General features: G+C 31.3%; 8 protein-coding genes and 1 pseudogene across 10 annotated transcripts; 6 read left to right on the forward strand and 3 right to left on the reverse strand.

Annotated features, from left to right (window-relative positions):
• Positions 1-22,308: 22,308 nt before the first annotated feature.
• Positions 22,309-28,717, forward strand: LOC137806468 (Radical SAM superfamily protein). Of its 2 annotated transcripts, none has more exons than XM_068606606.2 (9): positions 22,309-22,546; positions 22,648-22,724; positions 25,285-25,387; positions 25,610-25,707; positions 25,898-26,028; positions 26,120-26,228; positions 27,228-27,419; positions 27,534-27,670; positions 28,300-28,717. In XM_068606606.2, exons 1-9 carry the CDS (start codon positions 22,360-22,362, stop codon positions 28,586-28,588), a joined length of 1,323 nt encoding a protein of 440 aa, XP_068462707.1. In that variant the 5' UTR covers positions 22,309-22,359; the 3' UTR covers positions 28,589-28,717. The 2 variants fall into 2 exon arrangements, with proteins under 2 accessions (XP_068462707.1, XP_090156344.1); XM_090300218.1 differs by having other exon boundaries at positions 22,323-22,546; positions 25,888-26,028.
• A 4,099-nt stretch (positions 28,718-32,816) lies between these two features.
• On the reverse strand, positions 32,817-47,831 carry ULP1D (UB-like protease 1D). Of its 2 annotated transcripts, none has more exons than XM_068606607.1 (14): positions 47,372-47,831; positions 47,140-47,206; positions 45,526-45,620; positions 45,138-45,436; positions 44,278-44,326; positions 44,020-44,102; positions 43,884-43,916; positions 43,691-43,786; positions 42,374-42,464; positions 39,119-39,216; positions 34,823-34,945; positions 33,959-34,073; positions 33,409-33,516; positions 32,817-33,326 (listed from the first exon to the last, which is right to left on the reverse strand). In XM_068606607.1, the coding sequence occupies exons 1-14, from the start codon at positions 47,663-47,665 to the stop codon at positions 33,147-33,149; spliced, it is 1,731 nt and encodes a 576-aa protein (XP_068462708.1). In that variant the 5' UTR covers positions 47,666-47,831; the 3' UTR covers positions 32,817-33,146. The 2 variants fall into 2 exon arrangements, with proteins under 2 accessions (XP_068462708.1, XP_068462709.1); XM_068606608.2 differs by having other exon boundaries at positions 45,138-45,439; positions 47,372-47,830.
• A 12,164-nt stretch (positions 47,832-59,995) lies between these two features.
• On the forward strand, positions 59,996-63,504 carry LOC137806470 (putative serine/threonine-protein kinase PBL1). Its single transcript, XM_090300391.1, has 8 exons — positions 59,996-60,958; positions 61,156-61,200; positions 61,285-61,389; positions 61,477-61,575; positions 61,887-62,105; positions 62,199-62,314; positions 62,421-62,681; positions 63,153-63,504. Exons 1-8 carry the CDS (start codon positions 60,334-60,336, stop codon positions 63,339-63,341), a joined length of 1,659 nt encoding a protein of 552 aa, XP_090156517.1. The 5' UTR covers positions 59,996-60,333; the 3' UTR covers positions 63,342-63,504.
• Positions 63,505-69,365: 5,861 nt separating this feature from the next.
• XTH33 (xyloglucan:xyloglucosyl transferase 33) lies at positions 69,366-70,956 on the forward strand. Its single transcript, XM_068606610.2, has 4 exons — positions 69,366-69,718; positions 69,818-69,918; positions 70,074-70,282; positions 70,440-70,956. Exons 1-4 carry the CDS (start codon positions 69,490-69,492, stop codon positions 70,834-70,836), a joined length of 936 nt encoding a protein of 311 aa, XP_068462711.1. The 5' UTR covers positions 69,366-69,489; the 3' UTR covers positions 70,837-70,956.
• A 5,068-nt stretch (positions 70,957-76,024) lies between these two features.
• On the reverse strand, positions 76,025-79,833 carry ALDH2B7 (aldehyde dehydrogenase 2B7). Its single transcript, XM_068606611.2, has 11 exons — positions 79,526-79,833; positions 78,993-79,127; positions 78,696-78,838; positions 78,436-78,589; positions 78,115-78,344; positions 77,911-78,000; positions 77,264-77,437; positions 77,041-77,178; positions 76,679-76,816; positions 76,468-76,529; positions 76,025-76,381 (listed from the first exon to the last, which is right to left on the reverse strand). The coding sequence occupies exons 1-11, from the start codon at positions 79,593-79,595 to the stop codon at positions 76,108-76,110; spliced, it is 1,608 nt and encodes a 535-aa protein (XP_068462712.1). The 5' UTR covers positions 79,596-79,833; the 3' UTR covers positions 76,025-76,107.
• A 35,027-nt stretch (positions 79,834-114,860) lies between these two features.
• Positions 114,861-118,992, forward strand: SPDS1 (spermidine synthase). Its single transcript, XM_068606612.2, has 9 exons — positions 114,861-115,383; positions 116,918-116,994; positions 117,095-117,217; positions 117,298-117,402; positions 117,805-117,877; positions 117,966-118,037; positions 118,124-118,319; positions 118,407-118,533; positions 118,646-118,992. Exons 1-9 carry the CDS (start codon positions 115,218-115,220, stop codon positions 118,709-118,711), a joined length of 1,005 nt encoding a protein of 334 aa, XP_068462713.2. The 5' UTR covers positions 114,861-115,217; the 3' UTR covers positions 118,712-118,992.
• Positions 118,993-119,613: 621 nt separating this feature from the next.
• On the reverse strand, positions 119,614-120,886 carry LOC137806475 (uncharacterized). Its single transcript, XM_068606613.2, has one exon. It carries the CDS (start codon positions 120,751-120,753, stop codon positions 119,803-119,805), a length of 951 nt encoding a protein of 316 aa, XP_068462714.2. The 5' UTR covers positions 120,754-120,886; the 3' UTR covers positions 119,614-119,802.
• Positions 120,887-127,267: 6,381 nt separating this feature from the next.
• Positions 127,268-133,094, forward strand: LOC137806476 (Potassium transporter family protein). Its single transcript, XM_068606614.2, has 9 exons — positions 127,268-127,974; positions 128,228-128,456; positions 128,542-128,790; positions 128,981-129,031; positions 129,643-129,903; positions 130,571-130,623; positions 130,731-130,845; positions 130,977-131,231; positions 131,991-133,094. The coding sequence occupies exons 1-9, from the start codon at positions 127,720-127,722 to the stop codon at positions 133,043-133,045; spliced, it is 2,523 nt and encodes an 840-aa protein (XP_068462715.1). The 5' UTR covers positions 127,268-127,719; the 3' UTR covers positions 133,046-133,094.
• A 2,618-nt stretch (positions 133,095-135,712) lies between these two features.
• LOC150028650 (uncharacterized) lies at positions 135,713-136,633 on the forward strand (annotated as a pseudogene).
• Positions 136,634-144,179: the final 7,546 nt, after the last annotated feature.

Raw genomic sequence — 144,179 nt, forward strand, 5'->3', positions numbered from 1 at the left:
TTGTCACTGCCTCTTCTTCAAATATTATCATGCCCATGCTCTTCAAATGGTCATAACAACCCACCCTCCTAATGCTCCAACAAAAGCCTAAGAATTGCTTACCTGTAAGGTGTAGTAGAGAAAACATCCTGCTATAGTTGGTTTGGTTTGTCCTTGCTATGGCCCTCTTAGTGCATATCTCCAAACCTTCGTGTTAGTTGCACCTCACATAACCCCTAGCTACTTCATACTCATGCCCATATATCACTCCTTGAAGACTCCTCCAACCCACAATACTTCCTCACCATATATCTGCACATAATGAAAAAATTGATAATGCACTTGCACGTAATACGTTCACAACCAGACCGAGGACCATCATGTATTTTAAACCAAGAAAATGCGTAGAATGAATAAAAACTAAGAAAATCACAACATTTTTAGACATAGCTTGGGCATTGTACCCAATTTGAATAAGAAAATTGTGCCTTAGGTCTCTTATGTTTTAGCCATGTCCAGGCATTCAGTTGAGCCAAACAAATTCCTTACTTAAAGACTACTTATTCCTATGATTGCAGATTGTCCAAACAGTTGCTATCCATAGTGCTTTCCAAGATCTATTATGTTTTTCAAACAAATCCGTTAAATGAAAATGTTAGAAGTTCTAAATTAGATTTTCATGATGCATAGTGTACACCTACCCAATTATCACACATAGCTCAAATGTTATGTGTTACATTACATCCAACAAAAAAGTGTGTTGTATTTTCGGTTCCACCTAACACAATTCACAAAAGGTATTAGGTATGTCTACTTCTCTATATATAAGGTTAGCCTTAGTAGGAATTCTATCTCTAAGCACCCTCCAAATACCATGTTTTGCAGCTAAAGGGTCTTTAATGTCTAAAGAATGTTACACCAAATACCTCTATTCTCCTTCTCACCTTGCATATGTGATTCAAGACACTTATAAGTTGAACTCACATAATATTGTAGATTGTCTTCTCTCCCCCATTCTCATTCATCTTTGTGATCCTTATTAAGTATTATGGTTTTGAGCTTCTGCATCAATTCTTCTTCTAGTATCGCTTCCCAAGCAAATCTTTCGCGTGTACAAGGTATCTTTCACTCCCATATTTGATTCTCCCACCCCACTACCTCTTCAATTGTTGTATCCTTACCCTCTGAGATTCCATAAAGTCTAGGATGCCCCTGTAAGCCATACATCATCCCAAAGTTTTAATCTCTTCCTAGATTCTCTTATTCTTTTCACGAATGACTTCTATAAATCTCGCTTTACAATAACTTCATTTTTCTCGTTGGACACTTGATAAGGAAACTTTTCCTTGTTCTCCTCTGTGTCTTGATGGTCCCTCAAATCATATTAGCACTACAAGAAAATTATGAAATAGTAACCAAATTTAGATACAAAAAATAATTAGTCACTATATTAACTAAATTAGATACTATTTTAGAGACTAAAATATTATTGGTATCTAAAGTGGTTTCTATTATTAATAAAAAATTATAAAATGGTTGCTAAATTTGTATCTAAGTTAGCCACCAAGGTTTTAGCTACTAATATTTTAGATTCTAAATTAGTTTCTAAAAGATTAATAAAGACTAATTTAGACTATAAAGTAGTTAGTAGCTAAAATTTTGGTAGCTAATGGTTAGATACCAACTTAGAAACTATTTTATAATTTTTTTTATTAATAATAGAAACTACTTTAGATACCAATAATTTTTTTAGTTTATAAAATGGTCTCTAATTTAGTCAAATAGTAACTAATTATTTTGGTTTCTAAAATTAGTTTCTATATTATTTTCTTGTACAGGAAACCTTTGTGATTATAAGTGATTTAATATTTTCAATATCTCAAAGCAAATATATCACTCAATAAAAATTTATTAATATCCTAGAAATTAATTCAAAATACATAATTAATATATTCAAGTTAATTATCTAGATTAACTTTTTTTCATTATCTCATGATTTCTCTGAATATATTCCACAAAATATTTTCAAACACATTTAAATTTCAATTAAGTATAATTGTGGTTTTACAAAATTCTTCTATATAGATATATCAAAATAAGCTCATACACTACAAGAAAGTTATTAAATAACAACCAAATTTAGAGACAAAAAATAATTAGTTACTATATTGACTAAATTAGATACTAATTTAGAGATTAAAAAATTATTAGTATCTAAAGTGGTTTTTATTATTAATAAAAATTTATAAAATGGTTTCTAAATTGGTATCTAAATTAGCTACTTAGATTTTAGCTATTAATATGTTAGATTCTAAATTAGTTTCTAAAAGACTATTAGAGACTAATTTAGAATATAAAGTAGTAAGTAGCTAAAACTTTGGTAGCTAATGGTTAGATATCAATTTAGAAACCATTTTATAAATTTTTATTAATAATAGAAACTACTTTTAATACCAATAATTTTTTAGTTTATAAAATTATCTCTAATTTAGTAAAATGGTAACTAATTATTTTGGTCTCTAAAATTAGTTTCTATTTAATGATTTTCTTGTAGTGATAACGTTTTCAATATATTAGATAGAGTAGTCACAAGATATATTCATTGAAACTTGTTTGAAAATATTCTAGGGTTTTAATTAAAACACTACATTTTGAAAAAATATGATTTGTATAATTTAACATAATCAAAATTCGTTTAGAACATTTGAATATCACATGTAAAAGTGACAAGACTAAGTATGGAATTATAAACTCAAATCAATCTTATTGTACTCTATAGATTTATAGAAACTAAAGTTTGATCCAAAACGATAAGAGTTTAACCGTGCTAAGCTTCGCTGAGTTACATTCTACATGTAGTGTGTTATCCAATACTCTGGTTATTCTTCTCTAGAATGAAGATCTTCTTGAATATATTTTGTACATGCTATTTTCCTAAAATTATCTTCTTCATTAGGCCTACAAAAGATAGATAAAACTCAATTATGTCCATTGACCAATAAGTATTTGAGCAAGACTTTAGATCTTCATTCTATTACCTATTATGTGAATATTGTGTCTGGATGGATTTTTCATCATAACAGCATATGATTTGAAATTTTTTCATCATTTAATTAAATAAGTATAGAGTCTTTACTCCATATTAACATGTAAATTATGAAGAGTGGTAAAACAAATTATACAAACAAGAAGAACATAAATATGACATAGATAAAGGGATAGAGAAAAATTTTACATAAAGGATTAAATAAATAACTTAAAGAATTAAGAGACCATTCAATAAAAAAATATTAATCTCCTTGTTTTTATTGAAGTTATGTATAAGATTAGTAAAGTTTGTAATTGTGTGAAAATTTAGCTAATTTTTGTCTTTAAAGTAATATTATTCCTATATAATATTTTAAGACCATTAAGGGTGGCAATGTGAGGCAGACTATGTGGGTCGGTCTGGAGTTCACTACCAAAAAGTGCAGGGCAGACTCATTAATCTAGTCCGCCAACCTATAACCCGCGCGAGTCAACAACAGGATGGGGCGAGTTGTCCGTTGGCCCGCATAAATAAAAAAAAAAATATTTAACTTTTTTTGTAAAAAAAATCATACCCTATTCTTCCATTATTGCAGTGTAACCTTTATTTTATTTTATTTTATTTAAAAATAAATAAATTTAATGCACTAAAAAAATGAATATTTTATTTTAATCATATAAATGAGTTAGTATTAAAAGTGACATTGGATTTAGTTTTAAGTAAAGTCTTATATTTAAATTTTTTTTAATAAAAAATAATATAAAGAAAAGATTTTAATGAGATAGTTAAAAAATTAGTCATCTTCATTAAAATATTTTGTAGCAAAATTTTGATAAGATACTCTTATACATTTACATACATACATAGAAAAAAATAGATGCAAAGCAAAACTTTAATTATTTTAATCAAGCCTTCTAACAACCCTTATACTATTTTTACCTTAATTAAATAAATTGAAACACGGATAAAATTTTAATTTTTCAGTAGTAGAAATAATATTTTTTATAATTAATAAAATTTTAATTTTTGAAAGAAAAAATTATTATGCGGACTAGTCTGCAGGTCCGCGGGTTACTTCTTATACGGGACGGACCACTAAAATGAGTTCGCACTCCTAACGCGGAATGAGCCAATACTACCCACATTTTGTAGGTTAAATTGAAAGCGAGTCAGCCTCCATTGTCATATCTAAAAGACTATTTTATAACAAATGATAATTTCTCTGAGCTGTAAAAACACAGATAAGATCCTCTGAATAATGCACAATGTTATACGATAAAATCGAGCACTCTTTCGATGTGGGATTTTCTAATGTCTAATGTTGATCTTGGAGAAAGAGACCGAGTTATTGCGGGGAGTAGGAAAGATTTCTAATTTAGACATGTTAGGTAGTTGCATGCATCAATATTTATGGACTGTCCAGAACAAATCTTACGTTAATGAGTTCGAAACAGATAAAAAAGCATGAGTGTATAGTGAGTCCAGATTGTCGAACTACTTTCTATCAAATGAAATATAACAAATAACTCTTCCTCTCATATTCTTGGAGAAGTGAAAAAGCTATTTCACCAAAAAAAAGAAGTGCAGGTATCAGCATTAATGCGAAACTGCATAGAATTGTGACCACACAAAAATTGATACCATAGTCAGGTCCACATTGCACTTGAGAATAGTCCTTTGTTTTACCTTTGGTTGGAACCAACCTAGGGCAACTGAAGTGCATTATTATCTGCAACAACTTTCTCTTTCAAGAATGAACTCAATTTCAATACTCTTCTTCATATTTATTAAGGTTCCTCTAAGCTTACAGAGCATATTGCATTTATCATGCCTTTAAGAAAATCAACTATCATATGTTACCAAAATTACTTTACATCTTGAATATTTGTTTATGTTCATACCCACTATAGAGATATAATTACAAATTTTCAAACTACTTGTATGTTGAATTCTAAGCACAGTTATAATGGTGAGATAGCTTAAGTGGGTGTCTTGTACAATATTAAATAGTGTTTTTTTCATTTCCACAATCCTATGTCATTTTTAACATACCCCATATAAAAATTTGAAATAAAGAAACTTATATTTTTAACTACAAACCAATCATATCTTGTTGTTGATACTGATATGGATGTTAAGAAACTTCACTAATTAGTACTTATATATCTAAGGGATAAATTTTTTATAGGATTGCTTGAAGTTGAAGTTGAGAAAACAGGTGGAGATGCTCAGCTATAACTTAGTTAATTGAGGGCTGAAGTTTCCCTTGTTCACTAACCATTAAAGGGGATTAGTTAATGGTCACATTAATAGTTATCCTTGAAATGAGATACTTTTAGTAACATTTATATTTAAAAAAGTTGGAAAAGGACTGAAAAAATAAAGTTTATCCTCCGATAAAGCTGTATATTATAAATAAAGGTGAAATTTGGAATCACTTTTCATGTTTTCATTGTAAAAAGACACATGTACAATAAATCACAGCCCCATTTCTGAATTGAACAGAGAGCCTTGGTATTGAAGAAAAAGAGTTGAACGAAACTAAAGAAGGATAAAGAGAGAAAAGGAAGGCACGTTCACTTTCTATAAGCCAGCCTTTTCTTTATAGATGGGCACTACAAATTTGTGCGTGCATGCCTTTCATTGAGCAGAATGAATGAAAGAAGTAAATTTTAAGGTTAATTCCACTTTATAAATTTGGTTGGTAGGATGAGATTTTTCATCCATTTATATATTAAACATTAGTATTTCTAGTTAATTTTAGATTTTTAACCCTTTCATGTCAAAACATGTACATCTCATGTGTCTGACTAGATATTTATGGGTGATCCAATAGTGTCTCGGTAGCGAGTGGCATAATAAGTTCAACAAACTTCGTTAAAATGGACTCTGATACAATTTTAAGAAGTGGACTTTATGTCTAACTCAGCCTTACAAAATTGGCTTGTAAGATGAGGTTTGCACCAACTTATATATACATAAGTTGACTTGTAGTCAATGTGGAATCTCTAATACAACTAGCAATAGAAAGTTGTTATAGTCAATTTTGTGTGAATTTTTACGTTGGTGTCAGCTTTGACTAAAGTTGCAACTACCTCATCTAATAAAATCATTTAGTTGATTTTATTGAGTTTTCAATCTAACTATGATATTTATAAAAATATAGTGAAAACAATTCACCCCTTCTTGTTTTAAGCCACTTTTTTTTTATTAGCGAAGAATAAATAAAATTAAGGGAGCATTTCAGGGATGCTCCAACCCTTATACAGATACACAAATACATTTGTTCCCAAACAGATTAAACATTAAGCATTAGAGCTCTGCACAACCAACATAACAGGTTCATTTTGCTGCAGAGAAAAGGCATGACAAGATTATTCCCTAATTAAACTCTTTCTCCTCATATCACTACAAGAAAATCATGAAATAGAAACCAATTTTTAGAAGCCAAAATAATTAGTTGCAATAGTAACTAAAGTAGAGACCATTTTAGAAAATAAACAAAAAATTGGTTTCTAAATTAGTTTCTATTATTGTTAAATAGTTTCTAAATTGGTATCTAATTAGCAACCAAGGTTTTAGAGACTAAATTTAGAAACTAAATATTTGGTAGTTAAAACCTTTGTTGCTGATTAGATACCAATTTAGAAACTATTTAACAATAATAGAAACTAATTTAGAAACCAATTTTTTTGTTTAGTTGCTAAAATGGTCTCTAATTTAGTTACTATTGCAACTAATTATTTTGGTCTCTAAATATTGATTTCTATTTCATGATTTTTTTGTACTGTATGCAAGCTGTCATAACTACTACAAGACTTGCCTCTGGACAAACACATTTTTGTCATACTCTAACGTGATTTCCATAGTTTCTTAAAGCATTCAGACTATGTCACCGAGATGTGATTAGCTAGACACTCATAAGTTGATTTTACAGAGAACGAACCTGACACATCATGTTCCCATACATGTACGTCCTTTGCCTCCCTGATCAAGATGATTCGAGATAGACGCCTCTGTAAGTCTTCTGCTTGGTTGTGTTTCCACTCAAATATATCTCGCCTCCACCTTAACCTCTAATACCAAACTGCTTGTGACTACCCACCTATTCTAACAAAATCATTATCATATTTTTTATATAGACGACAACTTTTCGTATTAACCGTTATTTATATATGGTGAATTTAATTAAAAAAAAATCACCCTATTTTATAAGACCATAAACCATAGTCTATAAGGGTCGTTATACACCTATTTTTTACTAGTAATTTTAAATTATACACAACTTTATCAATGAAAATTCCTCATATATCACTATTTACACTTTTATTTCTCCATCTAGCACCCTTTTGTTTTTATTTTCCTATTTAACACCCTTTTGTTTTTATTTCCCTATCTAGCACCCTTTTGTTTTTATTTCCCTATTTAACACCCTTTTGTTTTTATTTCCCTATCTAGCACCATTTCAAAAGTAAAAAAAAAAAAAAAAAAAAAAAAATTATAATTTTAATTTTGAATACATTAAAAAAATAAATATTTTTAATGTTTCAAATAGTTATAAATATAATTAATGAATAAAGAAATATTTTTTTACAAAATAAAATAAAAAAGTAATAAATTAAAAATGTTTAGTTTAAATTTTTTTAAGAATGAAGAAAATAAAAAATTAAATCCTACAACAACATAAAAATTGAATCTATAAACAAAAAATAGTATTTTTATTATTATTGATGATGTAATCATGTTAATTTCAAGTAAAAAATACAGGACATAATTATAAAAAAAATCAAAGTCAATTATTATTAATGAGTAGTGAACACATATAATATTGAAGTGTCTACCCTAAATACAAAATCCTAAAAAAAATTAATGCAAATGAGATACTTAATGCTTAAAAATGAGTAGACACTTTAATATTATTTGTGTGTCCACTACTAATTAATACTAATTGACTTTGATTTTTTTATAATTATGTCCTGTATTTTTTACTTGAAATTAATATGATTACATCATTAATAATAAAAAAAATAAATACTAATTTATGTTTATAGATTCAACTTTTATGTTGTTGTAGGGTTTAATTTTCTTTATTAAAAAAATAAACTAAACATTTTTAATTTATTACTTTTTTATTTTTATTTTGTAAAAGCTTATTTCTTTATTCATTAATAACTATTTTAAACATTAAAAATATTTATTTTTTAATGCATTCAATTTTTTTTTAATTTATTATTTTTTTTACTTTTGAAATGGTGCTAGATAGGAAAATAAAAATAAAGGGTGCTAGATAAGGAAATAAAAACAAAAGGGTGTTAAATGATGAAATAAAAGTGTAAATAGTGATATATGAGGAATTCAGTCGATTAAAAACTTATTAATTTTTAAGATTTATAATTTTAAGTTCTAAAAATAAATTTTAACAAATCCTTTTTTTAATTTATGAATTAATGTAAACCAAATGAGCTCTAACTAAAATATTTAACTTCATTTTGTAACAAAATTCTACGATTCATGTTTATTTTTATTTAATAAATAGAATTTATATATCATAGATTTATTCATAATGAGACACTAGGTTGTTCCAATCCTTATTCACAAAATTATACATGTTTGTAATAGTATCCTTAATTTGCATGTAATGCACCCAAATGTGCTCCTCCTACTCCTCACACAGAATTTATTATCATTCTTCTATTGAAGGCAACGTTGTTAATAAATATTTTTTTCTGAATTATTTAAAAAACTAAATTACTTAAAAAAATATCGCACTAAATTATTATATTAATATTTAATTTTTAAAAACTGAATTATTTATAGATAAAAGTTACTTCTAAATTAGAAATTTTAAATCAGTATATTAATTATTTCAAATCATTTCTAAAATTGTATTCAATTTATTTTCTTCATCCATAATATGATATATATATATATACTATTATTAAAATAATTAATTCTAAACTTACATGTCGATATCTGTGTAGTTGTGCAGCGTGGTGTATAGAAGGAGACTGGAACGTAAATTGTGCAAGTACATGTAGCTGGAATATTACATACATATGTATCATGCTTTTGTTATGGAAGTACGATGGATGGAAAGAGCGTTGGTTCTGTATAAGGATTGGAACATCCTAAAGTGTCTTATTATTTAATTAATTATTTGTTGATAAAAAAAATGTAATTTATTAAAGATGTGATAACGTTTCAAAGATACCGTCACTTAAGGTTAAGGTTAAGGTTTTTTCTGGATTTTTCTTTTAGTACATGTTAAGGTTTGGTTTGATCTCTTCAAAAATACCGTAAATTAATTTTTCATTTTTTTATTGGTGTCTAGAACTTTTAGTATGTATGCATTCGATTTAATGTTATAAGCATTAATCCTTGATTCTTTTCTTCTGTATTTGATAGTGTTGGCATAGTCTGTAGAAGATCATATTTTGGTTTATACATAGAGAAAATGATTCTTTTTACATTCTTTGTATAAGGATTCGACCACCCTCTGAAATGATCTATTTAATTTCATTGTTTATTAAAAAAAAAAAACTAAAGATGTGATAACATGGGAGCCTCCACCACTACATGCTTCTCAACAACATCATCATCACCGTCTTTAGTCGAAGAAGAAATCATAATTAACTCCAACATTTCCACATACCTTTTACGACCAAGGGGCTTCGTTGTACACAACAAAAACCAACACAAATCAGTGGAACGTGGGGATCTATAATGTCCTACATACACCACCATCTATATTATATTGTCTTTCTTCTTACTCAACTCCCATAATCATGAGGTACCAGTGATTGGATTAATTATGCCTTAAACATGTAGTTAAATATACATATTATAATCTTATAATCTGTGGACATATATATCATAATCTTATATATCACAGTTTAGGATTGGAGATGAAAAGGTTCAAATATTACTATGGATGAAAGTCATGAGATTTATTATGCATATTAAAAGTTGATGTAGTGTCGGTGAGATACTGTTGGAACCTAGAATTGGTATCAAACTTTTTTAAAGTATCCAAGTTTGTATGGTTGATTTACTACTTCTTGCTGAGATCTAACATGGAATGATGTGGAAATCACTAGGTTGACAAATAATGAAAAAGCTTTTAAATGTAACAGTTCTTTTTCCTGTTCATTTCATTTTGACTTTTAATCTAACCAATACGTTTTTAGTGATGATAAGGTAAAGAGAAATTGTACTTCTTTATTTACTGTTTTATTTTTAATTTTGAAACTTTGAATAAAATTTAACGATCGTATAATACGATCAATTATGTTATCATACATAATTTTTTTTAATAATATTTTTTTATATAACGGTAAGATGTGTATAAAGTATTTTTTGAAAAAACAAAAAATTATCAAAAAAAAGCAAGATTTCCTATCAATAATAGTCAAATAAATTCAGTTTTTTTTTTATAAAATAAAATTTGTTTGTAAGAGTAGAGAATCTCTCATCGAGTATACCTAATTGATCTGTATCGATAAGTTCAACAAATTCTTCAAAATAACTCTGATACCATATTAAGAAATAAACTTTAAGTTTAACTTAATTTTATACACTAATTTATAAGATGATGTTTGGACCCGTATATATAATGAAATGTTCTAATTTTTAATCGATATGAAATCTCCAACAATAATAAGATAATTTTAATTCGTTCAATATGAAATATTTTAATTTTTAATCGACGTGAAATCTCTAACCATAATATGATTATTTTAATATATTCAAATTGTTTTCTTTTATTTCTTTTATTTGAATGTTTACTTTGAGAAATTTATCAACATATATATAAAACACATAGTTAACAACAAACTTCATTAACAACAAAATCACATTGATCTAACTGCTTATTACACAAACTATCATATCATTTGTGGTTTAAATACTCCTAATATTCTCCTTCAATGATTTTTTGGCTAATTAAACAAGAAAATATGCTACTGTGTTTTCATTATACATCACTGCAGTAACGGAAGATATAACTTGTTATTTGAATCAGAAAGTTTAACAGTATAAATACAATTAAAATACACAATATTTTAACTAACAAAGCAAAGAGTAAAAATCCTCCTCGTCTTTCTTTTTCTTTTTCTTTTTCTTTCTTTTCTTTTTCCTTTTTCTTTTCTAAATGGTCACTCATCAATTATGTTTATCGTACTTGAATTAGTGTCGGTGAGATCATGATGCATCAACTTTATGTGTGGAGGATGAAATTTTCTTTTTTTCTTTCTTTATTATCCTTATAAATGTGAAAAATTAATATTAAACGAATATTTATGTAAAAAATAACTTTAACTAAAAACACTAACTTCCATAACTTCTACACCGAAAATAGATTCAAAATATTTTAATATATCTGATAAAGGATATTTTAATGACATCTGCATTGTAAGTTTTAATTTAATTTTTGAGTTCTATTAACATGTTTTACAATTTTTGTTCCTTGGTCTATTAACATTGTATACAATACTCATCCCATTTATGTTTTATTTGAGTATTAGTAGAAATATTTATTTATAGGACAAAAAAAAATAATGTACCTTTAATTATGATTTAAATCTTGGATCTTATTTTTATATCAGCATATTTCAATTGAGAGGTTTTATATTAAACCCAAATCTTAATCTTATGCAATTGAGAGGTTTTATATAAAACTCAAATCTTATATTATGACTGAGTATATAGCACTGGTAATAGATATGCTTATAACAAGAAAACTTATAGAATTTAAGTTAAGTTGCTTGATCACTAAATATATTTTAGTATTGTTTTTTAATCAATATTATATCTAAATCCTAGTACCACACGAGATTTGGCTACTAATATCAATGTTAAAAGAGATTAGACTCTAGATTGAGTAGTCTAATCACACGTCGGTATTAACTAAATAATATAGATTTGAATGTATTAATTAAAGTGTGAACTAATAGTAGTTAAATTGCATGAAAATTAGGTAATACGAACATTATGAGGCTTAATTTTTAAATAAGCGTAATAATAAAGTCAAAAATACATTATTATTATTATAATATTTATTGCATTTTAATACTCACGTGAACGGAGTTTTTTTTATAGATCACTCTGGATCGAGAGTTTAAACTCAAATTCTAAAAGAGAAAGAAAGAAAAATTCAATTTAACCCTTTTATAGGAATAAATGTGTAAGATAATGTCTTTTATATATTGCTGATAAAAATAAAAATCTTTCATAATTACAATAGACACATCTTTAGAAATTTGATCAACTGTCTATTCATATGAAGGGATCATATTCTTGTACAACGCTTAATAATTTCTTTGTATCACATTCTTTGTAACACAGTGTTATTAGTGTTTATGGGTTGAGTTTTGTAGAACGGAAATTTTTTGAGACTTTTGATTGCTTTCGAATTTTATCTACGGATGGAAACATGTCTTAAATACTCAATTTAATTCATATTATTTTGTTGCTAATAAAAAAAAATGAGAAATCTCAAGACAAAATAAGCTTTTGTGGTCCATAGTTCCTAATGTCAACTTCATTTTGAAGATTACGTTGTCGTAAAACAAATAAAAATCAAGTATAAGAGAATATATTCATTCTTACACTCTTTATTTTAAGGGCATAACACTATTAGCTACTATTCCAAAACATGGATTTCTTTAGAGCATGCTTGTAGGATAGAAATGGAGAAAGAAAATATAAAATGCTAGGTAGAATGAAATCTGTAAGTTGTTTAGAAGAGGAAAGTATGTTCTACATCTTGTGATTTTTTTTTTAATCGAAAAATAAATAAATAATTGAGGTATTTCAAGAATACCTCAACCCATATAAAAAAAAAATTCAAATCATTTACATATCTTTAAAAACATGAACATCCGCTTAGTTAATCTGAATTTTTAGTAACGGACATCATACAAATTAGTGATTCGAGTCATCAATCAGAATAAGAAAAACATGTTAATCTACATCTTATGGTGGGTAGTATTAGTGAAGTGATTTTCTTGGAGGATTTAAGAGATGCTCTTGATGCTGATATCATATAAGTGATTCAAGTTATTTTCCTATCGTAAAAGGAATTCAAATTATTAAGGCCTTTAAAAATAAATCTTTTAAGTTCCTTGGAAAGATGCTCTCTTTTTCTCATTTTCTTATTAATTTTTATTATATTTTTAAGCTCATACTCTTTTAGATAATTTGTTGTTTGGTTAAACCACTTTTCTAGTTATGTTAATTCTTTTTATCATTTTCATAGTTTGTTCTCATAAGTTTTCCTATAATTTTGTACCCTTTCTCTCTTTTTATTTATTTTTAAATATGAAACATTTATTTAGTAAATATTGAAATTATCTTGAAATAATTATTTTTCTTTACTGGTATATTGTATATAATTTTTTTTAAAATAAAGCTATAATTCAACAACACACATTTATACATTTATTATTTTTTTTCAGTTTTTTATGTATTCTTTTAGTCACTTATACTAAAGGAACTATATGTGTCTATTTTTTTATTTGTTTTGAAAAGTAAATATGAGATCCACTAGAAATCAATTTCATCATAAATTTAATAATCTGACCTTAATCCATAACGGGATAATTTATTAAGGACAACATTCAACTCTCCCTTGTGTCCCTCTCTTACATGTCAAATTCTGCCTTTCCCTATCTATTAAATTATAACAATAAAAAAGAATAATTCATGTAACCTTAATAAAATAAATCATTAACAAATGTATTTTTTAAAATTAAAAGATCTTAAAAACAATAATAATGGTAACACTAATAAATTAAATAATAATAATAATAATAATAATGATAATTCTTAAAGATAAATAATTTTAGAAATAATTATTTTTACTTTATTTCTCTTTAATCAAACAATTTCTTTTTTTTTCTCACTCATGTGTTTTTTTTTTTAATTTGTTTCTCTCTTCTTTGTCAAACATTTCACTGAGATATTTGGTTTCATTAGTAACTTCTTGCTGGCTTGCACAGTGCAAGCTCAATTTATAGGGAATTCAGTGTCCCCTCATTACTTGGTACATGCATTTCTTTTTTCATTCGATAAAATGATTATTTGAATTTTTTACTCTGATGCCATAATTCAATTTCTTCCCTTCTCTGAAAAGATAAAAAAAAGGAGTGATAAATAAGTGCATATTTGATCTGTAAAGTTAAAAGTATATCTATTTTCAAGTTACTTTTCATATAAATAATCTGGAATCGAACTCAAATATCAATCTAAACACTCACTAAAAGGGATAAATTATTTTATTCTTATTCTTCCCCTCCAGACATGTTAATAGTGAAAAGTTAAATCTATAACAGTCAAGTAAACTTGGTTGTTTTTTTTTTTATCTGCTGGTAACAAACCAAAAAAATAAATTGACTTAATCTTGAAAAATCAAGTTATAGCATTTTATTTAACTTATTTATATTTTATAATATTTTAGTGAAAGTAATGATGCAACATTGTATCATAATAAAGTTGATAGAAACTGGTTGTCTTTAATTTTAACCAAAAAAAAATAAAATATGTAACACATGTATTCGGGTTGAGATATTTTTCTCTTATTTATTTATTTATTTTTTTACTGATAGAAATAAAATAAAAAAATGTGCAGCACATGAACACGTATTGCACATGCAGCCTGAGAAATTTAATCTCTTCATCATAGCGAAAAGAAAAGGCCAAGAAAGGTAACAAAAGAACCAATTCTTGCCAAGAGTATACATTTTGTTTCCTCTAATCAATCATTATAGTTAGGGAACTAAATTCTTCAGTGGCTGCCACACCTGTGCAGGCATGTTATGTGGTCCAAGGCAAAAATGGACACTACCTGCATCATGCAAAATCCTTTAGCATTGTATTACTCTAAATATTAAAACAGTAAAATCTTGTTAAAGGTTCTTACACAGTTTAATTTCACTATATCATTCCTGATGGTATGTAATATCTTGCATATGTGGTAGAAATATCTCACTATATTGTCTACTTCCTCAATATCTATTACACCGACATTCCCTAATGAGAAACATTATTAGTCTAGACGCGTATATAAGAACATTGATGAACTTTTTTCAATGTTAACTAAGAGTTGAAAAGTTGTTGAGTTGAAGGTTGGTTGAGAGAAAAATATTGATTTGTAATCTCTTTGCAATAATGAATTTCTAACAGGGTATAGATTAAAGTTTATTAACATTTGTGTTCTTAATGTTTTTTAAAAGGTTTGAGACAATAATTGTTACTGGCAGCAAATTTACACATAGATGCATTTCATTTACTGTGTTATCCTTGTTTTGCTTCTTTTTTTTTCCACTTTTTTTTACGTTGTTCTAAAGGGAACTATGCATTCAATGGTCTTTTGTGGTAATTTATAATGATAATTGATCAAGCATCTTTTTGAAGTACCAAGTAGATTCATCAGTGATTATTATGAAGCTTCTGTTTTGACATGCATAATCGATTATTTGTTTGTTTTCAACTTATGGAGTTTTTTATCACATGATAATTGATTATCTTGTTTTTAAGTTAATAATCGATTATGTCAATATTTATAAGTGTTCCATAATCTATTATCCTTATATTTTTAGTTGATAATTGATTATGCCAATATTTTTATATTTTTCAAATTATGTAGTTTTAATACATTTTAAATTATTTTCAAATGTTTCTTACAATTTTTAATATTAAAATTTAATTTATCACTGAAAAATTTATTTTTACAACTTTCCATCTTCCGACAATGTTAACTAACTCATATTCTTTCCAAAAATAATTATTAACGGTACCGAAAATAATATATAAAATTTTAATTAACTAAAATCTACAAAAAAATTATTACAGTTGATGAAGATGAATATTCCTTGTCTGATGTGGTGCATCAAATGAAGCGCACGTAATCGCACAAAATCGCAATGGAGAAAGGGAGGTTATGATGAACCGTAATTGCAAATAAAAAAGAGACAATGACTTAAGCATAAAAGAGAGAAAAGTATAAAAAAGAAAATACAAAAGAAATTCTTATTTACTTGTGTATTAGAGAGTAAAATACATGGTGTATATATAAGAAAAAGACTAAGACCTAGCAGAAACAGAAAAGGAAAGTTAGGTCAAACAAACAAAACCCAATAACTTAAAACAGAAAAACTAAATATGTTAACACCCCTCCCCCCCTCAAGCTGGGGAGTATATATTTGTCAGGCCCAACTTGGATTTGAGAGTAGAGAACTGTGAGGAAGCAAGGGGCTTGATGAATATGTCAGCAACTTGCACGAAAGAAGTAATGGGCAGTAGTTTGAGGAGACTAGAGTTAAGTTTTTCACGAACTAGGTGACAATCAATTTCGATGTGCTTGGTGCGTTCATGAAAGACTTGATTGAATGTTATTTAAATGGCAGATTTGTTGTCACAGTACAGGGTTGCAGGCTGGGAGAGAGGAAGATGTAAATCCTGAAGGAGGTAAGACAACCATTGTAGCTCACACAACCATTATACTCGGCTTCGGAGGAGCTGCGGGAGATAGTTGGCTGCTTCTTTGATTTCTATGATATTAGGGAGTCTCCTAAGTGGATGGAATATCTAGTGACAGATTTGCGTGTGGTAGGACATGTTGCCCAGTCAGAGTCACTAAAACCACAGAGGTGAAGTGAGCTAGTATGAGAAAAATATAGTCATTCACCAGGGGTTCCCTTGAGGTAACGCAAAAGACGTGAGACAACTTGTTGATGATGAGTTGTGGGTGCATATATGAATTGGCTTAAATTGTGGACAACAAAGACGATTTCAGGTCGCATGTTGGTTAAGTAGATTAGACGTCCAATGAGTCTTCTGTATTGGGAAGTTGCATCAGCATGAAGAGGGGAGCCTTGATCGGGAGAGAGACGGGAGGTATAAGTCATAGGAGTGGCCACAGGTGCAGAGTCAAGCATGTCAGTTTCATGAAGAAGATCAAGACTATACTTGCGTTGACTTAAATGAAGACCAGAACTGTTGCGAGCAATTTCCAGTCCCAAAAAGTAAGTGCGATGACCTAAATTTTTTATCTTGAAGTGATGGTGAAGGGATGTAGTAATTGTATTGATTTCCTCCGTGTCATCGCCAGTTAAGACCAAATCATCAACATAAACAAGCATAGTAGTGAGTTTATCATTATTATATTTAAGAAAAAGAGAGTGATCAACAACAGAAATAGAGTAATTATTTGATAAAAGAAAAGTAGAAAGCTTAGCGTACCATTGGCGACCGGCTTGATGAAGGCCATACAAAGACCGTTGAAGCTTGCAAACATGCTGGGGAGAAGGAAGAGAGAGGCCAGGTGGGGGGGTCATGTATACCTCTTCATAGAGATCACCATGAAGAAATGCATTATTGACATCAAGTTGTTTTAAAATCCAATTTTTGGTAGTGGCAATAGCAAGGAGAAGGCGAAGGGTAGTGAGTTTAGCAACAGGTGCAAAAGTGTCTAAGAAATCAAGTCCTTCAAGTTGGGCGAACCCTTTGGCAACAACTCTAGCTTTGTGGCGCTCAACAGTGCCATCAGAATGGTATTTTATTTTATATACCCATTTACAACCAATAGTTTTCTTTCCTGGAGGGAGAGGAGTAAGTTGCCAAGTATTGTTAGCAGCAAAAGCTTGAAGCTCATCTTGCATGGCAGATTGCCAAGAAGCATGTTTAGAGGCTTTGTTATATGTCCGAGGTTCAGGATGAGAATTGATAGAGGAAATAACATTTCTAAATTTGGAAGATAAGAAATTGTAAGACAAGTAATTATGAATAGGATATCTACTACTTACAATGTTGGTTGCAGTGTGGAAATTCGCAAGATAGGCAGGTTGTCGGTGAGGACAAGCTGATCTTCTTGGAAATTGGGGTGAGGTGCTTCATGGAGATGCAAACGGTGATATTTCTGGTGGAGGTACAATGTTGGATGCAGGAGCAAAGGCACTATTTATTGGAAGATCAGAGGATAATGAGGCTGGTGGAGGGACAATATTGGGTGCAGGAGTAGAGGCACATGGCTCGATAGGAGGTGCAGTATCAAAAAAAAAATCAAAAGCAAAATTATATGCGTTAGAAATAGGGAGAGATAAAGTGTTAGAATCATTAGGCAAGCCACTATCCAATTTATATGTAAAGTGGTTTTCATGAAAGATTACATGTCTTGATATCTCTATGCTATGAAACTTTAAGATAATATAACCTTTTGTATTTTGTGAGAAGCCAAGAAAAATACCTTTGATAGATTTATCATCTAATTTTTTCCCATGTGTAGTAATGGTACTAGCATAACAGAGACAACCAAACACTTTTAGAAAGGAAATGTCATATGGTTTTCCAAACAACTTTTCATGAGGAGTGATGTTATTAAGTAATGGAGTAGGAATAACATTTATTAAGAAAACATCATGATTTACAGCAAATTCCCAAAAAATAGGAGGAAAAATTGCTTGAAAAAGTAAAGCTCAGGTTACATTTAGTATGTGTTGATGTTTACGTTCTACAATGTCATTTTGTTGTGGTGTTTCAACACAAGATTTTTGATGTATAATTTCCTTTGAAGCATAAAAATTTGACATAGCAAACTCAACACCATTGTCAGTATGAATCGTTTTGATATTAGTTTTGAAATGATTTTGAACGAAAACAGTGAAGTTAATGATGTGCTAATGCACTTCAGATTTGTTATGCAGCAGAATAACCCAAGTATAACGCGAGTAATCATCAACAATAGTCAAAAAATAACGAAAACCTTGCATAGAAATTGTGGAACGTGGTCCCCAAAAATACCTTTTATTTTATTTTTCAATTATTTTTAAAGACGATGGTAAATTTGTAAACTTACAATTTTAACATTTTAAAAATGTATAAAATTCTCTCACACTCATCCCATTACTCATAGACTACAATATATTTTTTCCACAAATCCACTTTAGATACCTTAATCCAAACAACCTTATTTTCTTTACATTTTTCTCTCAAATCATTCTAAATTCACTCCCTTAAATCTCCACAAATCCTTTTCCTAATCCAAACAAAGCATTAATTAAACTTTATAATTAAAATGAAAGAAACTTATTTTGAGAATTGGTTAAAGGTTGACTCGTGATAGCTCTACTAGAAAAAGATAATGAGAATAAGTCATACAAGTTGGAATCACATAATTTCTTTAATCTTGCCTACTTCACTCCCACATCATCAATAGGTCATTCGATCTCTAGTGTGAACGTAAGGTGTGCTTTTCTCTCACTTTTTTATTAATGTCAAAATTCTTACAAGTTATATTTTGAAAACCATATAACGAATAGTTAATGAGTAAAGTAACTGATTTAGAGAAACCATGAAAATAGTCTAGAGAAAAATCTGTCAAAAAAATAGTCTAGAAAAAAAATCAATAAAAGCAACCGAGTCTCTTTTTAAAAAATAAAAATTAACCTAAAATGTTTATCATTTTGTATTCTACATGTAAACTTATTATTGATAATATATTATTAAAATTTTAATCTAAGTATGCTAATATAATTTACTTTAATTTTTAGAGATATCTTAAATGTTAACATAATCTGTAAATTTATATTTTATTTTAGTTTTAGTATTATAGAATTAATATTGTATTATTCTATGTGTTATTGAACTATTATAATAGTTTTATTAATATGGTTCTAAAGTCTTAAAATCTTAAACTAGTATTTTATTTATTAATTTAATAGATTAATAACTGATTTCAGTTTAAAAATATTGATTACTTGAGCATGGAATTAGGAAAACTTGATATTGGGTCTATTCACCAAACTTAACTGGAAAAAACTAGTTCTTGAGATAGTATAATTTAAATATCTCACAAAATTAATTTATAAAATAAGGTTTCTTCAGTTATATACTGTAATTAATTTATATATTTGATCAATAATGTAAAATTTCTAACAATAACATCTATAAATATAATTAATAATTATTATTTATATAATATTTAAATAATAAGTTTTGTTATTTCAATTTTTTTTTTGTAATAGTTGTTAAGGATTTGTCACATGTCATTGCACATATAATATTTGTTATAGTAAGAATTTGTTTAAAAATCTATAAGTTGTTAATGCCTCCATATTTCACAAGTGGGGTGAGAAAATCAATCTACGATTAAAAGAAATTGTGAGTTGTAAAAAGAGGTAAGATTGAAGTAAAAAAAAAAAGTATGCGTAAAACATCATGTAAATAAAGATTGGCTGTGAAATGAATCGTGTTAGAATAATTAGCAAGAATGGTTTCTCCATTTGGTAACTTAATTGAAATAAGTGTAATTTGTTTGTAACTAGGAAAAGATTGAATGAGATTAAACATGACTTGCAGTGAATAATCTATTATGTAAATAGAATTTGAAATTTGATTGACAATACCTGTCTAATTTGATAATACTTGTACACAAATGATGATTATTAGAGTAAAAAAAATGGAAGTATGTTCAAAAAGTTTGTTGTTTATTTGAAAAGAATTATACTTTGATATATATATATATATATATATATATATATATTGGAATTGATTGAAAAGGCAATATAATCAATAGTGAGATTGTTGTATAGTTGTAATTTTCTTAAGTATTCTGTTGTTGCTTTAATATGCTTCCATCACTACGTGATTTGAAGTGTCTATATGTGTTTCAAGAGACCTATATCATAAAAGTTTTTGATAAATTTAGGATGACAAACTTAAAACATGTGGTCACACATTTTGTGTCTCACTATAAGTTATTATGAACAGTCTCCGAAGACGATGGAGGAATGTAACTATATGGATGATATTCCATATGCTAATATCATTGGTTTTGTAATGTATGTGATGATTTACATTCGCCTCAACATAAGTTATGTTGTAAGTGTAGTTAACAAGTTCATGTCTAATCTTGGACAACTCAATGATAAGCTCTTAAGTTGATTATTCATTATTTGAAAAGATTGCTTGGAAAAGTTTTAGTTTATGAGTCTAGGGGCTAGTGTACTACACGATTACTGGAACCGTCAGAGATCATTGACAACACCTAGATGTAGAACCACTTTCTTGGCGCTTAACACAAGTACCTCACACTCTGGCCTACGCCTTAGAGGCAAGTGTAAGATATTCTTATAAATTAAGTTAGCAAATACCCTCTCAGCTTAATGTACATTACCTTATCATCAATGTTTAGAATAAGTAACTAAATACATAATTAGCATTGACATCACGACTAAGCAACACTAAAACCATGATCAAAGAATACTTAAATCTATCATAAAGGTTTTGTATAAGTAAAAGTCTAATAAAGATAATATAAAAGGTAAAGATAGGAAGATAATAGATTTAACTTTTTTCTTTACAAAAATAATTGTATGTTTATTGTGTCATTGAAACTCACATAAGTGACTTAAACATCATATCATTACAAGTACCCTATATAATGAAACCAAAACTAAAATCTGAGATCAAAACTAAGAATCTAAAAGCCAAACACTTTAGGACAAACCAACTAGTAGAGGACATGATTTTATATGGTGATCTCGACCTTATAAAAATATGTAATTATTCTAAAATATTTTAATATTAATCATCGTTTATAGTGTAATATAAAGTGTAAATGAAGCAGTTAAATTTTATCAATATAACATCACAGTTTATACATAATTACAATACTTTTTTTTTTTATGTTTGGCAACATAACTGATTTCTTATATATATATATATGTTATATGTTTTTTTTTATCATACGTATTAACTTACAATTTAGAAAAATATATATTTAGTCTAAAAGAAAAAATATCTTGCTATACAAATTTATGACTTAAGTCATTATAATTCAGCACTTCTCAACATAATAAAATGGGACAACCATGTATTAGAACGATACCAGTTTTGATGTGAACATATTTTTATTTTTTTAAATTTGATCCTTACTGTTTTTTAATACCTTTTTTTTATTATAATTACCATTGTTTTATTTATTAAGATAAATATAAACACATATATTCAATAAAACTTATTCCATTAGTTATTACGTTGCAAAAGTCTTATATTTTCTCAGTAATCAATGATATTAAGAACAGAAATATAATTGTTAAAATGAACGAATATGGCTTATGCATCAGACATCATTATTCGTATTATGTTCCTATATTTTTAGGAATGAATAAAATAAAATAATTAATTAATTTTTATCTTAACTAGCTAAACTAATAATGTAAAATTGGTCAGAACCAATTATTTTTTAAAAACATAGTTTATTTTAAGTTTTAAAAATGATTTCAGAATAATTTTGAGTAAAATAGAACTCAGAACTAATAATTAAGAGTGAAAGATTGGATTGGGTGAGTTTGAAGATGAGGCGAGTGATGGCTATAGGAGCCGTTGCAAATTCCACCCTTCTCGTATCTTCTAAACCCAATCGCTTCTCCTTCTCCCTCACCAAAACGTCGCCGTTTCTCATTTCTCTTCTCTCTCCTCGCCTTCGCCGCTTCCTTTCTGTTTCTTCTCTAACCGCCGACCACCACAACCTCTCTGATTTCGGTCACTACTCTTTCCCCAATTTTCAATAGATTCTTAAATCCTTATATTGCTCCGTGTAACTTTTTTTTGTCTCTTTAGTTCATGATGTGTGTTTGATGCAGGAAATGGTGATGGCGTTGGAATTTCTAGCCAAGGTTCGAAGGCGCTGCTCAAAGGGATGACTTACCCTGATCTTGAAGTATGTTTTTTATCTCTTTAGAAGTTTGTGCATGTTTAGAATATTCAGATTGGCTGAATAGACTATAATTGGTGCGTAAACACTCACTTTAGTATTGAAACTGTAATTTACTGTCACCACCAATGGTATTATAATTTTAAAACGTGATTTAGTATGTCATTTAACCTCTATATCTGCATCACGCATTTGTTCTCTTTTGGTTCCTAAACTTGACCTTCTACATTCATTTTTGTACGGTCCTAACTTGGTCCGTGACCCATGACTGAACTTGGGTCATAGGATATTCTGGATGGGCTAAATCCCTCAATTGAGGTTAGATTAAAGAGGAATAGAAAGAAGTTTAGGATTTGGACACCACGTCACTCAACCAAGGCCACATATAGCCTATCAGGCGATTGGTATCAGTATGGGTAGTTGCCAACAAAATCGTGGAAGTATTGTATAGGCCATAGTTCTCTAGGGTAACAGAACCAAGGAGGCGTAACCTCCCAACCTTCTAACACTCCAGTCATTCTTTTTTGTTAAGATCGCGATATTCTAATATATGAGCTTCCCTTAGAGAGGGTGCTGAAATCTACTCCTATAAAAATCACCACAAGCTCAACCAGAGGGATACTTGAGCTTACTAGCTTAAAGTCCCTACTTTTAATCAGAGCAAATTGACACCTGTCGTGGGGCTAGGTAAAAATTTTCCTACTTCCACAAGACAAAACAATACGTAATCATGAGAAACCAAAGACAAACAGTTCAACTCGAAGAAGATGGTCTTGCTCCAACCTTGCAACAAATCCTTGACACCATGAGGGAATTGTAGTGGGATAACACATATGATGGTCACTGGGTTTGCATCAACATAAGCTAGGAGAAGAGAAGAGGAGGCACAGGCAAAACAAGACTGATTGTGTGAAGAAGCAGAGTTGTCACATCATCGATGGAGGAGGCTTTGGGAGCAAATGAAGAATTACAAAAAACTAATAAAGAATTGCAACAAGTCATGCGTAGACAAATGAAACATCAAGGACATGCCAACTTGTATCCAATCCACACTCAAGCAGATCCACAACCCTTCTCCCAGGCAATCATGGATGAGCTAGTACCACCACACTACATGGTACCTAAGATCACACCATTCTCCGGATCAGGAGATTCGAAGAGCTACCTTAAAGCTTTACGAGCTCAGATGTTGATCTTGAGGGGCTTAGATGTTGATCTCGAGTCAAGGGGCTCAAATGCAGTCCAATGCAAGATGTTCTCAGGAACAGCTTTGCAAAGGTTCAACGGAGCATACAATTTGGAAACATTGATGAGGGTCTAATCCCTTGGACATGGAATGCATCAAGCTTACGTTTTTATTTCGGTTAAATTAATGTAAACATAGAGCGACTCACTTTTTCCTCAAGTTCTTTTGGAAGCATTTTTTCTTGAGGGTTTTTAATGACGTTGCCTAATTTAATAAAATTCTACGTTACCAATTTCTTTTCAAGGAAGATATGTTAATATGCTGACCTTATCAGACAGCATCAACCCCAGCTTCGCTGGAGACTGACCTTATCCAGAAACATCAACCCCAGCGTGGCTGGAGGCTGACTATGAGCAGCATTGTAATACATGCCCCATACGTAAAACCTAATTCAGGTTGTTTATGATTGTCTATTAAGGGCAACTATTATTTCCGTTTGCGACGAAGCTGAGTCTTTTCACTATCGGAAACCTGACAAGTATATTTAAATTGTTTACAACGGTTTTCTTAGTAATCAGGTATTCAGTAGCCTTCTTGTTGTTAATCAGAAAATGGGCGCATACTTGATCTTATCTTGGTGAAATTAACCGGATACACGATATTCTTGTTATTAATCTTGGCGAAGTAGTTAGGTAATTTATTCTTAACCTAGTTGATTTTTCTTTAGTCGATAACTAGGTCAATTACCTAGAATAGATTACAACACAAATCATATAAAACACCAAGGCACATAATATTAAAAAAGTTCAAGTTAAAACAAATTTAAACTTAGAAATGAAAAGGGTGAAACTAAAATAGTCTTCTATTCTGCTTTTATCTTTCAAAGTGTACTTCATTTTAGAGGTTTTAAATTTACTTATGGTTTTTCAAATGTTTGTGACCGGATAAGTAACATTGAATACATTTTACAAAATATTTTAAAAAAAGTTCTGCATTATGTCTATGCTACACGTTGAAAAATGTTTGTGTTTTTTAACATCTCAATAAAATGTGACAAATATGATATTTGTTGGTTATGGATGTGTATTAGGTTAGAGATGCGAGCGTAAGCAGAGTAAATATTTGCTATGCAATAGACTGAGCTAAAATAATCTTATTCATCCATGTATGATCAAGATTAACTCTTACTTCTCACATTCTTATTAGATACACCTCCAATTACTTATTTCTTATCTAAGTCACCAGGATTTGAACCCATTTTAGTTCACTTGGCAGATTCCCTGTTTGTGGTTCATTAATTTCATTGTGAATAGCTTATGAACAAAAGGTTTCCAGTTGTTGACTCCAAATTGTATGGCTAATGGTTATATCATTGTACAGAAATGGGTTTACTCACATGGATACAGGCCTGGGCAGGCTATGATGTTATGGAAGCGAATGTATGGAAACAACATTTGGGCCCAACATGTTGATGAGCTGGAAGGTTAATTCTTCTTCATTTAACACTGCATGTATTTGAGATGGGTTTAAAAACTATTGTTTTATAATGTTCGTACTTGGTACTTCACACAGTAATGTTTGTAAACATAGTTCTTCAGACCCTCCTGGTGAAATAGTGAAGTTTTGCCAATGAATTTTGAGCTGAATAATTTGAATTGACTAGTAATTCTTATAAGTTTATGTGTATATATATCTTATGATTCAGGATTGAATAAAGATTTCAAGAAAATGTTGAGTGAAAATGCGGAGTTCAAGGCACTTGCTCTGAAAGAAATCCACACAGCATCTGATGGAACAAGAAAGGTTAAATTGATCTTTCTCTGTTTTATTTTCATTTTTTTCAACATTAAATTCATCTAGATAGACAATGATATGAAACCTGAAAGTTATTTATGTTTAGGTTTATAGCTTCATAATTACTTGCATAGCTTGCTTATTTAGTTGTGGTTCTGGAGAGTATTCTTGTTAACTTTAAACTCACAGGATATTGCAGATTTTATTCACATTGGATGATGGGCTGGTCATAGAAACAGTTGTCATTCCTTGTGACAGAGGTAGAACTACTGTATGCGTTTCAAGTCAAGTTGGATGTGCCATGAATTGTCAATTTTGCTATACTGGAAGGCAAGTCTTATTTTATGCTGAAGATAGCAATTTGATGGTTATGTTATGTTTTACTTTTCATGCAACTTTATTAGCATGATTGTTTTTGCAGAATGGGTCTTAGGAGACATCTTACTGCTGCAGAAATAGCAGAGCAGGCCGTTTTTGCCAGACGCTTGCTCACAGATGAAGTTGGCTCCATCACAAATGTTGTCTTTATGGTAGATTTAACATTGCATTGATAATTCTAATGCATACTTTATTCGTAGCTAATAAGATACCACCTTGGTCTGTCAGATCTTTGATCGTATTTAATGTGCACCATGTTCTTGCTGAGAAGTCAGTATAATGATAGCTATGTCTCTTATCCTTGAAATTAAAGCATAGTTTCCATTTTAATTTTGTAGCTTTCTCTTTTCCAAATGGTTTCTAAAGTACTTCTGTGTATGCTTTCTTATGTGTCAGCAATTCAGAGCATGTTAGTGAACCTGTTTGCATTATTGCAAATGGATGTTCACACGTCCAAAGGATGAAATGGAGAAGTAAGAGTTTGTTTCAGGTGTTAAACATGGATTTAAAAGTTTGGATAACCAAACATGCTATTAGTAGTACTAGTACTCCCATATTTGTCACCACCACCTATGCTATTTTTTTTGCCACTGAGAGCTAAATGGAATGCTTTAGTACCAGTTTATGCAATTGGGGGTATTGTACCCGCAGATTGCAGAGTTACAGAGAGAAAGAGAAACAAATATTATTCTGCATTGACTTATTGAGATTTGAAGAGTCTCTCAACTCCTTCCACTGCTATGAATTTCCAAAAAACCCACTGTCTTATTTGCTTGACTGACCCATGTAACTGATTTATGCGTCAGTTGGATCTGTTATCTTCCCTGTGTTCCTACAATACCTTTCGGTAATATGGTCACTATTGCTAACAATTATCCCTGTCTTGCTAATTACTTAGCCAAATGTGAAACCAAAGCTCTCTGTTAATCTATTTTGTAACCATTTTGCATTGTGAAAAATGAAATATTTTTTCTTTAAAAATTGTGTCATTATGGATATCTGCTTCGTCTATCCTATCAATTCTGTTGTTGATGCTTACAAATGTTGTGTTGTGGTTGTAGAGATGGGAAGGGGAAGAAAATGTAAAATAGAACTTCTGATCTGGTATCTTATTATTGATAGGATGCTAATAACTGCTATACATATTTTAGGGCATGGGGGAACCACTTCATAACATCGATAATGTCATTACAGCTGCAAATATAATGGTGGATGAACAAGGGCTTCAGTTCAGCCCTCGCAAGGTCACTGTTTCAACTAGTGGGCTTGTTCCACAGCTCAAACGTTTCCTCCATGAATCCAACTGTTCATTAGCTGTTAGTTTGAATGCAACTACTGATGAGGTGAATTTCTTATTACTATGCTGTTATTGGTTCCTGGATCACCCTTAAAATTATACATAAAAGTGCAAGGACAGGAATAGAGGAATGATCGGTCACATTTGAATCTAATGTCAGTTAAGAAACTGGATCATGCCTATAAATCGAAAGTATAAGCTGGACTTGCTTCTTCAGACACTTCGGGAGGAGCTTCGCTTCAAAAACAACTACAAAGTCCTATTTGAGTATGTGATGCTTGAAGGAATTAACGACAGGTTAGCTTCTTGTTTTTGCAAATAAAACTTACACGACTGTGGATTGTCGTGAAATGGATCATATGCATACTTGTAACTGTGCATCAAGGACTCTGTATATTGGCAATGCCTCTTGTCATATAGGCACATAATTTTATGTATGAATTGCATTAATGATCATAGGAGTTTGAGTTGGAATGTTGTAATGAATTTTAGATTGCACGATGTTCTGTACTATATTGGTAGCTATATCATATGTAGAGAAATGTTAAAATGGTATTTTTCATACGTTCTCAGTTTCCTTTGCGTTTTGGTCCTGATTCAGGGTAACATTTGCCCTTTCATCCTTCTCCATTCACTGCCCTCATCATACCATTCATATGTAGTGTTATTAATATAACTACCGCATTGCTTGCATTCATTAATTTTCATTGAAGCCCTTTAAATTCCTCTATTGTGATTGTTTCATACGCTCCATGTCCTTGTTCCTTTTTTCTTTGTAGCTGTTTATTTTCATTATAAATCATGAAGATAAACTACTATGGTTGAGGTCTTGGTTCACATTTAACTTTTCTGGTTTCCCCACTGTATACCTCTATTATATGTTAAAAGTAATTTTTTTTTTTGCCTCTGTTACATATTTAACGCAGTGATGGAGATGCAGATAGGCTTATCGAGCTTGTGAAGGGCATTCCTTGCAAGATTAATCTAATCTCATTCAATCCTCACAGTGGATCATTCTTCAGACCAACCAAAGAGGAAAGGATGATTGAATTCCGTAATACATTGGCTAGAGCAGGATTGACAGTCTTGTTAAGACCTAGTAGAGGTGATGATCAAATGGCTGCCTGCGGTCAATTGGGTAAGCCTGGCACCATTCAAGCTCCATTGCTTCGTGTACCAGACCAATTTCAAATGGCAATTGGAACCTCAGCTTGATTCCTTTTGGAACTTCTGTTGCGAATTGGTCTTACAGATACTGTTAGCAAAGTCCAAGAGCTAAACAAGGGGGTGTCTGTCTACATATTGCACATCCCCGTTTACAGTTAATTGATTTTATTTTACAAATGTGAAGGGTCCAAATTCCTTACTCACTAAAAATAGGACATAATAATAATAAAAAGAGACAAATACAACAATGTACAAAAAAAATTATAGGTAGTATTTAATGGTATATATTTTCCTTAAATTACTACTAACAGGCAATAAAGGCTTTAAATACATTACAAATATTTTTATATTATTATTTGATTATAAATAATGTCATAAAAAATTATAGTTTTATTAATATTAAGATGATTTGTAATAATTTGGTTATATTATTAATATCTTTCGAATATAGGTCTCATCAGTATATAGAACTTCTAACGACTACACGGTATAACAATAAGATGATTGTTCCTTTGTAACATAAAACGTTATTGCCATTGTGATTCTAATTAGTTCATGTTGTATAATTTTTACACTAATAATTTATAGAAAAGAAACTCTAATTTAAATCCGTTAGTATTTTCATTTTTTTACTTTTGTTAGTTATGGCTTTAAAGAAAATAGTTCAACATAAAAAAAATATTCAGCATGACATTATATATATAACAATATATAACGAAACTTTCTCATTATCCTAAATTATATTTTAAAACTAAAAATAAATAAGTAAATATAAATTATTTATTTATAACTATATAATGAGATTTTTTTAAAACCTATATCTTTCTCACTTGTAAATAATTACAAAATTAAAGAAGTAATAAGCGCTAATGTCCAAAAATATTAATATTATTAATGCACATTTTTTAAAGTTAACCTAAGTCCGTTAACAAAGGATATGTGTATATTATAAGTTAACCTAAGTCCGTTAACAAAGGATACGTGTATATTATAAGTTAACCTAAGTCCGTTAACAAAGGATACGTGTATATTATGTTCAATCTGTAATGTTTCTTTACAAATTAAACTTTGCAAAAGAGAAAAAGTAAAAGATTAAAAAATGAAAGATCAATCTACAAATTTAAGAATCATAAAAATTTTCTTGTTATATTTTTCTAAAAAATTAGATACCTAATTTGAATAATTAATCGGTTTAATTATTTAATTTAATCGTACTAATATCATTGGGTATACAAATCAAATCAAACTATTAGCCATTCTAATATATATTAATTCAAATTAATTTGATATCTAAAGTAAAAGAAATGTAATTATAATAACAAAGTGCAAATCCAAAAGTAGAACTTGAAAACCCAATTTGACTTCTATGATTTTAATTTTGTGAGTTGAATCTCAAGACTTAATTCTCTACACGGATGAAAAATGAAAAAAAAAATACAAAAAAAAGAGAGAAAAGAAATGAAGAGACAACAATTAAAAAATGGAGAGAAAAAGAGAGGAAGATACATTTTCTAAAACTTAAAAATTAAATATATGATTTCTATCCACATTATTAGAGCTCATCTAATTTATATATAAACTCTCTAATTTGTTATAAACATACGTTGACTCTAATTAGGTATGAGATCCTCACATACAGAAAAAGATTGCAATCTGTTTGATAAGGATTGAGGGACATTGTTTCTTCGATCCGAACCAAGGAATTCCTTAAATAGGATTCAAAATGGATCTTATTCTATCATTGATGAGATATTTCTCTATGAAAAATATGAATCGGAGTTTGAAGAAGAATAAAGTCTAATTACAAAAATTTAAATTAATATGAAAGAAATAAATTCCATGAGTTATTATATAAAAATTCAATAAATCATAGAAAATAGTATAAGCTCAAATCCAACCAACTATATGTCTATTTTAAAACTCTAGAAATGTAAAATCCAATGCAATTAGAAGTAGGAAAAATAATATCCAAAAAAATGTTATAGTAAAAATAGTAAGCAAAGGTCAAATTAATTAAAAATAAAAATAATTATGTATAGAAAGTTCAATTTATAATCACTAAAAGAATAATTTAAAAACTGAAAATCAAGCACATTGAAAGTGTTTTTAATTTGCTTGTGGAAGTATTTTCCGTGGGAGTATGAAGGAGTTTATTGGAGCTTTATCTGCGTTTCTTGACGTTCAGACTGCTTTGGTTGCTGAATTTTATGGAGTTATATATGCTTTGGAGGAAACTCAAAGGTTGGATCTTACTAATATTTAGCTGGAATGTCACTTTGTCTTGGTTTGTGTTACGTTTACTGTTAGGACAAATGTTCCTTGGATGCTTCGTAATCGATGGAATACTTGTCTTAATTACTGTGAAAAAATCAGGTTTAGGGTTACTCATATTTTTCGTGAAGAAAATGCGTATGCTGATAAGTTGGCTAATGTAGGATTTATTCATAGAGAATCTTTTCATTAGTATAATAGACTTTCATCTAGTCTGTTCTTAGAATTCTTTATTAATAGTTATAATCTACCTATGTATCATTTTTGTTAACATATGGATTTTGGTCTAGTCTCCCCATATTTTTGTATTTTTTTTTTAATAATATTTTTTTCATGTAATGATAAATGATTGTTGTTACTTGAAGTGTCAGTCTAGCTGAAATGTCAAGTAGTATAATGATGCTTAACATGAAAGCTTTTTATAAAAACATAAAAAAAAGTGTTTTTAATTACAATAAAACTATAATGATGTATTTTATTTTTGACCAATTTGTATGAAATTGTTTATATTTTAACTAAAATATTCTGATAATCTTACAATATTAAAATGTTTAAATATGTCATTGAAATTAAGCTTCATATCCAGTTTATTACGAAAAATTACATCCAAAATATCTAAATCTATGAACAATTTCGGATTATAAAATGACTTTTGACACACGTAATCTAGAATGTTTACAAAATACGAAAAATGAAACGACAAAAGATACAATGACAAACCAATGCACGGGAACAGAAAAAATATAACTCAAAAACTATTTTTTTTACCACAAAACCACAAATGAATTTCCAAATCCTCTTCCAAAATGCGTAAAGAATCACCAAAAAAAATCTTCAACTAGCTCAAATGAGTGTTGGGGGTACTGAGAAAAATAGAAAGAATTAAAAAGGTGAAAAACTGTCTAGAATTTTAGGGTTTATTTTTTTTATTGAAGGAAAAAATTGTATTTTCACATTTATTACACTATAATATATGAAGGTGCATGAAGAAACAACTTATTGTCTATAGTATCTAAATTCATTGGATTATATGAAAACGGTATAATATGGATTTGAGAAATTCTCTCTACACTTTTATAATCTTTTCCTGGACTTCTATATAATTTTTTTTTAGTTCCAACAGTATCCTTCTTCTAAGTATGATGATGAAGAATATAGTGTGTTTTTCTTCATTTTCAAATGGTGATAGTTATTTGTGATGGTTAGTGGTTGAGATAAATTTTGTAATGTTTGGCTAACTCACTAGATTTTTTTCATTTTGTTACAAAACTTAGAAAAAACCAGCGATGTGCAAAATTAAAAAATAATAAAATATTCCTATTAGAGATTGTCTAATACAACAAATTTTCTCATCAACCCTCTTACACACACGCTCAAATGATGAAACTTCTCTCTCAAATGTTGCAATTGAAGTGTTACGGTTAAAAGAGAATATAGGATGCCGGAATGTAAAGTTATTTAAAAATGTAAAGTTTTATCTTTATTTATAATTATTCAAATTTTTTTTAAAAAAATTAAAACTGCCTTTTTATAATTAATATGGAGATAGTCATAATTAATATGGAGGTGCATAAAGGGAGAATTTGCCTTTGGATTCTAAGGAAAAAAAGGTAACATTTCTCATATTTTTGTTTCATCCCGAATTTTACACCGTTTATAGATTATCTAATAAGCTGAGCTACACTTGTTTAAGTGAGGTTATATTAATCTTGTCGAATAGTTAAAGGGAAAAAAACTACAATCTTCATCAATTAGACCTTTAACTAAGTGAAAATCATGGCAGATAGAAGAGTTAAAATGTGGCGTTTGATGGTAGGTTAGTATTACATGCAATGCCCAAATCCTGAATCCTAATAGTTTTTAAACTTATTATTTCTTCTACATTATTTAGAACAAGACATTCCAAGAATATTTTAAAACATGTAATCTGAAATTGCATTTTCAAAAAGGATAAAATAAAAATTAAAAAAAGGTGCAGAAAGAAAACATGGTGCCAGGACAAAAGTTGTTAAAAACACAAATTATTTGAAGTATAAATAAGGGGTAGATACGAAGGGTATTAACTCTACTATACATTTGGAAAGAGCAGCTAACCCAAAAGAAATGGTTAGAAAGTAGAAACTTTGATTGTTATTTGTTCATTCCAAACGGTCAGCTACCCTTTCTCGTATTAACGACTGCTGGATTAGTAAGCAGGTGGTAGGAAATTATCCAAAAATTATCAGCTTAATAGCTGATGTCTGTACAAGGAAAAAATTCCAGTGGCACCAACTATATGAAAATATAAACAGATTTTTGGTTCAAGGAAATGAGAATTGCAATTCATGATTGCATGTTACGCCATAGAATCCTTGGCGGACTCAACAGAATGAGTTGCAGGGCAGGCAGAAGATGAAGGAGAAGATTCTAACTCACAATTATCCCTCATTGAATTCTGTAATTTTTCTACAAGCAATTTACGGATTTTCATTCTCAAATTGGATGCCTGTTCTGGTTTGAACCATCGCTTTCCAAACTGTAAGTTGACAAGTATAAGTCAACAGGAAAACCAATTTTTTGACATAAAGTTATCTTAATAAAGAAGCAATAGCTATTACCATTGCCAAATCTTCCTTTTTCAGTCTCTCAGGTGCTTCTTCCATGAAACGCTCAATGAAGTACAATACAAAAAGACCACAGTCATACTCATTCTTCTGTTGGGGAACCTGGTGCAATGTGTAAATGCAACAGATGAAAATTTTTAGGAAAAAAAATCACTATAATTGTTGAAACAGTTGCAAAATAGTTTTGCTGCTTTCTCTTTTATCATCAATTTTATGAATCTAACTTCAATAAGATGGACCTGGAGCATCCAATCAAAGTTTTGAAATAAATTTCAATGTCTTTTTACGTGAAGACTAGACGTGTTTTTCTTTTTTTCTATAATCTTATAAGAAACAGTTTTCTTGAGAGGTGTTTAAGAAGAACCTCATTCCTTCGAATGTAATCACTAAGAAAAAGTCTCATGAACTCCGCACCTAATCTATTAGAGGTCAAACATTCATTTCATTAAGAAAAAAATAGTGAAAGATAAGTTTATCTTCAAACTATCATAAAGAGTATCACTACGATAGCACCTTGTTCTAGATTTACAGCTTGCAAATTTACCGTAATGATATGACATTCAATTCTACGAGGAAGGCACTTCCATATTCTGTCCGCAATTGAAACATCTGAAGACACATCCTCCCGATCCATATAGTTCTTTTCTTCAATCAAATAGCTACAATACATAATTTCACAGCATTAAGTTTTGATGTTTGAATTCAGATAAATGCCTATGGCATATACAAAATTGATTTTCACCGTTCAAACCATCAATTTTACTACCAGGTTTGAGTGAAAACTATCATCCACTTTAAAGGTGCTGGCTAAGTGACTAGGTCAGTCACTTTCTCAGAACAGTTCCTAAACAACAATGTTATAAAGCCACATAACTAAAGAAGATATTGGCAAGAATGCAAGTGACCACATTTGGTTGCAGCTGGGAATGCATATAAAATATACAAGTAGAAAAGTCATAAAAAGAATTCCAGTTAAAATCTGAAGTTTGAAGATATTTAGATGCATAAAAGTTGCAATGAGCAAAAAAACGATTGCTAACTAAAAGTAAGTTTACAAATACATAAAAGTTGAAATAGAATTTAGATTGTAGCAAAAACATTTCCATTAGCAAATAATACATTGATATCTATTTCCATATTTCCCATGAGAATGGTTTTTTAAAATAAGACATATCATCTTTGTAGCTTACAAAAACTTGATCAGATAATCATATTTGTTGACTACAGAAGACCTCATCACAATTTAATAAAAAAAACAGATAGAAATATTGCCAACTTCACAACCACCTTAAAAGTTATAGCAGAGTAGAAGTGGCAAAATGTGTTTTTGAGCAAATTATCATTTGTATCGATGAAATGGAAATGTCACATATGAGATATAATCATACATACACTTGTTTAACCTCACCTTTTAATATTATCAAAAACTGATTTACTAGAGTGAAGACCCAAAGAATCCAAATGAAGTAAGATTGGCCCCGATTCATCTTCTTTATCTGGGATACAAATAATGACCAAGCTCCAGTGAAGGCTGGACATATGAAACATCATGAGTACTAAACCAGAACTGAGTAAAGGGAGAAGGTAAGATAAAGATATGACAATATGCTCCAGTGAAATACAAAATTTTGGCAGGAAGGGCATAATAGGCATAGACAAATGAGTATAACAGTAGCCAATGTGACTCAATCATATAAAAATAATGTTAAGGTGGAAGAAGAGATGCCAAGAAATGTTATACCAAAGAAAACCAACAAAGCATGAAAATACATGGAGCATCCAAAAAAGTAAACCAACAAACAAGAAAAGAAAATGAAAATCCAAAAGATAAAGTAGAAACAAATATTTTGTCTATCATTCTTCTGAAGAACAATTGTACACACGAACTTCAATTATATATACTTATGCTAATAACTACTTGCCTTGAATGGACCTAATTTTAGAAAATAAACTGTCCTAAAATAATACAGTTCATAATTATATTTAATACTCTCCCTCAAGCTAGTGAATGAACATCAATCATTTCCAGCTTTGCTAGCAAGATCCCAAAAAACCACTTCATGGGTAGTCCATTCTGTCAAATGATATCCCAATGGATCATATCCAATGGTTATTTATACTCTAATCCACTCTCTGCTTGATAAAGTGTTCGTCTCTCTCAGTGTGTTTTGTCCTATCATGTTAAATTCGGTTAAGTACAAATGCTAATGATCAATTTGATGTTGCAGAACAGTTCTATAGGTGCTCCATATTTTACATTAAGGTTATCTAAACTGATAGCCTAGAACTCAAGCTTCTTGTGCTGAGGCTCAGAATTCAGCCTTTGGACTTGATCAAGCAACTACATTATGTTTCTTACTACTCCATGTTACCCAGGTTTGCACTCCGAAAAATACAATAAGAAAACATGTCCTCCTTTCAATAATTGAACCTTGCATGATTTTCTTATTTCCATTGGAATCTGATCCAACCAAACACAACTAGTAAAAATTCAAAGATACAAAGTACCTCAAAAACTATCCACAGATTGAAGCCATCTTTTCAGTTTGCACACTAACTCGTAAAAAAAATATGCTTCTGGTTAAAAAAGTTGAGACACATTACCCAAGGACAATAATTTTGGTAGCTATTTTAATATTTTATTACCTTGCCCCCCCTACCAAATTTAGATTGACTTTTGCATTTCCTTTCCCTATCTCGGCAAACTACAATTTACACTTTCCAACTTCTGTTACATCAATTTTTATATACCATTATATCAAATCAGCAACAATATCATATTGTTCTCTTCGACTCCCTCATATTTCCATCTTGGCATTACTTTTCAGTCATTGGTGGTTTTAAAGAAAAAAAACTCCCTACCTGCTCCGCATTTGTCAACAATGATGAGTGAATTATTTGAGAAAGTTACATGATATATTAAACTCAAAACAGCATACAGTTTGCATCTTATTCTTCCATATCACCAAAATTTCCTCCCAAAAGCACTCAGTATCCTCAGGAGCAAAGATATCAGACTCGAGAGTCTACTTAGACTCGTGCGAGGTCGGTAAACCCCACTCGTAGACTCAGAAAGAGTCTACTTCTTACAAAAAATTTAATTAAAAAAATTCATGATACCAATTCCATAATATTAAAATAAAAAAATCTGCAACCAGCTTAAAAATCTCCAACCCCAACCTAAAATTAACCCTAAACCCAATCAGCTAAAAAGCCCCAACCCAATTTTAAAAGCCCCACATAATTAAAAAAAGCCCACCCCTAAACCCAATCTGCTAAAAATCCCCAACCCTAAACCCAATCTACCAAAAATCCCCAATCTGCTAAAAATCTCCAATCCTAAAAATAATTCCCCACGAAACCCACATAGCAGCAGTAGACCAAGGCTCAACAAGGTGCGGCGAGGCGCGACGACGGCGATAACGTTGTGATTTGAGGCGCAATCTAAGGACGACGACGACACGATTGGAGGAGCAGCAACAGTGATAAAGACGACAGTGAGAACGCGAACGAGGTAGGAAAGAAACCTTAAATCCTATCATAAATGAAACACACCCCTCTAAATCGTTTTGGGCTTTTTTTTTCAAAACTCATTGACTCGACCTCAAACTCATGAGTTTGCACCGAGTTCACCGAGTCAGTCCAAGTCTGCACCGAGTCTGCCAAAAAGCTTGTTTACTCACGAGTTGACTCGCCAGGCAGAACTAGACTCGTTTAGTCAAAAGGGTTCAAGGGTGAACCCGCGAGTTTGATAACCTTGCTCAGGAGCACCTTCTGTCTGCAATTGGTTCTGAATGACGCATTTGTCTATACCTCCAAGAATAGCTTCCCTTGAAATATTGAAGAATTTGTTTACTGCCTCTAAATATGAGGATCATACATAAATTGACTACCCACAATAATGGCATAAGCATGAGTCTGTAAATTCCCACAAACACTGAAAATAATGACCAAGACAATGATGTGTAAATTACACACTTCAGAGAAGGACCCTGAGAATGCAAAGCATGGAGGCATTTCTGGCTCATAGGCTATGGGAATTGACCAGTTTGGTGGTGGCAATTGTCAGGGGTGCTCAAAGTCAAATAAAGGTCAATTCCAATTGTGGGTATCCACTGCAAACAAGGAGATGCAGAGTCTATACTACTATTGAAAGGAACACAGTGCTGCAGTCTAGGGTACAAAAGTGGAAGTAGAGCCTCCAAGATCAAGAGCTCTAAAGATTTACATTTCACCTACTTCACATTATAGCAATAAAAAAATTATTGCTAAGCTTTGTGGAGGGTAGTTATAATTAAATTAGGAATCCCACAATCCTTGCCAACATTATTTGTGAGCTGATTTGAACTAAAACTATTTCAAGATTGAAGTTAGGTGACACCGGATGATATTATGTTGTGTTATTAAGCAGCCCTTCACATACCTTTCAATTCAGTGTTTCATGAAAGAATAGAATATATTGAAATTGGCTGTCATTTTTGTTCTAGAGAAAGTTCTATTGAAGGAAGTGAACACTGAATCTATTGATTCCAATGATCAACTATCAAACTATTTCTTAGCATCTCAAAATTCAATATATTTGTTTCAAGGTTGGAGCATTTGGTTTATATACCCAACTTCTAGGGGGAGTGTTGGAAATACAAGCGTGAATTAGTTCAGATTCATGTATTATGTAATTTGTGCACTTGGAATAAAGAATTCACAAGCATAGGAAGTAGCACTCTTGGTACTTACTACTTATGACCATAAAGTGTAATTATTACAAAGTGCGTATAAATATCAATGTAACAAGTACCTTTTTACTCAAAGCAATTTATAAAATCATCTCAACCTTTTTCTTTCAAGGAACACTATAAATTATAAATGAATACTTTTCAGATATTATAAGTTGTAACCCAGTCCAAAGATTTGCATCATCAGTCCCAAATGTTTAGGGGACAACGAAAATGCCACAAGTACACAAAAATAAATGGATTGACACTTTAATTATAGCAATTACATAGCAGTAAGAATATAAATACACAAAGTATCGGATGTTTCACTTATGGATTTCCACCAGTAGCATGCCCACTACTTATAATCTATGTAGCACAGATACGGACACTGACACGGAGACACGTATAATCTCTAAAATGTAGGACACGGGGACATGGATCTATATATTATATAATTTTGAATTATATAAATTGAAAATAAATATTTATGTGCAAAAGTATGTTTCAGATTCTTTTGGGAGCAGGAAGATATTTTTCATGACTGGTTCAAAAGAATTTGTTCCTTATTTTTATAATCATAATAAAAATTTATACAATAAATTTGAGTTTTTAGAAAATATTTGTATTTATACCTTTTAAAATTGTGTTAGAACCGTGCTAAAATTTTAAAAAATCCAACAAATATTTTTTGAATTGAACACTTCACCGATAAGTGTCCTGCGAGTGTCCAACACGGATACGCCCATTTAAAAGAAGTGTCCGAGCCTCATAGCTTATAATAAAATATATTCACTATTTAATTTGATGGAACCCAATTTTTTTTATCAAATTTAGGTAAAAGTCAATATAAAATAAGACCTTTATGTCATGTGAACAGTAATTTCTTCAGATAATATAACATAATTCCAAGGAAAACACGGAAAGAACTTCTAAATATTCACAGATTATCATTTACAAACAAAAGTTCAATGATAATGAAGAAAACTTACTCCTCGTGTATTGGAATCAAAACATACGCCTTCTGAAAAATATTTACACCCTTCCACCATCTTCTGAACTTTGCAAAGATCACATCTCTATCACTTTGCTAGATATTTACAATAAATAATAAATTAGAACATGCATAGAAAAAAGTACAAATTGAAAGGAATTTAAGGAACACAAAGATAGAAATTAATTAGAAACAAAACAACTTTACAACAAATAGAGAATCAAACTAACAGATTCTCATTATTTTCTGACCCAAAAGACTCTACACACTCTTGTCTATTCAGACAATCAATATTTTACATTTAAATTAGTTAAGTTGCAGGCCTATGGATTATTTAAGGACTTTGTTTTTAAAGTAAGTCTTTAATTTAGAAGTTTGTTATACAAACTGGATCAGAAAAACTTATGGAAGATAAGTTTTCAGAGATAAAAGAGACAACAAAGTATATTTCCTTAAACGAAAGAATTACAGAAATTTACAAACATGTATATTTTCTTTGAGGGTCCAATATCCTGCCATGTATATCTTTGTTCTTACCTTTTTCTCCAAACCCCAAACATATATATATATATATATACAAACCTCTCTTATTCATCAACTACTCTACTGACATGGTAATTGACTCTCAACTACTTGTAATTACATCAAATAGCTCTATTTCCCTTGCCCTTATTTCTTCTCTTGTAAACCTTTGTAATAGGAGGTTGTGTCCTATCAATACCCGTCCCATCAAGATGCACCTTGTCCTCAAGGTGGCATAGTGAAGAATGTTTAGTAATAACAGAACCTTCCTCCTGACTGCTTTCAAATTCTACTAACTACTAACTCTCTTACTAACCAACATCATTGATTCTGCAATCCAATCCAACACATCCTCTAGAAACAAATTCAACTCATGACCCTTTGTTAGTACTTCAGGTAGGGGTTGAGACTTTTGTGTATGGTATATAACTTTTTTTCAAAATGGCCACATGGAACATTGAATGAATTTTAGAATAAGGTGGAAGCTCCAGCTGATATGCTACTACTACTACCTTGGCGAAAATTTTGTAGAGACCATAATGGCGCAGACTTAACTTGTCATTCAACTTTTTAGCCAAATATTTCATCTTATTCAGTTGTATTTTGAGATACACCCAATCCCCCACTTCTAACTGAACATCTCTACGATGATGGTCAACATATCTTTCCATTTCATCTTGGGCCTTCAAGAGATTCTCTCATAACTCCTTTAACAAAGTGTCTCTTTGGTGAGTAAGCTGATTAATTCCTTCAAGTCGAGAATGAATATTGGTCCCTCGTAGCAAGGGAGAAGGGTCTTGGCCATAAAGTGCACTAAAAAGAGATATTTGCATTATAATTTGTGTTGAACCAAAACTCTGCCGAAGGCAAGTGTGAAGGCACTGCCTTGGTTTCATACCTGTCAGACATTGTAAGTAAATTTCTTAAGCACCCATTAACAACCTCGGTTTTTCCATCCGTTTATGGATGATATGTCATGCTCATGCGAAGTTAAGTTCCTATTAGCCTAAACATTTCCTTCCAAAAACTACTCATTAAGAGTTGGTCTCAATCTGACACAAGGGTAGTAGGAAATCCTTACAAACAATTTTGCTATTGTCATTGCTGAAAAAGGGTGTCACAACACAAAGAAATGAGCATATTGAGTTAGCCGATTCACAACCACTAGAATAAAATATTTTCCTTCAGCCTTAGGAAGGTCACCTATAAAAAGTCCATTAATATGTTTGCTTGACTTTTATGTGGAATAGGGAGACATTGTAATAGCCCTGCTAGAGATAGCGTACTCGACTTTTTTCATTGACAGATATCACAAGAAGCTATGTACTCTTTAATATCAATCCACATACCCACCCAATAAACAAATCTTGCTATCCATTTATATGTTCAAAAAAACCCTGAGTGGCCCCCAACATGAGTCATGAAATTCTTTTAAAAGAGTTGGGATTCTCACATATGTTTGTAATTAGATCCTTGAACTTAAAAATAATTTTCAATTAGGTCCCTACCCCGTTTCCTTTAGGATTCTATTATGTAAGGGAAACTAAATAAAAAGATTTCAACAATTAGGGGACCAATAAGTAATTAAACTACTAACTTGGTCCACATTTTCAATTAGATCCATCTACTTAACAAAAGTATGGGACCCAAATGGAAATATGGCAAAGAACACAATGACAAATTATTTAAAAGTTCAAGGACCTAATTATCAACATCCAAAGTACAACTAGTAGGGATTAATATAAAAATCCTTAAAAAAGTCAAGGGCACAGAGATAATTTTTCCTTTTAGGAATAAAGTGTTATAGAAAACAATTTCAATTTCAATTTCATAGCTCCATCTATTTTCTATTTATAGAAAGGATTGTTGCAATTGTGTGCCATGTACACACGGGTATTCTTATATATAATAAAAAGATACAATAATAGGGAAAATAATTAATTAATTAATAACTATAATGAGGATTAACTCCTAAGATATTTTCCTATTTAATGTAATCAAACCATATCTTTAAAGTTCCACCTCATGATGGAGCATATATGTCATATGAGCGAACCTTGAATTAACATGGATTTCTACATTGCTCACTGAATTGCAAGTCTCCTTTACTACTCCTGTTCTTCTTTGTGACAGTCAAAGTGCTGTGTCTATTGCTCACAATCCAGTATTTCATAATCGCACTAAACACATGCAGATTGATGTTTTCTTTGTGCGGGAGAATTATTACAAAGCAACTCTACATATACCATATTCGCACTCTTGATCAATGGGCAAATGTGCTGACCAAGCCTCTATCTTCGGATCGTTTTACTTTTCATAGAGTCAAACTCAATGTGAAGAGTTTTTCTTATGAAAATCTTCCCCTTGAGTTTGAGGGGTGTTAGTCTATATAAATATTAGTTAGTTTTTACAACTGTCAGCTATTATTAACAATAGCTGGTGCATATAGCTTTTGCTGTAAGCGGTGCCAATAAATAAGTCTGTACTCCTCTTATTTCATTAGTGCAGAAATAATAAAATTTCAGTCTGTTCCTCTTGTTCATTTTCTCTAAAAAATACCAATATCTGATTAACCGATACTTAAACAAGTCATGTGGCAAACATTTTGCCATATTTTGAATGGAACAATCAATGATACATTATATTATAATGATTAGGAGTCTACTTCCTGAGGAAAAATAATCTGTTCATGCAAGTGAAAACAGAAATGAATCAGAAGATAATTAATCACCTTGTACGAAACAGCTTCTTTAAGCTTCTTGTAGAAATATGTATTGAAAAAATGGTAGTCGGTTGTCAACAATACTTGCCGCTGCAAATATCTATATCCAAATGAAAATGCCAAAAGTAGAGAAGTCAGAAACTAAAATGGAAAATATGTCCCAAGGACTATTACTGTGCTGTAGTATATAATTCATGTGTTCACCATAACTAATCCTAAATAGAGAAAAAAAGAAGTGATGTAAACATGTGTTCACCATAAGTTTTGTCCTTCAAGGATCAATTTTAAAATGAATGACTCATCAATTGAACTTCCACATAAATAAAATAATATAAATAATCTAAACATAATGTCACAATCACAAGAATTACCTTCATAAATTAGCTTAGCACAAATTCTTTATAAAAACTATCACCATGAGTCAAATAAATGTAGAGTAAAAACAACAAAATAACATTAAATCCATAATATTTCATAAAACAAAATAACATTTTTGCAAACCAAGCATGAACTTTAAATTCTTGGCTTGCCTTGATTCTTTGACGCCTCTCTTAACAACAAATACATTAATCCAATTTGGTTAGTCAAAAGTCGTTACAGCATTATCAAATTCCCGGTTATTATTATTACAAATAGTCAATCATGAATTGTCCTTCAACCCCAATTTTTAACCGCATACAGGGGTCAAGGAAATAGTATATCAGATAATTATTAGAGAAAGAGAATATATGATCTTAATGATAACATTTAAACAGTGTAATATCCTACAATATATTTTATATAAAAACAATGTATATATATATATATATATATATATATATATTTTATATATTTACACACTATTTGAAAGTTAAGAGCATTCAAACCTTAAAATTTGTGAAATGTGTAAGCTGATATTTTCACCAGTCAAATGTGCCTTAAAATGTCATCACATTGGTCCTTGAAGGACAAAACTTGCGGCATTAATCGTCAAAGGACCAATTTAATCGATAAATGAGCAGTGGGAAGTTGCTTATCTCATTAGAGGTTCACAGTGGGTGTTTGTCAAAATTAAAACATAAAGAGACTAAATAAAAGCAGAAATTACAAAATAAACATAGACAATCCGCTATAATTTATTTTGGAACCAAAAATGTTCAATCCTTCAATGCCCTATCAATCAAGCATGCATTGATTTATGTTTTTTCCATCAATATTCCTTACAAATTAAATACAATGAGTGAAGGGTAATAAAAGAAAGAAGATAACATAATTATGCATTTATCTCTTCATCATAAAATGAAATTCTTTTAAAAGGACCAAGAAACTAAAGAAGGCTAGACTTACTGAATGTAAAAGTTCATTATTGTTGATGTTAAATAGCCTTCAGGGGCAAGGCAATCTGTGTCTTTGTAACAAATTTCTACACACTCTGGATCATCTCTGAGTCATCACAGGGAAATTCAACAGGTCATGCAAAGTAAATAAGAAAAAAATTATAGTTGAATGACCATGTTACTGTATTATTCTTTAGAAGTACCTTGATGGAAAATAGATCTTAGCTTCTTTCAGGCTGAAAAGAAATGGACACAAATAATACAAAGGATTTTCTGGGAATATCGCAGAAGATGAAATAAATAAATAAATAAAAATGCAAGCAAACGATATTCACTTACTATTCAGCATATTGGTTTTCGGTTTTCTCCACAATATGAGCCTCATCATCGTCGTCGTCAATATCAAGAACAATGGGCTGACCCTGTTTAAAACATGTAATCACTTGTGAATACTGGTAAAGCTAAAGACGTGTCAAATCATAAATAAACTACTGATTTTAAATTGAGATTTGGGACTTGTATAACCAACAACTACAACAGCCAAGTGTCCTGAGCTAACTATAATTTAAATGGATAAATAAGAAAAAATAGACACACCTTTCTGGACCTTGAGCCATCTAATTGAATTGCCTGAGAAGCAACCTTCCTACCATGTCAGTAAAGAGTAAATAAGGATCCAACATTATGAATTTATTCATTCAGAAAACCTAGCTAGAGCCAAAACTAACAAGCTATATCGGCCACCATCTTCAGCATAAATATAAAGGGTGAAGAAGAGGAACTCATGAATAATTTTCTGTGATAAATGATGATGATGTAATGACCTTTGAATACAAACTTTGTTCAACAGGAGTGGAACATAATTGCAATACACAGCACAGTTAACCCTCATATTTAATCGTAAAAATCATAGTGTACTAATTTAAGCATGAAAGATCATAAGTTACACTAATCCGCTCCTGTGACATCAAAATAGCTCAGACAGATATTAATAAACCATCCTCTAGCTATCCAATGTGACACTTGAACACTATGGAATACTTGGAATAGCATGCCCCTAAGAATTTATAATAAAGGATTTCAATTCAAATCCCTGATCAAAGTACCATGGAAAATTCATTGGAATCACGTGGAAGAGTGAAAAATACCCTTTGTGCTTATGGATGAAATGGACTAGCCTTTATTGTGCATCCTCAAATATCCAAAGATACCACACCAAATTTAAAAGCATACACAACCTCATGAACCAATGGATACCCTGAGGCATATATCTAATTGGCATACTGACAAAAATGCACTACATCAGCTTTATGAACCACAAAAAAATACATTTCAAGTAAACTGACGATGGCAAAACAACTAAATAAAGTAATTAAATACATCAACACCAAAATCACACAATAATGTTACCATTCTGAAAAGCATTGGAATGAAAACCACAAGACATTTTCACTTACTCTTTTGGGTAGCATCTTGACAGATTTCTCCCAATATTCCGCAGAGAAAAAGTGGATGTTGCTCTACAAGTTTTACCATCACTGAAAGTATCATGTTTAGAAAGTTTACTAGGACACCGAAACGGCAATTGTCTTGATGATGAACGATGTCGCTTTCTTCTTCTAGGGGCTCCATTGTCTGGTATTTTCTGGTTGTCACAATGTTTGAAATGTGACTCTTTTTCAAATGCACCAGAAGCAGCATTTTCATGTATTTTCTGGTTCTCTTTTTTAAATGCACTGCCAGTTGTACAACTAGTCTGCTTAACAAATTAAAGTCAGGTAATGTAATATCAGGTAAGTTAGAAGTTGGAAATTGAGTAATATACAAATGATGCAAAGACCTTACACTATCTTCCATTTTTTTAACAAAGTAAGATGTAAAAGTGGATAGTGGCTGAGCATGAGATGACAGAGTCCCTTCTCTCAAATCATTAGACACACCTACAAAAACAATCATTTCTTAGAATACAAAAGCCATGTATTTTAATTGTTGAAAATCACTAATTCTATATTTATGGTAACAATAGTGGTTTATAGCCATATAATCATTTGATTTAGAGGAAACAAAATATACTCTATTTATGTATATAGCTAATGTAATAAGTTTACCCGTATGTGGTATTCTGTTAGGATACACAAAGAAGAGGAACTAGTTAGAATTAGAATGTCATGAATTAGTTACTGGAGGTGCTAGTTAGATATAAATAAGAAAGAAGGAGACGGGGAGGAGTGTGTGTAATTTTTTTTGTAGATTGAGCTTTAGCTCTTTGTGAAGGGGAAGCCTTGAAGGAGAGAGTGTTCTCCTATTTCTTGTTCTTTTCATTCAATAAAAACCTTTCTTCTCTTCTCTTTATAATTCTTGGTTCCTAACATATACCAATGCTTTCTTCAAAATCATAATGCACAACAATATTTACCTCAACAATTTATAGCACCTAAGGGTGTTCTTCATCAAATTTCTTGTGCCCACACACCTCAACAAAACAGGGTGATTAAGGGCAAAAATAGACATCTCTCGAAACCACTCTGACTCTTTCCCTCCATGATTATGCTGCCCCCTATTTTTTACAATAGATTATCCCATCTTTTCTAACCATATTGTTATTATTGAGAAGATGGACAAGTCTAACTATTCCACTTGGGCTTCCAAAACCAGGTTATGGTTATGTGGGTTTGACTACAAATCCCATCTCACTATCACTGTTCAATCCATTCCAACATAAACTCGAGAACAATGAATAAATATGGATGTTCAACTCTATAGTATTATTAAAATCCATTATTTACACCACACTCAAACCTATTTTTCATCCCCATGAGATGTGTTCATAAGTTTGGATTGAGGTCTGTGTCCTTTATACCAATGGCACACAGTGTTTGTATGGTGTGTGCCAGGGGAAATTCACAAAATTGCTCCCTAAAAGGCCCTACCTAGATGTCACAATTACCTAGCTGAATTAGAGCTTTTGCTGCTAGACTGAGTTGTGACTGCTCCAGCCACCCAATACTGTACTTTCTCTACAACTCAAAACCACAACTCTATTTGAGTTCCAAATTTCCCAAAAGCATATCTGCGACGCAATCCCACTATAGCACACAATTAGAAACCATTACAGACATATAATGCCAAAATATTCCGTTTCAATGTTGATATTTGTAATCTCATAAGGACAACAGTTTCTCCTTTTTATAGCTGCACCCAAATGCCACGCTACTGTCATTGCACACCACAAGAGCATTGCATTAAAATACACACATACATCAGTTCCAATAGTCACTTAGTTGGAATTGTCAGAAAATATCATTAGATTCCCTATCAACACCAAGCTTGACTTTCAAGTTTCAACCATACTTTGCCTTCCATTTAACTACCATTGACATGTAAACAAATAAAATCCTACATACTCCATAATTTTGAATCATCACAGGAATCACTGTATAAAGGGGAAAAAAAACTTACCCTTGGTAACAACAGCACTTGAGCTCGTAGTTTGTTCGGACAGCGGCTTATTGTCCTCATCAACTTCCTGTTCTACAAAGGAAAACCAAAAACCAAACAAAACATAAGTAATCAAACTAAAAGCAACAAAAAAAAAAAACAAATAACACAGATTACACAAAAAAAATGGGAAAACCCTAGAAAATAAATGTCTCAATCAAACACAACATGACAAGAACCGATGATGCGGAACCTGACGAAGCCGCGTGGATTCCCGGCGACTAAGTTCCTGTTGGTAGCGGTCGATGGTAGCGCGAAGCTTGGCGCCATTGTCGGGTAAATTCTTGCCGGTAGCTTCGAGTGTTCTCTTCTTGCTCTGAATCGACTCCTTGAGCTTGTGATCGGGAATAGCATTGAGGTCGTCCTGATCAGAAGCCATGGCGGAGGAAGACACTATGACCACCTCCCGCGGCGGCGAGTCATGTTGAAGTTGTCGGTTCCAGTCAATGGAGAGAAGAACCTGTGGTTGTTGTCGCTGCTCCTCCATGCATTTGAGGAGAGAGGAGAGTGAGTGAAACAGTTTGTTACTGTTACCTTGTAAATTGTTTAGGTCGGAAATAGATGATGAAATTGGTCGCAGTGAGTGGCGCGCCACCACTTTGTGGGTTAACTCTTCCTCTCTTCTGCCCCTTGGGTCTGACAAATTATTTATTAAGTTCTTCACACTTTCACGTGCATCTTATATACTATTGTAAATATAAATATAAATATATATATATATAAAGAAATATACTTTTTAATGACTATTTTTTTACTTTTTAATTAAATCTATTTTATAATAAAAAATATAGTTTTATAGTTTCTTTATTAAAAATATAGACATAACTTATTTATTTAAAAATAATAATATTTTTTTAATTATTTATTTTCTTAAGACTGTACTATTTAATATTATGAAAATATAAACAAAACTAAATGTTCGGAGTAATGAATTGAAATTTTAATGTTGATGACAAACTTTATATGAAAAGTTAGTATGAGATGTAAGAAAAATAGTTTTTCAAATTTTTTAGTATAAAGTGAAAGATTACATGGGATTTCATTCCGATAATATTTTTTGGACAATTCAAGTTCGTATAAAACAAGAATAATTATTAAAATAATATTATAATTATTAAAATTATAAAATTATAAAAAAAAATATTAGGTCTTAGGAAAAAGGGTAAAAAAACTCAGCAGGAGTAATGGTGATTGTGGAACAAGAGTTGTTTATATAGAAAAATTTATAGAAATTAAATAAGAAGGAAAATTGGAATTAACGTTTTCATATATTAGAATGAATATGCATATTTAATTTGTACAATTTTTTATATATTTGTTATTACAACAATATATATTTTAATTTAAATATATAATAATTGTATTTAGTTGCCAATAATTATTAATGTAAATTTATAACCTTCAAATTATGTTCTTCTTATATAGTAAAATCCACATTTTTTCAAATTCTTTTCTTAAATTTTATTTTCATAATATAATAATCTATCCCATATTTATTTATCTTTAAATCTCAAAAGTGGATTAGGTCACAGTTGGTAAGGTGAATTTTTTTTTTCAACATATATGATTTGGTCTTTAGTTTAAAAGAAAAGAAAATAAAAGAACTAATTTATACGATATGATTTTGATAATTTTTTTCCTGTCTTTTATTTTTAATTTTAATTTTTGTATTAATGATTTACTCTTTTTTATCTTTGAAACTAAAAATAAAATAAAATAAAATTTAAATTTGATAAATATATTAAATAATAAATTAATAAAATTTTAAAATTAAATATGTAATGTTTAATATCATTAAAAATTAAAATTATATATTTTTATATTATTGTAATCTAGCATCAATAAATACAAAGAAAAACATAAGATTAATTTAAAAAACATAAAAATATAACAAGAAGTCAAATATGGTCTCTTATGACGATTTAAAACAATGGTTGCGCACGAAGTTCATACTTTCTCATTATAAGAAGAAACTCTTTTTGAAGCTTCAACGACTTCATTAAGAAAATAGGCGTGTGGATGAACACTTCAAGAATCTAGATATTACCTTAACTAAAGCTAATATGCATGAAGAGAATGGTGAATCCAAGATATAGGTCTGTAAGTGAGTTATAGAGATAAATTCAAGATGTGGTACAATTAGATGAGTACTCCTATTTGAAAAAATTGGTTCACCTAGCCATTAAGGTAGGAAAATATATGTTACACATAAAAAAAATAACATGTTAAAATTTTCTAGCCAAATCTCATTCTATCTTTTTTAAGAGGAAAAAACTTTTCACAATAGCATCTCCCTAATAGTTATTTGGACTTTCAGAATTGTAATTTTGGAAGCTTAAATAGTTGTTATGAAAAGGTTATTTTGGAAAAAAATTTCCTCTTTTGGATTTGCTATATTTAGAAAGTAATATTATGTTATAGATTTAGTATTATGTATGTATTACGTATTTTAGAAGTCTCATTAATCTATTTTGGAGAGTGCTTTCTAGAATACATATAAAAGAATTCCAAAATTTCCCATTTAGAGTACAATATTAATATGAAATAAAGCTTCTGGATTCCCGATTTTGAAATGTAACAATCACTTGCAAAATTTTAATTCTAGAATGCAAAAATAACACCTTAAATACATTCTAGATTTTATATTATATAAGTGTTTTCCCTATTCTATATTCTTGAAATACAACCTTCACCATTTTATCCAAAATCACAACAAAACAACCAATTTGTACCTCAAACCACTAACCAAGCGTTCTAAACACCCCCACCACATCTCAACCGAGCTAAACCTTGCCTTTAGCACTTCTAGAAGCCACCAACACAGAACATGCTATCATGGAAGCACCATGTTTGAAATAAAACACTCAAGGGAAATTTTGAGATTTTGAGAGAATGAATGGGTGTAGGAAGCAAAATCATGTAAACCACATGGGTCTCGATGTTGCTCTTTCAAATCAAGCCCAAATATTTTTATGATTTCTCTTTAACACACCATAAAAAAAAGTAACATTTCCTTATTTTTCACACGTACCATTCATTACTTTGGGTGTTTCTTCCTACACTCCAACATTATTCTTTCTACACCCCATCATTTTTCAAAATCTTGGAATTGTCCTTCACATTTTATTTCAAAACTCAAATTCCATGGTAGTGTGTGGGTTAGAGGTGGGATCGTGGAGATTTTTGCAACAAAGGTTGAGCTCGATGGAGGTATGGTGGAGGTGCTAGTGTGTTAAGAAGACTTCATTGGTGGTTTGATGTAAAAACTAATGTATGTTATATTGTTTTGCGGCGTTTATGGTGGCATGGAGGTTTCTGGAAATCGGGTTTTGAAAATGAGTTTTGGAATTGGTATTCCATAATGAGTAAAATGAATTATGGAATTGGAAATCCGTAAGCAAAAAAAATGCATTTCGGAATGGGGTGCTCCGTAATGCAATCTTGTTTCCTAAAATAGGAATTTCGAAAGAGAAAAAAGTCATTCCAAATACTCTTTCCGTAACACATATTTCGAATTCTAGAAAGGTAAATCCGAAAGGTAAAATATCTTTTCCAAAAAAGGTATTCCATAATGGTTTTTTGTTCTCTTCCTAAAAGCCTAATATGAGAAACGGGTTTTTAATATTTTGCTGGAATTTTCTGTCAGGTAACATGCTATTTTGCAGGAGTAGGGAGTAGGTTTTACCCAGGATTATATGCTGAGGCTGATATGTGGGAGGGACTAGATGATGTTGATATTGAGCAATTAATATGTTGTAAAACATTAGACATTAAAAGCAAACTAGTGATGCATTTACCACACATGAGGTAAATGTGAAGGTTGAAAAGTATGTTTAGATTGTGTATTATTTGGTAAATTAATTATGAAGTGGTGATAACTTTTTGTATGTATTTCCTAGTTGGGATGAGCTTTTGAGGTGGGCTAGGAAAGTTGCGTTTGATTTTGACTTTGTTATTGTTATATTGATATCAGATACTTCAAATTTCCAACGAGGAAGGAAAACATATCTATTATTGGATTGTAAGAGACGAGGTAAATACAAGCGATATAAGAAGGACTTACAGGTAATTGAGAGTGGGAGTAGGAAATGTGATTGTCCTTTTAAATTACAAGGGAAACTTTTAAAATGTGGTGAAGAGTAAATGTTGAAATTAGTTTGAGTCTCATAATCATGACTTGATAGATACGTTGGTTGGTCATCCATATGTTAGTAGGTTAACATCTAATGAGAAGTCAATGTTTATGGACATGACAGACAATGTAGTGAAGCATAGAAATATTTTGCTAACAGTGAAAGAGCATAATAATAAAAATGTCACCACCATAAAGAAATTTTATAATGCCATGTATGCGTATAGGAAATCAGAACAAGGTAACAGATCCGAAATGCAACAATTGATGATATTACTTGAACGAGACATGTATGTCCATTGGTGTAGGTTTGATGAAAGGACAAATGTCGTGCCAGATTTTTTTTGGACACACCCTGATTCAATGAAACTATTGGATGCCTTTAACATTTTGTTGATGATGGACAATATGTAAAAAAATAATAGGTATAGGATGCCCTTGCTTGAAGTTGTTGGCATTACTTCAACGGAGTTGACCTTCAATGCTGCATTTATGCTACTCACATTTAAAAGTTAACATAAATTTATATGGATTATTGAGAGACTTAAATGGTTTTTTTTATAGGTGATTCATACCCTAAGGTCATGGTTAGAGATAAAGATATTGATATAATGAATACAATAAATATTGTCTTTTTTTAAGCTTCTAATGTGTTATGTCATTTCCACATTGATAAAATTGTCAAAACAAAATGTAAAATAATTATTGATTCAAGAGAGTTATGGGATCAAGTAATGGAATCTTGGGGAACTATAGTCGATTGTGATAATGTACAAGCCTATGAACATTGTGTGCAAACATTTTAAGTTGTTTGTTCACCATGGCATATTGTATTGAATATGTGATTAGTACTTGGTTAAATCCACACAAAGAAAAGTTTGTTAAGGCATGAATGGATAAGGTCATGCACTTAGGTAACACCATAGGTAACAAATATGCATATGCTTTACTTATGATAATATTTTTTTTCTTTGTAGGGTTTAGGCGACATATTCAATTTCCTGACATAATATTCTTTGTAGGGTTGAGTCTGCACATTGGAGTCTAAAGAGAATGCTTCAGATGCTAATGGGAGACTTATGTTATTGTTGGGATTTCATGAACAAGATGATCATCTTGTAACATAATGCAATTAAATCTTCATTTGAAAAGAGTTTGCATGTGGTGGGTCGTGTCTTTCACGTGACAAGATACAAGAAGTTGCATGACTTTGTGTCGAAATATGTTTTACAACATATTGAAGAAGAGATTGATCGAGTTGAATATGTTGACTTAGATAAATCTCGTTGTAAATGCACCTTTAGATCTACTCATGAGATTTCTTGTGCTTGTGAATTAGCTTCCTTTAGGGTAGGTAGCATACCATTGCAATAAGAGCATTTCATATGAACACGCTTAAACTTTTTAGATATTTCAAGTCATGATACTTCAGCAAAGTTGTCGATCTAAAAAGAGTTTGTTGTGATCATGAATCGATTCAAAAAGGTTGACATTGTTGGTAAGGTTAACATTAAAGTCAAGTTACCTGAAACTGCATTCCCAGATAACACATATTTGTGTCCACCAGTTGAGAAAGTCAAAATAAAAGGTGCAGAAAAGGGACGTGCCACTAAATTTTCTAGATCTACGTAGTGAATCCCTTTTTATTTTGAGCATGTTGATGCCTTACATTCACAACTTGGTAGTTCTTCTACTTTGTAAGCAAGTAAGGGAATCATCAAAGACAATCCTTCAACTAAATTGAACCCCTTTCTAGATTAATTTTCTATAGGGATTATCCATACATTGTTGATATTGTTGATGTTGCACTGTTGGGAGTAGGAGAGGACTCATGGGTTGTTGTTCGCATAAACTTGCATAGAAAACCTAGTCAATGGCAGCAAGAATAAATTGATTTGTTTGGAGGGGATGGACGATATGAATATCTAAAAAACTCACTTCTTGTTGACAACATGGTAATTGTAATGATTTCAATTCATGTTCTTTATTTATTAATGCTTTGTCATATGAATTAAGTTAATTCATTTTCTTTAGTTTGTAGGTTAGCACAAATTAGTGGATAACAATTACAGATATGAGATATGTTATGTACAGGTATAGTCCAATTATATTGCTTAGGGAAAGATGTTTACTTACATTTTTTAATGATTTTATTCAAGCGCAATTGCAAGAAGGTTGTTTGATTCCACCAGTAGATATATTATGGTCCACCAATTGTTATCCCATCGCCCTAGCTTGATCATCGTATTATACTAGTCAGATGCAAGTTTTTATGCAAATTATGTCCGTTAGATGACATTTGTAGTTCACACTTTGTATTTCAAATGATAATTCAATATGTAAACATTTACTTTTATTATAATTACATAAGAATTTATATTATAAGAAGTAATTCCATGGTCATTCAAAATATAAACTTCAAGAAAGTTTATGTTCTTCAAATTCCATGTTGTGGTCTCTAGAGATACACAAACATATCATCAATGGATGATCGGGCTAGCATAAGGAATCTATGTGTCCCTTCCCACACAGGTGAACCATCAACAATGTAACCTTCCTCCACTATCGACTGCAACGTTGTTGCAATTCTACAACAAAGACCCTACAATCATACAACAAATTATATTAATCAAAAGTCTGCATGTATAATTTTAAAAAAATTATAAGTTCTAATCACTGTGGGATGCTCTGTGTCACAATCATCTACCTACTTATGTCCTCTTACATGTCCACGTGCAACAGGGATCATCACTGGGGGACAACCATCCTCAACCATTTGAATGATATATGGATGTGATATAGACCAAAACCACTCCATATATCGAGGGATGCATGCTTTAACATCAAATACTAAGGTGGCATCATGGACGACATAATCATTAAAATGTAACCATCATCGATCCACCTCACCTGTTGAGGGGTTTCCATCTATCACGAAAGCTGGGTGACGAGGGATACTTTATATATATCCATGCTGTCGAAGTACACGATCAGGTAAATGCAATTTTGGACATGTCTCCAACTGAATGTACCCTAAAAATAAAGAAATTCACTCAAAAGGACGCATTACCATGTGGTCTCCATACGACGTAAATTGCATTACACCTAGGGAGATGATATCTAACTGCATCCGGACAAATGCAAGTGATGACAATTTACTCCCAACAACATACTACATGCACCAAGGATCATCCTCAACATACTCATCTCGCATCTGTCTTTGTTCAATACATGAGAAACGCTCGTATATCTACACTTGCAATAATATGACATAACCAGCTAGCTCCCCATATTTGCATAGCTAGTATATCCCAAATGCTTGTACATGTGGATCAAAGCAGTTGTCACCCACGAGTATCCCTCAGTGTGTCTCAAATCTACAAAGAATCTCATGTAAGACAATCTAACTAATGTAACATTCTTATCCACAAAGATGATGCAACTGACAAGGTGGAGCAAATATGCTGTAGCAGCCACTGTCCACTGTTTATTGTTGCACACATCCTCGTAGACCTCCCTCAACCAATTTAGACGCATGTTACCACCTTGACAATGCCTTGTCTCTGCAATTGTTGCTCCACAATCAACACAGAGTGACTGTACCAACAAATCCATCGCCACAACTACATATAAGTTTGGGTAGGTGTAGAATTTCCTGATAATTGGGAGATGCAACAAATTTGACAGATCATCCAATGTGATGGTTAACTCCTCTATAGACAAATGAAAGGTATTTGTATCTGCATGCCACTTATCTACAAAGGTAGATAACAATCTTTTGTTTGTTGTGTCATAACTTACATCAACAAGACCAAATAAGCTCAACAATTCCACTACAGCTTGTATGTGTCCATGAGGAACACCCATCTTATTTATTTTTCTCCCATGAGAAACCAATTTCAAATCACCACGATCCTACAATAACAAACCAAAATAATATCAAATTTTCAGTTTACAAAACAACAAGTTATGTTCATATATCATATTTCAACATATTTACTTACCACATCATTCACCACATGGTCCTCAATACGTCCAAACAATGATTTATCCACTAGCCCTCTAGGATACGTTCCATCCTCCATATCGGGTTAGGCTTCATCTTCTACATGGGGTTGTGCTTCTTTAGGTTCATGTTCAATATGTTGTTCATCTTTATCACCGTTTCTTCTTCTTTTAATCGTACACAATTTCCCTATATGCATCCTTTCGTAGTTCTCACCATTTTTATTTGCATATGCATCATTCAAATTAATACAAAACACTTTATTATAAAAAACTAGACACTCATTTAAGAAAAACATTGAAAAAGCAGACAAAACCATGTTTACAAGATATGATTTCTGGAATGACCTTTCTGAAATAGGATTATGGAATTCCAAATCTGGAATCCTATTCCAAAAATTCCATTCCATAAAGTAGTTCAGGAAAAGTCTATTTCGGAAACATGTTACAAAATTCTATTTCCAAAATTTTATTTGTATGCATTCCCCTAATGCCTTATAGATTTTCCATTTTCGCGAACATTTTCGATTAGAGATTATGAAAGTAAACAAAATCTAAACCTTACCTTTCTTCTCTGGCAAACAAGGACTCCAAACCCTCTCACTAACCATCGAAAAGAAATTGGAATCTACAAATTTTTGTGTATGTCCACTGAAAGCGCACCAAATTCTAAAAGAATGCTCATCAAAACAGTGTCAAGAAAAAATTGCAGAGAAAAGGGAGGGAGACACTGCACTAAGGATTATTTAAAACCTTCCAATATTATTTTTGTCATTTCACGTTTTTGATGGGGTGCACGAAAAAGAATGTTGGGATGCAGGAAGAAACCCCCCATTACTTTTAACCGCATGAAAATTGCTTTCCGAAACTACAACCAAAGCTCTATTTCTCTCTCCTCCAAGAACTCATCTTTTTCAACAATGAGTCGTCCAACTGAATGTATTATTCTTTGTCGACATTGAAAAACTAGGCAAAAGAAACCTAGGTGTCTCTCTAACAATGGAACATTATGCTATCAAGAACTTCTTCACCAATCACCAAACTATCTACTGAGAACTCGTTCACATATTTCAACAAGATGCCATGATTATAAGGAAATGCGATATTTAGTCCATGGTGCTTGGACAAAAAATAATTGTCAGCCAAGCTATATTGTTGATGTTATCCACTATTCTAAAGACAAGAATTGCTACTAAAATGGTTAGGTCAATGTGTATAGGCACAATGATTCAAGATAATTCATATTGTAAACTTTTTTTGAGAAGAAGATTAACATGAAAATCTACTACAAGTACCTCTATAGGTAATATAAACAACGCTCAAAGGTTAAACAATTAACAACTTACCCTCTCCTTACCATCTTCCACAAAAGGATTATCTACCACATATTCCTTCCTTCACAACCTTTGGACCTTCTTGTCCTACTAACACTCTAGCCTTCCTTGCTCCATGAACACACCATGTCTCACACCAATTCACACCATCCATAAAATACCTCAATCTTCCACCCTAAATAATTAATCATCTTCCTACCTAGATTGTAGTTGTGCCCTTCCCTTGATTTATCTCCCTAAACCTTTTATGTCACAAGTTGCACCGTGTAATCCTCCACTTGCAACAACATTTGCTCATTTTCATTCACTTACCAAGATAAAATAAGAAGGGTGCAATTAAAAAAAAAGTAAGAGCACTATCTTGTAAGAAGAAGAAGAATAACCCCAACAAGCTTTAGTTAGGGGCATGGTAGAAGCTAAACCTCCTAAGATAAGAGAAAGAAAAAGAGAGTCATGTGGACATGTATTAAAAAATTTACCCCGTCTCCAAACCTCAGTTCAATGTACCATGGAAGGACATTAGGGATGACCAATCCAAAATCATCATTCGATGGTTCCTCGAGGCACTAGAAATACCTTATTCTCTCCATATTGAAGAATGAATTTTCATGATATATTCGTATCGCACTTTTCATCGTCTACCTTACATTGATCTCAGTAAACTCTTATTAGTGGCCACTAGACTAACAATCAATCTACCAGCGTATGATTGGGGGAGCTTAGAAAAAATGAAGCATATATCTACTAGCGATAATGCTATCAATGTGAACAAAAAATATGTTTGATTTCACTGCTACATTTTCAAATGGACAATACAATCTCTCTAAATAGTCTCACAATAGACTTCTCAAATTCAAATGTTCTCTCGTAACAACTATACTATAAATTACATTTAAAATCATAGTATAAATGTAATTCAAAATTAGAATTAAAGGTAATAATTATTGGTCATTCAAATTTCAAAAACAAAAATGATGGCAACTTTGATTTTTTAATGCTTAACAAATTCCTCCCTTAAACTCAAACCTTTCCTATTCTTCATTCAAATTGTTTTTCTGATTTCTGATTATCATCACCCACACTTCCAGTTTTATGGATTAAATTACTTTTAATTTCTCAAACAAAATCTTCTGCACTTTTACCCTTTTAACCGAAAGGATTTAAGGAAGACTCTGGCTTAAATGATATTGGAACATAATGATTAGACCATATATTCCTTTCACATGATGCCTCGACACCATTCCATTTATGGTCTTTTCCAAATTGTGTTTGAGTTGATTGGCTATCGTTTGCACACAAGTAATGTAACTAGATACATCTTCCGAATCATTCATTTTCTTGACCTCCAATTCACCTCGTAGAGTTTGAATACTCATTTGTTTAACTCGAACAACACCCTTGAACACTTGTTTCAAAATGTCCCATACTTCTTTTGAAGTTGACGCTCCAACAATCTTCTAAAAAATTGCTTCATCAATAGCTCTATACAACATGTACAAAGCTAAACTATTGGTTATACTGGCTATAGCTATGATACCAATTTGTGAACATAAAAAATATTTTATTTCACTTTTACATTTTCATAAGGAGAATGCAATCTCTCTAAATAGTCTCACAATAGACTTATCAAATTCACATAGTAATAACTATAAACCATTCAAATTTCCAAATAAAACTGATGTGGGCTTTAGTTTAATGCTTAACAACCAAAGGTTCAAACCTTCTTATTTTTGACAAAGAAAAAGGATGTGCTAAAGACCAAGACCTTCATCACAATATTTGTACATCATTCACCCAACCAAGACCTTCCACGCAGAAAACACGACCTTTATCTTCCTATAAGACAACAATGATGAAATCGTCTCATACCTCTCACAGATACCAAAATGTGTTCTAGTGAAAGGATTCAACAACCTCCACTAACAAAGCTTCCAAGAAGCCTTACCACACCTTTTGAATTCAAGAAGTTATAGACTTTAAAGACAGAATAAGAGCTAAGAAAGCTGAGCTAAAGAGATAATGGATTGTAGAAGTTAATGCGAAAGTAGTAACTGATTCACAAGCTGAAGCAGCTGCTATAATTACCATCCACATTTATAATTCTCCCAGTCATCCATCACCAGATTCTTAGGGGAGCATTTTATACTTACTATGTCCTTTATTAGGGCTACTACCCTTTGTGTTTGTGGCATTGGTAGTCCTATGACTTGTCTTAGGCCTTCGAGTTCTATTATCATATTCTTATGGAGTCTTGCTATAGACATTAAATTAATCATATTACTTAATAGGGACACTGTAATTAATCATACATATAGACATTAATATAATCATATTATATATAGGAGATGTTGCTAGGGGTTTAAGACTATGTTGACAACTCTAGCTTCATGTATATCAATTTTGAACAATCAGATAATTTTTAATTTTTAATTTTTAGAATTGGATTCGATTCGATTGTATAAATAATTAGACATATATTTTTTAACAATGTAATCAGCATTGGAAGCTGAAATAGAATAATGGAAAATTTTGTAATAATTGTCTAACAAGTTTGGAGAACAAATTTATAATTTTTATTGTTATAGATTATGAATTATATATAATGATAAAAACATGTCTATTATTTAAAATAAAATAAGTATGTTTTTCTATAACTGCCTTTTTTGTTTAATAGAAGATAAATTATTTAGTCACAATAATATGGGTTTAAAATGAAAAAAAAAATGTAAATAAGTGGGAATAAGATGAGGGGAAACACCTCTCAAGTTCATGCTATCTACATGACCAAAAAGACATTTTTTTTGTCAATTTCATTATGACTACTTCTTGTATGGTAAAATTAGGACTACTTCCTGTTTCAGAGAAAGGTAAAATATTGGAGCTCTTCCCCATTAGTGGTTCATGAGTAAATCACACAAAAGTGAATTTAACACTAATTTAACATAAAATTTTAATTTATTAAATTTATTGTTTTTTTTTATGTTTTATACTAGGAAATAATAAGATTCATCCAAAAAAAAATGTAAAATCTCTGTGAAGGAGGTATGAAAAGTCATGACTCTCCACCCATATCCAAAGTTAAAAAGAATCAAAGAAAATTTGAAAATCTACTTATCCTAACATTGAATAATTAGAGATATAAAATATGTTTACAATAGTTTAACAAATTTATTCATATAATCCACCAATATGATTGAGTTGAATTAAGGACTCATTCCAAAAAGAATTTGTGCTTGGCATTATTTTATTATATCTATTATTTTATTTGGATTCAGATGGACGGTTCAAACCGGCCCTTCTAAAAGGTGACATGCATGTAATGTAATCCTAAGGTTCGGCCATTTGTCTGATACGGCAGAGTGAAAGCACCTTGTTCTTGTTGTTTATCTAAAACAGGGAGAAGAAGAATGAGAGAAACTGTTTAACAATCAATCTTCAGCCACTTGCTTGAAGCTCATGTTCCAGATGTTTAAACAACTCCAAAAGAGTCACATTTCAAACAAATTGTACATAATATCTGTCATATATTATCCTTATTTTTTCTAAATATTCTTCTTGGTGACTAGATTGGGATCTAAATAGTGGTGTTATGCTGATGGAGTGACACTTCATATTAATCATTTGTGTCAACCATTATGAACAATTTGTTGATAGCATGTTATATATTTCTCTTGTCCTATTGCAATGAAATTTCAAGGGAAAAGATCCTTGCTATTGCTTCTCCTGCTTTCTATCACCCTTTATCTTGGATCTTCTCAAACTTCTGTTTCTAACTGTGTCCTTGATATTCCATCTTCTTCATCCTTGGTTAGTTCGAATTGTGAATTGTACCATTGGGGAGGGTTTACCAATGGCTGTTGTGGACCATATTTTGGGGATTACCTTTATGCCTTGGGGGTGAGGACAAACCAAACTGGCAAAGTCTTTTTGAATCCCTCAGAGCAAAAAAACTGTATAGCATCAATGGAAGCTTTTGACAAATATTTTACCTGTTATGGAATAGAGAAGCTAACAAGTGGAACTGGTGGTTGTTCTGATTACACCATCACAGATGTTATTAATCAGCTTGGAGACAAGCTTAGGAGATTGGAGGAAGAATGCATGCCTTTAAGCACAAATGGTAGGCCAAATGAAACTTGCACTAAATGTTTGAAAGCATGGGAGGATACCAGAGGACCAGAGTCAGCAAATATCAGTTCTTATCTTTGTAGGTTTGCTGTGCTTGTCTCACTAACAAGCACAAGAATTTTTGATAAGGAATCAATTCTAGAAGTTTATAAATGCCTCGGGGAACATGCCCTTTCTGCAGGTGAGATCTAAAACTAGAGTTAATTTGCTTTTTATTTTGATTAGCAACAACAACTGATAGCCTCCTTTCTCCTTTCAATCCACCGATTTTACTTCTTAGAGCTTGTTAGTTTAAACTTTTACTCATAGAAGATCATTTTAAAAATAATCTGAGTGATTTTGCATTTGGCATTCTCAATGAATCAGGATTTGCTTCAGCTAATCAAGAAGTGAAGGCTAGGGGCAATGCTAATATCAACTCAGGTACATATATATGTTCAGGTTGCTACCAGATATGATTCATGATGATTTTGTTAAACAATACATGACAATTTTGTTGAAAAACAGGTCTCTGGATTGCATTTGGCATAACAGGAGTTATAGTATTGGTGTTTCTTGCCGCAGTAGCATTATTTGTCAGAAGAAATAGAAGTGTTCCATCCGTACAAAATGGTACTCAATACTAAAAGGCCTTTGTTCATTTTTATGGTCCTGAACCATCTTTTTTCTCTTTCTAACGTAACACCATCCATTTTCCAGAGTCTTCTGATTCACCTTCACTGAAGATAACTTTGAAGGATGTTTATGCAGCAACAAGCAATCTCAGTGCTTCAAATTTCATAGGCCAAGGCATAGCCGGTAAGAATGTAACTTAACTTCTGGATTTGTGTTTTCTTTCTATTCATCACCATTGCACTTAGATTAACTCTAATTTGTCCAAGCAATGCCAAACTAAATCATGGAAGATTCTGTAGAAGTTAAACACTAACCACATCCTATGACAACATAAATAATAAACGAAATGATATAAGCATGTAGCCAAGTAGTCAACGAAGAAAGGTGAAGCTGCATAATGAGAATATTTAAAATGAGATAACATGAAGTGCATTCAAAATGGGAAAGACATAAACTGAAATTGTATTTTTTACTTTTCATTTGGGTGGCTCAAGGAAAAGTGTACAAAGGTGTACTCTCCAACAACCAATCTGTTGCAGTGAAGCATATCACCAGTGAATGTTACATGGAGACATTTGTTAGAGAAGTGAGAAGCCTTTACCATGTTAGACATCACAACCTAGTAGCTTTGCTGGGATACTGTGAAAGTGAAGGTGAATGCTTCCTAGTGTATGAGCTATGCCACAATGGAAACCTCTCAGAATGGCTATTTGGTATATCTTTCTTCCCCTCTCTTTTATTCATTCAAAATTTCCTAAGCTTCTTTTATTATACAAGTTCTTGAACACAAAACTATGATACAACAGGCAATGGTAAAGTTCTTTCATGGATTCAAAGACTAGAGATTGCCATTGACAGTGCAAGAGGCCTTCAGTTTCTCCATACCTACCCAAATGGCTGCATCGTTCACCGTGATATAAAGGTATATATATATATATATACACATAGCATCTTTCTTGTTCCATATCTATCTTTCAAGTACTCACTTTCATTCACTGAAATCTTGTTATTTCATGATATATTTTCAGCCATCAAACATTCTTATTGATGCTAAGTTCCAAGCAAAGCTTTCAGACTTTGGGTTGTCCAGGGTTATGGACTTGGGTCAATCCTATGTGAGCTCTGAAGTAAGAGGAACATTTGGTTATATTGATCCTGAATATAGGACAAATCACCAAGTTAAGGCCTCTGGAGATGTCTACAGCTTTGGAATAGTGTTATTGCAACTTCTATCAGGACAAAGGATCATTAACATTGATTTCAACAGACCAATGTCTCTGGGTAAAATGGTGGGTAATTACATTCTTAGAGCCTAAGGGTACATGGTTTGCTAATTTCTTGATTACAATGGTTAGAAATCCCACATCGATTAGAAATGGACATTTCATAGTATATAAGTGGATGCAAACCTCACCTTATAAACCAGTTTTATAAGATTGAGTTAGACTTAGAGTCATTTAAAACTTATCCTAACAAGAGTTTATTGGATTTATCAGGCTACTTGTTGTTGAGTTGCTATTGAGCCGCCGTCGATCACATTTTGAAAAAAAAAGTCAATTTTAAATCATTGAACATAACTAAAGATTTACTTAAACTAATCTCAATATACTAGATTTTACATTAAACCATGAGTTCAGTATGGAAATTATTTTTTTCTATAAAAAGAAAAGACAAGAAACCTTCAAGTCTTTATTATTCTTCACAAACATGGTGATCCCCAGCTAACACTTCTGAATTCCTCCCATGTGTTTGCTTTTCAGGCCAGAGATGTTGTTAGAGGTGGTGTTATTTCAGAATTTGCTGATCCTAAACTCAAAGGGGAGTACTCAGTTGAAGCATTTGACATCGTACTAAAGCTAGCTTTGTCTTGCGTAGGGCTCAAAAGGCAAAGACCCTCTATAGATCAAGTGTTATATAGCCTAGAAAAGACACTAGATATTTCATTATAAGCTAAATCTTCTAAATCCTGAAGAGTTTATACACAAGGCTAAAAATTATGTTAAAAAGGGTAACAAAATCAAGTATTTTTGTATAGTAAAAGACCTGATGCCATGATCTTAATTTTATAATCATTGACATCATACATACAAAAGGTAGCTTTGACTTGCATAATTCGATCAGTAGAAAAAGCACTGAATGACTCATTTCGAGAGAAATATTTTATATCCTGAAGATTATAAAGGGCTAGAAAATGTTAAAGAGGAACATGGTCAAATATTATTTTGAATTACAATGCAAGATATAATCCTATTCGATAACTACATAGAGATGAATTGCAGTACTCTATACAAAGCTTCATCATAATAACAGAAGGTGATACACGACCTAATATCATGACTCATCATTCGAACTAAAGAAACAATCAAGCACTTGTACAAGGTAAACTCATGCATATACAACATTGTCAACAATTTCTATTGTTTTAGCATGGATACTGTTTTTAAAATAAAAATTAACAAACACAACCTTCAATGGAGGTCCATACTTTTCTATCTCTTCAATATTATCATCGTCTTTTATTTCAACTTGTAACGTGATAACCCACACTTCGGACAATTTTTCAAGAATTCAAATTCTTTCATGTATTATATACAATCATTAGGACATGCATGTATCTTTTTATACTCCATACCCATCAGACAAAAAATCATTTTGGCCTCATAATTACGATTAGGTAGAGTATTTTTCTCGGGAAGCATTTCCTTCAACAACTGAAGCAATTCCATGAACCTTTTATCAGTTCATCCATTTATTGTGTTCAAATTCATCAATTTTAACACTCTCGATAATTGTGTGAAGTTAGTTGATCTAAGATACAATGGAGTCTCCGCATTGATTGACATACTTCCGTATTCATGCACTTCCACAAAAGACTCAACTTTAACATCTCAAATCATGTCCTCCAATCGATCATCATGTACTTGAAGGGATCACTTGGAAGAGTTCTAGTTTATGGTGGCGCTAGGCGATCTCCTATAGATCTGCATAGAAGGATTTGTTGATTCATACTTTGTTGAGTATTTGGGCAGTAGAAAGCCTCTCACAAATTATGTGATCATTGCTTATGGTACTGCCTTAAACTAGAATATCAGTTTATAAAAGGTAGTGACTTTGTCAACAACTAAAGTACAGTGAAGGAAGCCTTATGGTTAAGGGGTCTAGCCAAAGAGTTGGAGGTGCAAGACTAGATTGTCATTGTATAATGTGACAATACCAGCACAATACAATTGTTTAAAGTCTACCATGAAAGAATTAAGCACATTGATATTAAACTTCATTTTGTAAGAGAGAAGATTATTCAAGGATCTGTGAAGGTGATGGAGGTCTCAATAGATCACAATCCCCTTTGATAGGAATACGAAGGTTCTACCAAGTAGCAAGTTCTTTCATTGCTTGGATTTGATCTGATTAATTGGTGATTAAGCTTGTAATGGACTTAATGGTAAGCAATGACTCTCACTTAGAAGATTTATACTAAACCAATATGGAGACTTGTGATGATTAACTCAATAAAATTTTGTCTAAAGGTTCCTAAACCGTCTAACTCTACCAAACTGTCTAGTGATTGATATGTGGTGGATAGTCTCAGTAGATTGTCTAGTCTCTTAACATCTACTGAGACCTTAGACCGTTTGGAGAAACCATCTAAGTCACTTTCTTGCTTAATAATGAAAACCACTTTTCACATGTCTTTCTCATTAGTCTAGGCATGTTTCACGTGAGTTATTTATAACGATATTATTGTATAAATAGGAACTTTATATCATCAGTTGTGATTAACGTTTGAGTTGTGCTTGAATAAAAGTTTAAGAGTTTACTAAGAGAGAAAAGCTATGAGTTGTAATATCTGATTATAGAAAATTATGTAATAGACGTACATTAAAGTCCATTAACAGTTCAATTGAACCACATTATTTCAGTGTGTGGTTCTTTCTTGTTCCCTATTCTATTTGCCTTCTACCTCCTACGTTTGTGGGTTTCGCTGTTATTGTTTTGTTTGTGTGGTAGACACATTTTCTCTGAGTTTGTTTGAGGTGTTCCACAACAAAAGATTAGATATTTGTGGTGGTTTAATAACGGTCTAATAACGGATGACATGATAAGGTAATAAATTTCACTAGGATGGAATCGAATAGACTTGAGATGTCTTGTCTTGAGATAGGAGAAATGTTAGAGATCCACACAACTAAAAATATAATTAAATTATAATATATAAGTGAATAAAAACTTTACTTTATAAATTAATTTTGTGAAGTTGAATCAAATTATTAAAATTTGGACATATATAAATTAAGTCAAAATCTTATTTATAAATTATGTCAATAATATTTGAATACTATTTATGTTAGATTATTATCATAATTATATGATAAATATTTTATTAATATTTGTGTATATTACGTTATATAATTTAAACTTAATTATATGGTGAATATCAATAAAATATTTACATGATATATATTATAGTAATATTAAACAGTTATAAAATAAAAAATAAAACTATTATTAATAAGTAAATTTACTCACTTTCCACTTATTTTGTACTCTCCTTAACTTTATCTAATCAAATTCATTTTTTACTTCCCCATAAAAATATCATTACACCACTTTTATTTGCCGGATGTAAATGGAGATATGTTCCTGTCGTAAATGACAATTAAATTCAAAGAAAGGAATATGGTATTAAACACTAAATTAGCACAATTTTCCAAACACAGTGAGAAACTGATACCTTTCGCCCTACAAGATTATGATAAAATTGACCAAAAAAGGTTAATTAATAATAGGTTAATGAATTTCTTATCCCTAAATTTGTAACTAATTTCGTAACGAATACAGTAGGGACATTGATATGGGTGCCTTTTTTTTGTATATACTATAATTTATCATAAGAAAAATGTTAACGTCACACACCTTTAAGTCTTCATTAGTAGGTGAATTTCACATAGATTCACCAAATAGAGTAAACTCCAATTTTCTAGTGAAATGTTCAGAAAAACCAATTAATAATAGAAAGTGGGGTGCAGTATTCACCTCTGCAATATACCATTCTAAGAAAAGGAGAAGAAAGTGGCAACATGTTGGCAAATAAAGCACCTTAAATACAGTAGCAGCTTTTACTTTTTATATCCCTCCAAGTGAGTTTGTTTTTCACTGTAGCTGTATCACAAAATCTGACAAAAACCAAGTCTACATTTAGAAAACAATAAAAACTCTTCCATGATGAAAACCAAGTGGTACTTGTACTCAAAACTTTATACTGGAAAAAATAAATTATTTTTTAAGAGGAAATCAGTGGAAGAAAAAAATTGCATGAAATGCGTATCACATGAGTATGAGACCCTTCGATTATACAGCTAAGCGCACCTTAATGACAAGTTAAAGAAGAATTAGAAGTAAGACAGTGCACAATATCCCAACATTAACCACGAAAATCGTGCTAATGCAGGTTTAGAGACACAAGGATTCAACCCATTCATATATAAATAGACTAATACACATTTATTATACTTAATTATCAAAACTCGAATATTAACTTGAGTATGACACGATCTTTTGTCACTATCATTGACATTTTAATCAAGAACCGAGACTCATAGACCAATGACACCAACTCATAACAAGTTACAACTTGATTACAAGGGAAGAGACTATTGGGTATGAAGTTAAAATCAATTGGATTGAGCTGATTAGACACCATGTTTAGTGGGTAGGCTTAATCATTGTGTCCCTTTATAATTTCTACTTAAAAAGATCACAGTACTTGTAATTGGTGTGCAACATGACAAAAATAAAATCTAATAGTTGCCCGTGTGGATGTAGATTGCAGTTGGCGACCGAACCACGTTAAATCTGTATTGTTTATTTTCTGCAGTTGATTCATGATTATGTGTGTTCCTTCTGCATATATTTTTTTTCCATAAGAGACCTTCCGGGTTTTCGACCATGATGAGTTTTTTTTTTTTTTACTAAAATGGGGTCCGTTTAAAAAAAATTACAAATTTAGGCAACAAATCATTCAAATTTGACACGACTCTGCCATGTCATACTGAAATCGTGTCAACTTGGCACGACTTCTACGACGTCATACTAAAGTGGTACGACTTCTGTCACGTCATAATTTTTTTTTTAAATTTTATTGTTTATATATTGAGTAGTAAGTTATGTAATGTTAAAAATTAATTTGATACATAATTTTCTAAGAGTGTTAGTTTTAAGGAAAAAAAATTGGATATATAATTATTTTTAAATTATTTAATTATTTGAAAATAATTACAAATTATTTATATTATTTGACTTATTTGAAATTTATATAATTATTTTAAAATTATTTAATTATTTCAAAATAATTACCATACTTATGCCTTTTTATATTTTAATATAAATGACATTAAAAAAATAAACAGGTTTAAAAAATGTATTATTTGAATTGTGATAAAAAAAATTATTACTTCAGAAAAAAAATGAATAATTGTGATACACTATTATCCAATTTTTTGTTTCTTAAAACTAACACTCTTAGACAATTATGTATCAAATTAATTTTTAACATTATATAACTTACTACCCAATATATAAATAATAATTTTTTTAAAAAAAAATTATAGGCAGAAATCGTGTTAAGTTGACACGATTTGTGCATATAAAGTCGTGTCAAATTGGCACGACTTACCTAAATTTGTAATTTTTTTAAACAAACCCCATTTTAATAATAAAAAAAAATACCCCATGATAAAAAACCATACCTTCCTTTTTGTATAATATATCCACTAATATTTTTGTATTAATAAATTTTCAATCCTTTTTGGTAGTTGAAAGCAAGTTGGCCCTACCTGCATATTTGTCCATGCTAATTGCTATCCATGACAATCTCTACCTTGTTTTCATTCGCCTATTTAAGATTGAGTAAGCAATGGAGTGCTGTAGGAAAATGTAATTCCGTGCCATAACTCTTACTGTGACAACCACCACCTACACGTCCTTTTTCTTTCAATGCCATCCCTGCAACCTTTTCATGCTACTACTACACTACAAAAGAAGATTACAAAAGCAATGTGAACGTGTATAGTCTAAATATGTACTAAGTTATTTTTCTGTCGCATCAGATTCCTCTGCATGCCAGCTAAGTCACCTCTGTCACATTTGCTCAATTGCTATATCATACTTTAGTTAGCTTCATTACCTTTATTATATGCTTAAACCAAGCTTATATGTATCCCTAATTGATTCTCCTGATTAGTCCATTTAACTTTTATTTTTACCTACCACCTCACCATTCAAAGGAGACATGCATTTAAGATTGCTAGATCTGGAAACTCACAGCAAATTTTTATGCCAAGTCAACCCAACTATCCTTGTTTCGTTCCTCACTTTATCTTTTTTCACAAATCACCTTTTTATTTTCTTCCAATACCAATATCATTTAAACCTCCAAATTAGATTATGTAATGTTAAACAATAAAAGTATTAGATAAGACACACTTAAAGACGGAAAACACTTCAGACACATAATCTCATAATGTTAGTGTTTCAGATACAAACACATAATTTAAGAGTATTAGTGTTTCATAGTGTCTACTATACATACACATAATTTAAGAGGAGTGTCCGAAGAAAAAAGTGTAAGTAGTGATATGATATATGATGTTAATCATTGTGGAAATTGGAAGACAAATTCAATCAAAGGTTACGCGTTTTTATGAAAATTGGTTGCTCCCAATTGATCACAGCTAGAATTACAAATTTAGAAGGAATAAGACAAGTAACAGATGTTACAGCCATGCAGGGGAGGGAGATTGCCCATCAAACATTAACTAAACACTCCATTCCCATCCCATGCACCCAATATTAGGCCAGCCCCACTACAGAAGCCCTGCCAAACCTAAACAAATCACACCCACATGACCCTTTGGATCTTTGCCTTTATGATCCAAGACACCTATAAAAAAATACTGTGAAATGTCTAAAGGAGAAAGGCAATTGGCCAATGGCCAGCTAGAAAACAACTAAGCAAAGATTATGAACCCCATTCATTAAACCACACCCAATATATACCCAATCAATCTGACATGTTTTCTCCTCACATGTCCACAAAACATGGCACTTTGCCAACAAAAACTAGGCTTCTCATATCTACTAATCCTTTGCTTAACCACTGTGGTTTCTTCACACAACAGGCCTTTTACAATTCCAACTGTCACACGCTTGACGGATTCTTTTCCTCTTGTCCCAGTTGATCAAGCTTTTTCTAAGGCCTTTGGGGCCTCCAATATCCAGTTTCTCCGCAATGGGTCCACGGCCACACTGGCTCTCGACAAAGTCTCAGGTTGATATGAAAAACCTCTTCATTTAGTCAAGTTATTGAAATTTTGCAAGTCCCTTGTTTTGCTTTAATCATTTCATAACAATTTCTATTATTCTTTAGGCTCCGGCTTGGTATCACAGAGAAGATATAACTATGGATTTTTCAGTGCTGCAATCAAATTACCCTCTGGCTTGTCACCTGGAGTTGTTGTTGCTTTTTATGTACGCTCACTTCTTCTATGCTTAAGAGTCTTCTGTTATCATATATGTATGCTATCACAGCACAGACACTTACTTCATTGACAACATTCTTTCTTACTATTATCTACCATTGAGGTTATGAATGTCCTCAAGAAATTAACTCGAGAAAACATCAGCTGTCAAATGCAGATAAATTCCCTCACAACCATGATGAAATAGACATTGAAATTTTGGGTCATGATAAGAGAAATGACTGGGTTATTCAAACAAATGTCTATGCCAATGGAAGTGTCAGCACAGGGAGGGAAGAGAAATTCTATTTCTGGTTCGACCCAACACAGCAGTATCATCATTACAGTATCTTGTGGAACAGTTATCACACAGTGTAAGTTAGACAAGTCTTGTTTCAGTCTTGAAATTGAAAGAATATCATAATGGAAAAACTATGCATAATTAACACTCAGTTCGTCTTTGCTGAACCTAAGTGTCAATTATCTTAGCTAAATGGCAACTACTAATGATACCAATTGTGGATTATGTAGGTTCTTAGTGGACAATGTTCCAGTGAGGGAATTCATACACAGCAACACACATCCTTCTATTTATCCATCAAAACCAATGTCGGTGTATGCCACAATATGGGATGGTTCAGAATGGGCTACTAATGGAGGCAAATACCCAGTTAACTACAAGTATGCACCATTTGTTGTTTCATTGGCACAAATAGAACTGAGTGGCTGCATATCTGACCCCTCAGCACCAGTTTCTTCATGCTCTAAGGTGAATCCTTCAGCCCAAGACCCAGTCAATGGACCAGAGTTTATTAAGCTTTCACAGCAGCAAGTAGCAGCTATGGATTGGGCAAGGAGGAAACTCATGTTTTACTCTTACTGCAAAGACAGACCCAGATTCAAAGTCATGCCACCAGAATGCCACTAATATAAATTTATTCACCAAAATTACGTAAAGAGAATTTCTGAAAACAATTTATCAGAAATCATGAGGAAGCTTTACTCGTACTTTATACAAGTCATATATATCACTTTTTTCATCCCTTCATTCTAAGTTTTTTTTTAGGAATTCTCTTTTTATAATCTTTCTATTGGGTATAAATCTTTACTTTTATATTTTTTTTTTCACCTGAGTGGAGACTAATAATACTGTTGTAAGTTAAATTCTCTGCCTCAATAATTGAACGCAGGTATCAGAAGAAGATGGATAACTTAATTGATTTTTGTTGCTTCTCAAATGGTTTAATTATGGTTTCTAGTTAAAAGGTCAAGACGTAGTTATTTTGGCTGTGGCAATATGGGATTGGCTCGCACCGCACTTACCCGTCTAGTATAAAATTTACGCGTCTATTATAAAATTTACGGACTGATTTTTTTTAATTCGCCTGTATAAGAATTGGTCCGCGGACCTCAGCCGCATAAGAAATATTTATTAAAAAAAATTAATTTTTAAATAAATTTTTTGAATTTGTTTTATTTAGATTTATTAGACAAATGGTCTTATAATATTATTTTCATAAAACATGCATAATAAGATGTTATTAAAAATTTTGAAAAGTAAAATATGAGGCTACATTAAAAAAATATGAGAGTGTAAAAAAAATTATACATTTTAAAGTTATACGGGTTATGCGGGCCAACCCGTTCTGCCCCGCATTTGGCTCGTGCGGATTACAGATTATGCGAGACGGACCTAAACGAGCCAGCGGGTTGAAATAAGCAAACCCGTCCCTCACAGCCCACCCCACTTTATCAGCGTTAATTTTGGCCATGTAAGAAATAATCAAAACATATTCTTCATAATACAATAAATTAAATTTTTATTTATTTATTTAAAATTTTATTATAAGGAGTTGTTAAGCAGATATTTTCACTTTTTACTGTGTCAAAGAATCTTTATGCTAAGAAGGTTGACCTAAAATAGAGAGATGACACAATAATTAGGTCATCCATAGGCATGGCATTTGAATGGATGCAATGCAACATAGGTAGCTTCCTTCATTAATGGATCTTAGGGTTTAGTTGGAACAGCAGCAGACAGAAAACAGCTAACAATGTACACAAACTACATAAGGTTAGTTGGGTATAGCCTTTAGGGGCTGAAGTTGCACAAACAAATACAAATGAGAAATCATTATTGGATCTTCACATGTTTATACTTTTAATTAATTTCTATTTTTTTTAATTTGTAATAAAACACAATATGAAAAATACAAGAGTTTATTAAATATCTTTTAGTCCTTATAGTATTTTTGTGATCTCCATAGTATAATATCTTTTTTTTAAAAAAACACATATGCCTAGTTTTGTTTCAACGTTAAATCAAAGAATTTTAAGAAACTCTCACTTTTTTAAATATTTTTATTTCATCGTGTGTTTTAGATATATTTTACTTAGAAATTTATTTAATTTTATTTTGAAATTTCTATAACACAAATTCATAATGACAATTGTTGTAAAAGATCAAAATACCATTTATATAATGCATACATTTATCCTAATTTTTTCTAACACTCCATACACCTCATCTCCCCCATTGCTTCTTTGTTGGCTCCACTTACACCATTGTTGTTGTCATTGTGATTCTTGGAACCATTGTGTGAGATGAGACAAGATCAATTGAGTTTATGGGTTTAATGAGAGTTTTCTAGATTATAGAATGTGAGAATTTATTATGTTATTACCTCCTCTAAGTATTAAGTATAACAACTTTTCAAAAAAATTCAATCTAGAATACACTTAAATCTTGAAATCCATTTCAGATTATATATTTCGAAATGTAAATGAATTACATTTTGAATTCTGCAATTCAAAATACACTTTCAAATGTACAAATATGTTAAGAATTGAAAAGGACATAATTTATTTATGAAAAATATATTATGTATTCTAGTGATTACACAATCTAGAAAAAAATTTGTCATAAATAAAATGCATTTCAAATTTTAAAATTCAGAATACACTTTTGGATCCTTAAATACATTATGAATTTCACAATCAGAACATAATTTATTTATGAAAAAAAAACCTTTTTTGTGCAATCTAGAATATACTATATTTATAATTATAATTTGGAATAATATATGGCTAATTTGGAAAAATATGGTTGGGAGAAGAGGTGATTTCTCTTAAGTTGAAGAAGATAGAGACCTACGACCTTGATTTGTATTGTAACATCCCTTCTAAAATTAATAAGATCATAGGCTAAAGGAAGAAGTAACATAAAGATTAATTTATAAAAGTATATGTATTTATGTTACAATTCTTACAATGAGAGTATTTTATGTTCTATTTTACATATTTTAGATAGAGAGAAGGACTTTAATTTATGTAGAGTCCTTTCTTTTCTTAGTATTACATCTATTTTATAGTGGAGATGGAAACATGTTAATTGGGGGATTAACTTGATAGGTAAATGGTAGATGAAAAGTGACCATAATAGGTCTTTATAGAATAATAATAGCATCTATGTTTGAGATGAATAGTAACATAGAATGTCGTGTTTATCAAAAAGTGATTGAATTTTCTATAACATTAGTGTTTAAATTTGTCTCCAAGAAGATTCCATTGATAATCGCAGACATGGATTCAAATAATTCATTCCATCCGTTTATTGAGATATTTTAAATGTGCACAATTTGTTTTCATGTACGAGGGATAAAATGGAAAAGTGAAAACAACTATCATTAAAAAAATCAAAACAATATAAAAATTCAACCTTTGTGATATTTTTTATAATCTACTTTTATTTCCTATAAAAAATTTTGAATTAATATATGTAGTGACTAGTCGAAATAAATTAGTTTTACCATGGCTAATAGAATAATACAAGATAATCTCATCTTGATCAAAATTACTCATTTAAATTCTCAAGATCAAAATTTTCATCTACGATTCAAATCTTTACTAAACCAAAACAAATAATAAAATTATAATTAAAATATACATATTAGTGAGATAATGTAGATAAAATGAACTAGCACGTAACTGAAGATAAATAAAAATAAATATAAAAGATCAATGCATAACAGAAGATAAATATAATAAATAATAAATAAAATGGAGCAGTGCGTGACTAGAGAGAATTAAACAATAAAATAGACCTGCATAGCTGGAGATAAATAAACTATATAATAAAATGATACAATATGTAATTGAAGATAATTAAAATGAATAAAATGGATCAATATATAACTGAAGATAAATAAAATAAATAGAATAAATAAATAAAATGGATGAGTGCATAATTATTGTAAATATATTCACATGGATAGTCCAAAAACTTTAAAAAAATGATTGACTATGAACACATTTCCAAAGGAACTCATGCATAAGAAAAAGTTATCTTGTGGAGGGATTGAAGATGGAGTGATGTATACTAGATGATCATCCATTATACACAAAAGGCAACATAGGTTATGACATATTTTTAGTTACATTTAGCATACTTGATTATATACTACTGAAATCAAACTAAGTAACTACTGAAACAAAAATAAAAATAAAATAAAAGTATTGAAAGTAAATAATTATTAAAAAAAACTTGTTCTATTAGTTTTATATGATTTTAGTGGATATAATTTTAAAAGTTCTGGGTTCTACTAATAACATTTAACACCAACTTTAAAAAATGTTAATTGTTTACACCTTCCAGATTTAGTAATACACGTCATTTTATATATTATTTTTAAAAATATCTTTTTATAGTAGTACTACAATGAATTAATATTTCAACATTCCAAAGATTATTTTTGGCAAGTATTAAAATTTTAAATACTTGTGAAGAGCCAATTTTTAAAAATGGGATATCAATTGTATCTATAACAATTAATAAATAAAATCCACTTTGTAACTTATATTACTTTGTAACTTATATTATATATGACGTTGTTATTTTTTTACGATTTTATCCTAAAAATTGTGGTATCTGTTTTTTACTTATTAAAATAAATAATAAATCTATAACAATATATATAAAAAGATACTTTCATTTTATGTAAGTATTTAATAATTTTAGTTTATCTTTAATTATATTTTTAAATTTATATTTTAAATCTAAAAAATATTATTATGTGAGGTATAAAATACATTGTTTTCATTTAAATTCTAAATATAGATTATATATCAAATATAAAAAATAATACACATATTTTCATTTAAAAATAAGTATATAAAATTAAAATTAATGTAGATAAAGTTAGCCTACAAAATTTGTTAGAAAAAATTCCTATAATTTCTGCTTAAAGTGTTATGGGATCAACCTCCTTCTAAATATTTTTTTTGGATTAATTAATTGTTTATCTCATGCGAGTTGTCCTTCACGTGTTCGGTTCAACGCTCCAATTTCTCCTTCCCTCGTGAGATTGAATTTGTTCTTATCATTGACTTTCAAAAGATCATATGATTGAAAAAACTTACATAAATTAATTTAAATAATCTAATTCAAACACGTATAATTAAAAATTAAATTTAGCTTGGAACCAATATGTGATTGGTTTGAATAATAGTAAACTTTGATTTTTTCTAAAACAATTTTTTTTTTTTAACTAATATATAAATAAGCGTAAACCTGAACTGAATTTTATGATATTAAATTAAAAGTCACTTCTCAATATGTACTAATTTCACTTACCACGAGACAAGTTTTTATATCCTTAAAATCAGAAACTAACCTAACTTAGGATGATGTAAGTGTCTGTAGTGTTTTTTCATCCATAACATGATAAAAACAAAACAGCATAGATGAGTTTGCCAAGTCAAGAGTAGGATGTTTCTTCCTGCACCCCAACAAAAATTCTTCCTGCACCCCCGCATCAAATGGTTTATTCTGGAAAACACATTCCAGAACGTGCATATATGTTCTGCAATCTTATTCTGGAATTTTTTTTTCTGAAAAATGCTTTCTAAAATTTCCAGAAAATATTTTCTGAAATATACTTATAAATTCTGGAAAGGGTATCCGAAAGATTCTGTAAAAGCTAATCCAAAGGTAATTTAAAAAAGGATTGACATTGTATTTTTGGATATTGATGGGGTGGAGGAAGAAACACCTTGAAGAGTAATATAGTGTGTCAGGCTAACACCTAAAAATGCTGTGCCTTGAAAGAGACATAAGATAAGAAACAAATGAACAATGTTATTGATCATTATAGTTGAAACAGAGTTATTGATCATCAGAAAATGCTAGAAATGCTGAAACTCAAAGCCATGCTGGGTTCTTCAGGGAGTTAACAACTGCCTTCACTTGCAAGTAGTTCTTAAGACTATACTCTCCTTTTTCTCTGCCCTGACCACTCATCTTGTAACCACCAAAGGGAATTGCAGCATCAAATGTGTCAAAGCAATTTATCCAAACTGTTCCTACTCTCAGTGCCCGAGTCAAAATGTTGGCAGTGTCTATGTTCTTTGTGAACACTCCTGCTGCAAGCCCATATCGTGAGTTATTTGCTCTTTGAACTACCTCACCAAGGTCCCTGGGAAGATGAACACATAAATTAGTGCACAGATACTAGTATAATACCATTCTCTTCAAAGAAATTCACACTCGTTGTTTTCTTACTTGAATTTCAATATGGATTGGACTGGACCAAAGATTTCATCCGTTGCAATCCGCATGTCATCCTGGTGATGATTGTCACAAATTAAATTGAAAACATTAGGAGATAGAAGATGTATTTTTATTTTTCAGTCTGGTTTATAAAAGATGCTAAATGCAACTAAGAAGATATATATATATATATATATATATATATATATATATATATATATACCTTAACATTTGAGAAGACAGTAGGTTGAATGTAGTAGCCCTTGTCGCCAAGTCTGTCTCCTCCTGTTTCAAGGGTAGCCCCACTTTCAACCCCAAGTCTGACATACCTCAGGATTTTCTCGAATTGCTCTGAATCAATCTGCATTTATGGTTTGGATTGTATATGAAATCATCAGTGTATTTACACATTTTATAAGAATCATCATGCATTAAGACAAGGGAATGTGAATAGGAGGTTAACCTATTTCCAGTCATCAGCAATTAGTATCAAATTCAGACATGCTATATCCTCAAATAATTTTGGAAAACAAAGATCCAGGATCAAACATGAGGATGCAATGTAAGGGATTCTTAGCATTTTACCTGAGGACCTTGCTCTATTCCCCCCTTGAATGGATCGCCAACAACACGTTTCAAAGCACGAGCCTTTGCTTTCTCAACAAACTCATCGTATACACTTTCGTGTACATATGTTCGTGACCCAGCACAGCAACATTGTCCCTGAATGCCACAAACAACACCAATCAGGTTTTCCAAGTCCCATGATCACTGATTTTTTACAACAAGAGCACTATACTTTACATGCCTGATTAAAGAATAAAGCAAAGTGTGCTAGCTCAACAGCCTGATCTATGTCAGCATCTTCACACACAATAAACGGGGATTTTCCACCAAGCTCCAAAGTTACAGGCTTAAGATTGCTTTTAGCCGCCAATTGAAGGACAACTTTCCCAGTATCAGTGGAACCAGTAAAAGCAAGCTGTGAGAGAATAACAAATATTCATGCTGTTAAGTCATTATCGTGTCTAGATGTCTAATAAATACCATATTAGAACTTGAAACTTTTACACAAGACAATGAAACTGAAATTGATTGCCATGGAAATTTTACTGGCAATTTAATAGAAAATACTCGTTCACGCCAACACTAAAATCATTATCACTATCGTCCCACAATGACTACAGTTTAAGGTTTCTGCACACAAAATAAGAACCACAATGAATGTGTCACTTATTAAAGCAGATTTGTTAAATAACCTCACTCTGTCGATTCACGCATTACTTTTATCTGTAAACCAAAACATTATATGAGGCAAATTATGAAAGAAAGATTCATGCTTAAACTAAGAACATCAATGAATTTGGAATCTTTTTAAAAAAACTAAAACTGCAGTCATCGTGGGACAGAGGAAGTACGTTATTCCACTGCCGCAGTGGCCAAATATTTTAGTACCTTATCAACCTCCATGTGACTTGCAAGAGCAGCACCAGCAGTTGGTCCAAATCCTGAAACCACATTTAAAACACCAGGAGGAAGTCCAGCCTGCCAGACAGATTACAAATTCGAAATGATGAGGATTGCAGAGATTCTGAGCACATTAAACTCCACAAAATTATGCTTCGTACAAAATAAATATTGGTCAATATTATCACAAACCTCGAGAAATAGTTTTGCTACATAGAAAGCAGATAATGGTGTCTGCTCAGCTGTTTTGAGAACAATGGTGTTGCCACAGGCCAACGCTGGTCCAACCTTCCAGGCAAACATGACAAGAGGGAAGTTCCAAGGAATGATCTGACCCGCAACACCAATGGGTTCATGCAAAGTTTGCACGTGATAAGGTCCATCAGCTGGAACTGTTAGACCATGAATCTTATCTGCCCAACCTGGGGAGTCATGAAAACACAAGTGTCACCAAATTTTCGAAAAACAATCAAAGAGGGGTAGGCTAAGTTGCACATTTTGTGTCCCACATACCAGCATAGTAGCGGAACAGACGAACAAGCATTGGAATCTCAATCTTAGCAGATTGTTCATAAGGCTTTCCATTATCCCAAGTCTCAAGTGCTGCAATCTCATCATTATGCTTCTCAATCAGATCAGCTGCACGTAACAAGATCCTTTGCCTTTCCTATAAAATCAAATAACAAGGAAGCAAATCGGAATCATGAGACCAGAGATCATGCCTTTGTGAACCACAGGAAAAGAAACATTAGACAGGGGTTATGATCAAATACATAAGCTGTCATCCTAGGCCATGGACCATGATCAAATGCTTTGCGCGCAGCTGCAACCGCTCGATCAATATCTTCAGAGTGACCCTCAGCAACATGAGCAATCACTTCCCCCGTCCTTGGATCCAAAGTTGGAAAAGTTTTACCTGATGCCACAAGAATCCAAATAGTAAGATACCCCAAAAAAGCCGCCCTTAAAATTTTCTTCTATTTTCCTTTTTTTATTCTTCCACCGTTTGCTTAGCCAAAAACTCAACTTTATGTCCCACAGGAAACAAGATTAACAAAATAAACACGCACCAGAAGCAGCATCTACGAATTTCCCATCAATTAAGAGTTGGGTGTATTCCACTTGCACTGCTGGTTTAATGGGTTCTTCAATGGCGGCAGCAGTACTGTATTTACAGAGTCTGGGGCCAAGGTAACTATTCCCACCTGAAAGTTTTACTTTTTAGTCTTCAAAATTTTGATCCGTGCACATAATTAATTAACAACAGCCTTAAAAGACAAACGATAAATCCAAATCAAAGCACCCAGTAAAACATAAATTTAAAAGTGGCCCAAACAAACAGTAGTTGTACCTGAACCGATGATCAACAAGTACAATTAAGAAAACACAAGACAAACAAACACACTGTCTTCAACTAACCAAATACCAAACATTGAGTGAACCTCCTAACATACTTTCTTTTCCAAACAAGAAAAAAAACAGTTCAAGAAAGAAAAAAAATGAACAAACAGATAGCAAATCGCTTGGTTACAATTTTTTTTTCAACAGAAAAATTATGAAACCACTTTGAGAAGGTGGGGTGCGATGAAGAACACATCTCTACCTCGTGCAGAGAAGGAAGTAGAAGAAAAGGAGCGAGAGATGAGCCTTGAAATTCTGAGAGGAGAAGCCATGATATGATGACGATGACGATGACGATGATGTTGTGTTTTTATCTCTTCACTTAGATATAAAAGGAAAGGAAACTCATGAGCAACCCAATGCTGGTGTAAGTAACCTCACGCGATAATGCTGACTTATTTTTAATTATTTATTAGCCCCTAATCTTGAATACATTTATTTATATAAATAATAATCTATGCATATCTTCTGCCCATGACTTTAGTTTTGTCCACATTCTCCTTCAGGATCACATATCTTATCATGCTATATTATTTTATATTGATTAATACCAATCCATCATTTTTATACCTAATAAATATTATTATTTTAATATTTTTTCATATTTTAGGATTATCAAAAGCATCACTTTCCTTTTATATTTTCTGAAACATGAATCTTAATAATTAAAGTTAGAATGAAAAGGAAAACAACTTCCCCCTCCCCCAAAAAAGGAACATAACTATATATTTTGCTTCTAAAAAAAATAAAAAAAATAAGATCTCTGTGATAATGACTTCTATACTTTTAATTTTCAAAAAATAATGTTTCTTAAATATTTTTTTCTTATTATTTATATAAAATAAATAGAGATATTCTTTTCTAGTTTTAAAAAATTTAGACATGCTGTTATATGCATGAAATAATTAATTGCTAATTTTCTTCATATGGTTTAATCAATTACCAAGCACAAACATATATTATTCATGAGTATGCACATTTATTAACTTAATAAAATATAAGTGATAATCATCGACACAAGAAAATCATGAAATAAAAATTATTTTTTAAAGACGAAACTAATTAGTTATAATCTAATAGAGATCATTTTAGAAATAAAAAAAAATTGGTTTCTAAATTAGTTTCTATTATTTTTTATTATTATTAAATAGTTTTTAAATTGGTATCTAATTAGCAACTAAGGTTTTAACTATCAATTATTTAGTTTCTAAATTTGGTAGCAAAAACTTTGGTTACTAATTAGATACCAATTTAGAAACTATTTAACAATAATAAAAAATAATAGAAACTAATTTAGAAACCAATTTTTTTTTTTAATTTTTAAAATGGGCTCTAATTTAGTTACTATTACAACTAATTATTTTGATTTCTACAAATTCATTTCTATTTCATGATTTTCTTGTAGTGTGGTGACGTTATTAAATCTAACGGTTAGTTACATTACTTAATTATTTGAGTATTTTTAAATACAATTTATATTTATTTTTATAATTAAATTTAACTAATTTTGTTGATCTTGAGAAACTATTTATTTATTTCATATATGCAAAATCTGGGGAATGTTTATTATTATTTGTATCTCTTTTTAAATTGTATACCTTTATTCATATTATTATTCATTACGAACACTACTTTTCTTCTCTTTTAAAATACCTGTAATTCAAAAATTGTAAAAAAATATTTCTTTTAAAATTATGTATAATTAGATTGTAGTTTAATCATTAAACATTACTTTTGATTCTATAATAATAGAAAATTCATAATTAAACTATTAGAAATACATTTCAAAAATATATTTATGTTTGCATTAAAATAAATATTAATTATTTAAAATATTAATAGTTTTCTAATACTTCTGAGGAAAAATACCAAATTAAATCATTACAAATAATTTATGGATATGTAATGAGTTTTTCTTTAAATACTCTATAACATTTTCTAAAAGAAATACATAATTACTATAATAAGATGTTTTTAATGCCCAAATTTTGACAAACTCTTTAACACACTGATACTCTTTTTTTTTCTTAAAAAGTTGTTTGCGTAGTTGAACTTTTACATATTATTAAGGGGTTCATGATGTTAAAAAAGAATTATAATATCTTCTTGAAAAAAAATAGTAAATATTTTTCTAAATATAAAATAAGCATTTATAAATTTTACGTATATCATAAAATATTCCAGACTTGTGTTTATTAAACGAATATTTATTATCAGATGAAATATTTAAAGTTTCATAATTTTTTGTTATTGTTAATGCATTATATAAAGACTACTATAAAAGAGTATTAAATATCGATTAATTATTAATTTATGATTAGAATACTCCTAATTTAGGGTCAAAATTTGATAAAATTACATACCTTAAATGAAAAAAAAAAATATGAATGAAATTTATCAGATGTATAAATATTGAAGCATATAAATGGGATAGAAAATATTTTTTATCAATATACATTTTTAAAGTGTGACCTACGAGAAGAACTTTAAATGTAACTATTTATGTGTTAATTGATTTTTAAATTAAATTTAACACGATGTTAGAATTTATAACTTATCTTGTATATTGTGATAGGTTCGTTTGTTTCAATAGACATATGTGAAAAGGAAGTTTGGAAGTCTTACATCATTTGTCTCAATTCTTATTAGTTCTCAAAGTACGCATAAGTGTAAAAACACTTATTTATGACAATTAATATAAATGTTACACTATTAAACATTGTTTATCAAGATACAATGACATTTTTTAAATTAAAACGGATAGATAGACAGAAGTTGTAAGAAAAATCATCATTTATTTAAATCACAGAGTGAATAGACGATGGTTGTTGGGTTAGAATCGCGATTTTACTCCACAATCGCCATCTATACCCTTGTTATTATCCTAATTCGAAACCTCGCACCACTTACATTTTCGTTCTCTGCATTTTCTTTCTTCTTCTTCGCGCTCTCTCTTTAACTCTTCTGAACGTTCTCTTCACTCATTGTCTTTGTAAGTTCTTCCTACCCTCATTGCTTATTCTTCCTCCATTCTTCCTATTGGTTCATTGTTCATTCTTCCATTGGTTCATTGTTTAAGGTTCTTGTTCATTGCTCCACCATCGCGCTCCGCTTTCCCTCTACCGTTGTCGTTGTTGCCTTTGTAAGTTCTTCCTACCCTCATTGCTTATTCTTTTGTTTTCGTTCTCATCTTATATTTCCTCCATTCTTCCATTGGTTCATTGTTCATTCTTCCATTGGTTCATTGTTTAAGGTTCTTGACCATTGCTCCACCACCGAGCTCTGCTTTCCCTCCATCGCTGCCACCACTTCCTTCCACCGCTAACGCTGCCATCACCTTGAGGTTCGTGTATTTTTTAATTTTTTTAATATCTTTTTTTGATTTTTTTTGTCTATATGTGACTTATAGACGACAGTTCTAAAATTGTCGTCTATACCTCAATAGAATAAACTACGTTATGATAGACAACGGTTTCATCGTTGTCTAATTGCTACAAAAATGGTTGTCTTTAACCTTTTATTCACTAGTGACGACTATGAAAAAGTAAATAAAATAGTAAAATCTATTTAAAAAAACGTGTATATGGTGACGATTATTTTTTTTATAAAGTTACGTTTATAACCACTATAATATACGAGTATGGTGGTTTTGCGTATCGTCACCAATCTGACTGCCAAAAAGTATAATTTGACCGTCTATTGCAAACCACCATAACACATGTCATATAATACTTTGTATAAAATGACAGTTTTAAGCGTGTAATTTATGTTAGATATAAATGTCATAATTTTCTAACTGAGTAAAACAAAGAAACAACGAAAATGTCACTTTATACAATATAATACGACGTTTATAATAGTCATTATTATATTAAATGATGAATTATTTTACGTTAGTTACAATTATCGTAATTCGAGTAATAAATATTTTATTTTAATTTTATAATTTTTAATATTTTATTTAATTCTATTTTTATAATTTAATTTCATAATATAATTAAACTTTATATTATAATTAAACTTTATAACACAATTTAATTTCATAATATAATTAAACTTCATAATATAATTAAATCATAACATAAATTAATTTCATAATATAATTAAACTTATAAATACTAATAACTGAATAATAGTAAAATAATCAATTGTATGGCTAAAATCAGTGACTCCATTAACATCTATAAGGCAACTCTCCCAAAATCTAAAACTGTTAAGTTTTTGAACAATTTAATTCTCTAATAGACCTATATAAATTAATCACTTAGAACCAATCTCCAATAGACACTTGCCTAAATAAAGTATATACTATATGGTATATATCCATGGATATTTCATACATAAGGTATGTTATATGGCAGTGTTATTATTATCTAAGATTATGAAGTATTTAACTAAAAATAAGGATCTAACAATCAAAGTTATTCAGTTCAACAGAAACAAGCAAATTAGAGGTGAAAAAACAAATGATCATAATAATTAGAAGTTACCCCAAAATTCATAGTTTCATCATTAACCTAAGTGTCATTCTTCCTCTTATGTGATCTTTCACATCTCAGCTCGTCCAATATTCCTATGGGTCTAAATTTTCTATATGTTCAAAAAAACATAATATAACTACAAAAAATAAGAATATATTATAATTTAGAGCTACATATAAGTAAAGGTATACAAAATTATCCCTTCTTCTTGATAATGACATAGAACCACCAGTGTGAGGAATAATTTGTTTCTTCCTTATATCTTTGTTCCTATTACACAGGTTTTACAAAGTGAAATGAAATCAGTTTTGCAAATTTAAAATCAAACTTATTGTAAATATACCAAATGAAAAGTTTGTACCATTGTGGAAGGCTTCAGACGATAATCAACAAATACAACTCACTGCTCTATGTTAAGCCCTTTTGGAACATTCTTTATGAGGTCATTTTTGCTTAATAGTGGATCATAAAATTCATTCCACGACTTGCATTTATACTCCCTCCACAGTTTTCCAATTTTAAATATAACATCTCTTTTAGCCAAATCTTCATGTGTCTTAAAACAAAAACGAGACTTCTAATAATACAATAGTTGGTCCACGTATAATGAATAAATGAAATAATATTGTACATATTTAATGTTGTGTTCAATGCAATGTCAATTACCTTCAATGCACTCTCCCATACATTATCCTTGTAAGTATTAGGCATAGATGACCAACTTTCAAAACTTATAGGAAACAATATATGATTTCCTAGTAGTTGTCCACAAACTCCAGCAAGAAAATCACATGCTTCTCCCATTGGTTGAAACTTGTCATCATAGTTGACGATCACACATACTCCAGTGGAAAAGTTATGAGCATCTCTAACATTCACCTTATTTTTTTGAGTAACTTCATGTTCATCTATAAAGTATAAATACAATAAGGTATCTGCATTGAAACTAATTAAATGAAAAGAAAAACACGTCAAAATTATATATAGTATAAAAAACAAAATTAAAAATTTATAAAAACAAAGAAAGGACAAGTTTTAATGAGTTACAACTAGAAGATATTACAAAAAGATTCTCTTATATAAATAATTCCTATTGGAAAATAGATTATTATAAGGCAAATCATGTACTTGTTTCCAACACTACAATTATTATGCCTACGGGACTGTTGGGTGGTCAAGAAAGTAAGGGAATGCTTCATTTGCCAACGGTTAGTGATCCTCTAATTTGTGAAACAAATCAGCAGTGTTTGGTGGAGATGCACAGTGGTGTATGGAAGATATGAGATAATTCCCAAAAACAGTGTGACAAAGGCAAAATTATTATGGAAAAAGATAGATGCCGAAACATTTATAGCCGTGGATTGTCTAGTGTTTTCTCTACTATGCACAAGGATAGGATAGATAGAGTGAAAATTAACGATGTTGTTAAAGAGGCATTGTCCTCATCTCTAGTCGATGTGGGATCTTCAACACACTCTCACGTCGAGAGTGACAGCTCGTGCTCGATAGTGGGTAACCTGATAAGCCCAACAAATACTCGTTAAGATATGCTCGAAATGGCTCTGATACCATGAAGTGAACTTTAAGTCCAACTCAATCCCATAAAACCAGCTCATGAGATGAGGTTTGCACTCACTCATATACAATGAAATATTCTCATATCTAATCGATGTAGAATCTCTACCAACATTTTCTACTTGGAGAGGTGGCCAAATTTATGTGATGGAGATTTGCTTGATTTCTTTTAAGAAGAGAATGCAGGCTTGTTCCCGTAATCCATTCCCAACATACCAAACACCTAACGTTACTAACATTAACCAAACGTTAAGCAAACATCTCTGGGGAATATTTATTATTATTTGTATCTCTTTTTAAATTGTATACCTTTATTCACATTATTATTCATTACGAAAATTACTTTTCTTCTCTTTTAAAATATACGTAATTCAAAAATTGTAAAAAAAATATTTCTTTTAAAATTATGTATAATTAGATTGTAGTTTAATCATTAAACATCACTTTTGATTCTATAATAATAGAAAATTCATAATTAAACTATTAGAAAAACATTTCAAAAATATATTTATGTTTGCATTAAAATAAATATTAATTATTTAAAATATTAATAATTTTCTAATACTTGTGAGGAAAAATACCAAATTAAATATTTACAAATAATTTATGGATATGTAATGAGTTTTTCTTTAACTACTCTATAACATTTTCTAAAAGAAATACACTATTCCTATAATAAGATATTTTTAATGCACAACTTTTGACAAACTCTTTAACATACTGATACTTGATTTTTTTTTTAAAAAAAAATTGTTTGCGTAGATGAACTTTTACATATTATTAAGGGAATCATGATGTTAAAAAAAAGAATTGTAATATCCTTTTGAAAAAAGAATAGTAAATATTTTTTCTAAATATAAAATAAGCATTTATACTCGGATAGGTTCGTTCGTTTGTTCCAATAGCATATGCGAAAAGGATGTGTGGAAATCCTACGTCTCAATTCTTATCAGTTCTTAAAGTACGCATCTTTTAAAGAAAATTGTCAGTTATTTTAAAATTAGCAGCCCGATAGCGGGTGGCCTGATAAGTCCAACAAACACTCGTTAGGATAGGCTCGAAATGGCTCTGATACCATATTACGAAGTGGACTTTAAGCCTAACTCAACCCCATAAAACCGGCTCAATGGAGTGAGGTTTGCATCCACCTAGGATAGGCTCAAAATGGCTCTGATACCATATTACGAAGTGGACTTTAAGCCTAACTCAACCCCATAAAACCGGCTCATAGGGTTGAGGTTTGCACCCACTTATAGACAATGAAAGGCTCTAATCTCTAGTCGATGTGGGATCTCCAACAATTACAAAATAGAATAGAGATGAACAAAAGAGAACAGAGATGAACAAAAGAGTAAACTGAAGACAAAGGATATGAGAATGAATATCTCTTCTTTCTTGTTATTCAAAACAAAACAAATGGTCTGAATATATACAAGTAGTACACGTTTAACTAAAGAAGGAAATAATCAATATTAAATACTAGAATCATAACACAAAAATAAAATAAAGGAGAAATAACTGATAATTAGAAAAGACTCCCAATTAATATTACGATCCTTCTGTAACTCTGTTATCCGTATCCTTTAATACCCCGCCACAAGCTGGAGAGCAAATATTTATGAGACCCAGCTTGGAACAAATATTCTTAAAAGATTGAGAACTTAAAGCTTTGGTATAAATATCAGCTAGTTGCTCTGTGGTGGAAATGGGAAGCAAATGGATGAGACCCTTCTTTAATTTTTCCCGAACCACGTGACAATCTATTTCTATATGTTTTGTATGCTCGTGAAACACTGGATTTGCTGAAATGTATCTTGATGAGTCATTGTCACAGTAAAAAAGAGATGGTTGCTCAAAATAAACTTTGAAATCTTGAAGAAGATAAGTTAGCCATTGAATTTCACATGTAACAGTAGCCATTGCCCTGTATTCAGCTTCACAAGAACTCTTTGATATTGTTCCTTGCTTCTTTGATTTCCAAGATATGATAGAATTTCCAAGATACACACTAAAACCAGTCACTGATTGTCTTGAATCACTACATGTGCCTCAATCACTATCACAAAAGGCTTTCAGATGAACAAAGGTAGTGGAAGAGAAAAATAGACCAAGACTTGGAGCCCCTTAGATATATCTGAGAATTCTAATCGCTGCATTATAGTGAGCAATTGTAGGCTTAACAAGAAATTGAGAAAGTTGTTGCACAGAAAATGTTATGTCAGGTCGGGTATTAGTGAGATACATAAGTCTTCCAATCAATCTTCTGTAGGCTTGAATGTCTGTGAAAGGAACACTTCCAGTAGAAGAGAATTTCTCATGATTATCAATAGGAGTGGGTGCAGGTTTGCAGGCTAAAAGACCTGCATCTGTTAATAATTCCAATGCATATTTCCTTTGATTTACCATTATTCATGTCTTACTTCTTGCTACTTCTAGACCAAGAAAATATCTTAAGTTCCCAAGATCTTTAATCTTGAATGTCTGATTCAAGGCTTGTTTGATTCGAGCAATCTCTTCTTTATCATTTCCTGTCAATATTATATCATCCACATATACCAATAATGCTGTAAAAGATCCTTCAGAAGAATTAATGAATAAGGAATGATCATTCATAGATTGAGTATATCCCATAGAAAGAAAAAATGATGACAGTTTGGCAAACCATTCTCTGCTAGCTTGCTTAAGACCATATAAAGCCTTTTTTAGTTTACAAACTTTTCCTGGTGGAATAGAAGTCAATCCAGGAGGAACAACCATGTATACATCTTCTTTCAAATCTCCATGTAAAAAGGCATTGTTTATGTCTAATTGTTTCAATTCCCAATTATAAATAGAAGCTAAAGAAAGAAGCAACCTTATGGTGGTCATCTTTGCTACTGGAGAGAAAGTATCAAGGTAGTCAATGCCTTCTGTTTGTGTATATCCCTTTGCCACTAACCTTGCTTTATACCTTTCAATTGTCCCATCAGCCTTATATTTTATTTTGAATACCCATTTGCAACCTATGGCAGCTTTGTTCTTAGGCAGAAGAGCAGTCTCCCAAGTTTGATTTGACTCTAAAGCAGATATCTCACATTGTATAACTTTCCTCCAACAGTCATGTTTCACAGCTTCAGAATAAGTGTTTGGCTCAACATGTGAAGAAAGAGACATAACAAAAGATTTGTAAGAAGGTGATAAATTGCTATAAGACAAAACAGAATTCAAAGGATATTTAACTCTTGAAGATGTATTGGAAACGTTAAGATTACAATGATAATCCTTTAAATACTCAGGTGATCTTTTTATTCTTGTGCTCATTCGGACAGATGGATCTGATTCAGAACTTTGTTCTATATCATGATTTTCATTGAGGTTTTGGTCTATATGGGAACAATCTACGTTTGAAACCTCAATTTGTAACTCACAATTATTATCACTGCAATTTTCAACATTATCACAAGGTGTATTTTCACAAGGTGCAAGAATGACTTGTGATGGCTGACTTAAAACAGATTGATCTTCAGCAAACAAAATTTGATCATCAATATCAGGACTGTTAGTTTCATTACTAGTATCTTGAACCCTTTGGTATGGAAAAACATGTTCATAAAAGACAACATCCCTAGACACAAAAATTTCTCTTGATTGAATATTCAACAAAATATATCCTTTTGTCCACCTTGGACAACCAATAAAAACACATTTTGATGCTCTTGGATCAAATTTTCTTCTATTTGTTGACAAAGTGCTAGCATAACATAAAGAACCAAACACCTTTAATCCATTAAAATCTGCATCAGTTTTGAAAAGCATTTCATGAGGGGAAGAATAGTTTAAAACAGGTGTGGGAAGCATGTTTATAATACGCGCAACATGTATCACAGAATATGACCAATAAATTTTGGGTAAATGAGATTGTATCATAAGAGCTCTTGCTACATCTAATAAATGACCATGTTTCCTTTCAACTATACTATTTTGTTGTGGAGTATTGACACATGATGTTTGATGTATTATTCCTTTACTGACAAAAAAATTAGTCATGACAAACTCAGTTCCATTATCACTTTTTATTATTTTTATTGTTGTCTCAAACTGTCTTTGAACAAAAATAACAAAATGTTTCAAAACCTTAACAACTTCAGATTTTTGTTTCAAAAGAAAAATCCATGTGTAGCTCGAATAGTCATCAACTATGGTCAAGAAATATTTATGACCATGAATTGATGGTATTGAGTATGGTCCCCAAATATCTACATGAATCAAATCAAAACATTTTTCCGATTTAGATGTACTAATAGGAAAAGAAAGTCTTTTTTGCTTTGCAAAATGACAAACATCACAAACAAAAGATTTGTTATATTTAACAAAAGGAAATTTATTCTTGATAACATCAATACATTTATTTGAAATATGACCTAATCGAAAATGCCAAAGGGTTTCTAGATCACTAGCACTGACATTAACAATATTGATGATGGGTGTAGATTCAAGGGGTTTAATTTGAAATTTCTGGTAAGATGGGATCCTGAGTATATAAAGTCTATCTTGCATCTTAGCAGAACCAATTATTTTCAAGGAGATTTTGTCTTGAATGTGACAACCATTAGAATCAAAGGTAAGAACACAAGATAGTCTATCAACCAATTTTGTTACTGAAAGAAGATTAAAAGTGAAGCAAGGAATATACAAAACATTGTCTATGACATGATTTTGATTGAGAAAAACACTTCCAGAATAATTGGCAATGACTTGATTTCCATTTGGTAATTTGACATAAATAGGATCAATTTGGCGATACGAAGTGAAGTAAGTTAAGGATGAACAAATGTGATCAGTAGCACCACTATCAATAATCCAAGAACTAGAAGAAGAAATAGAATTATTACCAGTTTGCGTTGTCATGTTGGAAGGAATAACAGAGACTTGACTAGAAACATTGTCACTCGATTTGACCTGTTGTAAAAGAGCTAACAATGTTTGATACTGCTCAGGAGTAAAACCAATTTGTTGAGACTCCACTTCTGACTTTGAACCTTCATGATTCTGCTCATTATTGTTAAAATTTGTATTGTGAAAGGTTGCGTGACTTTGATGATGGTTCTTATTTTTAAATTTGAAATAAGGTGGAAAATCATGCTTTTTATAGCATGTATCAATGGTATGCCCTGTCTTTCCACAATAACTGCAAATTTTGGAAGTATATCCTCTTCCATGGCTTCCTCTTCCATATCCACCACCCATGCCATAGATCATAGCATTGTTATTATAACTTCCTTTGCTAGTAGCAATCATTGCCTTAGATTGATCACCAAAAACTTGCCTCTCTTGTTGTGTAATGAGAGAGTAAACTCTATTCAAGGATGAATTATCTGATAAACTAACATGGTAAGGTGAACAAAGATCTTGTGAGGGATCAACAATTTCACCCATAGATAAATGTAGCAATCAGAGCTCTAATCAGAGCTCTGATACCATATTAAGAAAGTGGACTTTAAGCCTAACTCAACCCCATAAAACCAGCTCATGAGGTTGAGGTTTGCACCCACTTATATACAATGAAAGACTCTAATCTCTAGTCGATGTGGGATCTCCAACACATACCATATTAAGAAAGTGGACTTTAAGCCTAACTCAACCCCATAAAATCGGCTCATGAGGTTGAGGTTTGCACCCACTTATATACAATGAAAGGCTCTAATCTCTAGTCGATGTGGGATCTCCAACACACCCCCCTCACGCCGAGACTACCAACTCGTGCGTGGGACTATATATTATGGGTGGTCTGATAGCGGCCCGATAGCGGGTGGCACGATAGGCCCAACAAATACTCGCTAGGATAGGCTCAAAATGGCTCTGATACCATATTACAAAATAGAATAGAGATGAACAAAAGAGAACAGAGATGAACAAAAGAGTAAACTGAAGACAAAGGATATGAGAATGAATATCTCTTCTTTCTTGTTATTCAAATCAAAACAAATGGTCTGAATATATACAAGTAGTACACTCATTCTAGGGTTTAACTAAAGAAGGAAATAATCAATATTAAATACTAGAATCATAACACAAAAATAAAATAAAGGTTATTCCCTTCTATAAAGAGAAATAACTGATAATTAGAAAAGACTCCCAATTAATATTAGGATCCTTCTGTAACTTTGGTATCGGTATCCTTTAATAGGATAGGTTCGTTTGTTCCAATAGCATATGCGAAAAGGATGTGTGGAAATCCTACGTCTCAATTCTTATCAGTTCTTAAAGTACGCATTTGTTAAAGAAAATTGTCAGTTATTTTAAAATTAGTTAAACGTTTTTAATAGAATTATATTATGTTAATCAAATTATTTTTAATTGATATAATTGTTTTCATTAAATGATTAAATTATTATGTATTATGATCATTTCAAACGAGAAAAATAAAAGGTTCTAAATAATTTTTGGAGATTAAATTTTCATCTTGAATCATTCTTGTTATGTTAATAGGGTTTTTGGGTTTACATTTTTGTTGTACTTCATTTGTAATAAATTCACTGTATTCAAACTCTATTCTTTTCACTTTATTTTGTTAAATTTTGTTTATGGTTAAAAGTGTTGTGTTCTTGTAGAGTTCAATATCTACACTCTTGATTGTTCTTGTGTAACCTTGTGTGTTTTGTTTAGTGAATTCTCATTGGTTTGTTGAGTATTAGATTAGCTCTTGGTTAAGAGTAAATCAATATAAATATCTTGTGCAATCTCTCTCTTTTTCACTCTAATAAATGTTTTATAATTTGATTTAATGTGTTTTGTGTTTAAATCAATTGATAGAATTCTCGTAACAACTGGTTTAAATTCTGAATATATGTTTGTTGTGCTTTTTATAATCAATTCAATAGTAAAATCAATTAGTTAATTTTATTAAGTTTACAATCTAACTCTAGTATTTGCGAATATTTTGTGGTACATAAAAATTAAACAAAATGATTAGTTGGAACAGATAATGAAAAGCAATAAGAAATTAAACTAATTACCGCCAAGTGAGTACACTCTTCCCTGAGTTTTTTGAAAAAATTTCTCAAAGATTTTTAATGAGATCGAACTTTAATAAAATTACAAATTTCAAAAAATATATGTTATCATAATTATTATTAATGTTAGAAGAAACAAACTCTTTTCTCATATTATGATTTTTATTATACTTATTATTATTAGTAATATTAATATTATTAATAATATAAATTATATTAGTAATAGTCATAATATAATATGATTAATATTATAATATTTTTAAATATTATTAATATAAATATTAATATTATCATTAATTTTAATAAAAATATTAATAACAATATTATCATTAATATCAATATTATTATTATTATTATTAAAATATTTTGTATGTAATACTTTATACACAGATACAATCCGTATGTAATTATTTATGTTTCATGGTGCCAAAATTACATACTGATTAAATCTGTATTTAATCACTTTTGGCTTACATACAGAAAAATTCGTATGTAATCACTTTGGCTTACACACGGAAAAATCCGTACGTAAATATTCGTATGTAATCACTTTGACTTACATACGAAAAAATCTGTATGTAATGTCTATTTACATACTGAATTAAATCCGTATGTAATAATCGGTAAGTAAATGGACAATTTCTTGTAGTGAACAAAATCATTGATGAACCAAGAACTGGAAAGGCGGAAGCTGAAGCAAAGAGTTTTTGCGGGAAGATGAAGGAGTGGTGAGTTAAAGAGCATTTTTTAGACCGTTGAGAACCGTTCAGGGAAGAGAAACCACCACCCATCAGATGCTGACACGTGTTCAAAACAATTAATGACCCTTTGAACCACACCCTTTCACAAGTGACGTTCTCGGGAACCAACCCTGAGTGATCAGAATAATTCCTTCCTGTTAGCTTGGTGACTAACTAAGTCATCCTCTTTTCCCTGCCAACTCGGTGGTTAAACAATCATCCTCTCCTCCCTGTTCAGCTTGGTGCCTAACCAACTATCCTCTCCTCCCTTGTTGGGTCGGGTATGGTCCGAGCATACCACACTTTCCGCTTTGATCCTCCTTGAGTTTAGGCCAAGCATTCCAACCTCCTCAATTCTGGCAGCCCAAGTTCCAAGCCGAGCATGTCGACCTCCTCAATTTTGGCAGCTCGAGTTCCAGGCCAAACATGCCCACCTCCTCAATTTTGGCAACTCGAGTTCTAGGTCGAGCATGTTAACCTCCTCAATTCTGGTTGCTCAGGAAGACCGACCCTTTTCACCTTTCTTACTCGGTCCAAAGCCGAGAGACCTTACGCCAACGTTGGAGTTCTCAAACATTAACCGAGTGTCGTCACCAAAACCACAAGCCGCGTTAAAAATCAACATCTGGCTGATTGGATTCACACCTCAGAAGGATGAACCTACGAAACCAACATGTAAGATAAATGTCTCGGTCTTAAGCCTTTTTCACCTCGCACGCTCGGCTCAAGGCTGAGGGGCTCTGTACCATCCCGGAACTGCTGGGAATTGGGCTGAGTAGGCCGACCGATAATTATGAGCTACTACTGCCATGATAATTATGAAGTAATCTTTCTTAAAAACAAACAAAAATGTTTCCTTTTGTAAAACCTTTGTCAACAAGTTAGGCCTTGTAACGTTTGAATCGACATAAAAGTCATGTTTAGTCTTAAAGACCCATTTACACCCAACTCTTTTACATCCTTCTAGAAATTCCATAAGGCCCCATACATCATAATGTGCCATTGATTTAAGTTCATCTTTCATTTATCTAACCACTTATTAGAATTATTACCATTTGTGGATTCTGAAAATGAAACTCGATCATTGTCAATGCCTAAGTCATTTTCTGACTCTTGTGGATAAACCATATAATCATTCGAAATAGTAGATTTCCTTTCTTGTTGAGATCTTCTTAAAACCAAAACCTTAAACCCTAAAATATCCACTAATTGTTATTGCATCTAGTTTCTTTTCTTGCGGTCTAATTTTTGCCTGACAACCCCAAACATGCAGGTGTTTCAAAATGGGTTTCCTATCTGTCCACAACTCAAAAGGTGTCTTTTGAACGAACTTACTAGAAACTTTGTTCAACAAATACATGATAGTTTTTAAAGCATACATCAATATTGATACAGTAAAAATGAATTACTTAATATGCTCCTAACCATATCCATTAAGGTCTGGTTACACCTTTCTGGCACACCATTTTGTTGTGGTGTACATGCATTGTGTATTGAGCACAAATACCTCGTTTCTCAAGGAACTTAGCAAATGGATCAGGATGTTGTCCATTTTCATCATACTTTCCATAATATTCACCACCTCTATCTACCTTTCCATCTAATTGTCTTTCCACTTCATTTATATACATTTTCAAGCCATTCCCTGCTTGAGATTTCTCATGCAGTAGATAGACATAATCATAACGTGAAAAATCATCAATAAAGGTGATAACATTTCTTTCTTTATTGAAGGAATTTACATCAAAAGGTCCACATATATCCGTCTGTACAATTTCAAGAAGTTGGATGCTTCTTGTGGCTCCTTTCTTTGTGTGTTTTTGTTTGTTTGCCTTTAATACATTCCAAACATACATTCAGATAAGTAAAATCTAAATTCGAAAGTATTTCATTTTTTACTAATTTTTGCATCCTTTCTTTGGAAATGTGTCCCAAACGCTTATGCCACAAGTAATCACAACATTCGTTCATTAAACTTCATTTAGTGTTACATTATGATGTGAGGTTATAAGAGTTTCAACATATAAATTTTCAAGATACAATTTATATAAACCATTATAAAAGTAGATCCAATCATACAAGTACGCTTGTAAAAGCTGAAACAATTATTCCTAAACTTAAAAGAGTATCCAAACTCATCCAGTTTAGACAAAGAAACTAAATTCCTGGAAATACTGGGTACATAAAAAGTATCAAACAAGTCTAAATGAAATCTAGTGTAAAGGATTAAACAATAAGTCCCGACAGTTTCCATTAGAACCTTAACTCTATTCTCAATAAAAACAAACTTCTCATATGGGTTTATGATCCAGGTTGAAAGGAATCCCTGCATAATATTAGAAACATGAGTTCTCGATCTAAGAATCAATCCACCAAGTATTATGTGGAACTTTAATTAAGTTTGATTCAAAACATACATAAGCATTATGTTTTTCTTTCTTTTCGAACCAAGCTTTACGTTTAGAGTAGTCCTTCTGGAAATGTCCATATTTCCAAAAAAAATGACATTTGTCATTTTTCTTCTGGATTTTAGTAGAAGATTCGTTAATTTTTCATGGTTTTTACCCTTTCCATGTTTTTTATGAACTTCTTGCCAGCTCCCAAATTATTCACATAATGAATGGAGTGGTTTCCTTGATTCGTAAGTCTGGTCTCTTCCTGAACTAACATACCATGCAATTCATGTACATTCCATTTGTCTTTCATGGTTTTATAGTTCAATGAAAGGGGTCATACTCAGACGATAATGAGTTCAAGATGAACTGCACAAGAAATTTTTCATCCGCTATCTTTCAAATAGACTTAAGTCTTGCTGCAATATTTGTCATCTCAATGACATGTTCATGCATAGTACGAGAATCATCAAATTTCATGGTAGTTAAGGTACTCATTAATGTCTCAGTAAGAGACTAATCAACAGTTTGGGAGCGCTCTTCCACAAATCTCATAAACTCTTTTGCACTCTCAATTTTGGAAAGAGTTGACTTAATATTACTTACTATGTTCATTCACATAAACATCAAGCTAAGTTTGTTTGACCTTTCCCAAGTCTTATAATGAGCTTTCTTTTCATTGCTACTAGTATCAGTAGTAATAACAGGTTTCTCAATTTGAAAAGTCAAATCAAGAAGATCCAAAATGCCTAAGTAAGATTGAACTTATTCACTCCAATCAGAAAAATTTAATCCATTAAAGATGGGAACATATACTACAATTAATACATGCTTAATTAACATTAATACTTTGAATCATAAATTAAACATACAATACATATTCAGATAACAAACAAACATTATATGCATATTAATATTCTTCTTTGGGTGATACATTAATACACAAAATATAATGATGCTAATAATATTAACATTATTCGGCAAGATATATGTATTAACTAGATATATTTATTATCTTTGGATGTATGAATAAAGTTAATAATGCATGCTTACTACCAACAATCATATCCATTGATTATAAGAACAACTAATCAACCTTTGAGTTATCCATAAATATTTTATAATAATAAATTTTAATTTACTTATAAATTAATTATTTATAAATTAGCATTCATTTTATTTTATAGAGAAATAAAGTTTGTAATATTCTAAAGGCAATTGAAATAAAGTTCTCATTACAAACCTATTATACAATTAATTTCAACAATAGATATTTGAAAATACCCCTCCACATAAAATCCTTAACCATTTGAGCAAATTCCAAAATTTGCAATTATGCTTTGGGATTTCGAAAGCAATATCGGTGGCCGAAAAAACCTTTCATCAAACTCCTCGTTTGAACTCTATTAGAAAATTCAACGATTGCATCATAAAATTAATTTACGTTTGGTCATACAAGTTTTTTTATAAAGGAATACCAATTTTATTGTAAGACGTAATATATTATGTAAGGTGCAATAAAGAATTCAATAAAAAAAAAACAATAAACTTAGTCATTCATGTGGGTCCCATAATTGATCTTAAGGCATAATATAATAACGTAAGGGTAAGGTGCACTAAAGAATGAGCAAAAACAAAAGATTCTTATCTTAATTCTATGTGAAAGTAGTTTTTTTAATTATATTTTCTGAATCTATTTTTCTGACAATTTTTTTTGTCACACCTTTTTTTTTTATGCACGTGATAGGTTTCACAACATTCTTTTCGTAAAAACAGAAGCCTATATTTTTTAATCTCCATCAAATCAAATTTCATTAGAAATCATAAGATATATATAATCTCTGACATTAGTCATTTATTTTCTTAAATCACGTTTAGGTCCAAGACTCAAAGAGTCATTCTAAAATTATTTTACATTACATAATTTTCTAACACGTATCTCCCAGCCCATATACCACTATCCTTCCCTGGTTTTCTGTACGCCGTTCACTGCGCCTGCACCACACCCCAGCCACGCCGTGCAACCACCGCATCACCCTCCGCGCCCAGCTGCCACTACACTGCAACAGCAACCCTAGCTCCACCACTCCACTCTGCACCCGCCTGCCGCTTCCAGCCACTCCGCACCACACCCATTGAACATCCCTGCACCCCCAGAAACGTAGCCCCGCTCCTCCGGTCATGCACCACGGTAGCCTCCAGCAGTGCCGCCGCCTGCAAGCGCCCAGACCAAACCACCGCACCAGCTCTATCATCCACCACCTGCTTCCGGTCACCTCGACAACTCCAGCAATTCCCGCCAGTACCATCTCCTCCCTGCACCGCCGCTGCGCCGTCAACCGCATCTCCACCACCACCATTTATGCACCCCGCTGCATAAGAGGGAGACCCACGTAAAAAAATGAAAAAGGGAAATAGAGAGAGGAGAGAGAATAAGTGGGTCCCACGGATTTTTAAAAAAGGAAAAGAAAAAATTGGGCCCATTAATCTGGCCCAGTATTCTTTTGCTTGCAGTACCTCTTCTTTTACATTCGCATCCCTTTCCTCTGTTAAAAAAACAAAGAGAAGCCTCGGCCCATTCTGCAGCCAAGCCTTTTTCTATTTGCCACACACTTTTTCTTATGTGTACCAATATGTTTCTTTTGAAGCCTGAGCCCATCAGCTGACCGGCACTTTTATCTATATGTCACCCTTTTTACATTTTATACACCGAACCACCCTAAGTGCAGACCTTTAAGCTGGCCTATCACCAGTGCTATTTATCACTCGAGCTTTCCATTCATACCACCAGCCTCTTAAGCCGACCTATACGCTGGCCCATAAATTCGTCTATTTGTTACTCGCTCTTTCCATATAAACACCTCACTAGTTTTTTTAAATCTGGCTCCGTACGCTGCCCATAATTTCTGGTATTTGTCACTTGCGTTCTCCATAAATACGGTTTTTATAACTGCACTACCAAGATTTTGGAAAGCCCAGGGCCCCTGCATCTGGCCCAGCACTTTGGGTATTTATCACACCCTCCTTTTTATTAGTAGACCCATCAACTCATATTTTCTAAAAATTATAAAACTTAAAAAATTAAAAAATATTTTTTTCAATAAGTTAAACCTTTAGAACTGCTTAAACTTTGATCTTTCCTTACGAAAAAAAATATGTAGGACCAAGGTTTATCCTTGGATCCCAAATAAAACATTTAAAAATATTTTCTTTATTTTTAAACAAATATTTATATTTTTGTTTTATGGGAAAAAATAAAATTTTTTAAAATCACATTCATTTTACATATTTAATTAAAGATATCATCTTCAGACAGACGTTGTAGGGGTGCTAATTCCTTTCCTACATGAAACCAACTCCCACAAATCTGGTTTGCATACCATTTTTTTGGTTTTTCCATAGTTTTCCACAATAAACTAGGGTGGCGACTCTCATTCTTAGTAAAAATAATATTTATTCTTTGTCATCCCATCGTTGTGACCTTGGCCTATCACGTGCATGGATACAATCCGTTTGTTAATTTCTTTAACAACTCAAATGAAGTGGAAGATTTATCAACTTGATATGAAATTTGCATTCTTAAATGACTATCTAGAAGAAGTCTATACTGAGGGCTTTTTCACTTGATGAACATGAAAATAAGGTTCTAAAATTGAAGAGAGATTTTTATGGATTAAAGCTAACACCAATAACATGAAGTCTCCATATTAACAAGTACTTCCAATATAATGATTTTGACTGATGTATTAATGAGTATGATATGTATGTAAAAATTCATGATAATGAATATATTTTGATTGTTTGTCTCTGTGTAGATGATCTTATATGCACTAGCAGCAATCCAAGCTTATTTGAAGAATTCAAGAAGGTGATGTCATATCAGTTTAAGATAGCAGGCATAGGGCTCTCATGTTATACTATTTGGGCCTAAAGGTTAAGCTTTGGAGGAAGGTGTCTTCATTTCTCAAGAAAGCTATGCAAAAAAGGTTTTTGAAGAAATTTAAAATGTTTGATTATAATCTAGTGAACACACCCATGGAGAGTGAGATAAAATTATCAAAGTTTGAAGATGGTGTAAAAGAGAATCCTATTTTTGTTAAAAAGCCTCGATGGAAGTTTGAAATACTTAACATGTACAAGGTCCAATTTTTTTTATCCAGTAGGAGTAGTATTACAGTAAATGGAGATGAATATTCCTTATCTGATGTGATGCTTTAATGTAGCGTACGTAATCGCACGTAATCATAATGAAGAAAGAGAGGTTTTGATGAACCCTAATTATAGAGAAAAATAAATATAACAAAAACTTTTATTCACTTGTATATTAGAGAGTAAAATACATGGTGTATATATAAGAAAAAGATTAAGACCTAGATGAAACAGAAAAGGAAAGTTGGGTCAAACAAACAAAGCCCAATAATTTAAAATAGAAAATTAAATATATTAACACCCCCCTCAAGCTGGGGAGTAGATATTTGTCAGGCCCAGCTTGGATTTGAGAGTAGAGAATTGGGCGGAAGCAAGGGGCTTGGTGAATATGTCAGCAACTTGCATTGCAGAAGTAATGGGTAGTAGTTTGAGGAGACCAGAGTTAAGTTTTTCACGAACTAGGTGGCAATCAATTTCGATATGCTTGGTTCGTTCATGAAAAACTTGATTGGAAGCTATTTGAAGGGCAGATTTGTTGTCACAGTACAGGGTTGCAGGCTGGGAGAGAGGAAGATGTAAATCCTGAAGGAGGTAAGACAACCATTGTAACTCACATGTGGTGGTGGCAAGGGCTCTATACTCGGCTTCAGAGGAGCTGCGGGAGATAGTTGATTGCTTCTTTGATTTCCATGATATTAGGGAGTCTCCTAAGTAGATGGAATATCCAGTGACAGATTTGCGTGTGGTAGGACATGTTGCCCAGTCAGAGTCACTAAAACCACAAAGGTGAAGTGAACTAGTGTGAGAAAAATATAGTCCTTCACCAGGGGTGCCCTTGAGGTAACGCAAAAGACGTGAGACAGCTTGCTGATGATGAGTTGTGGGTGCAGATATGAATTGGCTTAAATTGTGGACAGCGAAGGCGATGTCTGGTCGCGTGTTGGTTAAGTAAATTAGACGTCCAAGGAGTCTTCTGTATTGAGAAGTGGCATCAGCATCGAGAGGTGAGCCTTGGTCGGGAGAGAGACAGGAGGTGTGAGTCATAGGAGTGGCCACAGGTGCAAAGTCAAGCATGCCAGTTTCTTGAAGGAGATCAAGAGTATACTTGCGTTGACTTAAATGAAGACCAGTACTGTTGCGAGCAATTTCCAGTCCCAAAAAGTAAGTGAGATTACCTAAATTTTTTTATCTTGAAGTGATGGTGAAGGGATGCAGTAATTGTATTGATTTCCTCCGTGTCATCACCAGTTAAGAGCAAGTCATCAACATAAACAAGAATAACACTGAGTTTATCATTATTATATTTAAGAAAAAGAGAGTGATCAGCAACACAAATAGAGTAATTATTTGATAAAAGAAAAGTAGAAAGTTTGGCATACCATTGGCGACTAGCTTGACGAAGGCCATACAAAGACCGTTGAAGCTTGCAAACATGCTGGGGAGAAGGAAGAGAGAGGCCAGGTGGAAGGGTCATGTATATCTCTTCATGGAGATCACCATGAAGAAATGCATTATTGACATCAAGTTGTTTTAAAATCCAATTTTTGGTAGTGGCAATAGCAAGCAGAAGGCGGAGGGTAGTAAGTTTAGCAACAAGTGCAAAAGTGTCTAAGAAATCAAGTCCTTCAAGTTGGGTAAACCCTTTGGCAACAACTCTAGCTTTGTGGTGCTCAACAGTGCCATCAGAATGGTATTTGATTTTATATACCCATTTACAACCAATAGTTTTCTTTCCTGGAGGGAGAGGGGTAAGTTGCCAAGTATTGTTAGCAGGAAGAGCTTGAAGCTCATCTTGCATGGCAGATTGCCAAGAAGCATGTTTGGAGGCTTCGTTATATGTTCGAGGTTCAGGATGAGAATTGATAGAGGAAATAACATTTCTAAAATTGGAAGATAAGGAATTGTAAGACAAGTAATTATGAATAGGATATCTACTACTTACAGTGTTGGTTGCAGTGTGGAAATCTGCAAGATAGGCAGGTTGTCGGTGAGGACGAGCTGATCTTCTTGGAAATTGGGGTGAGATGCTTCCTGGAGATGTAGGCGGTGATAATTCTGATGGAGGTGCAATGTTGGATGCAGGAGCAGAGGCACTATTTGTTGGAAGATCATAGGATAATGAGGCTGGTGGAGGAACAATATTGGGTGCAGGAGTAGAGGCACATGGCTCGACAGGAGGTGTAGTATCAGAAAAAAAATCAAAAGCAAAATTATATGCATTAGGAATAGGGAGAGATAAAGTGTTAGGGTCCTTAGGCAAGCCACTGTCCAATTTATATGGAAAGTGGTTTTCATGAAAGATTACATGTCTTGATATCTCTATGCTATGAAACTTTAAATTTAAGATAATATAACCTTTTGTATTTTGTGGGAAGCCAAGAAAAATACCTTTGATAGATCTATCATCTAATTTTTTCCTGTGCAGTAATGGTACTAGCATAACAGAGACAACCAAACACTTTTAGAAAGGAAATGTCATATGGTTTTCCAAACAACTTTTCATGAGGAGTGATGTTATCAAGTAATGGAGTAGGAATAACATTTATTAAGACAACAACATGATTTACAGCAAATTCCCAAAAAATAGGAGGAAGATTTGCTTGAAAAAGTAAAGCCCGGGTTACATTTAGTATGTGTTGATGTTTACGTTCTACAATGCCATTTTGTTGTGGTGTTTCAACACAAGATTTTTGATGTATAATTCCCTTTGAAGCATAAAAATTTGACATAGCAAACTCAATACCATTGTCAGTACGAATCGTTTTGATATTAGTTTTGAAATGATTTTGAACGAAAATAGTGAAGTTAATTATGTGTTGACGCACTTCAGATTTGTTATGCAGCAGAATAACCCAAGTATAACGCGAGTAATCATCAACAATAGTCAAGAAATAACGAAAACCTTGCATAGAAATTATGGAACATGGTTCCCAAATATCAAAGTGTACAAGATCAAAAATAGCAGAGGTAACAGTATTACTTAAAGTGAAAGGAAGTTTTCTCTTTTTGCACGACTACAAGTGTCACATACATGATGAGTATCAACAGTAATAAAAGAGTATTGTTTGCTTAAGACATGTAATCTTTCATGTGAAGGGTGTCCTAGTCTATAATGCCATAGTGTTTTGTCTGTGATATTACAATTAATAAAAGGAGCAAAACAATGCGGTTTAGAATGACTAGAAGCACGCAAGGTAGTGACAAGGTACAAGCCAGCGGTGGCTTTAACTGTACCAATCCTCTCTTGAGTGAGATTGTCTTGTATAATGCAATGGGTTGAAGTGAAAGTTAAAGTGCATTTAAGTTGGTGTGTGAGTTTAGAAACAGATATTAAGTTTAATTGAAAATGAGGCACGTATAACACATCAGACAAATAAAACTGATAAAAAAAACGTACTAAACCAGAATATGTGACATAAACAGTTTGGCCATTTGGAAGACTAATTAAGACAGGTTTAATTTTAGTATAAGTAGTAAAAACGTTCAAATTGTGACAAACATGATCAGTGGCACCAGAATCAATAATCCAATATTCTTTTATAGAAGATAGTGAAGAGAGAAACTTACCTGTTGAAGAATGCTCAGTATTGGGGATTTCATCCGTAGAGATGGTGCCGACTTGATTAATTTGAGTGTGAGGGGCAGGATCCTCAAGGTTTTGCTGACGCAAAATGTTGGTAAGGAATTGACACTGTTGTGATGTAAGTTGAATCCCCTTTACATCCTGTTCTTTAGGAAAAAGCTCAGAAAAAGTGTCAGTAGTAATCATATTATTGGCTTGGGATGTCCAATTGGTGAATTTGTAGCCAGGAGGGAACCCATGCTTTTTATAACATGTGTCAACAGTGTGGCCAAGACGATTACAAAAAGTGCAGACTTTTCTATGAAAGAAAACTTTGAGGTTTTAACATTACCAGAAGGAAAACCCACTTTGCGAAAACAAACAGCCTCAGTATGACCATATTTACCACAAAAATTGCATGTAATAGTGTGACTACTATTAAGACTATGAAGACTAAGGTTTTCATTAAACATTGTTGAAAAGATTTTTAAAACCAATCAAGATTTTGAAAGAGAACAGAAAAAAAAAACCAAGAACAGCAAAGAGGGAAATAAAAATCAGAGAGAAGCGCAGTAGAACTCTTCATTCGAAGAGCTCTGATACCATATTACAGTAAATGAAGATGAATATTCCTTGTTTGATGTGATGCTTTAATGTAGCGTACATAATCGTAATGAAGAAAGAGAGGTTTTGATGAACCCTAATTGTAGAAAAAAATAAATATAACAAAAACTTTTATTCACTTGTATATTAGAGAGTAAAATACATGGTGTATATATAAGAAAAAGATTAAGACCTAGCTGAAACAGAAAAGGAAAGTTGGGTCAAACAAACAAAGCCCATAATTTAAAATAGAAAATTAAATATATTAACAAGTAGTGAGTCAATTCATGGAGACTCCCAGTTCTACTGATATAAAAGTTCCTAAAAGGATACTTCGTTATCTAAAAGGTACTCTTGATTATGAGTTATTTTATTCTTTTTCTAATGATTTCAAACTTCATGAATTTTGAGATAGCCATTATGTGGGTGATATATATGATAGGAAGAACGTCAGTGTCTTTAACTTTTTCATGGGAGGATTTGTTTTTCCATTGAGTTCAAAGAAATAACTTATTGTCACACTTTCAACATGTGAGTCAGAATATGTAGTAGCAACTTCATGTACTTCTCATGCAATTTGGCTAAGGAGATTATGGAAAGAATATTTGCCACAAATGAAATCTACATATATTTGAATAGATAACAAGTATGCACAAGCAATAACAAAAAAATTGGTATTTTATCATCGAAGCAAGCATATAGACATTTGATATCATTACTATAAAGGAAGTGAAGCTTAAGTTATTCAAGACTCAAGATCAAGTTACAAATATCTTCATGAAGCTACTAAAGTTTGAAGAGTTTCAAAAGTTAGGAGCAAATATATATTGGTGTGAAGAAGAAAATTTTAAATTAAAAGGGAGAAATGTTATTATAATTTAAATAAAGAAATATATTGAATAACTCCTGAGTTTTTCTAAGTAAAACCTATAAAGTTTTTAATTAGAGAAAGGTGCAGAAAATTTTATTATAGAACTTTAATTAAAAAAACTCCTAGAAGACAATCTATATCTCTTCATTGAACATCTATAAATACCTCATTATATTTAGCATTTTCAAGACAAGAAAATTTGAGTTCTCTCTTTTCTTACTTATCGTCTCCTACAAAAAATTGTTGCCTATTTTGTTGATTTGGTTTATTACTTTTCCTTGCACCATGGTGGTTAACTTATTGACTAGTGTTTTTCATTATATGTATGCGACCGGTTAGGAATACATCCTGAAATCACTTCGGCAAGTAAGAGGAGTGCTTGTGAAGCTTATTTAGAGGAGATTTTTCGATCAAAAGAGAATAAGGTTGTACAAGGAGTTGAGAATTTCATTTTATTCAAAGCTTAGGTGTCAACATTAATTGGTAAAGCCCTTTTTAAAAAAACTATAATAAACTATACAAATAATATTGTTGTCCAAGAGAGAGATAATGGCTAAAGAAGAGGAAAAGAAAGTTGAGAAAGCACCAGTAATATAAAAAAAGACAAGTGGTGAGAAAAAAAAGTGGAAGAATAACCAGTTGAGCCTCCTGCTTAAGAGGAAAATAAACCAACTCAACTGATTGAGAAAGAAAAACCACCAAAATCTTGAAAATTTGGTACAAAATAGCATGAAGCTACTTCTTGAAAACAAATATATGTGTATTCTTAATTTGCATATAATAAAAAATTGTCATAATACGATTCCTTTATTTTTTTTCCCCGTATAAAATCAATTTTGTGCTACTTAATTTGATATTGTTCCAGAGATTTAGTATAAGATGTTTGTGAATTGTTTTATAATTTTTAATTTCATTTTTCACTTAAGGAATTGTGACATTAATTTGGTTTATCATACCCTTCTTATAACTTTAGTAAGGAGAAGTAATAGACTCGGGATACTAGAAGAATTCATACTTATTTGAATTTACATGCAACCAAAACCACAATAGAAGAATGCAATCTTTTATTTATTTATTTATATATTTATATATATATATATATATATATATATATATATATATATATATAATCCATAAATTTTGTGGTAGCATATATAAAAATTAATGTTTTGGTAAGTTAGTTTTATTAATATGTGAATAATGTTTTAATTATGTTAGGTATTCGAAGAAATCATTTCTTCATGTAGCAAGTTGATTATTTAAATTTTTTAAAAAGAAATTTACATATTTTTTATTGAATTCTTTTTTTTTTGGCAAGTAGGTGTACGAACTTATTAGGCCAAATTCAAGAGAAACATCCTTTGAAAAGACTGTGATGTTTCCCTCAAGATAAATATGTAGAAAATTACCCATTGAAGTGTCGTGATTTTTTCCAAAAAAAAAATCTTCTGAAATTATTTACGGAAAGTCAAATTCATGGATAACGTTTCCTACTAGCATATTATTCACAAATGTTTTATTATCATAAATCCGTGAGAAAAATAGTATTTTCATGAAATTTTAATATTTCTTATGAATTTTGATTATAATATTTTTTTCTTGTAGGGTTATATATATTTTTTTCAACTTGAACGTTTTCTTTCCTTTTTTTTATGTATTTTCGAATAAAGGTATAAAAAAAGAAATATTATTATTGTTTTAACCTTCCTGAATTCACTTGGTTATTGATTTGATGGAGAGATTAACAGAAGCATTGAAGAATAGAGGTGAAGGTAGAGATGCAACCTGCTTTTGGCTCCTAGGAGTATTGTAAGGAGTGTGGAGAGTGATAGGCTAAACCTAATCACTTGAGAAATTGAGAAAAAGGACGATAAGAACTTTGTTAGCAATATTGACAACATAACTATGCGTACTTTTATATAAATTTTCAAGAGTCAAGCATCACCATTTATAAGTGAAAGGCCAACCAAGAATTACAAGTAAATGAGTAAAAAAATTAAAAGTGATACTAGTTCTAAGTCGCATGACAAGTGTGAAAGTGTGTGAGCCATATAATTATTTTAAGTTTAATGATTGGTCTAGGGTTTAATGTGGGTTGTAATTGAACTCAATTATACCTTAGGTAGATTTAGAAACCTTAACCTAAAATTAAGGTCAAATAAAAAAAAAAAAAATCTATACTACTTTTTTGAACAAAATTTTTTAAGTCATATTCTAGCTTATAGCACTTAGGTTATGACTCATTTGTGTAAGAATGTGTTTTTTTTTAACTCTCACTTTTTTTAAATTTTCTAGTTTTATCCTAATAATTGATCCTTTTATTAGGACTCTGCCATCAAATTATAAGATATTTTATTATTAAGGTTGTGAATGTCAAAATTCACGTTAATCAATATATATATTTTTAATGTAAGAATATTTTATACCATAATCTCTTTTTTTTTTCTTTTCGCTAGTGACTTTACACTGTGATAATTGCTTAGTTTTATATTTCTAAAATTTTAACTTCAAACTTTTCTATTTTAATATTTTTTTTCTGATATATTTTTTACCGTCAAATTATAAGTATTACAATTGTAATTTAAAATTTGAAATTAGCTTTTTTTAAGAAATTTCATCTTCTCTCCTAAATCATATTCACTTAAATTATTTATTATAATCATTCACATTTTATTTTTGTAATTCAATATTTTAAAATTTTATTTGAATTAAATATTATTGCAACACTATACAGGATATTTATTGATAAAAAAGAATAAAAAGAATCCTGGTAGGGTAAATAAGTTGAACTATTTGACTGTCTGGATATGGGTGGAAGGAAAAGGCGTAACGTTGACTCTATCACTGATTGGTTTGACGGAAAAGAATATGGTGACAATCACTTTATTTCGATTTGATACTTTTGTTCTTTTCTTTATGGAGGAATCATAATTTAATCTTTTATTAAAAATAATAATCTATAGGAAAAGTGCATGTCTTTAATAATCTTTAAATGATGGTTGAAAAAATTTCAATTATTGTTTTGAAACTTAACAAAAGTTTTCAAATGATAATGAAACTTTGTGTTAAAGTACTCCAGATTTTTTAAAGTGGTTGTTTAAATTTTTTTAATTATTATTATTATTTAATGGATATGATTGACTAATAGTTAAATACTCCCCTTATACTAACTTGATAAAAAAAAATAAGTAAAATCTTATAAGGAATTATTTCTACAATTCGAAGAGAAATAATTCCATCTCTGATTATTAATTAATATAGATGAATATAATGTAAGCAATTAAATTACGCGTTAATTTTATTTCAACATATTTTTACTTTTAATCTTGTTTTTATATATAGGTCAGTGTACAAGAAAGTGGCATTCTTTGTTCTTCTACTATTTTAATTTATTCCTTTCTTATTTTATCACTTTTTATTGTCTTTTAAGAGTGAATTCTTTAACTGATTCATATAATTTTTATTTATTTAAGATAAATTAAATTAGTATAAAAGTTTCATAAAAATAATAAACTTTATTTTTTTAATCTAATATTTATGTATTTTTACCGGTAAGGAGCATAATTCTTTTAAGATGAAAAGAGTGACGGAAAATCAAGTTTAAACCTCGAGAATTGAGCATTGAGTTAGTGATGAAGACCAAGGAGAGATCCACTAATGAAAGCATACTTGGGATAGTGAAAGACTTAAAAAATTTCCCAAAACTCATAAGAAAATCTTGAAACTCAAAGTTCCTTAGAGGAATACCTTAGGAGAATATTCTCATTTTTAAGACTTCAAAAGAGCAAGAAGACAAATAATTTTGCATAGTCAAAATTTCCTTTAATTTCAAAGTAGTTTACAAGAGGGAACAAAGAGTCTTATTTATAAATGCATAAGCCCTTTGCACTCAATGTTCTAAGGGATGTGAGACTAAATTCACAAAGTGCAATTGCACACTCATGAGAATCGACGTCTACTACAAGAAGTCCCACATCTAGCAATTCTGTGTAACAAATAAAAATTTTGTCATGTATATTTGATTATAAATATATCTTTGAATATATCAAAATCAAGTAGGTACATAAGCCCCTAAATATGGAATCCATATATAAGATGTAGGTAGACCGAGTTGGTGGATAAACAAGTTTTAGTGCTTGTCAAGTATGATGTGTCTTATAACAATGTGTTTCTCAATATGCATTAATGAGGGAGTTTTATAAGTTATTCTTTTTTTAGGCATAACATCACTTAAGCAACTAATGTTGACTTATGTGATATGTTACCTTAGGATATGACATTTCAAAAGTTTTATCATTTTGCACAAAACATTTTAACTTTCTCATGTTGCTTTATATTTAAACATCACTCTTTCTTACATTGCTTCTTTTGTCATTTGCTCTTCTATCCATAGTTGACTTTGAAGTTTTTGTGAGAGAACTTAGTGTTGTTTTGTTGTTGTTCATTGCCATTTTCAGTTAGTTACATTCCTAATGGCTTCTTCTTCTTCCTTTTCAAGCTTAATCAATTTAACCAAATGACTGTCATCACTCTTAATAAAAGAAAGAAGATCATCATTATTAGATAAATGAGAAGTAAGAAAAATTTGCCGAACCCAACTCCAAATATGCAAAGCATTAGAACATTCAAAAAATAAATGTTGAATAGATTCTTCATGCTTTTCACAAAGCGTACACATAGAACATATATGCAACCCTTTATCCTGAATATGCTGATATGTAGGAAGATGCTCATGAAAAAATTTCCAGAGTACTAGAGTTTTGAAAGGTGGAATATATGAAGACCAAATGAATTTACCACAACCACAGGGAACACCTGGTTCCAAGAAAAAAGTCTTAGCCGATTTAAGAGTGAAACGACCAGACTCATCTAGAATCCAATTAGGAATATCATATTCCTACCTAACCATGATATGATTAAAAAAACGAGGCATCTGTTGTAAAGACAAGGGAATATTTCAATCACAACCAGTCCAAAATTGAGAGACTGTGTCCGGAATGCTAGCACCATCAGATAATCCTGCAATATTTGCTAAAGAAGTAGAAGAACACCATTTACCATACCAAAAATTAATAAAAGTACATGTACCAATAGCCCAAGAAGTATAATCAAGTATATTAGCATAAAACTGCTTAATTGCAGGCCAAAGAGATAAGGATCTATAAACCTTTCTTAAGAACCCTGACTTTCAGGAGAAAAGACCAAGGCTTGTTGCTATAAACAAAGTTTCAAGCAAGCTTAAGAAGATACACACTATCACCAAGCCAAATAAAATTTCTACTCCACTACTCAACTTGCTTAAGAAGTGAAACAGGTCATTTAGACATATTAAAGCTATAAGCTAGAAATCCAGTAATCATCGTATTGACCAATTGTATCTGAGCCATCATGCTAAGAGATTTACCTTTCCAAGATGCTAGCTTCAATTTGACTTTATCATCCAAAGGTTGAGGAAATCGACACTTTGAACCACCAACAAAGATAGACACTCTTAAATAAGTGGAAGGAAAACAACCATGACCTCAAGAAAGAATACGTTGAATTTTGGTGACAAATCTTGTTGTATCCATGGTAAAAAAACTATTCTTAGAATTATTAATATATTGACCAGAAAAATCACCATATGTTTTAAGAAAAATACTCAAATTTTTAAGAGACTTATTACCCGCCCTATAGAAAACAAATATGTCATCAACATATAAAATATGAAAGGGAGTGAGATAACCTTACGAACTAGCCATATGTAGAATCTTCTTATCACTCACAAACTTAGAAACACCTCTTCTAAGAACCTCATCTGCAAGACAAAAAAGTAACAAAGACAAAGGATCATTTTATCTGACACCTTTACTACAAGGAAAAAAACCCACCAAACTGTCATTTATTCTGATAGAAAGCATAGTTGAACTAAAAATTGTATTAATCCAACCGACAAACGAGGAATATTAAAGTACTTAATAACTTAATTGATTGAGTTATGCACAAATAACAAGAAATTGGATATATTTTTAGGGTAAATAGTAAATTGAGTATAATTAGTATTATAATATTTTATTTTTAGTACAATAAAAAAAATTACCATCTTAGTATAATAATTTTAATTTTTTAGTTTTTTTACTTTATTAATAATTAATATAATTGAGCATATGTTTGGTACGTAGTAATTATCATATGTGTTTATTAAAAAAAAATTAACCTTAATATGCAATTAATCTTAAAGGTTAATTTCTAGTGGGATAATTATTAAAAAAAAATTGTTGTAGGTAATATCAATTGTATTATGATGAAATTCAAGTGAGTCAAGTACAATCGAATTGTGACACCTAGACTTTTAGTCTTAATAGTCTTAATAGAAGAAGTTGTTGACCATCTTTTATAACACCTAGACTTTTGGTCTTAATAGAAGAAGTTGTTGACCATCTTTTATAGTTGTTGGTCTAGTGATAGTAATTATTGGATCCAACAATTAACTAATTGTCTATTAACATTAAATTTTCTTTTAATAATACATGAGAATTATTAAAGACAAAAAAATGTTCAATTCTCAACATTAATGAAATTATTTTTTTTATAATAAAACTATAATTTTATTATTATAATGAAAACAAAATATATCCATATTTATTATACGATTATTTATCTTATTTTTTTATTATTCAACATATTTTTTATTATTCAATATTTTTTATGTAGACTCAAAATTTTATAAGTATAAATACTTTTCATTTTTCTTTTATTTTTAATGTTTAATTAACACTAAAAAGATAAATGTGTAGCAAATCAGTTTCTAAGAAAAATCTTTAATGATTAAAATTGTTATTCACGACCTTAAATAAATGAAAGATTAAAATATCCTACATTTATAATCTCTTTTTACTAAACCGAATTTAATGTTAACTAACATTTTTTGAGAAGCTGAGTTTAAATTATTTTAATATTTAAATATTTTCAAATAACTAAATCTTGTTTGTATACTATAGTAATTTTCGTGCGATAAGTATTATTCGAGAATCAATTTTCAATCTTATTTTTTAACATTAGATTCACATCGACTATAAATAAAGACAACCGTCTCATGTACGAGTTTACAAGTCTCCGTACGATGAAGATGTGTTGAAGATCTCACATTAACCAGATATAAAGAAATTTTATAGTATATTTGGAGACAAACCTCATCTTATGAACCAATTTTGTAAGATTGAGTGACGCTTAAAGTTCACTTCTTAATATATAAGTGAGTTTCTAATCAAGAACTCTCCTTTTCTGTTCTTGCTAAATATTTTTCTTTTCCAATTCAAACAATTTCTCAAGAATTTTACTAAAAAACAATTTCTTACATAATGAAGAACTAGGTATTAAAAGATATGACATTAGAGCTCTGGTGGTGAAGTTGTTGATCTCTCACAAGATCTTTGTTCACCTTACCATATTAGTTTAGCATATAATCCTTCCTTTCTCATTGTCCCTATTATTCTTGAGGAACCAAACTATTATCATTAGTCTCGTTCATTTCAAAGAACAAAATAGGTTTTATTGATGGAATCATAGAAGCTCCCAATCATACCGACTCATTGTTTTCCAACATGGCAGAGAGCCAATATGCTGGTTGTTTCCTGGATTCTCAAGGTTGTTTCTCAATCCATCACACAGAGCATCATCTGTGTGGACAATGCCTTTGACATATGAAATAATTTAAAGGAAATGTTCTCACAAGGAGACATGATTCGTATTTATGATATTCATGAGATGATTTCTTCTTTCAAACATAAGGTGAGTTGACTGTTACAAATTATTTCACTCAGCTAAAAATTCTTTCGGATGAATTTGATCTTTTTCGTCTGCTACCTACTTGTTCATGTGCCTCTAAATGCACCTGCAATGCTCTTGTAAATGTTTCTAAATATAAAGCACAAGACCAAATTATTAAATTTCTAAGGGGGCTAAATGATAATTATTTGACTGTGAGAACTCAAATCCTATTGATGGACCCTTTGCCATCCTTGAATATAGCTTGCTCTCTTGTTACACAACAAGAGAGACAAATATTTGGTGGTCAATCCAAAGCAATGATTGCTACTAGCAAAGGAGGTTATAAAAACAATACTACAACCTATGGAAGAGGTGTTGGTTATGAAAGAGGATGACACAAACCACAACAACTAGTAGATGACTAAGGACACATCAAGCACTTCGCAAAAAGGTCAGTCATCTCAGTATACAAAACCGAACCCCACCAAACCTTAAGAAAACATCAACAGAAGAAGAACAAACTATAAACCAAAATATCAAAAGTTCTTCCTTCTGGTCTTTCCACAAGAGAAAAGTTATGTAAATAAATTGGGTTCACTTTGGGGGTCCAAAATAGAAAAATAAGCTAGAGTAGGTTCACATAGCATAAAAGGAGTGTACTTAGCGAAATGGGCTTGTACCAAGCCCACTTTTTCAAGACAAGGCATCTAGGTTTAGGAAGGTTGTCCTACCTTCTAGAAGACCAAGCCAAAGGGGCGTTTGAGCATGGTCAACCCCCTTGGCCACACCTTCTTGTATTCCCCTTTTACCCTTGCCCACCAAGACACTCATTCCTATAAATAGGATGTCTTGTCTCATGTATTCACAACTTGATTTTGAATAGTAAAGAAGCTCTACAAGAGTGATTTTGTGAGACTTGTGAGCTCTCATGTTGGGTCTTATCTTGGGTGGGTAATATCTCAAGTGGCGGCTCAAGTTATCTAAGTCTTATCCTAGGTGGGTAATATCTCAAGTGGCGGCTCTTGCATCACTCATCTTGGAGTCCCTCTACTCCAAGTGACATGACTTCCTTTCTTCCCATAAGATCTTTTCATTCCTTCCTCTTTTATCTTTTATTTACACCTCCTTCCATTCCATACATGTCTTCTTCTAATCTTTAATTTTGTTTTTTACTTTGTTCTTCTTCTTTAATTGTTCCTTGTCTCTAATTTCATTGCATCATTTGTCACCTTATAATTGTCTTTTCTTTTTTCCCTTATAAAGTGAACCTTTAGACTTACTTAACCACTTGGTTAAGTTCGTGTCCAATGAGAATCTTCTTAGGATTCTCACCATAATTGCTAAATAAAAAATATTAAACAAAGAGCAACCAATAAAATATGCAATCCTAAAATCAACTCATATCAGAGGAGGCTATAGAAGAGGATATACTTCTAAAATTTGCACTCATTGTGGAAGAATGCTATAGAAAACATGGCTTTCCACCTCATTTCAAGTTTAAAAATTAGAATCATGATCAGAGTCATACTAATGTAGTTGTTCATAATACAAATTTTAATAATAATGAGTAGAATTACGAAGGTTTAAAGTCATAAGTGCAGTCTCAACAAATTGGTTTTACTCCTGAGCAGTATCAAACATTGTTAGCTCTTTTACCACAGTCCAAATTCAGTGACAATGTTTTTAATCAAGTCTCTGTTATTCCTTCCAAGACGACAATACAAACTGGTAAAAAAAATATTTCTTCCTCCAGTTCTTGGATTCTTGATAGTGGTGCTCCTGACCACATTTGTTCATCCTTAACTTATTTCACTTCATATAATCAAATTAATCCTATTTATGTCAAATTACCAAATGGAAATCTAGTCATTGCCAATTTTGGAAGTGTTTTTTCAATCAAAATCATGTCACAAACAATGTTTTCTATATTCCTTGCTTCACTTTTATTTTTCTTTCAATAACAAAATTGATTGATAAACTATCTTGTGTTCTTACCTTTGACTCTAATGGGTGTCAGATTTAGAACAAGAACTCTTTTGAAGATGTTTAGCTAAGGTAAGATGCAAGATAAACTTTATATACTCAGGATCTCATCCTATTAAAAACCTCAAATCAAAACAATAAACACTCAATTGAATAAACTCTAAATTGCTCTTATATCATATCCTTTAATACTAGGCAGTGTAGACACATTATATTTCATTTGTTTCAACAAATCCATAAAAAAGAAACCTCAAATATAGATGGTCAGAAAAAAAAAAGTTTTAATTTTTTTTTGTAAATGACAAGTGTTGTAAAGTAAAATGAAGGAGGATACATAAGTTAAAGTTGGATTGATTGCAAAATCGCAAAAAAAAAAAGTATTTTCTAAGATATGGTGGGAGACAGAGATATGGTGAAACTGGGATTACAAGATTAAGGCAAAAAACAGAAGAAGAGACACACAAAGGAAGTACCCTAATTCCAAAGACAACCTAATTGTGACTCCCATCACTTTCACATGTACTTGACAAGAAACAACACGTAACATGCATATCCTAAGGCAGTGTTTGGCAAGCTATTAAACTTTCCTCAAAACACCGATCCCAAACCATCTCACTCCTCAAACGCACCCCTTAAAAGCAGATTCCTTTCTATATTCCCACGTGGCCCACTCCCTTTGCGCTTTATGCTATTCCGTTTCCCCAATAATATCCCGAGAAGCCAAGAATAGCCAAACAGAGTGCTACTTCAAAATTTGTCGTCACCGAGAGCGAGGGAGAGAGAGGGGGGTTAGGCCATGGCGGATGAGAGCGTTGTTGAGTCCCCAGTGAAGAGACAGAAAGATGGTGAAGAAAATGGGGCCTCTGTTTCCATGGATACGGAGGGTGGCAAAGACCCTCAGGGTAATGGTTTATCGTCTGTGATTCCTGGCTGGTTCTCTGAAATCAGTTCAATGTGGCCTGGTTAGTTCTCTTTTTACCACACCCTTTTGTTTGTTGTTTTCAAAAGTTGTGCCTTTTCCTTGTGTTTTGTTACTGGGAAAGGAATTTTATCTGTTTTAACTTGTTGGTTTGTGCGTGTAGAAAAGCGAACTTGTATTGTATCAATTTGTTTATGGGTTCCTTCTCTAATGGGTTTATCTCTGTGCGAAGAGATTTGGATTTCACTTTTACGGTTGAGACATATTTTCTTGATTTCTATCCAATTTGGGTGTCTGATGGGTTGTGTTTCTGTTTTTACTTCTTGTAACGATGGCCATATTACTTAATTGCTCCTTGTCATGTACCACAGTACCAGCAAATGTGTAAATATGTATATATTTCAAGATTTTTACAATTTCTCTCGTGGAACAGAGGAACTTTTATGTGGTTTTTAATTATAATTGATTCTTTCTATACCTTTTTTTTTTCTACACCTTATATGCCGGCATGTTTTGTATAATTCTGGTTTTGTTTGTTTTTATTTTGACATCTGAAACATTTGGTAGCTCAGGTCACTGTGGCGCTGAGCCAATTCTGCTTGATGCTCTGGTGCTATTTTAAGACTAAAAGTTTATCACAGGGAGCTAATATGAAATTTGTGGAAATATAATAAATTTCACTTTTAAATGTGTTGGAGTGAAGTCCCCTTAGAAGTTGAGTTGCTATTTATCTATGGTGTTGTCTCTTTGGGACTTTCTCTACTCAGTGTCCATCCTCTGAGATCTTCAGGTTTTTGTTTCCAGAAAACGTAAATGATGGTTGTATTAAAAGGAATTAATACCATACCTCTAAAGTGAGCATGCACTTTAGAAGGTATACAAAATTTCATAAGCATTACTGAACAATAATCAATGGAGTTGATTTTAGCAATTTCATTGCTTATTAATATTATATGTATTTGCATTAATTTTAGAAACAGTATCAGTTGTTCCAATCAACGCTTTAATCTTGTGCTAGTTCTTCTAAAGGCATCTCTTGCTTTAAAAGTGCAAGATTCGTACAAAAAGTATTTATTCTAGTCCTTTTATTTGATGCATGGTTATCTGCATAAACGGATGTGTATATTGAAAAAGGAATGCTCAAAAACAAATACTTCGTATATTAAAATAGGCAGATACTGTATGCAATCACAGAAAAGAACAATCGCTGTCCTTTCAAGACTCTTCTTCCTCTTTTAATCATACATCGCCTATATTATTTTTGGGATTGAACTTTCTCAGTTATTTGATGTGTCCCAACTTTTCTTCTAAGTTCTTGAGGAGTCAGAATTTACGTACGTTTAAACAACTGAGATGCAATTGTTATCGTACCTATTTCTGCCAGTACAGTGCATGCCAACCTTGGAAAAGAGAAAGAATCTTCTTATTTTTCATAGAGAAATGTAATTTATACATTAAATTTTACAACTAAAATGAGATTTACAACCAGTAATCTGTCATTTTCAGATAAAATCAGAATAGTTGTTTTTGCCTTTTGTAATAATACTCAAGAATTAAGTATGGCTGTAATTTTGCAGGAGAGGCTCACTCCTTGAAGGTGGAAAAAATTTTGTTTCAAGGAAAGTCTGAATACCAGAATATCATGGTCTTCCAGGTACATGAATGAGGCTCCAGTAAATTATGAAGTTACTTTTACAATTTCCCCTTTTCATGTTCCTACCTTTTTCAATGCACTATTGTGATGTCTTCTGCAGTCGTCAACATATGGCAAGGTTCTTGTTTTGGATGGAGTAATCCAGTTAACAGAAAGGGATGAATGTGCCTACCAAGAAATGATCACTCATCTTCCTCTTTGCTCTATTCCAAACCCCAAAAAGGTGTTACTTGCTTTTGTTGAAGATTGAATGTTTACGCATCAAACTTGTATACTTATTCTCCCTGTATTTTTCACTTTTAGGTTTTGGTTATCGGAGGCGGTGATGGAGGAGTCCTCCGAGAAATAGCACGCCATTCTTCAGTTGAAAAGATAGATATTTGTGAAATTGACGGCATGGTTGTTGATGTAAGGCACACCAAATTTTACAATCTTCTTTCTAGTATCTGACCAAAGCTAAAGTGTGTTGCTGGCAGCAGGCTATTATGTCACTTGCACATAGTTACTTCTCTCTCTAATAAATTTTCTTGGTTTGAATGAGCTTCTAGTTAAGGAAATTAGTTATAGTTGTTCTATTTTTTTTTTAAGTTGGCCAAAAAGTTTACTGTCTAGTGCTAAAGATTTCAAGTAGCAGTATAGGCTCTACATCAAGTTTAATTAGCAGTAGTTTTTCTTGGTTTGGATGAGTTTTTTACTAAAGGAAATGAGCTATAGCTGTTCCATTCTTTTTTAGTTAGCCAAAATGTCTAGTCTAGTTCTCAAAGATTTCAGGTAGCGTTATATGCTTAGTATCTAATTTAAGTCGTGCAGGTCTCCAAACAGTATTTCCCTGATGTAGCTGTAGGGTATGAGGATCCTCGTGTGACACTTACTGTTGGTGATGGTAAGATAAACTATTCTAGTTTTAATCTTAAGTATTTTATTCTTGTTGAAGAAATAATCTAATGATGGCTTTTTTAACAATGGTCTAGGAGTTGCGTTTCTGAAGAATGTTCCTGAAGGAACTTATGATGCTGTTATAGTGGATTCATCCGACCCTATTGGTATACCATATTATTTTTCCTGATCTTCTATGTGATATAAAAATGAAACTGTTTGATAAAGGGATGCTACATTTGGCATTCTTAAGGTCCTGCTCAGGAGCTATTTGAAAAGCCCTTCTTTGGGTCAGTTGCAAAGGCTCTTCGTCCAGGAGGAGTTGTGTGTACTCAGGCAGAAAGCATATGGCTTCATATGGATATAATTGAGGACATCGTGTCAAATTGTCGCCACATTTTTAAAGGATCTGTTAACTATGCTTGGACTACTGTTCCTACATATCCAAGGTATGTATTTTCAGGTTATTTTTATAAGGATGGGGAAAGTAAAGTATATGATTATCCATTTTATGTTGATTTTACTTTTCATTTCAGTGGGATGATTGGTTTTATGCTTTGCTCAACTGAGGGACCACCTATTGATTTCAAGCATCCAGTGAATCCCATAGATGAAAATGAGTGTCAGAAATCAGCAAGACCACTAAAATTTTACAACTCTGAGGTATGCATATGCTGCCCCAACCACCTTATGTTTGAGATTTTACATTCTTCCCTCTCTTTCCTGGACTGCTAGTTCTTATTATCGATGTATCCATCTTTGCCTTTAATTCCAGATTCATACAGCAGCTTTCTGTTTGCCATCATTTGCAAAGAGGAAGATTGGTCCTAAAGCAAATTAGAAGATTTTAAAAAGCATTGAGAAAGAGCTCACGTGGCTGTTGTAGAAGTCCAACATCCATCCTTACTGAATTGCTCCATTCTATCAATGAGCCATGAAATAAGTCAGGTTAAATTTGTCATTGAAGAGTAACGTTTATTTCTGGAAATGAGTTTTAGGTGATAATGATATAGTTTATGGATTCAGTTGTCATTAAGTTTCCTCATAAACACATTTCACAATGTGGAACTATAACTATCTGTTAAGAAAAATTTTGTTTAATGCAAATTACTGTTTCTCGTATGTTTTAAAATTTAATTACACTGCCATGATCTGCCTTGTGTCTTGAATAATACATTTGGCGTGATTGGTTCTATCAATACGAAATTATCAATGTGATTGGAAGTCTGGGCAATCCTAAATGGAGTTTAAAAGTGATGGCAATTAAATCATCAAACCAAAATCTACATGTTTTACAATCTATCTTTACATTCGTATTAAATCAACTTTGAATTCTGGTCATTATCAAATTGATGTCTAAATTTAAAACCCTTTTGTCCTCATTAATTAAACGAGACACCATTTACTTCAGAAGCACAGAAACACTTGCAGCATAGATAAAAATAACAAGGGTAATACTTTGCTACCTTCAACCATGATGTAACCTTTCTTCTTAGAATATCATATATCTATGTTTACTTTCAGTTTTTCCCGTTAAAGATATTGATGAGGGAAAATGGAATGTGGGGTTCTGGTAAATTACATATCCTTTCGAAATAGGCTCCTGTAATTTTAGTGGACACCTAGAAAAACTTGCTTTGGATGGAATAATGCTAGTTTCTTCTCCCAGATACTCCATACATTCACAGGGAACCATTAACAAGAGGTTGCTATATATCTTATTTGGTAACTGACTAATCATTATGGAACAGAAAATGTTTTTAATAATTAATCTGATAATCATACAATCATACAGTCATAGTACAGTAGAAGATAACATTTATTGATTAATTGTCATAAAAGGCTGCATAATCAGCTAGCTATGTCTATTTTAATCCTAGTTCTGAACTCAAATTGACGCCCTTATTTTTGTTCATAGCCGCCACTTCTCATTCACGAACCATTCTTAACATCCTTACCCGATTCCTCATCAGTTTTGCTTTCCAATTTCCCCTCCTTGCAATCATGAAAATAGATCATGCAAACCACCCATTTCAGGGGATTTAGCATGCAGGACAAGGCAACTTGTACAAAAATTGCATTCCCTTGGTCATAGCCTCCAATATGGTAGCACGAAAGCCTCACAAGATGTCCCCAAGCAAAGAAAATCAGCATCAGAAAGAGCCCCCTCCTGTGACTGCCTCTGCTGAAATACGCTGAAACAGCTAACGCATCAATACCATATATACCCTCCAACACTGAGATCACAAGACCCATGTTCCACACAGCACTCCCCTCCAAGTACATCCTTAAGACCTTTGCAAATGCCATGCTGCAAATTACCACGAGCAACACGTAAAAACTCAAGTCCTTTAAGAAAACATGGTAATTTAGGACTATCCACAGTAATCCAAGCTGATGAGTAGTCATCAAGAAGAGAACATAGATAGAAGTGACAAATGAGCCTCTCAATCTTGATAGGTCAAAGGGTGTCTCAAACATCTCCTTCAGAGTCATTTTCTTCTCTTTTGAATGCAGCTTTGAAGCCAAATCTACGGTAACAACCGCAGAGACAAACTCTAACACATAGAGAGGCACCATGTAAATGAAACCAACAAAAATCAGCTTCAGGAAATAATCCTTGTTAAATCTTGTGATAACAAGATTTTGGTTGTAGTCATACTGAGTGAAGTGACGATATGGTGGGTTGAAAATATTGGAGGTTTCAACCAGGATTTCTTGGAGGTAAATTTCAAAGTAAAGCGTGATACAAAAGAGAGGAAGAGAAGTGAGAAAGGTGAAGATGATGAAATTGAGGTTTCTTAAATAGATCGTAACAGATTTCCTGAGGATATCAGATACTTCAAGCTTCTGCTTCTGCTTAGAGTTGTTTTCACTCTCCATAACTCTTCACTTCCAAGAGCAGTGGTTTACAAGGTGAAGATTTTGCACACCATAAAAACCAATGTTTTTCTTTTTTGTGCTCAATTAGAGAAACACTGTAGGGATAACACTTGACTTATGACTATAGAAGATTGGTGTCACAAACAGTGACTTGGTTGTATGTTTTTCCACGCTAAGACAAGTTTTTTCCAACTTTGACTTGTTCTATGAATGTTCACATTGGAACTGGATTCTCTTGTCAGAGAAAATACAAGAACAATATTTACCCTTAATTCTTTTTTTTTTCTACACATTTAAAGGTTAATAAAATATTAATTTAAAAAAATTTATTGGATTATGGATGTTGGACCTTGTAATCATATGACTGGCAATTTCTTTCTGCACCTTCATAAAAGACGTGAAATGACAAATTTGTCATTTTTTTCATTGACCTCTCTTTCCCTTTTTTCTGGATTCTAAAATTCTAAACTCTAGAATTCTAAAAATAAAAGTATTCTAAATTCTAGAGTTAAAAATGTATTTTTGAATCCCAAAAATACTTCCCAAACTCTAGAATTAAAAAAATAAAAATATTTTTTAGAATTCTAGAGTTTGAATGGTCTATGGATTATACAATTTGGAAATGGAAAAAAAAAACAAATTATGCACCAAGGGTAATTTTGAATTTGAAAGATTTTTGGAGGTGTGGGAAGAAAATACGAAGGTGGAGAAAGATTTTTGGAGGTTGAATACATAATCGATTATCAACTATTTTCAGTAACACAATCGATTAAGTGTTGTGTGATTTTTCAGTACTAATCAGTTAGGCACGCTACAAAAGTCACTGAATGCTAACTTGAGATTACCAAACTCACTCTCGTACCACTGTGCTAACTCGCGAACCTCTCCAAGCCCACTCAACCAATGCAAACGTCTCTTTCAATGAAGACTTTGTTTGAATGTATTGTTACTTTCCTTGAACCACTCTTTTATATACATCCGGAATGAGTACGATATATTAATGACCTATCTACTATGAATGACTGCATTCATTGCATTCAACACATTGATGATCAAAGAGATTCCATGTACCAAAATCAGGAATCTTTGAAAACCGTGTTGTGCATGGCATGCGTGCTCCTCTTCTCGTTGTGCATGCAATGGCAATGTAATTGTGTTGCTCGTGTAAGATAAATTTTAGTTTAAAAAAAGAACCAATATTTCAATGTGTCTAATGTGGCTTTCTACTTAACGTTCTCTCTTTTCTCTTCATTGTTGAGAGGACTAGCAACACCCACCACTTTCTTTGCCCCCGCACCCTCACCCTCAATTGTCCACTGAAACAAACGGAAGTGACACTCTCTTATTTGTCTTCGCTACAGTGTCACCCCTAGAACAAAACACTATGTTAAAGGTGCACAAGAAAGAGAATGCCTAAATGCTAGCTAATATTCTTGAAATCATTCCAAACTATATGTATGTACATAATTCATTTAAATCTTGTTTGTTAAAGGGCGGCTCTACGACAATCCGCCAACTTTAATTAATTTATTTTTAAAATTTTGTATTATATATATATATATATATATATTACAAATAACTTCAATCATATAAATATTTTTGAAGTTTTTAATTGATTAATTAATATCTTTAATTGAATAAATTAAAATATTTATTATCTTTATATGTTAAATTATTCTATTATAAATAATAATTAAAAATTATTTTATAATTATTAGTAATATATGTTATAATACTCTTATATTAAATAATATAATATACAAAAAATAATCTTTCAAAATATGTTTTATTTTAATGTTGAATTTTAAAAAAGTGAGAACTAATCTCGTTTCGTCTTTTTGACTTGTCCGTTTAACAGGTTAGACAAGTCGGATCAAAACGAATTAGGGATTTAAAAATGTTAATCTAATTTCTTAGTCTAAACTTGCTTTACTTTATTTAAAAATGTTTGTTGAAGATCCATAAAAATATAATTTATAATAAGTTAAATTAAAATTATTAAAATTATTTTTAGTTTTTATATCCAAAATATAGTTATGAGCAGTTATATATCAAACAAAATAAGCACTTACGTGTATAATTTCTATTTAGGTGGTGAACGGTAGATGTTGAATTCACGCACACGTTTGTTGTGACATTAGTATTTGAAGATGTAAAAATAAAGTTAGACTTCTCAAAATAAATTCTTTGTATTGGAAGAATCCAAAGACTTGGTGAATCAAGTTAAATTATATTAAAAGAATTATACTCTAAATTAAACTAGATTATATTTTATTGTCGATAAAAAAAAACTAAATTATATTTTATTTTTGGTTTAAATAGACTTAAATTGAATTAATTCATTGATCCACCATCCATCAGTCTTTTTACAAAATAATAATTATACTATACTATTTTAAATATATATATATATTATAATTAATTTTTATTTTTATGTTAAATTTTTATATTTAAAATATAAAAAAATATTAAATAATGTAATTTAAATTTTTAAAATATATATTTAATTTTTACTTTTTATTTACATTTATTTTACTTTTATTTAAATTTATTCTATTATTTTTAAAAGTAAACTAAGATAGCTCAAAACTAAACTAAAAAAATTCAATTCATTAAAAAAAAACAAATCTTCATTACCTAATACAAACTTTTTTTTATGTAAATTATGGAGCTATGAGATAATTGTAGGGTCAGATTGTGGGGTAAAGATTGAATTTCTAAAGTATGGTTGTCCCACAGTCCATTCCTGAGTTACTTTGTTCATAGCAATAATTTCTTCCAATAATAAAAAAAAAAAAAAAAAAAAAATATATATATATATATATATATATATATTAGAATTTTAGTAACAATGACTTGCTAATCACTAAAGTTATAATTATTCCAAGTAGATGATTAAGGTAATTTGTTCATCTTATTAGTTAAATATAAATTTATCTTTGTATTCTGATTGACAATATTCATTTATATTTATTTTATTTATTCACACTTCTCTCAGGTTCATCAAGAATTTTTAATTGAAGATATTTTAAATATATTTTATAAATTAGTTAAGTCAGAACAAAATCATCAAGAACTTTTAATTTAAGTAAGATATTTTAAACTTTTCACTTCTTTTAAATTTTAGTAGATGAGAAGTTATACAACTTACTAATTAAGTTAAAAGATGTAAGCAATTAGAAAATTGCGTTTATATTATAATTACTAGCATAAATACAGGCACAATAGCGTATGTATATCCGTATTTTTTTTATTATTCAATTTTTAAGATACATAAATAATTTTGGATGAGTTAAAAATGAAAAATAAAAAATAACATGTAAAAAAAATATGAATGAATTAAACAACCTTTCTTTTTTTCTTTTCTAGTTTGAGTCTTTTTTTTTTTTCAAGTTGTTTTTTCTCTTTTTCCATTGATAGTTTTGAAATCGGAGTGTGATGATGTTCACGTTAAAGTTAGGATTGACTGACTTGGTGGTAGATACAAAAGAATAATGATTTTGGAGTGAAGAAAGTGATTGAAAATGAAGCTTATTTTATTTGATATGTGAGATTTGGTGTAAAAATGTGTGAGAGTATGCCTTAAAATAAAGAATTAAAGAAATGAGGGAGTCGGTTTGCATATAAAAACTGTACATTAATATTAAATTAAAAATAATTTTATTTTCTAAGTAACTAATATAAAATAATAAAATACTACATTGTACTAATAAAATGAGATATATTAAATAAGGATAGAATTAGAAGAAATTTGTGTACACCAAAAAGCGGTTATAATGTGGGGAATCCCTATTTATTAAATATATTAAATAAATAAAATGTAGAAAAGTTAAAATTATAATGGATACATATCTGTTTAATTAATTTTATTAAATTATTTATTTAATGTTATTTTATTTTTGGAAAATAAAAATTTAAGATACAAAGGTTGATAAATATAATAGGTATATGATATGAAAGATGATAATATATAATAAACAACATAATAGTAATATCATATATGTTAATCATAGATATCATATATCCAAAATAAAATATTATCATTTACGGGTATATTTCAATATAATAATAATACAATAATCTGACATATGTATCATTCATACATATATTTATAATCACGTTACCATATATGATATTATTTATAGGGTATAATCTGTGAATATTACATTTACTGTTATAATATAATTTAATTATAATATTAATGGATGATAATATCTATACATACATTATATTAATATGTAATGTCATGGTATTAATATGTATTATAAATTTATACTGTAATATTTTTATTTATTATAAATTTATGTATATTCATATATTTTTTAAATATATTATTATAAATAACAAATTATAACAATAACAACACATTATTATTTATAATGAGAATTCGTGTATACTTTAAACTTTTTTTAAAATTATCGGTTTTACAATTGCAATGTATAAAATATTAATACTACTTTCTCTTTTTATAATTAGTACCAATGATACCGTATGGTTAATACATAATTAATGTGTTTAATTCATTTATATTTTCATTTATTTTAAATTACCCATTTTACAATTGTAGTGTACAAAATATTAATATAAATATTTATTATTTTCTTCTTGATTTTAATGATATCTTGTTTAGTACATAATTAATTAGTTAATATGCATTTGTTGTCAGTAACTTTGATAAAATGGTGATTCTAAAATTAGTTAATTTAGTGATTATTTTTAATTTTTTTTAAAGTAATTATTTATTAAAAATAAATTATCCTATTAAAAAATTATAATAAATAAGTCTTGTTTTTCTAATTAAAAAAAATTGTCGATTTTATAAATACACTGTATAATAAAATATTAATACAAATGTTACCTATGATGAAGTTGTTTACCCTCGTAGGCTTCCTGAAAAATAACCAAAAAATGAAAAATTAAAATTACATTTCTTATAATTGGTACTAATATTATCTTATGATTAAAACACACATTATTGTCATGTGTTGTGTTTGTATGATAAGAAATGTGTTGTTTTATAAAGATATGCATGTTATTAATGTGATATATAAAGTTATGATACAATATTAATGTGTTTTTCCTTTGTTGTTTAATGCTGGTAATCATGTAATGGTTGATGTATGTGTTTGTAGCGGATGTATGATGAAAAAAGAATTATCATTAAAATATTATAATATAAATTTATAATAATATTTAAAAAAGTCAGATACATATAAGTTTTCATAAAATTAACATTTGTATTTCCATAAGTAAAACAAATAAATATATTAAATGACGTGGTGACGGCATACTAATTTTTTATTTTATTGGTGTCAAATAAAATTGTAAAATATTATTTAATTTGATTAAAATTAATATTTAATTAAAATTAATCTTTATTTGGTGTCTTAAAATTTATTACTGTAAATTTTGTTTTTTTCTTTAGAACATATGTATATAAAATATATGTCATAATTTTGCTTTATATACATCATAATTTTGCATGACATTTATAAATTTACCATATATAACTCGATATTTCTTGTGTTTCGATTACAATATATCAATAGGTACACTTAGATAATTTATGTATCTTCTCATGTATATCCGAATTTATTTAAATAAATTATAAATTTATATTATTAATAAAAATGTATAAATAATAACATTATTTATTCAAATTTTAATATTAAATATAAATATATATAAATAATATGTTATGCAGATATACATACGCTCTCGCGGATTTTTTTGCTAATATATATATAAAAGACACATCCACCTAATATTAACATAAAGAATAAATTATATTTATATAGTAAAATATTTTATAATTTTTATGAAATAATGTTTTTTTTTGTCGTTTTAAATATTGTGAATGTGTTTTTTAATTAGAAAATATTGAGAAAATAAAAAATATTAATGATAAGAATAAAGTCCCTACATTGATATCAATTTCAAAATTTGACAACATCAATTGAATTAATTATTTTTATTGACATATATGATTATATTAAAATTATCTTGTATTAATTTAATAAACAATAAAGTAATTTACTGCATGTATGTTATCACTTTAATTAGAAAGGAAGCTTGATCATTTATTTCTAATTGCATGATATCATTTAACCCAACTACGAGCTATAAATATTTAATGAAAAACATTCTAATATAATCATATCATTATTTCATATATATTGAGGTCCACCTTGAATTTTATATAAAAAGAATATTATTCACACTTCATCTTCCTTAAGTAACAACAACCAACCTCACTCTGTTAGCCATGTGATACTGACATGGGCCCAAAAAAAAGAAGAGAATTCAAATTATTGTTATTATTACTAACGTTATTACATTAAAATAATATAATTTTGAAAAAATAATTAAAATATATATAATAATGAAAAGTGATATAATTATTTTTCAGTAGAGTATTTTATTCAATAAGAAAATAATTTTATTTATAAAAAAGATAAATTTGTCTTATTGACACAAAAATAATAGTTAAAAAAAGCACCTTGGTACAGGCATTGATATTGTTGGTTTTTTGTTCTAAAAAATCTTTGTTGGATGGTGTTTTTCCAACAAGAATACGGTGGAGTTTTTCCTGCAGTTATGATCATTGATCAAACGGTTCAAACTTTTTCTAGTTACATTTTTATGTAATTTAATAATAGTAGCAGTTACTTTGAATGACCAGGATTTGATTCATGTGGGCACAAGAGAGTGACGAAGCAGAACCCACACTTTGTCTTGTTTTGTTTCCATATATTAATTATTGTATCCATGCCATTCGCTAAATTGGCTCTTGGGATGTTTCAATACGCAAGTGTTCTCAACTTCACTCTCCTATGGTTTGGGATTTGGCAGTAGGGAAAAAGGGATGAACTTTTATCTCAAAAACCATGAAAACTTGCTGATTAAATTTCACTCTTTTAGAAGTTGATTCAGTTTGGGAGCTGGGTTTTTATTGTTGGTGGAAGAATGAAGGGGGATAGGATTGAAGAGAGCAGCAGTACGAGGTTGTTGGGTAGAAGCAGCAGTGGTGGGAGCAGTGAGTCAAGGTGGGTTGATGGCAGTGAAGTGAACTGGGATGAGGTTCCTGTGTGGTCAAAGCATGCTGACGGCAGAGAAGGGTATGGGTCAATCAGGAGGAGGCTTGCCAAGTTGCCCAAGAGGGTTGACTCATTTGATGTTGAAGCCATGGAGATTGCTGGAACTCAAGCTGACCACTCCAAGGTTAATCAACCATTTCCTGTTGCACTTTTGCCTGGAATGATGATACTCTAAATGTTCTAGGTCTTGTTTAAATTCTTAATTTTTATGTGTTATTGAATCTTCATGATTACCAAAGGGAGGGCATAGTTCTCTTTTTTTTACCACTTTTAACAGACACTTAGCAGCTTTAACTTCCACTTCACCATGTTTTATTTAGCAGTTCGCTTAGAGAGCCAAATTCCTGTTTTTGATCCTTTGTTCTTATGTGAATCAGGTCCTTTCCCTCTTGCCCACACTTGCTTTGGCATTTAAGACTCTTGGTGTGGTATATGGTGACATGGGAACTAGTCCTCTATATGTTTTTGCTGATGTCTTCAGCAAGGTTCCAATTGGATCAGATGAGGATGTCTTGGGGGCATTATCATTAGTCATGTATACAATAGCAGTTATTCCATTAGCCAAGTACGTTTTTATAGTCCTCAAAGCAAATGATAATGGAGAAGGTAAGAGTTTCACTTTTCCCCCAGAATTATATACATTCTTCATGTCTGACTTATTCTAAATCATAAATTAATGGCCCAACTGTAGGAGGAACGTTTGCACTATACTCGTTGATTTGCAGGTATGCAAATGTGAGTCTACTTCCAAATCGTCAACAAGCTGATGAATATATATCCAGTTTTAAGCTCAAACTGCCTACTCCAGAACTGGAAAGGGCTTTAAAAATAAAGGATACTCTGGAAAAAAAAACGTTTTTGAAGAACCTTATATTGGTGTTGGTTCTTGTGGGAGCTTCCATGGTTATTGGAGATGGTATTCTAACCCCAGCAATATCAGGTACATAAGCATGCAACCTTTTGACATGAACTTCTGCTGTTAGTTTTTTAATTTTATCATATGATCAATGATCCTTACCGTTATGAAGTTTGATCATAAGCATATGCCTCTAGAGCTAAATTTGTCTATATGTTTAGAAGAATTTCTTGTGGTGTAACTTTAGTATGACCATGGTGCTTCTTTCATACAGTGATGTCTGCCATAAGTGGTCTGGAGGATCAAATAAATGGATTTGGTACTGGTAGGTATATTTTCCTTTGTATTTTTAGTTTTTTTTTTCTGGTCAAAGAAAAAAAAATAATTAATACATAATATCAGTGAAGATGAGAAAACTAGTAAAAATTGCGATGGTTCAGGAAAACTTCTTTCACATGATAGCTTTAGAGGGATATTCTTTTGGTGGCTGCGTGCCTTCTTTAAAAATATAACTATTACCAAAGTCTCCACGTATCTCCGGAGAAACAAATTTGTGGCACTTGATAGCAGTTATTTCAGCTACTTACAGTCTAAATAATGTTACAATTTTCTGAAAATTGCAAAGTACAAATCCTTTTACAATATTCTGGACTGAATGCAAGATTTCTCAACTTCAAGTAACTAGCTTGGAGTACTTTGATCTAAGCAGGTCAAATATGGTTCTCCTACAAAAAACCCAGTTAACTTCTTTTCTCTCTTTTTTTCTAAAGATAGTTCAGCTTTTTGCTTCCCTTTAAGATGTTCAATGTGAACAACCACCTACTAGTATTTAGATTTTTTCAAGAATGTTGGCATTTAGTCATCTTATGGAACTATGGAAACGAACAAACTTGCATTCTGCACAGCAAAACTTAGAGTTGTTGTTCTCATTTTCAGGTGAAGTGGTTGGTATTTCTATTGTAGTCCTGATAGCATTGTTCAGCATACAACAGTTTGGTACCAGTAAAGTGGGTTTCTTGTTTGCCCCTATACTTGCCTTATGGTTCTTTTGTCTGGGTTCTATTGGAGTATATAATATACTTAAATATGATATCACTGTTCTGAGAGCATTCAATCCGGCTTATATCTATTATTTCTTCAAGAAAAATGGCAAAGCTGCATGGTCATCTCTTGGTGGTTGTGTTCTGTGCATTACAGGTAATATCGTTTTGTATTTCCATAACTTCATCCTGTAGGTATTGGAATTGATTGCCATAATTTCGGGCATATTTAATTGTCAACATAGACTTGAATGATCCTATGAACTTGACCTTTACTTCTTCCTGGATCTCATTAGAGTGTTTGCAGCAATGACCATAGCATTGTGATTTATGAGCCAGTAGATGAGATCATAGTTGTATGTGGTTCATTTACCCATGCTTGATAGGATATGTTATTGTAAAATAGCTCTGAGGACAAGCACTTGTGTGCAAGGCGCATGTAGAACTTGGTGCACAGACTCCCCCTCCCTTTCCCAAAATCTTTGTCTCTAAAACACTTGCACAAAGATGTATCACACAAATGGTTAAAAGACGAAGGATGGATATCATGTTTAATTATAATACTTGGACTAGAAAATTAATACTAGTTGGTTTCTTTCAAGATAATTTACTCTCAAGTGAGCATTTTTGTTTGTTCTTGCAATTTAAGTCTGGCTTCCAGCAAAAGCAATAGAAGCTATTTACATTATCTGGAAAATATCACAAATTTTGATTTTTTGAGTTTTTTTCAGTATTCAAAACCCAATTTTGTTCTTAATGAGAAGTTTACCCCTTAAGGACAAGGTGACAAAATTTATAGAACTTGCTTGTGTATTCCTCTGCAGGTGCAGAAGCAATGTTTGCAGATTTGGGTCATTTTTCTGTACCATCAATACAGGTTTGTGAATCCTCAATTGGTTTTCTTTTTTAATAGAAAACCATTAAATTAGTGTTATTAAGTCTCCTATAGTTATTTAAATTTCCTTTCTTAAATCTCTTGTATAGATTGCCTTCACTTGTGTGGTATTTCCCTGTCTCCTCCTTGCTTATATGGGCCAAGCTTCTTTTTTGATGAAGAACCCAAGTTTTTATTCAAATGTATTCTACAAGTCTGTTCCAGGTGATATTTGTTAAGACAATGACTGCTTATGTGATACATATAAGTCACTGCCCTTAAAACTATAATAAAGATAATTTTGTTATGTATAGTAATTGTGATGATACCTGCTGTTTGTGCTTTATGTGAAACAGAGAGTCTGTTCTGGCCAGTGTTTGTGATAGCCACACTTGCTGCTATGATTGCCAGCCAAGCAATGATATCTGCTACATTTTCGTGCATAAAGCAATCTATGGCTTTGGGATGCTTCCCCAGGCTCAAGATAATTCACACCTCAAAAAAGTTCATGGGCCAAATTTATATCCCCATAGTAAACTGGTTTCTGATGATCATGTGCATAGTTGTGGTTTCCATATTTCAAAGCACAACTGATATTGCAAATGCATATGGTTAGTGTCTCTGATCTCAATTTTCTTAGAGTAATATTTTTTTTTTTTTTTTGCTCTGGGGTGACAACTGGTGTACACAGGTAAGCTTTAGAGGTGGTGGACACTATGACTCTGAGAAGTATTATGTGTCTTCAATAAACTAAATGGGTTAGAAAAAAAACTTGAAAGCTAAACTTTACAGGATATAAATTTTACTACACGTGGAAAGTTTTAGGAAAGAATAGAATGAATATTATTGTACACCAGAATTGAAAGGAGAATGTGGTGGATGTAGAAAGGATAGAGGACAAGATTTTATCTTTAACATTAATAGTTTGTGAGTACTTTTGAAAGATAAGATTGTTGCTGTCGTAGCGTTTCAAAAACTAACTTGCACTTTGATGTTGTTATGAACCAAATATTCTTAAGCAGTTAACTGAATATTCAAGGATGATTATATATTATATTTCTACCATGTCCCTTCACACAATACATTTGGGCTTGAAGGGTGAACAATATTTCTACCTTTTGCTGAAACTAAACATTTTTGTAAGAAAAATGGGGGCAGCAAGGAGCAAACTTTAGATGACTTGGTCATATAGTACAGGTCCAGATGCTTCACGAACCAACTATCTTAAAAGTTTAAGTTGTTTGGTGAAGAAGACACACAAAATGGTTTAATATTACATTTCTAAAATATTACATACATCAAATAGGCCTTATACTGAAGATCATTTGTAGTGTATCTTTACTAAATGCATTTTAATATCATTGTTGCAGGCATTGCTGAAGTTGGTGTCATGATGGTTAGCACCATCTTGGTGACCCTAGTAATGGTTTTAATTTGGCAGACTAACTTGCTTTTGACATTGTGTTTCTGTCTTGGATTTGGTTCAGTGGAGTTAATTTACATGTCTTCTGTCCTATCCAAACTCGTTGAGGGTGGTTGGCTTCCACTTGCCTTTGCTACCTGTTTCCTATCTGTGATGTACACTTGGAACTATGGCAGTGTATTGAAGTACCGAAGTGAAGTTAGAGAGAAGGTTTCAGTGGACACAATGCTTGAGCTTGGCTCCAATCTTGGAACAGTAAGAGTGCCCGGAATAGGATTGCTATATAATGAGCTTGTGCAGGGCATTCCCTCCATTTTCTTGCAGTTCTTGCTGAACCTTCCGGCTCTTCACTCAACTATAGTTTTTGTCTGCATTAAATATGTCCCAGTCCCTGTGGTTCCTCAAGAGGAAAGATTTCTATTTCGAAGAGTTTGCCCCAAAGATTACCACATATTCCGCTGTGTTGCTAGATATGGTTACAAAGATGTAAGGAAGGAAGATCACCAAGCATTTGAGCAACTTCTTATTGAGAGTCTTGAGAAATTCTTGAGAAGGGAAGCTCTTGAGACAGCCTTGGAGTTCGAGGGCAACTTAACTGATGACGTGGACAGTGTCTCAGCAAATACAAGGGACTCTGATCTTCCTGTTGGTACTGGTGCTGAGGAGCTTAGGATTCCACTGATGCATGATCAGAAAATGGAAGAAACAGGAACTTCTGCTGCTCAAGAAGTTGCATCAGCATTGCCATCTAGTTACATGTCATCAGACGAAGACCCTAGTCTTGAATATGAGCTTTCAGCCCTTAGAGAAGCAACGGAATCAGGATTCACCTATTTGCTTGGACATGGAGATGTGAGGGCAAAGAAGAACTCTTTTTTCTTTAAGAAACTAATGATAAATTATTTCTATGCATTTCTCAGAAATAACTGCCGAGGAGGTACAGCAAACATGAGAGTACCTCACACCAATATCATTCAAGTTGGGATGACATATATGGTTTGACATGGCCATGTTCTTTTCATATTATGCAATGCATCCTCAGTCTGGACCACATTGTTATTGGTATTTTTCTTTCTGTCAACTGTGATTGTTCAAATTTTCTTAGTGTCTTGAAACTTTGATTTAGTTGTGAAATCATTTGGAAAACATTTTTCATGTTGAATTTGGTTGAAAAACAAGAAGAAATTAAAATTCGAAAAACACATAAAGAAGAAAAAGAAGAAAACAGAGTAACACTGAAAAACATCTTATTGAGTAATGTGATAACATTTATACTCACAAATGAAAGAGCTCTAACTACCAAAAAACTAGTAACCGTCAAACTAGAAGACACAAGAAAGAAAAACTAAGTATAGACGGTCTACATACTAGATAGTCTACCCTGAACATACATTACTCAAGAAACAAACACTCCCTATATTCAACAAGATTCTAGATCATCTATACTCAGTCGTCTAACAAAATTTTGACAGTCCCCTCAAGTTGGGAGTAATTACTTAGCATTCCAAGCTTGGAATAAAGGATATGAAGCGTTGAAGGAGGCATAGCCTTGGTCAAAATGTCGGGTTGTTGAAAACATAAGCAAATGGACAAAGCTTTGATAATCCCTTTATGAAGTTTTCTCCGATAATGTGAAAATCAGTTTCTATGTGCTTGGTGTGTTCATGAAAAACTAGGTTGAGGCGAAGTACAAGAGAGACAATTGTGTGTCATTGGAAGATCTTGCATTAAATAGGTGAGTCATTGGATTTCATAGATTGTTGAGACAAGAGCCGTATATTCAACTTCAGAAGAACTTCTAGATGCAATAGATTGTTTTTTTGATTTCGAAGAAATGGGAGAATGACCAAGATAAATGGTTTATCCATTTACATATCGTCTAGTATATGAGCATCATGTCCAGTTAGAGTTACTAAAGACTTTAAATTGGACCTTACAATAAAAAAAACGTGAGAAATTTCTTGATTGGGTCTTATTTCAGACATTGAAGAATGTGTAAAGAAGTAAATAATTATTTAATAATGATAATAATAATAATGTATTAACTTTAAATATAAAATAAACATTATTTTAAAAAAAGAAAGAGTATTAATTTCAAAATACTAATAATAGTAAAAAGTATTTAAAATAATAATATATTAACTTCAGAATAATATTAATAATAATAAATATGATAAAAAGTATTAATTGGATAATAAAATTAAAAATAAAATTATTGGTATCTCTTATCCCTTAAAATGGGGAGACAAATAGGCATGAGTAGATTTTATCTAGTGACATTTAATGTTGATAACAATAATAATATATTTTGTGTATAAAGTTATCGTTAGAAGAATTACGAGAAAGAGGGGCAAAGAAAGAAGAGAGAGAAAAGGGGGAGAGAGATACGGGAAGAGAGAAAGAAGAGAGAGAGAAAAATGTTTAAAAGACTCAAACTAAAAAGTCACCTAGTTCACTAAGTAAGCCAAAATGTGACATCTATCATCTATGTATTTTATTTATCAATTTCTTATCTAAATGAGGTGTCCTAATTTTATTTTATTTATTCATTCAATTTATTTATTTATATCTAGTTTTGTACTGGTCTGTTTATTTATTTTATTTATCTCTAATTATTTACTGGTCCATTTTATTTGTTTTAATTATTTCTAATTATGCATTGATTTATTTTATTTATTTATTCTATTTATCTCCAGTTCTGCATTGGTTCCTCTTATTTATTTATTTTATTCATTTCTAGTTATGCATTGGTTCATTTTATCTACATTATCTCACTAACATGTATTTTTTTATTATAATTTTTTTATTTGTTTTACTTTAATAAAGATTTGAATACATTGTAGATGGAGGTTTTGACCTTGAAGATTTGAATGACTAAATCTTGTTCAAGATGAGATCATCTTGTATTATTTTGATAACCATGATAAAACTTGTTTATTTTGACTAGTCATTACAGAAATTGATTCAAATTTTTTTATACGAAATAAAAGTAGATTATAAAATAAAATCACAAAGACTGATTTTTTATATTGTTTTGATATTATGTTTTTTTATGATAGTTGTTCTCACTTTTCCATTTTATTCTTGGTACATGAAAACAAATTGTGCACATTTGAAATATCTCAATAGATGGATAATGTGAATTATCCGAATCCATTCTCTACCATTATCAATGCAATCTTCCTGGGGACAAATTCGAACATTAATGTTGTAGACAATTTAGTCACTTTTCGGGGAATGAGACATTCTACATTACCATTCGTCTTAGACATGGATGCTCCTATTATTCTAAAATGACCTATTGTGGTCACCTTTTATCTACCATCTACCTATCAAGTCAATCCAGTCAATCCATTGATTAACATATTTCCACTTCCATTGTAAAATAGATGTAATACTAAGAAAAGAAAGGACTATACATCAACAAAACTCATTCTCTTTATCTAAGGACAAGTAGGAAAGTATGTAATATATATATATATATATATATATATATATATATATACACACTTATGTAAATTAATCTTTATGTTATTTCTTCCTTTTGATCTTTGATTTTATTAATTTTAGAAGGGATGTTACGTTTAGATAGTATCAGAGCAACGTTCCATGTGAGACTTATGAAATACATCAATAATAAGATTTTTATACTAACTTGTACCATTTTAGATGACAACTTATAGCACTGAGTTGACAGAAGCAATACAGGATATCAATGACATGGCCACTACACTTTTAAACCAAAGGCCTGAAGGAACCATTGAATCACAAGGTTTAGTAGAATTTAGGAGAAATAAACCTCCACAATTCTCTAGAGGTTACAACCTAGATAATGTTGAATTATGGATCAAGGAGATAGAGAAAATATTTTGAGTTATGAATTGTTCTGATAAATAAAGGATAAACAATGTTGTGTTTGTGTTGATAGGAGAATCGGAGTACTGGTGGGATAATATCCAAACATTACTAGAAGGGGGAGAAATAACCATTACTTGGGAAATATTTAGAACAAAGTTTCTTGGAAAATACTTACCCGGTGATGTGAGAAGAGCAAAAGAGATAGAACTTATGCAATTAAAACAAGGGAGTATGTCAGTAGGGGAATATGCTTCAAAGTTTGAGGAACTAGGGAAATATTCTATTTTCTTTTATCACCTAAATGAGAGAATGAAGTCTATAAAGTTTGAAAATGGACTTAGGCTTGAATTTAGAAAAACAGTACGACTATTAGAGATTTTTTACTTTCCTACACTTATTTACAAGTGTAAATTTTTGGAAGATTAAAAATAGTCAAAATAATAAGTTGAGATATTTTGAACCCCGACCAAACAAAAAAAAGACATAATAAGGGAAAACCTTACAATTGTCATTAATGGAAATCCCCATCCAGTCAATTTTTTTTCAAAAAATTCAAGTAGGCCTATAAATAATTAGATTAGGTGCCTCAAGTGTGGACAAGATCATTATACCAAACACTGTCATCTTAAAGGACTGTTCTATTTTAATTTGTCTACCTTTAACACAATTACATGTAATCTTAGGCATCACCTGGTTAGTTTCCAATCAAGTCCTTCTAAATTATGCAAATAAATTTGTAATATTTTCTAATAATGACGATCTTTCAAAATTATCTACTAACTCTATAAGTGAACCTTTAAATGACAAAATTCAAGGATACTTGTTATTGTCTTCTATGGAATTAAAAGAGGTAGTCGATTTGAAGAATATAATAGTTGCTCGAAATTTTCTTGAGGCTTTTCTTAATGATATACATGGTTTACCACCCAACAAAGAAATTGAATTTTCAATAGATTTGATGTCTGGGACTGAACCAATTTCTATAGCACCATATAGAATGTCGCCCTCTGGACTAGCATAACTAAAGAAACAATTAGAAGAGTTACTTCAGAAACAATTCATTTTGTTAGAATTATAGGGCTAAAACAAGGGGGGGGGGGGGGTGGAATTGTTTTCGAAAGATTTTCGCAAGTGTTGAAGGTAACGTGAAAGACTATGAAGAATTAATCAATGGAAAAACTGTTCAGCCAAATATAAAACTGTTTTAAGCTTGATGTAGAAATTCAACCTGTTGTTTTTACAAAATAACTAGTTGTTTTTATCAACAGTTTTATCAAAACGGATTTAAAGCAATTTAAAGAGTGTAAGGATAGAGATATTCAAACAGAATGTTTATACTGGTTCACTTAACATCTGAGCTACATCTAGTCCTCAGAAACCACTGAGAATTCACTATGTAATCAGTCACAGGTTACAAATTACACAACCACAAAGAGGTGACTTTGAATCTCACAAAGCCCACTCACCCTCTTTACAACACCACATACCTCAAGCCAGAATCCCACTGACTTTACAGGATTTCACACTCCAAGAATGTTGATCTTGATCCCCTCAAGAACACACAACACTTCTTGGAAACACCAATACAAAAATACAATTATTAAGAAGGAAGGGAATAGAAAACATATGGGTAAATCACAAGATCAAAGAACAAAATACAAGACCCAATCCTATTCCACACACTTGAGATGATCCAAAGCTCTTTCAAAATTGTTTTTGATTGATCTCTTTCTTAGTTCAAACATAGGAGCGTAAAAAACACCTTTTTATCTTTCAATCAAATGGTTAAAATAGTTTAGAACAAAAGCCCAAGAGCAGTTGGAATCATTCATAACAGAAAAACCATATAACAACATTCTGTTAAGGTTTTCAGAAAAACAGTCGGTTGATTTTTCGAAATAACTGATTGAATGTTTTTTTACAGCATTCAAAATCACTAAGTGTCAAATAACCTGTTGTTTCGAAATTTTAACTTGTTAAAATTTGTTTGACAGCAAAGGTAAAGACAGAGCTTTTCCAAATCAGTTTGAAATCTACTAAGTGTCAAACAACCTGTTAAAACGAAATTTCAACCTATTGAAATTTGTTTGACAGTAAAGACAAAGACAAAGTTTAATATCCACTATGTCAAACAACCTGTTAAATTGAAATTTCAACTTGCTGAAATTTCACTTCCTTTTAGAAAATCCATCTTTTCCCAATGTTAAAGATTCAATTAAGCTTGGATCAACTTAAGGAGTGAATTAATAAGTTTCAAACAACTAGACACACATACACAACAATAGTAAGGTCTTCAAGCTTTCCACTAGGATTTGGAGACATCAAAGCATCTTGTTCTGTTGGGTATGAAGCCAGGACCAATTGGGTTGGACTGAGTAGACACCATGTTTTAGTGAGTGAGCTTAATCATTGTGTCCCTTTATTATCTCTATTTATCTCTATTTCAAGAGATCATTGTACTTGTAATTGGTGTGCAACAGGATATAATGAAAACCTAATAGTTGCCCGTGTGGATGTAGGTTGCAGTTGGCGACCAAACCACATTAAATCATGTGTTGTTTATTTTTCTGCAGTTGATTCGTGATTGTGTGTGTTGCTTCTGCATGCGTTTTTTTCCATCAAGTGGTATCAAGAGCCTTGGTTCGTTTACACACCAGAGATCTGATCAGCAGAAATTAATCAACGAGACTTGAAAATTGCGGCTGCAGTAGCGTCCCAAAGCTAGGGTTTCACAGAGGCGGCAACAACGTCCCAAAGCTAGGGTTTCGCAGGGCCTGCAACAACGTCCCAAAGTTAGGGTTTCGCAGAGGCGCCAACAACATCCCAAAGCTAGGGTTTCGCAGGGGCGACAACGATACCTCAAAGTTAGGGTTGCATGTACATTCTGCAGGTGTGCTGGTCTGAGACGGCACAGAGTGCAGTGCGACAGCGGTGACCAGCGACGGTGGTGGTGCGGAGCGCGAACAGCGGCGGTGCGTGTCTTGGCAGCTGCAGTCCAGTGCGACGGAGCGCCCGTGCATTGGGGACTACGACCAGGTCTGTTGGTGACTGATTTTGGGTGGTGCAATTTTTGTGGTCTTGATTTAAAAAAAAAAGGATTGCCAAGATCTGAAATTAGTTGTACCGAATATCTCGTCTAGTCATTTGAGATGGCAGAAGAAAGGAGGTTCCGAATTGAAAATTCGATGGTACAAATTTTCGTTGGTGGAAAATGCAAATTGAGGATTGGCGAGTTCAGTTACTGAGCACATCAATATGATCTTAGCCAGACTTATGTCAGTGGGCATTAAGTTCGACGATGAAGTTCAAGCTTTACTATTGCTATTGTCTTTGCCTGATAGTTGGTCCGGAACGATTACAGCAATTACCAATTCAGCGAGATCTGATTGATTCACTTTTGAGAAGATTCGTGATCTCATTCTTGGCGAGGATGTCCGAAGAAGGAGTTATGGGGAATTATCTAGTGAATCGCTATATGTCATCAGAGGTAAGAGAAATATCAGAGATAGTGGGAGCAAGAACAAAAGAAGGAGTCAGTCAAAGACTCAGGATTGCTCAAGTGTAACATGTTCGAACTGCAAGGAGGTGGGGCATTTCAAGAATCAATTCCCTAATGATAAATAAGTCAACATTGCAGAAGACTTCGCGGACGAGGACTTTTTAGTCTATTGTGTGGATAACAGTGTGGATTCTTGGGTCATGGATTCTGAAGCATTGCAGAATCTAGTTATTGGAGACTTTGGAAAGGTAAGACTAGCGGACAACAAAACTCTTGATGTTACAGGCATGGGTGACATAGTGTTGAAGACACCAGTTGGTTTCTGGACTTTGAAGGATGTCAGAGTTGTTCCAAGCTTGAGGAAAAGTTTGATTTCTGTTAGGCAGTTGGACGAACAGGGACATGAAGTGAAGTTCAGAAATCAGCAGTGGAAGGTCGTCAAGGGAACTCTTGTCATAGCTTGCGGAAGAAAGAGAGGTTCGTTGTATATAGTCGGATTACCGTGTGTGAGGGAGTGACCATCCCAGTTCAGAAGATAAAAAAAGTTCGGTTCACAGAATCTCGTGGGCAGAAGAGGGTTGTCTTTACAAGAGAGAAACCTAGAGCCACAGGTCAGATTCAGGATGAACGAGCATGGAAAGGTTCAGGAAGACCAGTCAAAGGTACTTGTGGCAGTGGAAGCACGGGTTGTGCTTCAAATAAGGTTCCTAGACGGCAGTGGGTTAGGAGAACCAGTATTCCAGCGGTTGAAACTTCTCCAAAAAATTTCTTGTTGAATATGGAGAGTGTTAGTTCTCAGGTTGTTCCAGGATCCGACAGTTCCTGTAAGTGGGAGTCGGTAGGAACAGAGAACGAGTCAGTGACTGACGTGTTGAAACCAGGGGAATTTTAACGAAGTCTTCAAAATGATTAAGAAGGCTGGTGGCAACTAGAGGTGGAACATTGAGTTCCGTCGACAAATTAAAGAAGTACATGTACACAGTTGAAGCGTAGGTGAACATTGTTCCGCGACTTCAAGTGGGAGATTGTTGGGTATGAAGTCAAGAACAATTGGGTTGGGCTGACAAGACACCATGTACACAGTTGAAGCGCAGGTGAACATTGTTCCGTGACTTCAAGTGGAAGATTGTTGGGTTTGAAGCCAGGACCAATTGGGTTGGGCTGAGTAGACACCATGTTTTAGTGAGTGGGCTTAATCATTGTGTCCCTTTATTATCTCTATTTATCTCTATTTAAAGAGATCATTGTACTTGTAATTGGTGTGCAACAGGATATAATGAAAACCTAATAGTTGCCCGTGTGGATGTAGGTTGCAGTTGGCGACTGAACCACGTTAAATCATGTGTTGTTTATTTTTCTGGAGTTAATTCGTGATTGTGTGTGTTGCTTCCGCATGCGTTTTTCCCATCAAGTTCAACACATTCGTCCCAGTGTGCGACCTTGAGGAACTCATGTTTTATTAGTAAAAAAGAAAGATGGAAGTTTCAAGCTGTGTAGATTATCGTCAGTTAAATAAATTCACTGTTAAAAATAAATACCTTTTTCCTAGGATAGATTATTTGATAGATCAACTGAGAGGAGCTTCTATATTTTCTAAGATATATTTAAAATTAGGATATCATCAAATTAAAGTAAGGACAGAAGACATACAAAAAATAACATTCAAAACCAGGTATGGGCATTATGAATATTAAGTGATGTCTTTTGGTGTAACCAATGTCCTTGTCGTGTTCCTGGATTATATGAACAAGATTTTTCACTCATTTTTGGATCATTTTGTAGTTGTTTTTATATATGATATTCTCATTTATTATAGAACAATTAAGGAGCATGAGGAGCATCTTTAAACTTTTTTTCAAATTTTGAGAGAAACAATTGTATGCTAAGTTGTCTAAGTGTGAATTTTGGTTAGAGGAAGTAAAACTTTTGGGACATGTAATTTCTAGAGAAGATGTACCAATGGACCAAACCAAAGTAGAAATTTTTTTATAGTGGGAACCAAACAAAATAGTGACTAAGTTTCATAGTTTTCTAGGTCTAGTAGGATATTATAGAAGACTCAATGAAGGATTTTCTAGAATAGTTATGCCATTAACCCAACTAACTAAGAAAGGTCAAACTTTTGAATGGACAAAAAAAATGTGAAAATAGTTTTCAACCACTCAATTTTAGAAATAGAAACTAAATTTGTAGACAAAATATAATTAGTTGCTATAGTGACTAAATTAGAGACCATTTTAGTGATTAAAAAAAAATTTGGTTTCTAAATTAGTTTCTATTATTGTTAAATGGTTTCTAAATTAATATCTAATTAGCTACCAAGGTTTTTGCCACCAAATTTAGAATCTAAATAATTAGTAGTTAAAACCTTGGTAGTTAATTAGATACCAATTTAGAAACTATTTAACAATAATAGAAACTAATTTAGAAACCAATTTTTTTTTAGTTTCTAAAATGGTCTCTAATTTAGTCACTATAGAAACTAATTATTTTTTTGTCTCTAAAATTGGTTTCTATTTCATTATTTTCTTGTAGTGTAAAATCACTAGACCAAATTGATTATTGACACTTAATGTTGGGACCAAAAAGTTAATTATACCAAAAATCATCTCGAGTTACACACTGGTTTATTTTATTATTTTATTATCTTTAGTTATGCACTGGTCCATTTTATTTATTTATCTTTAGTCATTGTGATGGAAAAACGTTATTATTCTAATAGTGATCTTTGTAATTTCTTCTTTGGATGGATGATGAAAGAGTATTGAGGAGCGAAAACATTAAAGAAACTCAAGAGGAGTTTCCATGAATTGAAATGGAGTTAGGAATTTGTGAGAGTGAGAGGTGAGGCTAACTCACTAGGAAAAAGTCTAGGCTAAGTCTTGAAGGAGACTAACCTAGGGAGAACTTAAGAACAAGTAGAATGGTCAAAATTAGACAACATTTCATTACTAATTCCAAGTTAAAAAAAATACATGTATAAGAGATTTCTATTTATAGGAGACGGTCTCTCAAAAACTCTCAAATGAGAGTGTGACAATTGTCACTACCTTATTGGTGCAAATCCTCTCCATTAAGGAGAAGACATGTGGAGCCTCATTCCTTCCTTGCCTACATTTCTATTTTCACCCCTCTTTTACTATTTTACCCTTTAATTTATTTTCTATTTACATTCTTCCCTACTTTGGTCCAAAATACAAGGTCCAAAACTTCCTAACTACTCTATACAATTTTTAGAAGGCTAAGAAGAAAAAAAAGACTCTACAAACATTTTCATTAAAGTTCGATCTTCATCTATCTTCTTGGTCGAAAGTTTCAAGGCTGGACAGTTGCCATCATATTGTTCTTTTATTTATTTATCTGCAGCTTTAACTACCAACTAATTAGATTCTAAAGTTGATAGCTAAAATTTTGGTATCTAATTATGTATCAATTTATAAATTATTTATTAATAATATAAATACTTTAGATACCAATAAGTTTTTTAATCTCTAAAATAATATCTAATTTAATTAATATAGTGAACAATTAATTTTTGTCTCTAAATTTAGTTTGTATCTAGTGATTTTTTTGTAGTTTTTTTTTTTTTTTTAAAAAAAAGAGTTGACTCATAAATAATAGGATGCATGAAATAAAACCTTGAAAATACAAGTTCTATTTTTATAAACAGTCTTTGTAAATAAATTCTGTCATTTAATATTGTAACTTCTTATTTACTTATATAAAAAATAATCCTACATCCAATTAATTTTAACACTTTAACTAATTTAATAATTAAATTATTTTAATTACATTTAATTAACTTAGCTTCATCATCAATAAAATTTTAAATATTATCTCCTAAAAAAATATTTAAAAATAAATTTTATATTTTATTAAAAAATTACAATTACAAAAAGTAAAAAATTTGCCAAAAAATAAATAAAAAAGATTTTACTCCTATTTTTACCTATGCCACGAAAAAAAATTTACATATGAAAGTTATGCATCGGCCTAACCAGCACATTTGATAAAATTAAAAAAAAAAAATCTCACTAAATGTCGGTCAAACAAACATTATACTTGCAAAAGATTAAGAAAATATGCGGGCAATTGTTTCCTACGCCATATTATTAAAACTCAACATTGTTTTTAATTTTATTTTTTTTTACGGATGCACAAATCCGGAAGTGAGTTTTATACATTCTAGATTTCAAAATTCGAAAGGTTATTTTTGTATTTTACTTAAGCTTCTGGTTATATCCAGAAATGAGTTATGAGTTCTGGATTTTCATATCCGGAATGGTGTGCTGTAAATGGTGTTGAAGATTGAGATTCGAAACTCATTCATGTTTGCTTACGGATCTTGACATCTGGAAGATCATTTATGTTGTTCAAGTAAGCTTTTGGATGATGAAATCCAGAAGTGACATATTAGTTCTGGATTTGTATATCCGAAACTTTGTAATTTGACTTACGGATATAAATATTCGAAAGACAAAAATTTTAAAATCATTAAGGATAAAACGGACATTTCACGTCGGTGTGTTGAGTGCAAATCTGAATTGATATGATGCCGGGAGAATCAGCCAAATATTCGAGATAGTGAATTTTATTTTAATTTTTTTTAGTATTCACTTAGAATTCACTTGCCCACATTAATTTTTTTTTCTCTGCCTATCGTTGGTTTGATCCATGTTATTTGCGTTTTTTTTTGTTGACGTTTATTTCTAGTAGTTAATTTCCGTTTTTTCTTTTGTAGTTTGAGGAAAATTGAATCATTAATATAAATATTAGAAT

This window comes from Phaseolus vulgaris, chromosome 3 (assembly GCF_051622355.1).
Source record: "Phaseolus vulgaris cultivar YP4 chromosome 3, ASM5162235v1, whole genome shotgun sequence".
NCBI classification, from domain to species: domain Eukaryota; kingdom Viridiplantae; phylum Streptophyta; class Magnoliopsida; order Fabales; family Fabaceae; genus Phaseolus; species Phaseolus vulgaris.

Bases quoted from the DNA above. Each gene is read 5' to 3' on its own strand.
- LOC137806468 (XM_068606606.2), top strand. From the start codon at position 22,360: ATGAGGCGAGTGATGGCTATAGGAGCCGTTGCAAATTCCACCCTTCTC. The intron at 22,547-22,647 runs GTCACTACTCTT...TGTTTGATGCAG, and splicing joins CCACAACCTCTCTGATTTCG to GAAATGGTGATGGCGTTGGA. The intron at 26,229-27,227 runs GTAGATTTAACA...TACATATTTTAG, and splicing joins TCACAAATGTTGTCTTTATG to GGCATGGGGGAACCACTTCA.
- ULP1D (XM_068606608.2), bottom strand. From the start codon at position 47,665: ATGGAGGAGCAGCGACAACAACCACAGGTTCTTCTCTCCATTGACTGG. The intron at 44,327-45,137 runs GTAAGTGAAAAT...CTGACATGGTAG, and splicing joins TCAAGATGCTACCCAAAAGA to GAAGGTTGCTTCTCAGGCAA. The intron at 33,517-33,958 runs GTAAATTTGCAA...ACATTGCACCAG, and splicing joins TTGAATGTCATATCATTACG to GTTCCCCAACAGAAGAATGA.
- LOC137806470 (XM_090300391.1), top strand. From the start codon at position 60,334: ATGAAATTTCAAGGGAAAAGATCCTTGCTATTGCTTCTCCTGCTTTCT. The intron at 60,959-61,155 runs GTGAGATCTAAA...GATTTGCTTCAG, and splicing joins GGAACATGCCCTTTCTGCAG to CTAATCAAGAAGTGAAGGCT. The intron at 62,682-63,152 runs GTGGGTAATTAC...TTTGCTTTTCAG, and splicing joins CAATGTCTCTGGGTAAAATG to GCCAGAGATGTTGTTAGAGG.
- XTH33 (XM_068606610.2), top strand. From the start codon at position 69,490: ATGGCACTTTGCCAACAAAAACTAGGCTTCTCATATCTACTAATCCTT. The intron at 69,719-69,817 runs GTTGATATGAAA...ATTATTCTTTAG, and splicing joins GGCTCTCGACAAAGTCTCAG to GCTCCGGCTTGGTATCACAG. The intron at 70,283-70,439 runs GTAAGTTAGACA...TGGATTATGTAG, and splicing joins TGGAACAGTTATCACACAGT to GTTCTTAGTGGACAATGTTC.
- ALDH2B7 (XM_068606611.2), bottom strand. From the start codon at position 79,595: ATGGCTTCTCCTCTCAGAATTTCAAGGCTCATCTCTCGCTCCTTTTCT. The intron at 78,345-78,435 runs GTATGTGGGACA...ATGACTCCCCAG, and splicing joins TCTGTTCCGCTACTATGCTG to GTTGGGCAGATAAGATTCAT. The intron at 77,179-77,263 runs GCATGTAAAGTA...TGTGGCATTCAG, and splicing joins TTGCTTTATTCTTTAATCAG to GGACAATGTTGCTGTGCTGG.
- SPDS1 (XM_068606612.2), top strand. From the start codon at position 115,218: ATGGCGGATGAGAGCGTTGTTGAGTCCCCAGTGAAGAGACAGAAAGAT. The intron at 117,403-117,804 runs GTAAGGCACACC...TAAGTCGTGCAG, and splicing joins TTGACGGCATGGTTGTTGAT to GTCTCCAAACAGTATTTCCC. The intron at 118,320-118,406 runs GTATGTATTTTC...TTTTCATTTCAG, and splicing joins ACTGTTCCTACATATCCAAG to TGGGATGATTGGTTTTATGC.
- LOC137806475 (XM_068606613.2), bottom strand. From the start codon at position 120,753: ATGGAGAGTGAAAACAACTCTAAGCAGAAGCAGAAGCTTGAAGTATCT.
- LOC137806476 (XM_068606614.2), top strand. From the start codon at position 127,720: ATGAAGGGGGATAGGATTGAAGAGAGCAGCAGTACGAGGTTGTTGGGT. The intron at 128,457-128,541 runs GTAAGAGTTTCA...GCCCAACTGTAG, and splicing joins AGCAAATGATAATGGAGAAG to GAGGAACGTTTGCACTATAC. The intron at 128,791-128,980 runs GTACATAAGCAT...TCTTTCATACAG, and splicing joins TCTAACCCCAGCAATATCAG to TGATGTCTGCCATAAGTGGT.